General features: G+C 40.2%; 2 protein-coding genes across 6 annotated transcripts in view; both read left to right on the forward strand.

The window, feature by feature from the left end:
• Positions 1–15,703, forward strand: part of ncdn (neurochondrin) — an 18,706-nt gene extending 3,003 nt beyond the window's left edge. For both annotated transcript variants that reach the window (XM_072548386.1, XM_072548387.1), the window contains exons 3-7: positions 1,929–2,936; positions 4,253–4,494; positions 5,295–5,519; positions 11,573–11,715; positions 12,420–15,703. In XM_072548386.1, the coding sequence (XP_072404487.1) occupies positions 1,929–2,936; positions 4,253–4,494; positions 5,295–5,519; positions 11,573–11,715; positions 12,420–12,859 (2,058 nt within the window). In that variant the 3' untranslated portion in view covers positions 12,860–15,703. The remainder of the gene's footprint in view (positions 1–1,928; positions 2,937–4,252; positions 4,495–5,294; positions 5,520–11,572; positions 11,716–12,419) is intronic.
• A 3,712-nt stretch (positions 15,704–19,415) lies between these two features.
• Positions 19,416–82,835, forward strand: LOC140453582 (claspin). Of its 4 annotated transcripts, none has more exons than XM_072548388.1 (26): positions 19,416–19,499; positions 23,119–23,227; positions 24,501–24,988; positions 25,169–25,333; positions 27,896–27,973; positions 30,257–30,338; positions 33,455–33,563; positions 35,471–36,102; positions 37,466–37,657; positions 38,398–38,567; positions 39,029–39,107; positions 40,347–40,452; positions 41,162–41,232; positions 42,007–42,224; positions 42,621–42,772; positions 43,115–43,344; positions 43,546–43,663; positions 43,810–43,879; positions 47,756–47,844; positions 48,638–48,799; positions 57,607–57,728; positions 58,515–58,642; positions 61,407–61,497; positions 61,834–61,913; positions 72,329–72,496; positions 82,586–82,835. In XM_072548388.1, exons 1-26 carry the CDS (start codon positions 19,458–19,460, stop codon positions 82,700–82,702), a joined length of 4,068 nt encoding a protein of 1,355 aa, XP_072404489.1. In that variant the 5' UTR covers positions 19,416–19,457; the 3' UTR covers positions 82,703–82,835. The 4 variants fall into 4 exon arrangements, with proteins under 4 accessions (XP_072404489.1, XP_072404490.1, XP_072404491.1 ...); XM_072548389.1 differs by having other exon boundaries at positions 43,549–43,663; XM_072548390.1 differs by having other exon boundaries at positions 19,463–19,690.
• The last annotated feature ends 61,344 nt before the right edge of the window (positions 82,836–144,179 follow it).

A 144,179-nucleotide genomic window follows, 5' to 3' on the forward strand; every position in this document is an offset into this window, starting at 1 on the left:
AAGTTTACAGTGTGATGTAATTGAAATTATACATTGATAAATACCTTGATTGTCTGTTGAGTCTTTCATCTGTTCGAATATCATGATAGTTTCACTTCTTTCATGTGTAAATCACATAGTCATCATAATAGAGATGTACAGTATGGAAACAGACCCTTAGGTCCAACACGTCCATGCTGACCACATATCCCAAACTAATCTAGTCCCACCTGTCAGCACTTGGCTCATATCCTTCTAAACCCTTTCTGTTCCTAAACCTATCCAAATGCCTTTTAAATGTTGCAATTGTACCAGCCTCCACCACTTCCTCTGACAGCTCATTCCATACATATACCACCCTCTGCATGAAAATGTTTCCCCTTAGGTCCCTTTTTATATCTTTCTGCTGTCACCCTAAACTTAAGCCCTCTAGTTCTAGACTCCCCCACCCCAGGGAAAAGACTTTGTCTATTTACCCTATCCATGCCCCTCATGATTTTATAAACCTCTGAGGTCCACCCCTCAGCCTTTGACATTCCAGGGAAAACAGCCCCAGTCTATTCAGGCTCTCCCTATAGGTCAAATCCTCCAACCTTGGCAACATGCTTTTAAATCTTTTCTGAACCCTTTCAAGTTTAACAATATGCTTCTGATAGGAAGCAGACCAGAATTGCACATAGTATTTTAAAAGTGGCCTAACCAACATCCTGTACATCCTCAACATGACGTCCCAGTGTCAATACTCAATGCTCTGACCAAGAAAGGAAAGCATGCCAAACATCTTTTTCACTATCCTATCCACCTATGACTCTACTTTGAAGGAGCTATGAACCTGCACTCCAAAGTCTTTATTCAGCAACACTCCCCAGGACATTACCATTAAGTGTATAAGTCCTGCTATGATTTGCTTTCCCAAAATGCAGCACCTCACATTTATCTAAATTAAACTCCATCTGCCACTCTTCAACCCATTGGCCCATCTGATCAAGATCTCGTTATAATCTGAGGTAACCTTCTTCACTGTCCACTATACCTCCAATTTTGGTGTCATCTGCACATTTCCTAACTATACATCCTATGTACATATCCAAATCATTTATGTAAATGACGAAAAGTAGTGGACCCAGCACCGATCCTTATGGCACACTGTTGGTCACAGGCCTCCAGTCTGAAAAGCAACCCTCCACCACCACCACCCTCTGTCCTCTACCTTCGAGCCAGTTCTGTATCCAAAGGCTAGTTCTCCCTGTATTCCATGTGATCTAACCTTGCAAATCAGTCCCATGGAGAACCTTGTTGAACGCCTTACTGAAGTCCATATAAGTGGGCATGTAAAATTAAAAAGTATTGAATTCTTTGTTCTCAACTTTGAACATACAGAAATAAATTTAATTTCACGTTGATGTGTTTGCGTAACTATCAAGGGACGTGTATTTATCCACAGAGTATTGACAAAAATAAAAGCAAACAGAATTAACAAGCTTTCTTGATGGATTAGCAATTGTTTGGAAATAGGAAACCAAAAGTATGGTAAATGAGAATCAACTTTGGAGGCTCCACGTTTTATCATAAAAATCAGTGACGTGAATGCAAAATAGACACTCGCGTTTTATTATGTTAAAGGTACAGAGTAGGATAAACTGCATCACTGAAAATGGTTGAGGCCGAGTTAGACAGAGCTTTGATCACAAGGGAGTTAAGGATCGTGGAGAGATGGTAGGAAAATGAAAATAAAGCAACAATCAGATCGATTATGATTTTATTGATTGTGGAGCTGACCATTCAGTCTATTTTAAGTTTTCATGATTTTTATTTCTTTTAAGAAAAAAATGGAAAAAGAAATCATTTCCACTAAACTAAGCAGATAGATTAAAAACCCTTCCTGACAGTTTTGTACAGAACATAACAAAATATTTGACAATGCATTGAATAAAATGTGTTTATTTTAGGTGACCAAGGTGGTGAAGGCTGGTGAAATAGATGCTGCAACCCGTCGACGGATCTTTGATGCAATTGGATTCTCTTTCCCAAATCGGCTACTTATTACCAAGGAGTCTCCGCATGGCTGCCCCAGTCAAATTTTCCAATCTCTTGGCATGACTCTCCTTGCATGTTTTTCGACAAATCCGGAATTGGCTATTCACCCGCAAATCCTCAACAAAATCTCCATTTTCAATGAAATTATTTGTTCGGAAATGGATGCTGGAGCGGATATTGCCACATTTACATTAATGATAGACGACTCCTTCCAGTGTCTCCAAGCAATTTCTGCCCACCCTCAGGGTCAGAGACATCTCGTAGATGCAGGAACAGTGTCTGCATTATGTCAGGTTTATCTAAATCAAAGTCATGGCCACATGCACGCTTTGTGTCTTCTTGTCAGTCTGCTGAACACGATGGAAACCAAATGTTGGAAATCTAGTAAATCAGACCTCTTGAAGGTACTGAACAAACTCAGTGAACAGTTTGCTACAGAAGAAGATAATCAGAAATTTGAGTTGTGCAACATATTGCAGCATTTTCTACCTGCTACACCTATCCTAACTGAGGACCCATCTCTCATTGGGTGCTTGAAAAATCTTCATACTGGTCTGTTCAGCATACTCAGCAGTAAACTGAATAGTTCACAACGAGACCCTGCCCTGAAACTTGGTGGCCTCTTAGTAACTGTTTATGGTTCAGACTGGATCTTGGCAGAAAATCCTGAAGCAAGCCGTAAATTTTTAGCATTGATGGTGAATCTTGCCTGTGTGGAAGTTCGAATGTGTTTGGAAGACTCAAACCTGGATGCAACTCGCTTTAAACCAGATGTCATCACGGCCTGTTATAGTATCATTGAGTTTGGAATGATGGTTTGTGTGCTGGGAGAGAAAGTCTGTTTTACAGAAACTGAAAGTCGCCAATTAGTACGGATAATGGTGGAAGCTTTTGGAGCAGTCATTTGCTATTTTAAGCAGGTGAAATATGGAAATATGTTTATTATTAGAGTAATTTGCCTCATTTATGTATTTGTGGTTTCTTGTAATTCCATTTCTGTCTGGACATATTTTGCTGTAGTTCTGAATCTTCAGTCAAACTTTCACTATAGTCATTGAATTATGGGAGTTTTCCAGCACAGGAGGCAGCCCCTGGCCTATTATGTCTACACCAACTGAAAGACCAACTAATCTTTTTTTTTAGAATTTGGTTTGTAGTCCTGCAGTTTATGGCATTTTAGGTAATGCTGCAGTCTCAATGTGTTGCAAATACATTTCCTTTATTTTTTACCTTCAAACCAGCTCATTAAATGTTATTCACAATGGAAAGCTTAGAACTGATGGAAGGGATGAAAGTAATCATATACTTATGTGAAAATAACAAATGGTTCAGAAGACCATTGTGAATATTTTGTAAGCAATCTATTTAATTATTGTTTATTACATACCTCTGGAGCCAGTGGGACTTGAACACTGACCTTCTGGTTCAGAAATAGGGACACTCACTTCACGAGTCCTTCAGGTTTTTTTTCTCAATCTAAAGACGTATTTTGTGGGATGTAATTTTTTTTCTGCTGTTCTTTGAAGTTGTAAGAATGAATGTGCTATCAGGCTGTCGCACACTACAACTGTGAATGCACACATTTCAAGTACTTGCTCTCGGCCAGACTGGAGTGGGTGGGGAAGTTGCTTAGCAACCACACCATTGTATTTAGTAACTCCTTGTTAGAGTGCAGAAATGATCAGCCACAAATTCATTTGGAATAGTGTACAGTACATTTGGGACAGTCCAATTGACCGTAATTACAGGCAAACATTTGAATTGATCTAAGACTACAACCAAGAACAATGTATAGTGCCAATAAGGAAATAGAATTTCCAGCAGATGTGTATGGTGGTGTAGACAGACAGTGGGTTCCTGCTGATTTTTTTTAATCCAAATAAAGACCTTGTAATTTCTTACTTGAATATATTCCCCAAATTCATTGCCTTAGAACAAGGAAAAACACTTTTTTAGGATTCATAAATCACTGGTGCTTCATCATTAGAGCCTGTTTATTCTTACTCTGAAAAACACAAGGATTCAGACACTTTATTTTTTAAAAAATTCAGCATTGTTGGTGTCAACTAGACTCTTGTTACAATCTCTATACTTAGAAACTTTGTATTTCAGTCTCTTGCAGCACACATTTTAGTGTGCCCACTAGTCCTTTCACCATGGAATTCTTAAAAAAAATTTAGGCCATAAATTAAATTTATTAGTTTCACTTTACCTTTGTTTACTTACTATGCTATAGGTTACAGAGGAACAGCAGTGGGATCCATTTCTGTTTGCCTCAGTCCGAATCCTGGGTGCTTGGATGGCTGAAGAGACCTATGCACTCAGACAGGAAATCTGTGATGTGCTGCCTTTTCTGATTTGTTATGCTCAGAAGCTGTTTGAATGTCCAATAAAATCCAATGACCTAAATAATCAAGTGAAAGGACTATCATTGGCTGACAGACCCGAGGTAACAAAGTGGTCTAAAGATGCCTTGAGGTAAGAGGAAAATATGATGATGCATTGAGTGTAGTCCATTTAATGATCATTAACCTTGTGCATTATTTTAATAATATTTCAACCAGTTAGGACAGAGCTTGTCTTTGGTCAGTGTTGTACTACTGTTTCAGTGGTCAAACACCAAACTGTTCAGAAGAATATGAATTTCTTTACCATGGAGGTAGATTGCAGTTGCGGTTTATTAACTTGCTCTTAATTCTCACAGACAAACTATTAAATTATCACAACTGTCCTTTAGAGAAGTAGACTGCCATCCTTACCTGGTCTGGCCATCGTGTGTCTCCGGACCCACAGTAATGTGGTTGAATCTTAACTGTCCTCTGGGCAATTAAGGATAAGTAATAAATGCTGGCCTGGCCAGTGATACCCACATCCTGTGAATATTTTTTTAAAACATGCTGGCTTACTGTGCCTCGTCAATATTTTCCATTCCACATTTCTTTACTCAGGAGTTGTGGGTTTTTTTGGTCATGTGACCTGATATGGAGCACAAAAAGAATATTCAAAAAGCATGTTGCTAAATGTGGTTTCCAAACTGAGAGATAGAAACCAAAAAGGAGACTAATCATTGTGAATATTTATTCCTTATGTTCGTGTTTGATATTCTGGCCAGCAGATTCACCAGGATGGAAACTAACTGAGAGGTGCACTTTAATCACTAGTGAGCATGAACACCTTTCTTAACTTGTTAGATGGTTGTGGCTAAAACTGTTAAAAATTATAGGAAAAAAATTGTCTCCTTATTTAGTGTTTTTTGAAATTTATGTATTTACTTGCAGATTTCTGTTGCCTGGATTTTGTCACCTTTCAGCTGAAGATGTCCCTCGGAGGATCTTAATTTCATGCGAGTTTCATGTTTTGCTTCTTCGTTATTTCACACAACAGTGGGAAGTCTTCAGTTCTTCCAAAAATGCACCAATTTTGCCAAATGATGCAGAGATGAGTCTTCGAACAGCCTGTGGAATTTTTCTGAACCTTGTGGTAACAGAGCCTGCACTGATCAGGTATACAGTACCTTATCTCAGTTATAAGGGTCACAGTATTAGGTGTCGATTTAGTGGAGATGGATGGATTCCTCTCAGTTTGCCCATGCAAATAAAGTTTAGTCTGGATGGCTCAAGTGCCTGTTGGACCATCAAATTTAGGCTTCTGTAATATTTGATACAAACCGTAATATTGGTAACCAGTTCAAATTAGCTCATTAGTTGCTAGTGTGGGAAAGGAGAAGAGAGCAATATTTCTCTATAAGAAGTTGATAGTGTTTTTATAACAATTATAGTTTATGTATTAGTCATAGTCTTCAACTAATCCATTGTTTTTCATTTTAGAGCTGATCAAACTATAGTTGAAATGTTATCAGCAGCAGATAAACCTCACCTCAAGCCCAATGCTGCTGCTATGTTTGCGTTTTTGTTTTTTTTTAAGACCGAAGGTCTGGACTTTGGACCACATTGCAGGATGACCAGCAACAGTGGTCCTGGGGTTTGGCAGTCACAATGTCCTTTTGGTGTTCTGTTGCTGTCTGGTGTTGGTGCAGAAAATCAAACTCTAATTCTAATGCTGGGACAGTGCAAGAGACAGATTTGTTAATACGGTGGCATGGTTGTCTTTTAGTTACCCCACCATTAATGCCCTGCCTTTTGATGCTGAATATTCTCTACACAAACATAGTTAAGTAATGGGAATCACAGGGCTGGAGTGATCACTGGTACTATTTGTAAACATTTCCCACCAATTCATCCTTCCCATTACTCCTGAAGGTGTGACTTTTTGCTGGGATATAATACCTTGCTGAATAAGAATCATTACTTACATATAAATTTTAAGAGAACTAGTTTAAATATTGAATAGGTGATTTAACATTGGAGCATTACAGCTGGGCCGATGACTTTTTCTTCCCTTCTAAGTTGTATCACTTATCCTATTTGCCCTTGCAATTATTAGTATTGGACTGCATCCATGTGTAGGACTAACAAGGTAAGGCTAGCTGATTCCTGCCTCAAGCTGACAGCATTTATGGTTAAGTGTTTTTTCTGGAGCTTGCTCACGGATGAGATTTTGTTGAATTAACTTCCACACCTTGCCATTGTCAAATGATGTCTAGGTTGTTGGTCTTGTACCATAACTACTTAGCTAATTTACTTAACCTGAGCTTACCCCATGTGCATTTTCCAGCCGACGTACCATCACTGGGACTGCACTTTTTTCTTATAGTTTCTAATTTGGTAAGTTGTAATGTTCCCTACTGCTATCCGAGCTTGAGATCGAAGATCAATCCCAAGTACGTACTTGGTGTATGATTTGACTACTCACTCAGTCAACCTGCTGAGGTATCAGAGGGTCAGAGTAAATGATTTTGAAGTTCACTAAAGGGTCAGATACTTCTTCTGTATCTAATGTTTAGTATCCACATTTACAGTTGTCCTGCTGTTCACAGGCTCGTAATTTATTCATTTGTCTCTCCACCGTAGAGTCTAGAATGATAGTCATAGAGCTGTACAGCAAGAAACCGAGCCTTCGGTCCAACTCGTCCATGCTGACCAGATGTCCTAACCTAATCTTCTCCTATTTGCCAGCACTTGGCTCCCATTGCTCTAAACCCTTCCTATTCATATATCCATCCCATCCTTATAAATCTTGTAATTGTACCAGCCTGCACCACTTCCTCTGGCAGCTCATTCCATACACGCACCACCTTAGGTATTATATATATATTACGCACACGCACACACACCCAATCCAGGCTCCTCATGATTTTATAAACCTCTATAAGGTAACCCCTTAGACTCCAACACTCCAGGGAAAACAGCCCCAGCCAATTCAGCCTCTCCCCATAGCTCAAATCCTCCAACCCTGGCAAATCCTTGTCAATCGTTTCTGAATCATTGAGTTTCACAGTATCTTTCCGATAGAAAGGAGATCAGAATTGCAGAAGTATTCTAAAGGTGGCCTAACCAGTGTCCTGTACGGCCACAACATGACCTCACAACACCGATACTCAGTGCTCTGGGTAATGAGGGAAAGCAGACCAAATGCTGCCTTCAGTATCCTATCTACCTGCAACTCCACTTCCAAAGAACTATGAACTGCACTCCAAGGTCTCTTTGTTCAGCATCACTCCCCGTAAGGACCTTCCAATTAAGTGTATAAGTGGTGCCTTGGATTGCCTTTCCAAAATACAGCAGTTCACATTTAGCTAAATTAAACTCTGTCTGCCACTTCTTAGCCCATTGGCCTATCTGATCCAGATCCTGTTGTACTGTAAGGTAACCTTCTTCGCTGTCCACTACACCTCCAATTTTGGTGTCATTTGCAAGCTTACTAATTATACCTCCTATGTTCACATCCAAATCATTTGTATAAATGAGGAAAAGCATTGGACCCAGCACCGATCCTTGTGGCACACCACTGGTCACAGGCCTCTAGTCTGATAAACAACACTCCACCACCCTCTGTCTTCTGCCATCTTCATTACTTGTTCAAAAAAACTCAATGAAGTTTGTGCAACATGATTTCCCACACACAAAACCATGTTGACAATCCCGATCAGTCCTTGCCTTTCCAAATACATGTAAATCCTGTCCCTCAGGATTCCGCCCAACAACTTGCCCACCACCGATGTCAGGCTCACCCGTCTATTGTTCCCTGGCTTTTCCTTAAATAGTGGCACCATGTTAGCCAACCTCCAGTCTTCTGGCACCTCACCTGTGATTATCGATAATACAAATACCTCAGCAAGAGGCCCAGCAATCACTTCCCTGGCTTCCCACAGAGTTCAAGGGTACACTTGATCAGGTTCTGGGAATTTGTCCACTTTTATGCCTTTTTAAGACTTCCAGAATGACCACCTCTGTAATATGGACATTTTTCAAGATGTCACCATCTATTTCCCCACATTCTATATCTTCCATCTCCTTCTCTACAGTGCACACTGATGCAAAATACTCGTTTAGTATCCCCTCCACCCCCCCCCCCCCCCTCCCCAAATCTCCTGTGGTTCCATACATAGGCCACCTTGCTGATCTTTGAAGGACCCTATTCTCTCCCTACTTACTTAATGTGTCCTTAATGTATTGATAGAATACATTTTGGATTCTCCTTAACCCTATTTGCCAAAGCTATCTTACGTTCCTTTTTTGCCCTCCTGATTTCCATCTTAGGTATACATCTACTGCCTTTATACTCTTTTAAGGTTTCTTTCGATCTCTTTCTCTGCTGTCCATACATGACATATGCTTCCTTCTTTTTCTTGACCAAAACCTCAATTTCTCTAGTCGTCCAGCATTCCCTACACCTACCAACCTTCCCTTCTATTCTAACAGGAATATACTGTCTTTATCTCATTTTTGAAGGCTTCCCATTTTCCAGCTGTCCTGTAATCTGCAAACATCTGTCCCTAAGCACGTTCTTGTCTAATACTGTCAAAATTGGCCTTTCTACAATTTAGAACTTCAATCTTTAGATCTGGTCTATCCTTTTCTATCACTGTTTTAAAACAAATAGAATTATATTGTTTGTTTTCGTGCTGTACACCTCTATGACTCTATTATTTAAATGGTCGCTGGCCCTAAAACACTTTTTTTTTGTCCCCCCCTCCGGACACATCAGTCACCTGCCCTGCCTTATTTCCCAAGAGTGGGTCAAGATTTGCACCTTCACATGCACTTTGTACATCTACATACTGAATAAGAAAAATTATTGTACACACTTAACAAATTCCTCTCCGTCTAAACCTTTGTGGCAGTCCCAGTCTATGTCTGGAAAGTTAAAATCACCCTATAATTCCTACAGATGACTGACATCTCCTAACAAATTTTGTTTCTCAATTTCCCAATGACTATAATACAATCCCAACAAGGTGATCATCCTTCTCTTATTTCTTTGTTCTACCCAAATAACTTCCCTGGATGTATTTCCGGTAATATCCTCCCTCAGTACAGCTGTAATGCTATCCGTTATCAAAAATACCACTCCCCTTCCTCCCTTTCTAACCTTCCTATAACATTTGTATCCTGGAACATTAAGCTGTCAGTCCTGTCCATCCTTGAGCCATGTCTTTATATTTGCTATAATATCCCAGTCCCATGTTCCCAACCATGCTCTGAGTTCATCCACTTTCCCTTTTGCATTGAAATAAATATAGTTTAATTTATCAATCCTACCTTGTTTTCTGCTTTGTTCCTGCCTGCCTTGAATGTTTGACTCACTCCTTTTCCCAACTGTACCAGTCTCAGATTGGTCTTTGATCTTCCTCCTCACTATCTCCCTGCCCACCCCCACTCCCCCACCTGACTAGTTTAAATTTACCCGAGCAGCTCTCGCAAATTTCCCAGCCAGTATATTAGACCCCTTCTAATTCATATGCAATGTGTCCTTCGTGTACAAGTCACTTCTATCCAGGAAGCAATTCCAGTGTTCCAAAAATGTGATCCCTTTGCCCCTGTACTAGCTCCTCAGCCTCTCATTCACCTGCTCTATCCTCCCATTCCTACCCTCACTAGCTCGTAGCACCGGGAATAATCCAGATATTACTATCCTCAAGGACCATCAGCTACCTGATGAAGGAGCAGCGCTCCAAAAGCTAGTGCTTCCAAATAAACCTGTTGGGCTATAACCTGGTATTGTGTGATTTTTAACTTTGTCCACCCCGTCCAGCACCAGCTCGTCCTGCCTAACTTTCTATTTTCTCTAAAATCTCATCCTTTTCCCTTCCTATGTCGTTATTCCAGTGTGTTCAACGACCTCCTGCTGGTGCCTCTCCCCTTTGAGAACATTCTGCACCCTCTGAGATATTCTCAATCCTGCACCAAGGAGGCAACGTGCCATTTTGATTTTTCACTGCCCGCCACAGAAACATCAGTCTGTGCCTCTGACAAGAAAGTGCCCTATCGCAGTCGATCCCTTGGAACCTGACGTACCCCCTCGTACGTTACAGCCATTCTCAGTACCAGAAACTTGGCTATTCCTGCTTCGTTCCATCACTTCCTACATTTTCTAAAACCACATACTTGTTTGTGATGGGGATGGTCACAGGAGACTCCTGCACTACCTGCTTCCCCCTCCTACCTTTCCTGGAGTAAACCCATCTGCCTGACTGTATCTGCGGCTTTTCTCCTTTTGTATAGCTGCCTTCCATCACACCCATTAGCTCCTTTCAAATTCCTTATTGCCTCTAACTGCCGCTCCAATTCATCGATTCACAACCAAAGATATTTCATGCAGACACAATCATCACTAACATGGAAACTCTCCCTGAATTTCCCACATCTGACAGGAAGAGCACATCACTCTACTAAAGGCCATCTTTGTTGCTTCATAAACTACTGACCTAGGAAATAGCACTGTCTTATTGCCCTTAAAAAAAAAAATTGCTCCAGGTTAACCTAATTTTTGAGGCTTATTTTTCAAAAATTAAATCAAGAGCCAGATCTCAATAAAACATATAATCAAGAAAGAACCCACTCTAGTCACTTTTCTAGATTTACAGCAAAGTTACACTTAAAAACGATGCACTTATCTGTGCCTATACTGTGAACTCTCCTAAACAGGTTCCTCCAAGGTCAACTGTGAATTTTGCTTTTTGTTCATTTTCTTTTCCTCTGCTCTCCAATGTCCAGAGATACTTGAACTCAAGCAGCAAAGGTAGTAACTGTGCAGATTCACTCCTGTGTCAGACAGCAGCATAAGTGTCTTTCTTTGATCATGTGGTCACTGCCTTTGTGCATCTTCCTCCTTTTTATAGTGTCATTGTTTTGATGTTTTCCCCCCCGAAATTCCACAACAATGTAACAGAAAATAAAACAGTAATTGTTGCTCCTGGAATTCAAAGAAATCACCTCCAACACCTAAAATACCTTGAAAGGAGTAGCTCTTAGAATGTTTTCCCATTCCCCATCTTGGATATAATAATTCAAACAGTTGTATTGTTAAATGGATTTCAAAGAAGTTTGGTCGAACCTGTTACATTTGTGGATAAGTGGATGTTCTTAAGACTTTTTGGTAACATTTTAAAGTTTGTTTCTTACACTGTCTTTTTTTGAATAATCTGTCATTGCAGGCAGGAAGAATGTTTCTCATCTTTACTTAGCTTGTTAATGGAATCCTTGCAGTCTTTGCTTTATAGCCAACGTCACCTGATTCTTGCTGCTAATTTCACGACTTTGGGCTTGATGATGAGTCGCATACTTGCTGACACACCAGGTACAGAATGAGAACAGTGAATCGTTAACTCAACACCCTGTCCCCCACTCCATCATCATCGAGCAGTCTTAAACACACCATTTACTGTAAAACTAAGGGCTTTTGTGGTGCAGTTGAAGTATTGCTACCTCTGTGCCAGAAGGTGTGGATTGAAGTCCCACCTCTCCTCTCCATGTCATAGTATATCTGAACAGTTTGAATAAAAAATATCTATAATGTAAAACTGGTATAATTTACAGTACTTTGAAAAGGGAAACCTATAGAACATGAAAGGATTGTGCATCTTTTACTAGTGCAGTGCTAGAGCAGAAAATAACCAGGTTGATGTAAATGTATGTATTGTGTTAGAGATAGCAGTGGACCTTGTGCAAGATCAGGAGGGAAAGTCTTTGCCTGAGCTATAGTGCAACAGTGGGAGATGAATGATAAGAAGGATGGCATCATGGATCGGTTTGAACGAAATTGGTTTCCTGGAGGAGATGCATTAAATGAGGGTTTGAAGATGAGGCTGAAGTTAAGAGGCTTGAAAATGACAGAAAACACCAAGAATCCGAGGAGGGGAGAGGGGAAAACTGAGGGAGCTTAAAGTGTATTCTGTACTTTGGAGATCAAAAGTTGTCAAACTCGACTTTGGCATTAAACTTGAGTTTGTAACCAGTGTGGATTTGTCTTCAAGAAGTAACCGTGTGCATCTTTTTTTTCAGTGTTACAGGGAACTACAGTATCCAAGGGCTTTTTCCGAGGGGCAATTCACTTTTTGTCAAAAGCACATACAACGCAGCTGAACACGATTGATGACCAAACCCAGATTGTGGTGGCTGAGAGATACCAAAAAGCTTGGGATCAAATCTCAGAACTTTGGTTTCTGGGAATGCAGGCATTTAGTAGTTGTGTACCTTTGCTACCATGGCTACCACAAAGCGTAATTGAATCAGAATGGTTGAGTCACATTTTTGATTTGCTAAATAAGTGTTCTCCTGTGACTATGGAGTTTGACCTCATTGCTGCCTTTCAGTGTGTTTTAGCTGAACTGGCCAAGAACAGCAAACCATGTAAAGACATTATATTGTTAAATAATGGTGAGGAGAAAGCCAACCTGTATGGAATGGCAGCTTTGGAGCAGTGTGTTTCTCAAAATTACTGACAAGCCAACCTCAACACAAACTGGCCAAGGAATGAACTGAAGAGGCTTGGAGCTTGGCTGTACTTCCGTGTGAAATTCTGGTTAAGACTTTTTTAAAAAATTAACATTTTATTTAATTTTAGGTTTTGAAGAATTTGACATTTGCTGGTTACATTTGATCATTCAGTTATTTTGGGAATTGGTTTAACTTGGGCGATGCAGCAACTGCATCTCTCTTTACTCCACTCATTCTCTGCTACGCTCACTCCTTTCATCTTTGGTTGAGAGAAGTTCTAAAATACTGCCCTCTTATATAAGATACTTCATAATCAGTATTGTACAATAAAAAAATAAATTTTTGACAGTTGTGAATCAGAAATGCAAGAAATAATGCCTGTTTTTTACAGCATTGAATTAGTTTGAGTTAACTGCACAGCTGTATCATTGACTAAAAATCCAAGCTAGTTTGAATAGAAAATGCCCACATCCTGTTATAGCTCAGCTGGTGCTAAATAAATCAGTTTGGATAATTTTAATCCAGTTTTTAATGGGAAAGAGATGGCACCACAGAAATCCTCAGATGTGGTAGAACTTGTCCAGACCAAATTGTCAGTTTGAATACGATACTTTTAAAGAAATTATATATGGATGGTGCGGGGAGGTGCTGGGCTCCTAAGTTGCTATTTTAAGCCATATAACTGAGGCAAAATCTCATCATCGAACCACCTTACCAGAATGAAAATTGGACCTGTTTGGCAAGCATAGAAAAATTTGAAGTAGCTTAAAATGGAACTGTCAGTAAGACTCTTTAGGTCTTGTAGAATTGGATCCCATTAAAGTATCATTTTGTTGTGTCATTTTCTGTGCAAAAATTCACAGCAGTTTATCTCCTGTAAAATTTCACTGCTTAGATAGGATATTATTCTATTGTCTGTCCTCCAGAGATGATTTGAACTCCTGTTTATAACAGTTATTATCTTTTGGCAACTTGATATTGGAGGAATATCATTGGAGAAAATGTTTCCAGAAGGGACAAAAAAAAGCTAGGTATGTGTATTGAAACATTATTTTTCAAATTGAGCCAGCGAATGTTTGGAAGACAGCTGTGGTGAAACTCATAGATTTATGTCTGTTTTACCTGAAAAGGGTCTTTGGTATGCCAGTGATGTTATGACTCAACTCTGCGTGTGTGTGTGTGTATGTTGGCAGGAGAAAGGTGGTGGTGTTATTCTTTTAGGTCAATTTCTGGTGTTCTATTAATCAATTGTCTTTAACAGTTCAGAATCTTTTCTGTGATGAGGGAGCATATCCCGTAGGTCCACCGTCTTTTCTTTCTTGTCATAAGACTCAAAATATTTTTTAATTCCCAATTTCAAAGTTTTGAACAATTCCCAATTGTCTAATGTAATTCCTAATTCATCTAAATATGTCTTAAGCTATTACTTTAGTGCTGTATATGAAGTTAAAGAAAATAACTTGTACACTGCTTCTATTAAAGAACATTAGAGTCGAAAAAGGTACTGGAAAAGCACAGCAGGTCAGACAGCATCAGAGGAGCAGGAGAGTTTATGTTTCAGGCATAAGACGTTACTGATGAAGGGCTCCTGCTCCTCAGGTGTTGCCTGACCTGCTGCACTTTTCTAGTGCCACCCTTTACGACTCTGACTCTCTAACATCTGCAGTCATCAGTTTTTCCTATTAAAGAACATTTGTTGAGAAAAACAAAGCTGAAAGTAATTTCTGCATGTTTTCTATATTTTTGTGCATTCGCAAATTAAATTGCTGGCATAAAATGTACAGTCTGTTAATTGGCAGAGTCATAGAGATGTACAGCATGGAAACAGACCCTTCGGTCCAACCCGTCCATGCCGACCAGATATCCCAACCCAATCTAGTCCCAACTGCCAGCACCCGGCCCATATCCCTCCAAATCCTTCCTGTTCATATACCCATCCAAATGGCTTTTAAATGTTGCAATTGTACCAGCCTCCACCACTTCCTCTGGCAGCTCATTCCATACACGTACCACCCTCTGTGTGAAAACGTTGCCCCGTAGGTCTCTTTTATATCTTTTCCCCTCTCACCCTAAAGCAGATAGATTTTTTTAAAAGGAAAGGGAATCAAGGGTTGTAGGCAAGTGGAGTTGAGGTTTATCAGATCATCCACAATCTCTTGATGAATCAGATGACACTGCTACTTCTAATCTTATGGTCGGAAATAACTCCACCGAGGTGGCACAGTAGTTTAGTGGTTAGCACAGTGTCAGGAACCCAGGTCTGATTTCAGCCTCTGGTAACTGTGTGGACTTCTTACGTTCTCTCCATGTCTGCATGGGTTTCCTCTGAGTGCTCTGGTTTCCTCCCATAATCCAGAGATGCACAAGTTAGGTGGATTGGCCATGCTGAATTGCCCATAACATCCAGGCATGTGTAGGTTAGCTGGATTAGCCATGGGAAATGCAGGGTTACATGGATAGGGTAGATGGTGTGTCTGGGTGGGATGCTCTTCAGAAGGTTGGTGTGGACTCAGGCTAAATGCTGTGCTTCCACATTAGGGATTCTGTGATTGTATAAAAGGCTGGTATTCCATCACCCTTTATTTACACATGGAAAGTACTTGACACTGATCCAGATTCTGGATTAGTGGTGCTGGAAGAGCACAGCAGTTCAGGCAGCATCCAAGTAGCTTCGAAATCGACGTTTCGGGCAAAAGCACTGATCCAGTTTCCCAAGAGCCAGCTCTCAGTGAACAGAACCTCCTGACATTCTTGTTTCTATCTGCCAATCAGGACCCCTGATTTGGGGCTATTAATCTGATCCAGAGTTGAAAAATGTGGTGCTGGAAAAACACAGCAGGCCAGGCAGCATCCGAGGAGCAGGAGAATTGACATTTCGGGCATAAGCCCTTCTTCAGGAATGATTCCTGGAGAAAGGTTTATGCCCGAAACGTCGATTCTCCTGCTCAATTCTCCTGCACCTCGGATGCTGCCTGGCCTGCTGTGTTTTTCCAGCACCACATCTTTCTACTCTATTAATCTGGTCCAGTCAGGGAACTCATTCTCTGACGTCCACCTAGCTGACCTTGTTACAATCACTACAGTCTAATGGAAAGAAATGATCTTGTAACAATACCAATTATAAATATTGTTTTCTTAGCGTGCTTTAGCAACATTAACGCTCAGTGCATTGTTAATTCCAGGTTGGGAAAGAGGCTGTCTGGAATTGAACTCCTGCCATGTATTGCGCCATCTTTGATTCTTCACTCAGACATGAATCTTTTTTTTAAACATAGTTTTGTTTCCATCTTGTTTAAATGGGATCCATTCCCACAGGGTCGAAAGAGTTTACTGAAAGGTGGAAAGACTCTGGAGCGGTCAGGGAGCAGCAATTAAGTGAAGTAAAACCAGCACAGAAGATCACTCAGCCTAACTATTTGAACTATCTCCCATTTTTTTTTCTCACATGCTTGTCTTGTCCTTTATCTGCACCCATGCTATTGATTTCAACTAATGATTGGGAGCGGTTCCTTCTTTCAGTTCTTCAGGTGCAAAAGTTTTTTTTTGTTCTGAATTCACCTTTGGATTTCATGGTGACTGTGTGCTATTTGTGCCCTATGTAGTTATGCTGTGCCCTACAGCATGCTGAAAGAGGGAAATGGAACTGACAATATCATTGTACAAGATGTTTGCTTTATTGTATACCTATGTTTTTTGTGTATTATCCTTGTGAATGTTTTGTCCCAGTTGAGCATTTGCATTTTAATAGATAATTTTAATCACCCTGTATCTGATCTATTATGACATAGTTCTGGCGCAGGTAGGACTTGAACACAAGCCTCCTGGCTCAAAGGTAAAAATTCTCTGACAGCATCACAGGAGCCCCCATTTTTCCTTTTCTCTGTTAATCAGAATCATCTGAAGATCCAGTACAGTTTTAGCAAATGTAACTTTCATACTATCCAGTTCTAGATTTCAAATAAAGCTTGGTGCTTGTATTTGTTTAAAAAAATTTGCTAAACTTTGTAACTATTCCAATGTGTTTGTATTTGTCTAAATAATTGAATTATTGCTTTTTTATATTAATGATGTGTTCTAAGGGGAAAAACATCGATTTTACGTGTTTTCTGATTGTGATTCCTCAAAAGAACAGGAATAGGCCAGTCAGCTGATCTGTGTCCGAAATCAAAATACGTGCCTTTGGCCTATATCCCTTAATCCCTTTGCTTGATAAAAGACTATCTACATTTGTTGTAATTTAGGTAAATGTGAGTTGCCTCTTTTTTTTTTGGAAAAGTGAAGCAGGGCAGGATTTATACACTTAATAGTTTAAGATCTTGAGTGTTTGCTGTGCAAAGAGACCTTAGAGTGTAGGTTCATAGCTGCTTCAAAGTGAAGACACAGGTAGATTAGATAGTCAAGAAGACTTTATTGGCCAGCGTATTGAGCATAGGAGTTGGAAGGTCATGTTGTGGCTGTACAGGATATTGGTAAGGCCACTATGGGAATAGTGTGCAATCCTGGTCTCCCTGCTGTGGGAAGGATGTTGTGAAACTGGAAAGGGTTCAGAAAAGATTTAGTCACAGCTGTAGATCTATAGCACGGAAACGGACCCTTTTGGTTCAACCAGTCCACGCCGACCAGATATCCCATCCCAATCTAGTCCCACCTGCCTGCATGTGCCCCATATCCCTCCAAACCCTTCCTATTCATGTGCCCATCCAGATGCTTTTTTAAATGTTGCAATTGTACCAGCCTCCACCACTTCCTCTGGCAGTTCATACAATCACCACCCTTTTGTGTGAAAAAGCTGTCCCTGAGGTTCCTTTCATATCTTTCCCCTCTCACCCTAAACCTATACCCTCTAATTCTGGACTCCCCTATCCCAGGGAAACAACTTTGTCTATTTATCCTATCTACGCCGCTCATGATTTAATAAACCTCTATAAGGTCACCTGTCAACCTCTGACGGACCATAGCAAATAGCCCCAGCCTATTCAACCTGTCCCTATAGCTCAAATCCTCCAACACCGGTAACGCCCTTTGTAAATCTTTTCTGAACCCTTTCAAGTTTCACAACATCCATCCGATAGGAAGGAGACCAGAATTGCCTGCAATATCCCAAAAGTGGCGTTACCAATGTCCTGTACAATTACCTTCAACTCCTGTACTCAATATTCTGACCAATAATGGAAAGCATACCAAACGCCACCTTTACTATCCTATCCACCTATGACTCTATTTTCAAGGAGCAATGAACCTGCACTCCAAAGTCTCTTGATTCAGCCACATTCCCCAGGACCTAACTATTAAGTGTATAAGTTCTGCTAAGATTTGATTTCCTAAAATGTAGCACCTCGCATTCATCTAAATTAAACTCCATCTGCCACCCATTGGCCCATCTGGTCAAGATCTGTTGTAATTTGAGGTAGACTTCTTCGCTGTCCACTACACTTCCAATTTTGGTGTTATCTGCAAACTTATTAATTATACCACCTGTGTTCATATCTAAATCATGTATATAAATGATGAAAAATAGTGGACCCAGCACTGATCCTTGTGCCACACTACCCTCTGTCTTTGACCTTTGAGCCAATTCTGTATTCAAATGGCTAGTTTTTCCAGTGTTCCATGAGATCTAACCTTGCTAACCAGTCTGCAGTAGTGTCGGATATTGCCAGGGTTGGAGGGTTTGCGCTTTAGGAAGAGGCTGAACAGAGCTATTGTCCTTGGAGCAGCAGAGGTGGAGGGATGACCTAGTAGGAGTTTCTGAAATCACAAGGGTTATGGTTAGGTTGACTAGACAAGGTCTTTTTTCTGGGATGGGAGGTGACTAAAACTAATGGCAGAGATTTAAGGTGAGAGGGAAAAATTTAAAAGGGACCTTAAAAGCAATGGTTTCACGCAGAGGATGGTGTATATATGGAATGAGCTGCCAAAAGTAGTGGTAGACACTGGCACAATTACAATATTTAAAAGGCATCTGGATGGGTATATGAATAGGTGGGGTTTAGAGGGATTACATTAGTTTAGGATATCTGTTTGGCATAGATTAGTTGGACTGGTGGACCTTTCCAGCAACACACGTTTCAGCTCTGTATATCTCTAAGACTCTTTGTGAAAGAAATCTCCAAACTGAACGGTCTAGTCCAAATTTTGACATTACGCTTTGTCATTTGAGAGTCTCCAACCAGTGAAAGTAGTTTATTTATCCTGCCTTTTTCTGTTAATACCCTGAAGCCTTGGACTACCTCTGGATCAGGTGGAACTTAAAACTATGCTTCTTGGCTTAGAGTTAGGGATACTACCCCTGCACCGTAAAAGCAAAACCATTTCGGTTATGTGACGGGAGGGTAATCTAATCTAATTTTAATCAGGAGCTCTATTTCAAATTTACCGCTGCAGAGCAGTGGGGAAAGAAGAACCAATGACAGGCGCCAGCTCTCATCGTGGAAATGTCAATCTTTGTGTTCTGGTGACATCACAATTCCGGGCGGGGACACTTCGACATCTAAGGGGCGGACTTGTCTCGACGTCGGGCCCAATCAACAGCGACGGGGCGGAGCTACTGTACGTGGCCGCCACGAATCAGGAGCGGAGGAGGCGGGGCTCCGGTGATGGAGCATGCGCCGTGTGGCTGGGCGCGAAGGCCGAACTGGAGAGTTGGTTAGTTTTGGGGTTGAGCTTTCTCGCGGCTGGCGCCTCGAGCCGCTCGGTTTTAAAGGTCGGCATGAAGTCATTTTGATCGGAACGCGCCGATTTGCTGAACCCTTTGGACCTGCCGCCTTTTGTTCTTCGAGTATTTTTCCGTTAATTGTGCCGCGATGTCGGTGTCCGAGCCGCAGCCGTGCACGGAGGTAGGAGCAAAATGGAGGGAGGGTCTGCTGGGCCGGCTCCGGCTTGGCGCGCGGGCCGGGGCCGGGGCCGGGGCCGGGGCCGGGGACTCCGCTCTCAGTCTCTGCCTCTGGGATCCATTGGGCATTGTACCCGCAGTTCACTCTTCTCCAAACTTTTGTCTGGAGAATCGTCCCGCTTCATCCTGAGAGATAAAATGAAAGCCTTGTAACTGTTGGCACTTTCAGACCTGTCAGCTGGTCTTTTTAATCTCTCTGGTGGGTTTAAATATGTCAGTTTCTACCATTAAGAGCCTTCCGTATTTTAATGACTGGCTGCCTGTCTTTTGTACTCGCTCACTGCAGGTTGTCTTTTTCCCGCTGTCTGTCTGTTCTCGATTGTGAATTTATTTATTTATTTTTTTGGCGGGTGTTGCTTTAGGTTAATCAAGGTGATCCTGATGATGGGAGTTGTTAGTTGGCGGTTTCCTCTGGTAGTTGAGATGCAACATATTATTATACCTTACGTTTTCCCCCCTCCTGTTTAATCACCGCCCAAAATTGTTGGCGCTCGTTGTGTTCTTTTTTTTCAATCTGTTCTTTTGTTGCACAACTTTTTATTTTCATTGGTTTGTGATCTTAAGTTCCATTGCTTTTAAATCTTTTCACAACTTGTAGAACATAGCACTACGATATGTTCATAACTGTTTTGCAGACGTGAGGCAGCATGAAGAAAAGCTTAGCAAGGTGAAAATATAGTTGTAGCTGTGAAGAGATTAGTTACTCCTTGGGTACTTTTAACTTTTTGAACAGTCATACTGCTTCCATGTATTGCTTCTCATTGAGTGGAATGAGCACGTAGTCTATTGTGTTCAGAACAGTGAGAGGTGATCTAATTCAAACTATTTCATAATTCCGTGTATGCAGCTTGTTATCAAACCAGATACTAACTTATCATTGGGCTAGCAAGCGTAAGCCAAACCACTTGATATAGTTTCGTCTTGATATAACGCACTGAATAAGATCTTCAGGGTCCCAGATTCAGTCGACTAGAATGGATTTTGATATGCTAGCTTTTGTACTTAAAATTGTGCAATGGTGAATTGGATTGTGAATACTGAGTGAGTCGAATTTATTTGCGGTCGAGTATAACTTAATATTTTGAGTTGGAATTTTTGGTGGGGTTTAGGGATTTTAGATTAATTAGTGCAACCAATATATAAGTAACATCTGCAGTTCTGTTTACAATCACAATGCAGTTCTTTGTGAACACGATTAAAAGCTTTGTTTAACTTTGCAAATACAGTAGCGTATGTGTTTCTCTTGGAAGTTCCCACACAAGTATCAAATGTAACGTTAATATCGGTTTTATCACACTCGCATGTACTAGCAACAATTAATCATTGAATTCAATTCAGTAATGCCAGTATTAAAATGGAATGCTGTTCATCGGCTGAGAAATATTGGACCGAATGGTGAAGCAGTGTCTTAATATCCAGTATGACATTAGGTATTGACATTTCACCAGCTGTGCGGTTTTTGAGGTACTTGTTCCATTTTCTGGAAACCTGTCCTGTATTACAGCTGCTTCCTCATTTATCTATTTGCTAGGCTGTGATAGGTGCTACGAGGGAAGGGAAGACATTTCATGAACACAAAGTGTGATCGGTTCTGTACATATTCAGTTTTCTTTCACTGAAATGTAGAAAGTGTAAGTTTATATCGGAGCAGGTTGGTACAAAATCAACTTCAACTGTTCATTTCAAACTGCTTATGTTGCAGTACTGACCAGATTGTAACTGGTGTCAGCAAATTGATTCATGTCATGGCTGCCACAAATAAATAAGTACAAAACGTCACAAATCTTAGTTCAGCAATGGAATTCCTTTTGGCATAGAATTGTATGAGGATGTAATTGGCTATAAACAAAATATTAATTAAATTGCTTCCAACTTCACATTTCAGTAATATTTGGCTTGTATGAGCTACTTAACCCAGAACAATGGTTCATAAAAGTAAGTAATGGATTTCAAATTATTACAAAATCCTTCACTGAAATATTCTACCATAGAGGTCAGTAGATTACGTTTTCAAACATGGTGAAGTCAAATGTGTCCAATTAGTATTGAGTACATGGAAATTTCTGTGAATGCTGTTGAAATGCTAGCACTGATGTTAAACTATCACGAAAATGTTTATGGTCAGTTTCAAAGATACTTCTTGTAAATTGAACTTTCATGCCTGCATAGAGATGCTTATTAGTTTTAATTCTTTTGATTTCATGTTGTGTCAATGTGGAGTGTTAAGATTTACCCTGCTTTTACCTTGAATTTTAATTCTTCCATTAGTGTCACTGTCATGGCCAATATTTGTTGCCTGTCCAATTGTTCTGTGACTGAGTGTCTTGCTCTGACATTTCAGAAGGCAATTTATAATCAGCCAATGTACTCTGGACTTTTATCACAGGCAATACCAGATCAGGATGGAAGGTTTCCTTCCTTGAGAAAATCCTGAAAGAACATGTGAATCAGGGGTTTTACCGCAAACAGTTACAGGTTCATGAGACTAGCTTTTTAGTTTGAGATTTCATTTATTGAATTTAAATTCCATTACCTATCATGGTGGAATTTGAACCCCGTCACTAGGCTTCTGGATTACAGGTGCAGTGACATTACCACTATTTTCCACTTCAAATACTTTGCTGAATTAATGGACAGGTACGAGGTTTAAAATGAGTTTAAAAGGGTAACAGAGCATTGGTGGTGGTGCAGCGAAGATGTACATCAATAATGCTAGCACTGATGTTAACCTATCATGAATGACTCGCTTGTCTGGAACTTTTTGAGAAGAGAGATGACTGAGTGATGTGCTGTAAAATTATAGAGGTTTGATAAGATGGATGCAGCACACGTTTCTGGTTGTTAGATATTCAAATGAAGGGTCAAAGAACTTGATCATCACTGTTAAATTCAGGACAATCACCTGATGAAGGAGCGTTGCTCCGAAAGCTAGTGTGCTTCCAATTAAACCTGTTGGACTATAACCTGGTGTTGTGTAATTTTTTAACTTTGTACACCCCAGTCCAACACCGGCATCTCCAAATTATATCAGATGAAGTTGGGTGGAGGACTTTCATGTCAAGCATAAACTTTAATATGAACTGGTTCTGTCAAGTAACTACTTTTTGAGCTGTTTGTGATTTATTTGCTGAAAATGTTTGAAGACTTGTTTGAGAAATACAAATGTTTGTGATCTCCATCAGGCAGAGAAAATCTTGCTTGATGCTCTGGTTTGAAATTGACCTTGGAAGTGGAACTCAATGGTTGTAACATGTCTCTTATTTTCTGTCTTTGTGTACTCACTTTGATTGTAATCCATTTTGCTCAGTATTCTGATTTTGTAACTAATGAGCTATGACCAAAGTACGCCCTGATTTTGTAATTTCTTTTCAGTTAACATTTGGTGAAGAAAAAACAAATGACAGCGATAACGACAGTGGCAAGGGCAGTTATGGAATGGTCTCCCCATGTTCGAACAAAGAAGCATGTCACAATAGTGGAGGTTTGTGCTTTTTTTGTGTGTAACCGGTCAGCTTGCAAAATTAATAGTCATTAATTCTCAATATCATCAAATCCATTATTTTATGGAGTACTTCATTGCAAATTTTCTGCAAGTGTGAATGTGAATATTTCGGATGTTAATTCTTTATTGATCGAAGTTATCTACTTTTACATTAGAATTAGACTAGGATAAGTAGAGAAATCATCAAGGGAGAACAGAAAGTAAGTTGAGAGAAAATTAACTTCAAAGGTAAACTAGTGAACATAACTGTAAGCATTTTTAAATGTACAAAAAGATAGGAGAGAAGTCAACATGATCATGGGCCCCTTAGAAAGTGAAACTGGGGGAATAGTTATGAGGAACAAGCAAATAGCTGGGGAGCTAACCAAATAGTTTGCATCAGTCTACATGGAAGATACTTGGAAGATATCATCATGACTAAAGAATATGGGGGAAGAATTAAGGACCATCACTAGTAAAGTAGTATTAGACAAGCTAATAGGGCTAAAGGCACTTAAGTCCACTGACCCTTGATGGCTTGCATACTAAGATCCTAAAAGAGATTGCTGCAGAGATAGTGGAAGTGTTGGTTGTAATTTTTCAAAATACCTTGGATTCTGGGGAAGTCCTGGAGGGTTGGAAAGCTGCCAGTATGGCACTCCTAATCAAAAAATGGGAGGCAAACAGCATATAATTATCAGCCAGTTAGTCTAACATCTATTGTTGGAAAAATGTTGAAATCAATTATTTAAGGAAGTAATTGCAGAAAATTTGGAAAATCATAATTTAATCAAGCAGAGTCATGGCTTCGTGGAAGGGAAATTATGTCTGACTAATTTAATCAAGTTTTTCAAGGAAGTCTCAACCAGCATGGTTAGAGGGGTGTGATGTATTGGTATTTCCAGAAGGTGTTCGATAAAATATCTCTCAAACGTTAAGTTGTAAGATCAGAGCCCACCATGTTGGAGGTAATGAACTTGCTCATGAGCAGGAAACTGAATGGGCATTAGGGCAACTTTTTCAAATTTGCAACCTGTAACCAATGGAGTTCTGCAGAAGTCGGTGCTCAGACCACAGCTGATTTACAATATACAACAATGACTTTAAGGAAGAAAACAAATTTGCAGATGACAGAAAAATAGCATGAAAGACAACCTGTGAGATGGTTGCAAACAGTTTACAGAGGTAATGGGTAAAGTGGGAAGATAAGTTGGCAAATAGAGTATAATGTGGAAAAATGTGGATTTGTTCTTTGTTTTTTGTCTTCATCCAGATTCTGAAGAGGAAATTTTTACCAGGAAGAAAATGACAATGAAACCTTTGCAAGAGAGTGATAGTGATGGGGAGGCATGCAAGCCACACAGAAACAGCAATTCGAAATCAGATGGCGAGAGTGAATATGAAGAACAAAACTTAAGTGTTAATTCTGGAGATAAGAGCAAGAGGCTGCGACGTGTTCGGAAAGTAATGTTGGACAGTGATGAAAGTGACTCTGATATTATTAATGGTGAAGGCCAAGTGAGAATAATAAAACCTAGTTGTGTTGGTAGTGAAAATGAGGCACTGCCCATAGCAGAAATCAGACATGAAACCTCTGATTCACATAGCTCTTCAGCTAGCTTAGAAACATCCGAACATTCAAAACATCGCAAGGAACGAAGAAATCGCAAGGACAAATCCCAGAGACAACGAGAGAAATCACAGAAAACATTCAAAGCAGTTGAGAAACTGAAGAGAAAGAAGAAAAAACAAGAAAAAATGGTGTGGAAACTAGATATTTAACAGGGTGCCTTCAGAGGTTAAACTTGAACTGTTGAACCATATGACTTTTTAAGATCTTTTTCAAGTCAAATTTGTGACAGCTCTTTGAAGATAGTATTAAATAGTGAATACCTTAATCACTTTTAATTTTTTTTCTGAATTTCTTTAACTTCTGCTCAGGAAGAGTCCACAGAATACAAGTCAGCAGAAGACAGTGGCTGCCTGCTCAACAACAGTGACCTGTTTGAAACTGAAATGGATGATGTGAATGAATTTGATGCAGAGGAAGAGTTGTCATTGGATGCCATACGAGCAGCTGTGAAGAAGAAAGCAAAACAATTCAAAGTGAGTGCAATTTGAAACTTCTAAAATTGGGTTTTGTTCCACAAAATGAACGACATGTGCAAGTTTTGTTTCCCAAAATGATCAACTGTTTTTTGGGTACAATACAACAAGTGCAATCAGATTCCCTGCCCTTGACAAACATAGAGCTAGTGGTTTGTGTGAAAATGGAAGAAAGGGACCCAGACTGGGGGACCTCTATGAAAATCTGGACAAAGATAGTAAATCTTCACTTGTAGGGATTTAACCATTGGGTAGGAATGTGGTTTTGTGAATGTACATTTGTGTGTTGAGTGTCAATTTTAAGTTGCAGATACTACAGTGATAAAATGTCACTTATCCATGGTAGCTACAGCTAGTTAAGATTCAAAAATTCCATCATTCCTCTCAATACAATTTGCATTGTAGGTCATCTGAAAACCCCAGTGTTCACTAACCTTTATTGGCTCTGACTTGAACAATATCTTGATTATTAAAATTTTGATCCTTAAGTTTTAAATTCTTTTCATAATTTTACACCTATCTTTCATAATCACCTCCAACCCTACAAGTATGGAAATCAATGCCTTTTTCTAACCTGGCCTCTTGTGGAACATCAATTTTCATTGCTTCATCAATGGTGAGCCATGTAGTTAATTGACTTGGTCCAAGCCCCTGGAATTCCCCTCATCCTTCCTACCTCATTTTTCTCCTGATGACACAACGTGGCATTTACCACTTTGTCCAAGCCTTCAGTCATGTCCTGTATCTTGTATGAATGGCCCATTGTCATTCATACTTTACTTTGCAATAATTCTGTAACATGTCTTGGGATGTTTTATTTCAACAATGGCTACTTCCAAGTATGTTATTTCTGCCATCTGTCCTTTATTTAGTCATCTATTTTGTCATTTAAACAACACTCACCATCTGAACTCTAAAATTTTGTTAATCACTCCTTTAAGATCGCTTGCTCTGCTAACAGTATATATCCATATTTACTTTTCTGCTTGACACATTTTTGATAAGAGATCAAATGTGGGAACCGAGATTGAAACTTTACTTTTGTTGATTTCATCATCACCCATGCAAAATGTTCCAAGGAATAGAGAATACATGTTGAAATGTGAATTACAGCCTTGGCTCAGAAGAGCTGAATTCCAGAAATGAGTTGTGAGTAACAGCCCTTGAAATCAAGACTGTTTAGCAAAAGGAGCCCAAGAAAAACTGGAATCATGGGTATCAGGAAAATTTCCTGCTGGTTGGAGTCATTCCTGGCACAGAGGAAGGTGGTTGTGGTTGTTGGAGTTCAGTGCTCCTCAGGGTAGTTATTCTAGGCCCAAGTCTCTTCAGCTGCTTTATTGGTGACTTTCCCTTTAACATAAGCTCAGAAGTGGGGATGTTGGCTGTTGATTCACAATTCCTTATATTCCAAAGCAGTCTATGTTCAAATGCAGCAAGATCTGGATGATATCTAGGCTTGGGCTGACGGGTGGCATGTAATATTTGCACCACACAAATACCACAATGTGGTGCTGGAAAAGCACAGCAGGTCAAGCAACATCTGAGCAGCGGGAGAATCAATGTTTCGGGCATAAACCTCATTCTATTCTCCTCCTCCTCAGAAGCTGCCTGACCTGCTGAGCTTTTCCAGCACCACTGTCAACTCTGATCTCCAGCATCTGCAGTCCTCATTTTGACCACACAAATACCAGGCAATGGACGTCTCCAATAAACGACAGTAAAATTTCTGCCTCTTGACGTTCAATGGTGTTACCATCACTTATTCCCTCCCTATCTGTATTCTGGGGATTATCATTGACCAGAAAATCTAACTGGATGCTGCATAAACTGTGGCTGCAAGAGTAGATCAGAGGCTAAGAATACTGTGGGGGGTAACTCACCTCCTGACTTCCCAAAGCCTGTCCACAATCTACAAGGCGCGTGATGGAATATTTCCCATTTGGCTAGGTCAGTGCAGCTCCCACAACTCGAAAGAAGCTTGACACCATCCTGGTCAAGGCAACTCATTTAATTGGTGCCGCATCCACAAACATCCACACCCTCCACTGTCCAGGCTCAGTAGAAACAGTGTACCATTTATACAATGCACTGCAGAAATTCACCAAAGATCCTTAGGTCCGAGCCCATGACCACTTGCATCCAGGTGGACAAGGGCAGCAGATACATGCGGCGCCACCACTGAAAGTTCCCCTCCAAGACACTCACCAGCCGAACGTAGAGGTATATAGCTTTTCCTTGACTGCTGTTGGGTTAGAATCCTGGAATTTCTTCCCTCGGGGCATTTGTGTCAAGCTGCCACACATTGACTTTAGCAGTTCAAGAATGCAGCTCGCCACCACTTCTTTTTTTTTTCAAGGACTATGAGGGGCAAGGAATAAAATGCTGATCAGCCATGAAATGGCCATGTATCATGAGTGACTTTTTTTAAAAAAATTGAGCAAGTAGTTCATTTTATTGCATTATTGTGCATCCTCTTGCATTTTATAAATCTGTTACTTTATTTTGCTTATTTGAACAGTTTTTGCAATAATTTCTTAGTTACTCTTACTTCTGTTTTTTTAGAGAATGAATCTAGTGCCATCTGGTGAGAATCTCCAGGATTATGATTGCCAGGAAGCTTTGCAAGTAGAGGAAAAAAAGGTGATATTTGACTAAGACAAGCTTAATGTTGATGCTTCAACCCATCACCATTTAAAATGAAGTAATATATCTAATGTGTCATTTTTATGAAAATAAAGTCTTCATAATGATACCAGGGGTGACTAAATGTTATTCTCGATTCCTTCTCCCATTCTTCTGTCCTTTACATCATATCTTAAAAATCAAAATTTTACAAGCCTATATTCCTCTGTTCAAAACAAAACATAACAATTTTTTAAAACTAAAGTAACTTACAGCTGATGTACATTATCATCTGACAGTTTTTTTAACCATTTAGTCCTTGGAAAATTGTTCTGGTTGAAGGTTGTTTGCAGTACATAATCACCTTTTAGTGGTTCATGGATAACTGCCATGTTACCATGTTCTATGCAATGTGGTGCCCCACAAACTAAATAGCCACTTATCTCTAACAGAAAATAAAAGCCCCTGGCCCCTCCTGGACTATAGCTAATTACTCCATCTTGAATCAGTCGATATTTGACAATTTAAAATAAATATACGAGGAGAGAAATTTGGTAAACTATTAATGAGTACAAAAAGTAGTTAAATTGTAGTGTGGCATCTAGTGCTAAATGCTCGATTCAGGCATTTGAAATTGATTTATTAGTTTCGTCTACTAGAAGAAAGTTCCTGTTTTTATGTAAACATTGCATTTGCGATTAATTTGGTGAATAGTTTTGAATCTCAGTCCTCATTTAAAATAAGAGGTAATTACATTGAAACATTCAAGATTTTGAAGCAATTTAATTGGGTGGACACGGACTTAAAGTTACAGACTTGATGCTCTATACAGTCTACTCCTACTCCTGGTGCTCTTAAGAGGCGTGTATGGGGAATAAATGTTCACTATACTAGTTGGCTGAATTACCTGTTTCTTTGCAATAAGTGCTGCTTATTTTTAAATGGTTACATGCTCAACCCAAATTCTAAGCCGACAGTAATGTGGAGCTGAGGTCACAAGCTATATCTGAATATAGATTTGAAGTATACTTAAGATTTGAGATGTAATATCTGTCATACCAGTTCCAATGAATGTGGCTTATGAAGTTATGCTGCAAATGCAAAGTTAAGCTGTTAGGTGCATACCTGCTGAAGGAACAATGGTCATGCTGTCACCATCCATCATGAATACGTGTTTCGAGAAAATAAGTGCTTGTTTATAAAATGTAAAAGGATATTATTCACATTGTGATATTTGATATTACTTCATTTATAAGTGGTCTGGTGATGTTTAACTACAATTAAGATGGTCTTACTACTAAACCAATCCTTGGGTCCCATGATGAAATTTTGAAATTGATGAAAATGCCATGCCTAACATTGTGGTTGGTGCTCAAAGGTTAATATTGTACGCAGCTGTGAAAGAGTTAAAACATGGGCAGCACGGTGGCACAGTGGTTAGCACTGCTGCCTCACAGCGCCAGAGACCCGGGTTCAATTCCCGCCTCGGGTGACTAACTGTGTGGAGTTTGCATGTTCTCCCCGTGTCTGCGTGGGTTTCCTCCGGGTGCTCCGGTTTCCTCCCATAGTCCAAAGATGTGCAGGTTAGGTGAATTGGCCATGCTAAATTGCCCGTAGTGTTAGATAAGGGGTAAATGTAGGGGTCTGGGTGGGTTGTGCTTCGGCGGGTCGGTGTTGACTTGTTGGGCCGAAGGGCCTGTTTCCACACTGTAATGTAATGTAATGTAATCTAATCAGTAATCTAATGTCTTGGGTTTTCAAGATGATTTTTATTGTAGAATCCCTACAGTGTGGAAGCAGATCATATGACCCATCGAGTCCGCACTAACCTTCAGTACAGTATCCTACTCAGACTTACTGCCCCATCCCTGTTACCCTTCATTTCCCATGGCTAATCTACCTAGCCTGCACATCCTTGGACTGTGGGAGGATACCATAGCACCCGAATGAAAGCCACGTAAACGTGCACAATGTGCAAACTACACACACTGTCCAAGGTTGGAATTAAACCCAAGGGCCCTGGTGCTGAGAGGCAGCAGTGCTAACCACTGAGCAGCCATACTGCCCGAAATGCTATTTTGCTAATTGATTCAAATTAAGTTGAACCCCAGCTGAATATTGATTTTTTTTAAAATTTGAAAATGAGATTAAGCATCATTGGAATTATCCAGTGTAAATTCTTTCTGGCAAACCAGGATGCAAATATTTTAAAAGGTTAATTTTTAATATATTTCATTTGTTTCAAGTCTGAGGTTATGTGCCACTCTATCTGAGAAATTTTATTACTTTCTGTCCTTACAGGTACGTATAGAGAGGAAGGCGGCCAAACAGAGTAAGGAAGCAATGAGGCAGATCCACAGTGAAACTCAACGATTGATGCGAGGTGAGGTTTAAAGTGCAAATGACTTTGCTTGTATGTGTGATTCTTCTTCCTGCCATCTGATGCTCTGTTTTTTGTGATTCAATGTAGATATAATATACACAGAAATGTGCCAACCCATGAAGTAGCATAGTTCTATCTTTACTAATTAATTGCAGAGTTCACTATATTCTGATAAGAATAGAGTTGATTTTGTGTTTAAATGTTACAGAAAACATTGATTGAAGAGCACTGCAAGTTTAAGGGAACAGTATTAAACTGGATGTAGCTTGAATTCGAAACGGTTACAAGGTAGAAAACACTAATGATTAATGGATGTTCTTAAAAATGAAGGATTTTTTTTTAAGAAGAGAAGTGATATCACTGTCATCAGAAGTTGAATTTCTTGTTCGTTGTTTCCCCTTGAACTGTGCTCCAGTATTGGGATGCCATATGAAACTTCGGAGGCAACAGATAAGGGTTCTGGTTGATTGAAGAGTTTTGGGAATTTCAGGGCATAGGCAGGTTTGTAGGATTTGGACATCAAATGCGTTTGTAAAGCATAGAAATGGAGTGATGTATTATGGAAATAAGAATTCATAGATGACCCATAAACTACAGAGCAAAGCATTAAAAGAGGAGCAAAAACCTGGTGGATTGGGATCATTCATTCCTGTAGAGAAAGTGAGGACTGCAGCTGCTGGCGATGAGCTTTTCCAGCACCACGCACTCTCCACTGACATCATTCATTTCCCATTCACCATAGCCCACTCTTCAATGACTTTGTACCTTTTTCACAACTTCTTTCATAAATTCCAGACCCAGATATGTAATACTTGCTGTTTTGCCTCCGCATTGTCTAATCTCGAGAATCTGACAATTCTGAATTTAGTTGAACGTTTTCTGATCTCACTGTACCATATGCAGTCCTAATTAATGTAGTCTCCTTTGTGCTGGGAGAACCAAACACAGTCTGTTTTGTGGACCACCCCCTTTCATTCTGTAAATATGCCTAAGAGCTTTCGGGCATCTGTCATTTTTAATTCTGTGCCCCAGATCTTTTTGTCAGTTCTCCCCTATGCTGTAAAGTTAAGTATAAACGTGAAAGTCAACATTATTTTTGGTTAGGTATATCATAGCTTTCCCAATTCAACATCGAGTTTTGATAATTTTATGTAATAATAACCTTTGCACTAATTTCTTTTGAACAGAACTTAAAAACATAATCGTGATTCTGCTATTCCCACTTACAACTTCTTTAAACCCATCTTTGTTTCTTTTACTTGTCACATTGCCATCATATGCCTTTCACAATCTGCTCTTTCGTCATTTTAATGTATCCTGTCTTTCAGACTGTTGCAGACCTTTTGCTTTCATTCTTCCCTGTTCTTTTTCTGCATCTTTAATTGTTTATAACTAGTTGCACCTCTAACTATTTTCTACTTCCAAGAAAAGATCACCACCCTTAAGATTTAGTACTGTTTCTCTCGATGTGCCTGACCTAAGTGTTTCCCAGCATTTCCTGTTTTTATTTGGATTTCTTACATCTGCAGTATTTGCTTTTGTACTGGGCAGAGATTGGCAATTGTAAAAGTCTTCAAAATTAGAAGAGCAAATTGATTATTTTATATTTTTTTGAGAAAAAAAATTGTTTTCCAGACTCTTTTTATTTGTCTACAGTTAAGAGAAAAAAAATCCCTTTGTAAATCACTATTGCAATTTTGTTCAGTTTTGAGTGTCTTGATTTCACATGGTTAGCCAGGTAACGAAAACATTTATTTGGCTGGTACCCAACATAGCCTTCAGTTTTGAGAGAGATTGAGAGAAATGGGCTGTTTTTTTTTCTTTTAAAAAGAATATTGGGAGGAACTCAAAATTAAGGCTTTGATAGTGTATGTGAGAGATAAGCTATTTCCGCTGTCAAGGGATTGAAAAATTGGAGGGCAACATTTTGAGATATTGCAAAGACAAAAGGAAAGATACTGTGATTTGGGTTTTTGGATGTAGCGATGTTCACATCTGAAATACCCATGAAGAAATAGTGGCAGAATCCTCATGTCTGTCCTTTTAAAAAGTAAATAAATTCTCGAACATTTTAAAAGATGTGAGTGACACTGAACAGCACTTTCATAGAATTAGCATTAGCATAATGAACCCATTTGACTTGAGTACTGTAACTTAATTGCTTCTGGATAATAATAATGGGTATCTTGCAGCATGTCTTTTTGAATTCGAGGACTTGAGCGCAAAAATCTACCCTGGCACTTGTGTTGTGGGAGTGCTAAATTGTTGCAAATCTTTTGCTTGTGATGTTAAACAAAAGCCCTGTTCGCTGGTTTGGGTGCTTATAAAAGATCCCATGGCATAATTTTCATTAACTTAGCCTCTTTAATCACAAGCTCTGGCCAAGGTTGCGTTTCTGAGCAAGTTGAAGTAGTTTATCATGGTCTCAATTCCATTTTTTTGTCTAGAATCCTGAAAACAGCAATCTTATTTCTCAATTTTCTCTTTCCCAATGAAGCAATAGCCACTTAATTGCACCATATAAATAAATGCCTCAGCTTTGTACCATCTGGTCCCTTCACCATTGTTCTGCTGTTATCCTCTGCAGAGGTCACCAGAACTCAGTATTCTCAGGCAACCACAACCATGATTTACAAATTAATGGAATTACCTTTCTATATTGACATTTTTTAAATAGATCCCAATACAATCTATTTCACTCACTGCTCTGAGAGTTGTCACAGTGATCTTGTCAAGGTGGCAACTATACTCTTTCTGATTATTTTCATTGTCCCCAATATACCTGCTGTGTAATCATTTGCAAGATCTCACCTTTTTAAGCAATTGGAAAGAATGTTTGTGTTCTTCATCAATCTATGAGACCAACCATAATTTTTTTCTTTTGTTTTCTTTCTCCTGATGTTCAACTGTAGTTTGAGGTATGATATTTGATGAAACTCTGGGACTAGTTTTTCTTTTGTGTATCATGAAATCTTTAATTTAGAAGATGTCAGGGGGAAGAGGTTCTTGGAGTGAAGAACGAGCAGATCATTGGTGGCCATGCCGAAGAACATAAGATTTTGGTATGTAATGCCAATTTGTGCCTTGTTAATAATATTGTCCATTTCCTTTTGCAGAGTCAAGTTTATCTCTACCATATCACCTACCGCAGCCAAAAACCATTCACGACTTTTTCAAGAAACGACCACGACCAGCTTGCCAAGGAAGTGCCATGTCATTGCTCAAGTAAGGGCACTTTATAGAGAGATCTCCCTGTAGGATAAAGAGGAAAGCTACTATGTCAGATATGTCTCCTGCACTTACACAAAACTCCAATTCCCCATATTTGCCACCTTATTTTTAGTAATTTCATAGTTTTGTAATCCAGACTTGTGCCATTCACTAAATTATTGAGCAAAGTTACTTTAGATATTTAAAGTTGCTTAATCTTCATTTTGGTCCTCTTTATTCCATGACTCTAAGACTTTCAATGTTTTGAAGCTTTGATTTAAACGGATGACATTGTACTGAAATAATTACTACTCTGTACAATAGTATTTCAGTGGAAAAATTCAATATTCTGAAACCACTTCAGATTATCCAAGAAATAGAGGCAATGTATGCAGTAACTCTTTTCAGTCACTAGATGTGTTCATGTGATTTGCAACCATACAATGTATTTGTTTGCTGAATAGCAAAACATTTGTACTCTATCTTTTATTCTCTTGAAAAGTTATTTAATTTGTGTTTTCAAGAATTTAAATACATTCGATTATTGGAGAAGAGAACTTTGTTTTATAGGTTAGTTCCTTTTGAGCATCTCCAAAGTTCTTGACTATCGATTACTTTGCAATTGTGATTAGTATAATCATTTCAGTGCTGTAGTTTCAGAAGTCTGTCATAATGTGTCAACTTTAGTGCAGTAATAACATGCTTGCCTCCAGTTTGGAAAAGATTGTGGTGTTCAAGTCACTGTCTATATACTTGAAAACAGTCCAAAGATATGCAGGTTAGGTGAATTGGCCATGCTAAATTGCCCGTAGTGTTAGGTAAGGGGTAGATGTAGATGTAGATGTAGGGGTATGGGTGGGTTACGCTTCGGCGGGGCGGTGTGGACTTGTTGGGCCGAAGGGCCTGTTTCCACACTGTAAAAAAAATAATAATCTAATCTAATTATCTGACCTGGCACTCGTAAAACTGAAAGAGTGCGACATGTCGGCGACATTGCTTTTCAAATGAGATGGAAAACAAAGGTCCTGTTTGCTTGTTTGGGTGAATTTAATAGACCTAATGACAATAATCAAAGTCCACTGACTAGTTGAGATTTGGCCATCAGATTTCTCTCCGCTGCAACTGTGACAATACTTTAGTTGTACTTTAGTGGTTGTGAAGAATGTGAGATGCTGCATAAATAAGGTTCATTCTTAAATGGGTGTGGGAGTACAATGTAATCATAGTTGGATGTGAATTCATCTCATTCTCCAGGAAATTTAGATGGGAATAAAATTAATTATACTGTCAAAGCTATTTGAAAGCAGAATGCAATGTATTTTTTTGAATTGTGCAATCTTTCCTCTTTCTAATGCTGCCAAGAAAAATCATGCACCTTTTCATTTCTGAATTAATGCCTCTGAATAATAAGAAATGTTCAACATGTTCTTGTGTAAACTGTACTTTCAGATTGATCTCTCCATCTTTGTCCCAAAAGTAAGTTCACTGTGTATTTCAAAATAACAGCTGCCTTTGGTTTTTCCAGTGTGGCAATGAAATGCAGATGACCCTTCTTATCCCAAGTACTGGATTGAAAAGCTGCTTGCTGTGTTAGTTTGTCCAAAATCAAGCAACTAAGAGAAATGTCATAACTAAGGTTTTTGCTGTCCCCAAAATCCTGTTATGGAAGAACAGCTTAGTTGGTGCACAACATGTGCTGCAAACTCTGTTCAGTTCTGATATTTTTTTTTTCTGTTCTAAAGTTATGCAGGGTATCACTAAAATTAGGGCTTGACCAAATTGTTTTGTAATTTGTGTTAGTCGTTCGCAAAAAAAATTCTTTATAGATTTATGCTTTATTTCAAAATTGTCCCTGGTTAACATTGCTTTAATTTTAAAATGTTAATTTGGATTGTGGCTGACGATGCACAATTTTCTTACAGATCAGCTAAGTATCAATCCTGCTTGCTGCAGGGCACCTCAGAGATCCCAACAGAGATTGAAAATATAAATACTGTTCCTCAAGATCATGGACTCCTTGATCAGTTGTGTAACAATGAAAATGTCACAGCTGTAGATACTTCAGCTGTAGAAGAATCCAATTCGAACAATTCAAATAAAGAAAATATTTGTCCTAATCGACCTGAATGTGAAATTCAGGTAGAAAAGCACAAAGAACCTGTTGAGATGTTAGAACAACCCGATATTTCCACTGACTTGGAAAGCAATGGAAAAGACTCTGTCAATGCCGAATATAGCACAGAACATGACAATTACTCTTTCTGTTTGGAACTAACTGATGAAACTGGGTCCAGCGATAGACAACCAATGTTGCCTGAGAATCCTCATGAAGAGGTTGATAAAATAGTACCTGATTCTGTACTGAAGCTTTCCAGTGAAATACAGAGAGATACTGAAGAAGTGCATAAACAGTTAGAAACTACTTCAATGGTCAAACAACGAAAATCCAAATTGGATAAGTTACGGGTGCTAGGTGTAGACCTAACATTGAAACCTCGCCTTTGTGCAGATGAGGGTGCATTTGTGAACTTGGAAGAGCCCAAAGAAAACAAAGGTTGTCTTTTTTTTTCATGTCGTATTTACTAAAAAGTATTGAGGTTTTAAGCCAAGATAAAGTTTGTGCTTGGGAGCTGTTGCAACAAAAATGATAGGCCTGTATTTCATGTTTAGCAGCAAAGCAACTTTTCCTTGTCCTGATCTCAAAGAAAAATCTGCCTCCAGTGATCTGTCAGCCTCTGCGGCATGTATTTGCCTTTTTCTGAGGTTGGCTTGATTCTGGTGCCAAGTCAGTTGTCCACCTTGGTAAAACAACCCATTCAGTATGAGGTATTGCTTTAAATTACAAATTCCTGGAAGTAAAATAAACTAACTTCCTCATCTGAAAATTTTATAGGCTTTGAAATAAATGATTGGGACATAATAAATGGAATTGAAGTAAAGTCTAAAAGCTCTTAACATTGTAAATATATTCTAAAAAATGTCTCCAACAACTGAATTCCGTGTTTACATGGTGCTTTAAGTTGGTGTTGCTTTTTGCAGAGCAAGCCCTGACCGTTCTGCTTCTTCACTGCTACAAAGTCCAGGCCTATCATTTCGCATTTCTTTTCTATCTGATAATCGTTGCATAGCAGTGCTACAGTGTGATTGAAAACATTGGTGAAGGGGGTGGTGGCAGCTCAATACCCCATCGAGTAAATTCCTCATTCTCACATATTGGTAAGTGGAGCTGCTTACCACCTCCAAGAAGGCAGGCACAGTCAGGGAATCAGTCGTTCAGGATCATTTTTGAGCACCTTTTTGGCCTAAGTCGTCTTAAAGGGTTGCAATTACATCTTGGAAAGTGTGTTGCAAAAGTTTAGATGATTTAAGAAAAATTATGAATGGCAACTTATTTGTCAATATTTGTTTTGAAATAGTTGGTGGCCCTGAATTAATTCGATCCATTCAAAGAAACCTGTTGGTGATGTGATGCACATGATTTGTAAGGAATGATACCTAAAATAATAGGTTGCTCAAAGTTATTGGTTGATATAGAATAGAAGATGATATTTGACTCATTGTGCTTATGTCTGCGCTTTGAAAGATCTATTCAGTTTGTTAGTTTCTGTATGGATGTGGCAGGAGCTTCATTAATAATTGTTACCAATCTTTTGGACTTTGCATTCCAGATTATCATAACTTGCAAAATTTTAACACATTTGTTGCCATCTGCCTTAAATCTGTATTTGATAATACCTATTGAGATTTCAGATGTAATTTTTGTTTATAAATTTTATATGTATGTTGAATGAGTATTTTTGCTAAATTAGTCAAGTGAATCTTTACTGAATAAAAGCTAATTCAAAACAGCTTGTTTCCTACTGTTGATTACAATATTTCAATATCAGTATAAAGGTGACTTTTGTTTTTATTTTTAGAGTTGCAAGCATTAAAGGAGCGTTTTCTGAAACATGGCATCAAGCCTGTTAAACAGAACCAAGAGCGCCGTGTAGAGCTTAACACAATTCGGAAAACGATTGATGCTGATGGAAAAGAAGATCTGAAGGCAGATTTGGTAGTGGTAACCTTGGGCACAAAAGAAGTGGAGGAATTTGGACCAACAAAACCAGGCAAGTATTCCAGTAGATAGAGAGAGCTGCTGATTAATCTATAGCAGAGGTTTTCTTGGGGTTTTTGAATAAATCTTAACTATTACTTCTGCATCCATTTATTGTAAACATTAATGGTTTTTGGTGGCTATTTGGGGACTGTATGGAGTCCATTTTTAATGTCTCAGAATTCATTTAGATTTAATTCCCTTTCACTGTTTTTTGACTGGTGCAATCTATAAAACTACTTAATGGATTGAAATTCATTATAAAATATTTAAATTGACCTCCTGTTAAGAGTTTAATTTTGAATGTATTTGTTTCAAATGTGGTTGCAGATCAGATCTTTTAATTTAGAAAGTTGAACAACAGATTAGGTCATGGAACAGAATGAAGTAAAGATTTTGATTTTAAAGTGAAGCCAATACTGAGACTTGTTGACTTTTTCAAAAAAAACTGAAAATATTTCTCAAATTCCATTTGCATTGTATCTTCAACTGTGCACCAACATTTATCTTGTGTTCGTTAGCCTGCTCGGTTTAGTGAAAACTATCAGAATGCAGGCAACATAATGATGTGTCAAGTAACTCAGAAAGTAAGTTTCTATTGTGCAAGTACCTTGGAATTAAGAGCACAAGAAGCTGCTTTTTGTTTTTGGTAAACAAAATTTTCTGAATGGAGTAATGGACAACTTATATAAAGTGTTGCATGTTTAAAAGCTACTTTGCCTCTTAAGATTGTATCTTTATTGCATTGTTCAGGTGAAAAATTGCAAGTTTTGAAAGCTAAACTCCAGGAAGCCATGAAATTGCGTCGTGTAGAAGAACGTCAGAAACGACAAGCATTGTATCAGCTTGACAATGAGCAGGGCTTTGAGAATGAAGAAGATGAGGAAGAAGAACTGACAGAGTCTGAAGAAGATGACCATGAGGTATAACTTCAAAATATTTTAATTTGACATGATCTGAAATACTGATAAGATGAAAGCTGTGAATGGAGATGTAATGGTATTTGTACAAAGTACTATCCCATTTGTATTAACATTTAAATAAGATAGCTCTTGTTTTTTTTTAACCCTATGGCGAGAAACACAATTGGCGGGTTTCATGTGCTTTAAGTGCAGTCTTCGTATTTTAGAAGAGAAGACTTTCTGCATTCCAGAGGGATTCTTGTCCTCCAATCTATGGACTGGGAATGTTCTAAATTGTTTGGAACAGATTAATGCAGGAACCATCAAATTACAGTTCCGCAGAAGGAGTAGACTTGAAAGCAAATTATACATTAATGGGAGAATTAAACATATTTCGGATGCTTTGTTTGTGTTGTGGCCTCCATTTATCATGTCGTCTTATTTTATTTGCAATGATACTAATGCCTTTGCATTTGTCTTAGACTGTAGAATTTCTGCTTGGTGATGATGATGCAGGAGTGGAAGCAGACAATGATACTCAGTCTACTGACACAGCACAAAGTAAGTGAACCCTATCAAAGGGCAGTTTCATCTGTTTACTGTGTTGCCTGTAAAAACCAGCTTGTTTATGAAAATGACCTTTTTGTCTGTAGGACTTATGTTTACACATCGCTATTAATTCTATGACTTTTGACAAAATTTCATGTTGTATGTGGTGGCATTACTCTGAGATTTATGGCTAGATTTGCCACGGATGTTTGTGGGGCTGGGGAGGAAGAGGTGCAGTTGCGTGATTAAGCATCGTAAGTTTGGGGGAAAAAAAGAAAGAAACTTGTTCCTTGTATCCAATCTACTGTTTTAATGGGATGGACAGATTAACACTTGTTTCTTAGTGGTACTTTTTTTAAAATACGACACTAACAAGTGGAGCTGAATGCTTCCCTGTTGTTTTCTCTGTGAATTACCTCAATTCATCAAAGTTAACTTGCAAACTAATTGGTGCCTTTTTTTTTCTGTAGTATAAATTATAATAGAAATTAGGCACTTTTGGATTTACTCCTGATGAGTGCAAGATGAAAAGTTTCAGCAATATGACTGTCTTTTCAGCAATATTAATGTTTCTGGTTTGGCTAGCTTTTAAATACTCTCCAATCCTGTTCTGTTGACTTTTCCAGCTTCAGAAAAACCGAAATACAAGTGATCTGTTTTTGTTCTTTTGTGTTGTTTCACTTGTGTGAAACATTGAATCTCTAGCTTGCCTTGCAGGATCTTGTCTTGCATGTTTTATAACAGTTCATGCTGATTTTGGTACTCTCTATTCCATAGAGAAGTATTTATCTCATAGATATATAACACGTTTGTTATTCTACATTGAAAAGTATTTCTCAGAAGTCTTCAAGTGACTAATTGAAGGAAAAGTCAAGGAAATTGAGGGGGGTATTGTGGAACCTTTTATTACCTGTCAAACTTGTCACAAAGTAAAGCTGAGAACTCACTTTATACCATCACCAAAAGCCTGAGTCTTAGTCACATAAATGTCACAGTCCAGGAAAGATTCTACTCATCTGAATTTATCAGTTACTCTAAACTTTAAATTGTTAAATAATTGTAGTTTTACATTCCAATAAACTGATCACTCCGATCAATGTGCTTATTTATAGAATGTTAACGTTACGAAGCTTAACTTAATGTGTCTGAAGGCACCAGATCAGGTCTCAGCTGCATCTAACAGTAACTGTTTCATTTATTATGTGCAACAAAAGTTATCTCTCATCACACCCTTCTGATGCTTTATTTCAGATCAAAGTATAGTAACCCAGAAGGAATCGACACAAACTCCAAAACCTATAGCCTTAGAATTTTCACAGGCCATAAAAGCTGGTACTGCTCCTTCCTTTAAATTGAGGTAATTTATTGATGCTTTCAGCCTGATTTATTCTTTGGAGTTATTTTTTGTACTGCTAGAAAATGAAACGTGCTATTTTAATATGGTCAGTATTATGACAATTAACTGCAAATGAATAAAGAAAGTGGTGATACTGTTGCAATCTAGTTTTGTTCATTATGTGTCGTGTCTGCACAATTTATCCAGTATGCTACTTAGAAATTCGTACTTTTTACCTTGTCAGAAACACATTCTTAAATGCTTTGTAGTCATCTTAGATTTTTGATTACTTATAAAAATGGGTTTGTTTGATTTACGATACATTTGTAATTCTGCCTTAGTTTAAATCAATTTATTTGAATTGTGACTGTTTTTAGCTAATTTGATTCTCCAAAAATATCATTTTTGGACTAGTATAAATAAATATAGCTGTTTGGAGTGTTCATATTACGTACAATAAGTGTTTTATTGGAACTCATTCACTGAAAAATGGAAGAACAAATATTCTGCCAGACTCTTTCAAGGCATCAAGATGTTCAGAATCACTTGTAATGATTATCAAAGTAGGGAGAATTTGACACTCTTCCTTGTGTTTTTGTTTTTCTGGATTGGAATGCCTAATTGAATTCTAGTCAGGAAAAGCTCTTCTTTTGGTGAAAGTCAGTGAATTATATGCCTAACAGTTATAAATGTGCTTGGTTTTACTGATCTAGTATATAATATTTTTCAGCGAACAGACTACTTGCAATAAATTGAGGCTACAGCTTCAACAGAGTCCACCGAAAGGAGATAGCAAAATTGGTAATTAGTTTTAATTTCTGTTTAATGACTTACTATTACTAAAAACCTTACAACTTTAAAAACGTACTATCAATTTATTTTAAACACCTGTAACCTAAAGCTCTCTTCTATTTTTGTTCCTGTCCCTACTTTCCATCTAGTCGACCAAAAGTAATGTTTACAGCTGAGAAAAAAATCTTTTTGCCATTTTCTCTGACCTGTTGGAATTCAACTTCATAAAGTTTCTTTAAGTTCAATCAAAAACTGATTCGTATGCAAACAATTTTATGGGAGATTGTAGTTCTGAAGATCGCAGCTTTCTCTGGTACCTCCTTCAGCTGATGACTTGTGAGAGTGTGAATGGTCAGAGTAAGTAACTGGCCGGCAATGGGAACAGTTAACCCAGTGGCACCTGGTCCTCTTTGCAACCCGATTTTCAAGTGGAGAAGCTGAATTGTAGACAGAATTTTTTTTTTCTCTCGTGGATTTTGCTTCTTGGCACAGATGTTGCTTTCAATTTTAACATTTCATTAATCAAACTGAATTATTTTACACTCTCTTTGTGCTGAAATACGGCTGGATCTGGTCCTGGTGATTTTACTTCATTAGGAAGTGATTGCTCCTTCTATTACCGAAGATGAAAACCACCTATAGTTGCTATTTCCATGTAGTTCTTTTTAAATATAGGAGGGGAAACATGGCTACACAGAGCAGTGAGGGACTGACAATTGAACAAGATGTTTTTGTAAGTGAGAGGATGTTTTGACATAAATTGCTTTTGGTATTATGTTTCAGATGAAGATGATTCCACTTCGCAAGCCTCAACAACCAAGGAAAACAGTCATAACAGTAGCTTTGAACTCATCGGGTCAATGATTCCCTCCTACCAACCATGTAACAAACAGCCAGGCAGATTTGGAGTTGCTATGCTTGGAGGATTCCGATCACCATCACCTAACCTCTTTAATCCAAACAGTCAGTTCAGAACAAGCTTCATCAGTTCAGCATCCAAGGTAAGTTTGAATTGCAAAAGTTAAGATTTCAGTTTGAGAGCAGACTTGTTGTTTTTCATCGGAGAACTGGCATTGGCTCCAACGCCAGGTATGTAATATATTTTTTGCTTTTAAAAATTGTGCCTTTGCTATTTTTCTTCATTCTATATGAGATGAGTTCATTGTTAATTGGCGAGACCATTCCAACGCTAAAAATATGTCCTTTTTTTTTTCAAATGTGCATTTTGATATTGCACTTCAACACAAATCTTTGCTTGCTAAGCTCAAAAGGTGGTTATGAATTCCTCATCAGTATTTTCCATTCTTTCAGATAGGGATGTAGACACTTTGTTTGTGCAGGAAAAGTACTGTATAATTTGCTGAAAATATTATTTGTCTGTGTCTTTTTACCAATAGAGTTCAGGAAAGCTATCTGAGCCCTCGATGCCAGTAGAAGATTCACAAGATTTGTACAATACATCTCCAGAACCAAAGAACTCAACTGGTGAATCTCAATTCAGATTTTCTCTTGAAGATGAAACTCAAAGCCAGTTACTTGATTCAGATGGGTGAGTTTCTGTATTCATCTGACAACCATGGTAATGGGAGTTAATTTGTGCTCTGAATCTTAAATTATATTCAATACTTCCACATTTGCCAAAGTTGTAACTTTGTCTCTGTGCTGAAATACAGAATGTTTAACCTTTTTCTATTCCATACTATTTAAAATTGCATTCCCAAAATAAATGTTGGGCCACTTTGAAGTGTTGCTTGTGTATTAAACCATACTTGAGTGTATTTTCCATTTTACTTTGCTGTACATGCACAGAACATTATGTACTTTACACCTTCAAAACAATAATTGAATAGAGAAGCAACTTCTAATAAGCTTAACTCTTCATAAATTATAGGTTTTTGAATGTGGGCCATCGCAGTAACAAGTGGCAGCTGTCGAAACGTCAACTGCTTCTAGATAGTATGGATGAAAATGCAATGGACGCAAACATGGGCGAGTTGCTGGGTTATTGTTCAGGAGAATTTAAATCTCAAAATCTTGATGCAACAAAGGAAAAGAGCAAAGAGAAAGAGCAAAATTTTGACGAGTTGCTTGAACTTTGCTCTGGCAAGTTTCTATCTCCAGGTACTCCTTTTTTGTTTTAAATGTCTTCTGTTTATTGGTGTGTTTTGGAAGTGACAAGAGACTGATGTTCTAACTTGAAGTATATAAAGTTCCAGTGTTTATCCTTATTTCGCAATATGAACTAGGCAGATACAAATTTGAAACACCATTTTCTAGTCACACTGAGGTGACATTAATGAAACATTTCTTGCTTCTCTGTAGCAGAATCTTCATCTTCCATCTCTTCTGCTGTAAAGGATCAAAAAACAGTGACCACAGCATCAGATGATCTTATGACTGAGGTGCTTGCACTTTGCTCAGGCTCTTTTCCAACAGACAAGTAAGGGAAAACTTCAATTCCTCAAAGCAGAGTCTTTATTTGAGCCCTAGGTTTTCTAGATCAGGAGCCCTTTTCAACATGGGCTTCAATATTATTCTGAAATAATGAATACTACTTTTTCTTTGGTCTTCTAAATTTCTATTTAGGGAAGAAGATAAGGAAAATGAAGATGGCCAGTTTCAACTGCTAACAGATGATGAAGTTTTTAAGAGTGAGGTGAGTGAATGTAGATTTGAAATTTAAGGAAGTGATTTTAGTTCAAATTTTGAATATTAAAGTTTCTCGCTAGTTATCCCAATTTTAAGCATTGGTCTCCGGCAGCTTTCCAGTTAAGGTATTGATACAAATGGTCTCCTAAAGATATACTTTATTCAATATTTGTGGGCAGGTGGGATAAATGCAATCTGAAGCGTGTGCATTTTCTATTTGTCTAATGGCCCTTTCTTGGAGAGATATTTAAGATTGAGCGATAAGAATGATTTGAACAATTTTGGTTGTCTTGTTCACATGAGAAACGCCAAGAACAAAAGTACTTCTGTTTACAAAATAATTGGTTTCATTAGTGTGCAGTAAGATCATTTTGGGGTAATTGGATAAATGATAGTCATTTGCTATGTCTGACTAGACATGTCAGTTCTGTAATAAACCTATGTGACAAACCTGATCTCTTTCAAAAAGGAGGCTTATATTTTGGAAACTGGGCATTTATATTTAGAGTGTCATTGATGATAACTCTTAGATTATAAGTTATTTAAAAGGAAGTAGCAAAATTTGAGATAAGCATCCGTTTGCCATGTTGAAATGTAAGCGATGAGATAATTGGTTCAGTATCATTCTCTAACCTCAGAGGGGATCTAAAATTATTTTGTAGAACAACATTCCAGACTATCCAGTGTCTTTTTCGTAGTATGCCTTGTGTAATGTTTTTTTATGTAAGCAAGCCCATTGCTTCAGCTTTGCTTATTAATACAAATAAATGATATTTGTCAAGTTGTGCCATAAAGTGCAGAAGGAGGCAATTCAGCCTATCAAATCTGCTCTGCCATTTGATGAGGTTACGGATGATCTGATAATCATTAAGCCAATTTTCCTACCTTTTTCCCCCATAACCCTCTATCGCCTTACTGATTAAAAATCTGTCTCCAAGCCTTGAAATGTTAATGATCCTGTTAAAAAGGTCTCTTGACCGCCTAATGTGTGGCATCTTATCAAATGCCTTTCGCAAACCCAAATAGGTCACATCCACTGGTTCCCTTTTATCTCTTCTGCTTGCTAACTCCTTAAAAGAATTACAGTTGGTTCTGCTATAACACCCATTTCCTCAACACAAATTGGCTATTATAATATTGAAGAATTTAGGCCATTATTTGTCAAACACAAACTTTCCTTCCATGTATTGGTTATAACGCAATTCTGGTCCCATTTGGTTTAAATGGTGCCACTATCATGCAATTTTCTTATAACGAGGTATCGCACAGAAATTGATCGCTTTATATCTGAACATACTGTATAATTTGTCAGGCATGATATCCCCTTCATGAAGTCATGCTGACTCCATTTTATTTTATTCTGCATTGCTAAATGCTGTGGTATTACATGCTCTATCATAAGCTCTAATATTTTTTAATCGATTACACGTTAACTAGCCTACAGTTACTCATTTTCTTGTCTCCTTTTTGTTTCCAAAGCCTGAGGTTCTTCCAGAGTTGAAGGAGTCTTTAAAGATTGAAGATTGCTACTAATGCATCCATTATTCCTGTTGCTGCTTCCTTTAATATCCTTGAACCCATCAGGTCCAAAGATGTTATCAGTCTTTAGACTGACTAGTTTCCCCAGCAGACTTTCTCTCTCGTAATAGTTTTTTTTTCTCTCTTTTATCCCCGTTACCACTTGATTATTCAGTATTTTTGAAACCATATTGTCTTCTACTGTAATGACTGCAAAGTGTTTACTTATCTCCTCTGTGATTTCCTTGTTCCCCACTCTTATTTCTCCAGAGGGTGTCCATTCATTTTGACCTGGCTTCCGTTTTAATCTATTTATAGAAGTTCTCTGTCTGTTTTGACATAACTTGGAGAGTAAACTAATTTTTGTTTTTTCCATCTTTATCTTTTTTAGAATCATCAAAAGATGATCAAAAAACTTTCCCAGTCACCTGGCTTACCACATGTCTTTGCTTTATTATATGTTTTTCTTTCAATTTGGTGCAATAGTCTCCTATCTTGGTTAACTGTGATTGCTTTATCCCCTTCCTAGAATCATAGGACTACATGTTTGCTGCACGCCATGTTATTCTTTGTTCCTTCAAGTATTTTACTAGTTAACTCTGCCTTTATTACTTTGTAGTTACCCTTTTTGAGTTTAGGACAGTTTTTTCAACCCAAGCTTCTCGCTGTCGAACTGAAAACAATAGTCTACCATTTTAGGGTCACTTTTTCTAGAAGATCTTTATTTCTCAGATCATACGTTAAGCTTAAGCATTATTCCACATTACCAGACCTTTAATAGACTGAACCTGGTTGGATAGATAATGTATCGTGTATTCTCCTGTGTATGTTCCTGAGTATGTTCTATGAGTTCTTCATGAACTACTTGCAATTGGATTTTTCTCAATCTACCTGAAGTTTAAAGGCAGCAATGATTAAGGTATTGCCTTTATGATCGTCTTGATTTTATGCACTCCTATCATACCGCTACAGCTAGTAGACTATAGAAAAGTCCCATCATTGTCATCTTGCCCTTGATATTTTTTAACTTCCAATCATATGTATTCTGGACCTTCTGATTCAAACTGAATCATATGCTGCTTTAGAACTGGTTTGACTGCACAACATATCAACAATATGACTTTATTTTGTGCCATAATTTTCAAACTTGTATGGATAGATTTCAGAATTTGTTTTTAAAATTTTCCCTGATTTGAGATGACCAATTGCCTTTACATAATTTAAAATGAATATCTCAACATCTCTGTTCAAGGGTGAGGTGGATACTGTGCCAAATAAGGTATAGGAGGACAATAAATAAATGAAGAGATTTGAGCTGGAGACTTTTTAAGTAGATACTTCAGTGTAAGGCTTAAGGCAGTTGAAAGCACCAGGGCAAGCAGAGTGCGGATACACTGACAGTTAAAACTAAGTTAGAGGTTTTAGGGAATGTATTTGTAGCAAAGATGATGCTGAGTAATAGCCGAAGGTGAATATGAATGCTTTTAAATTGTTGAGATGTTGACTAACTGGAAACTGAGAAAACAGCAAGGAGCTGGGTGCTAAATGAATAGAAATTGGTGCACCATGTGACGTTTTGCTTGAGCTTACACTGAGACATTGTAAGATAGGGAAAACATTGAGTATAACAGTACTGTGGATGAAGAAAGATTTGATGGATTTCTTACATCTATTTGTGATGGAATCTCTTTTAAAAGCCTTATGTTGTGAGCAACCCTGATTGAGAAGAAAATAACCTGTAGTGTCTTGGAGAAATTCAGATTCGAAACCAAAACTTAATTCAAATGGACGAGCATGTTCATTTCGAATAGGCAACTGTGAATAGGCAAATACATCCTTTCTGCAACTGCTTCTGTTATGTGAAGAGACCTTAGTGAGTACTCAATGGCTGCAAGCCACTTTTTGGTTAAAATACTTGGGTTGATTGTTTGCTGCTGTTGAATGGGGAACCAGTTCAAACCCTTCAAGAGTTGGAATTCTGCTTGAGGAATGACCCTGCTTTGAAAGATTTGAGGCAAAATTAATGCCGCTCCTGCTTCTTGGAATGCTGAGTAAATGTGCAAGATCTATTGTATCTGCTTTAATGTGTAATTTGAGACTTATAATTGCTTGCCGTTTGTCTTGATTAGGTACCCTTGATCAAATGCAGAAAAGTTTATTTGAAAAAAAACAGTTCACGCTGTTTTGGTCAGGGGTACTCTAGTTACTGAAGAAATTGCATTAGTATAGCATGTGATTGGTCACGCACCACCTCGAATGAATTCATATAAAGCAAACGAATAAAATGTAACTTGTTTTGTGTGGTATTTTTGTTTTACAAAGTGATGAGCGAAGAAAGATGAATTTATTTAATTTCTCTGACTAGGATGAGAGAAGTGTTGAAGAGGAAGATGATGAAAAAGTGGAAGATGAAGAGCAACAGATGGCCCGGGAAGTTCTTAGGAAGCGCAAATTGTGAGTATGAAAGAAATTGTATTTCCTCCTCTTCCCTCTAAACCACAGCTACATCTTGGAATATATTTCTGATGTATATTTCCAACATTTACTGCTTTCATCGTTGTTTGTTTGATTTAATTGAAACATTTCCAAGTTTTGAACACTGAATCTTTTCAGCTGTGCCCTGTTGAATTCAGGGGAGGCGATTGAATCGTGGTATAATTGCTGAACTGTTAATCCAGAGAGCCAGATAATGTTCTGGCACTTGGGTTTGAATTCTGCTACGGTAGATGGTGGAATTTGAATTCAATTTTTTAAAAAATCTGGCATTAGGAGTCCAATGGCTATCATCAATCCATTGTTGATTGTTGGAAAAAGCCACCTGGTTCACTAATGTCCCTGAGGGAGAGAAACTCCCATCCTTGCCTCATCTGGCCTCCATGTGATTGACTCTGAACTGCCCTCTGGGCAGTTAGGGATTGGCAATAAATGCTAGCCGAGCCGGTGGTACCCTCAACCCATGAATGGGGGGAAAAAAATCAATTTTCTGAAAAATAAATTTGACTTTGGAAGAAGGCAATATCTGGCATGTTTTGCTTTTGCGCCTTGGAATGGTCGTGATGCCTATAGTCAAATAGCCCGCAGATGTCTTATTCCAGGCTCCCTTCTGAAACATCACCATTTGCCTGAGCATTGTATGGGCCATGTTTCCAGCCATCAGAAGAAATGTCATGCTTCTCATTTCAGTATTATGGCAGATTATTGGTTGTTTCAGTCCAATTGTGACTCTAATTTTGAAATTATTTTGTAGGAAATTAAAAGATTTTGTTGAGGATGAGGCTGAACTCTCTGGCAGTGAGGTGGCAAGTGATGACGAATCAGATGCAGAATCTGATGACTATGAAGAGGATATAATTGAAGAGGAGCTTCCATCAGATGAGGAACTGCAAGAACAAGTAAACAAAATTCACATGTGAGTACTTGCCAAATGCACAGGGCAGTTTTCTCTCTATTGTTTTGGGTAATGATTAAGGATCAAGTAAAGAATTTGATCATTTCTTGGATCAGATCGGATCAACCAAAAGATCCTTTTGAGAAGGATAGAATATTAGACCTGATCCCACAGTTCAATGTGAAACTGAGTTGAATATAAGTAAGTCTGTCTGAAGTGTATGCCGCGTGAAGGGTGTCTGCTTACTCCTGCGCAGATGGTGCCAGCGATTTCACGTTGCCACAATAGCCTTTTCACCATATTGCACATGCATGAATTAACTAGCATCAGCCATGGTGGAGAACAGTTTTCAGGAGTAATGGACCGTTGCATGTTTGTCAGGTCCAAACTAGAGGGAAAAAAAAACAGATTTCAGCTCTTACTTTCTGTTGCCCTCATGATGTTCAGGGGAGTTACTCAGACTGATGCAGGGTTGGAAGTTTATGATGCTGGGCCCACTGATATTCATGCTCAAAATTTGTTAAAAGCATTCCATTGCTTTGCTGTGATGTCAGAAGTCACATGACACACCGCTATACTACACCAGCCACCCACCCTTTGTCTTTGAATTTCAGAAGGGGCTATGCTCCAAAAGTTTGTATGATTTCAAATAAACCTATTGGACTATAACTTGGAATCGTGTGACTTCTGTCCACCCCAGTCCAGCACTGGCACTTCTACATCATTGCGGTGATGTGGAATTGCAAATTTGTGTTTGCACGTGAGCGTTCATGGTGCCACCTAGTGATGGCATTGATGAATAAACAGCCTCTAAAGAATAGAGAAGTAAAATTAAAATGTCTGGGATATGCTTTTGTGGAATCATGCATGGAAGTTTAGAAGTTGCAATTTCTGTTATTCTGCTTCTTTGCAAGTTGTGATAAGATTGAATTTGAGTGGTATAATGCAGACTCAACATTGAAATTGGTGCAATATGAAAAGTTGGGGTACTGGCCCAAAAAAAATCAAGTAAAGCTAGGATAATGTATTGATATTTTTAAATGGCAAGGTAATTATTTCTTGTAACCTCTCTGACTCTGAAGAACTTAATTTTGTAAATACGGAGTCTCAGTCCTTCAGAAGAACTTCAATACAGTATTGAACTTTTTAACCCCATTTTTCTGTTGTTCTTGCCGCCTCCTCGTGCATCTCTTAAATCCTTATTTTGTTTTTGGTACAAATTAGATTTTAATATTTGCAGTTTTATTCAAAATGTCTTCGGAGCACATGGTGTCTCAATATATTGGAGCAAATCCTCAAAATTTGTACAGCTGATGGTAGAGTAAACGACTGTTGTCCAAAGTCTGGATCGCTCTTTGACTTCAATACGTCTTTTTCATCACATTGAAGATTCACCCAGAATTTCATTTACTCTTTATCGCTCGAAATATGACTGCTGTATGGTCCAGATTATAGATCGATCTTTTGATACATGAATATCTTCATTCGACTGTTGCTATCATGTAATGTCAAAATACTTGTTTTATTTACAACTGGAGTACTTTAATCGCATAGCTATTTCTGGGAGCTCTGTGATTAAATTGCATAGCAAATCAAGTTAGAGAGCTTATTATTTAGTTAATGAACTGGATTAATACTTGCAAGACCACCTAAAGTTAAGCATCGTAATTGGGAGTTTCATTTCAATTTCAGAATGCCCAAATGATCTTCTGAAATAAGCGAGTAGTGAATCATCATTGTTTTTTGCAAACAAAAGATGCATTGCTTGAATTTGAATAATTTGGGACATTTGCCATCCTTTTGGTTTGTCCTCTAAGACTGTAGGCCAAGTGATCTCTTGTCATGCAATTAATCAATACATTTGAGTAAATGGTGAATGTCATAAGTTAACCCTTTAATAAATAAACAAGTTACAATTAATTACAGTGCTTGACACTTTGGGTGCAGGAACCAAGATTGAATTTGCTGTTGATTCCTACTTTGTTGTCCCAAAAGAATTATGTTATCACATAAAGCGTAGACCCTTCAGCCTGTTGAAATTGCTCCACCATTCAATCAGAATGTGCTGATCTGATTTTATACTCTACTCTACATTCCTACACGTTCCCAATTTAATCTTTCACCCACTTAGATATCAAGAATGCATCCATCTTAAAGGTTTTGTTGTCTTTGCTTTTTGAGAAAGGCAATACCAAAGACACACAATATCCTCATGTCTGACTTAAATGAATGACCCTCTAGTTTTAAACTAGAGGGTCATGTAGTTCTACATTCTCTCTCAAAAGGAAACGTCTTTTCCACATTGATCTGGTCAAATTCACTTTTTTATTTTTCAGTTAAGTCACCTCTGACTTCTAAGCTTCACAGGGTGCAGACCTAGCTTGTCTAACCTTTCCTCAAGACAATCCATGTATTCCAGGCATTAGTTCAGTAAAGGTTTTCTGTACTGCTTAACATCTTAACTACGTACGGTAACTAGTACTGCACAGTTCAGACAATGGTTTCACCAATGCCCTGCATGACTTAAGCATCCACCCCCCCCACCCCAGCACATCGTTAATAATAACTTCTAACATTTTCCCTAAAATGAATGTTCAGCCTGTAGTTTGCTGTTTCTGCATCCCTGCCTTTTTCAATCTAAATGAACCTTCCCTGAATATAATAAGTTTTGGGAAATTAAAACCAATGCATCAACGATTTCACTAGCAGCTACGTTTAAGACCCTAGGATGAAATCATCAGGATCAGGGAACCTGTCAGCTCGCAATTCCAACAAATTTACTTAGTGATGCTTCCTTGATCATTGTAATTTTCTTGATCCTTCTCCCTTCCACTCCTGATTCAGAACTATTGGCAAGGTAGACCAACAGTCTGTTCAATTTGTCTACCATCTCTTTATCTTCCAGTACTAGTTCTCTTTTTTTTTTTCCCTAAAAGACCAACAAAGAACAAAGAGCAATGCAGCACACGTAAAGGACTTTGGCCCTCCCAAGCCTGTACCGACACATTTATGTCCTTGTTCCATATTAAAACTGTCTTCACTTACAGGATCCATATCCCTCTATTCCCTTCCCCTACTCATGTATTTGTCCAAGTGCTTCCTGAATGCTGCTATTGTGTCTGCTTCCACCACCACCACCACCTCTGGCTGCTCATTTCAGGCACTCATTACTGTTTGTGTGGAAAACTTGCCCCACACATTTCTTTTAAAATTTTATCCATCCCCGCGCACCTTGAATCTGTGTCCCCTAGTCATTGACCCCTTCACCCTAGGAAAGTGTTATACTTTCCACTGTATCCATGCCATTCATAATCTTGTAAAATTCTGTCGGGTCATCCCCGAGCTCTTATATTCCAGTGAATACAAAACCAGTTTTTCCAATCTTTTTTATAGCTAAAATCCCCATATCAGGTGACATTCTGGAAAACCTTTTCCGTACCTTCTCCAAAGCACCCACATCCTTCTGGGAGTGTGGTGATCAGAACTGTCTGCAATATTTCAAGTGCGGCCGAAGTTCTATTAAAGCTACAGCATAACTTAGACTCAGTGCCCCATCCAATGAAGGCAAGCATGCTTTTGGCCTTTTTTACTACCTTTTATCCACCTGTGCTGCCACCTTCAGCGATCTGTGAACCTGCACACCCAGTGCTGTCTGTATATCAATACTCCTAATGCTTCTGCCTCTACTTGACTTCCAAAATGCTCCCCTTTTATATTTGACGGGATTAAACTCCATCTGCCATTTTCTGCCCCTGCCTCCAACTGACTTCTATCCTAATGTATCATCTAATAATCCTCCTCATTATCTGCAACTCCACCAATCTTTGTATAGTCTGCAAATTTACTAATTATACCAGCTATGCTTTCCTCTAAGTTAAAGGTTTAGATAGAGAGGAATGTGTTCAGTGTATACAAGACAATTTTCTGATTCAGTCTGTGGATGTACCTACTAGAGAAGATGCAAAACTTGACCTACTCTTGGGAAATAAGGCAGGGCATGTGACTGAGGTGTCAGTGGAGGAGCACTTTGGGGCCAGCGACCATAATTCTGTTCGTTTTAAAATAGTGATGGAAAAGGATAGACCAGATCTAAAAGTTGAAGTTCTAAGTTGGAGAAAGGACAACTTTGATGGTATTAGGCAAGAACTTTCGAAAGCTGATTGGGGGCAGATGTTCGCAGGTAAAGGGACGGCTGGAAAATGGGAAGCCTTCAGAAATGAGATAACGAGAATCCAGAGAAAGTATATACCTGTTAGGGTGAAAGGAAAGGCTGGAAGGTATAGGTAATGCTGGATGACTAAAGAAATTGAGGGTTTGGTTAAGAAAAAGAAGGAAGCATATGTCAGGTATAGACAGGATAGATCGAGTGAATCCTTTAGAGTATAAAGAAAGTAGGGATATACTTAAGAGGGAAATCAGGAGGGCAAAAAGGGGGTATGAGATAGCTTTGGCAAATAGAATTAAGGAGAATCCAAAGGGTTTTTACAAATACATTAAGGACAAAAGGGTAACTAGGGAGAGAATAGGGCCCCTCCAAGATCATCAAGGCAGCCTTTGTGTGGAGCCACAGAAAATGGGGGAGATACGAAATGAATATTTTGCATCAGTGTTTACTGTGGTAAAGGATATGGAAGATATAGACTGTAGGGAAATAGATAATGACATCTTGCAAAATGTCCAGATTAAAGAGGAGGAAGTGCTGGATGTCTTGAAATGGTTAAAGGTGGATAAATCCCCAGGACCTGATCAGGTGTACACGAGAAGTCTGTGGGAAGCTAGAGAAGTGATTTGCTGGGCCTCTTGCTGAGATATTTGTATCATCGATAGTCACAGGTGAGGTGCTGGAAGACTGGAGGTTGGCAAACGTGGTGCCACTGTTTAAGAAGGGTGGTAAAGACAAGCCAGGGAACTATAGACTTGTGAGCCTGACCTCAGTGGTGGGCAAGTTGTTGGAGGGAATCCTGAGGGACAGGATGTACATGTATTTGGAAAGGCAAGGACTGATTAGGGATGTCAACATGGCTTTGTATGGGACATCATGTCTCATAAACTTGATTGAGTTTTTTGAAGAAGTAACAAAGAAGATGAATAAAGGCAGAGCAGTAGATTTGATCTTTATGAACTTCACTAAGGTAATAGACAAGGTTACCCATGGGAGACTGATTAGCAAGGTTAGATCTCATGGAATACAAGGAGAATGAGCCAGTTCTGTATCCAAATGGCTAGAAGATAGAAGACAGAGGGTGGTGGTGGAGGGTTGTTTTTCAGACCGGAGGCTGTGACCAGTGGAGTGCCACAAGGATTGGTGCTAGGTCCTCTACTCTGTCATTTACATGAATGATTTGGATGTGAGCATAAGAGGTACAGTTAGTAAGTTTGCAGATGACACCAAAATTGGAGGTTTAGTGGACAGCGAAGAGGGTTACCTCAGATTACAACAGGATCTGGATCAGATGGGCCAATGGGCTGAGAAGTGGCAGATGGAGTTTAATTCAGATCAATGCGAGGTGCTGCATTTTGGAAAAGCAAATCTTAGCAGGACTTGTACCCTTAATGGTAAGGTCCTAGGGAGTGTTGCTGAACAAAGACACCTTGGAGTGCAGGTTCATAGCTCCTTGAAAGTGGAGTCACAGGTAGATAGGATAGTGAAGGCGGCATTTGGTATGCTTTCCTTTATTGGTCAGAGTATTGAATACAGGAGTTGGGAGGTCATGTTGCGACTGTACAGGACATTGGTTAGGCCACTATTGGAATATTATGTGCAATTCTGGTCTCCTTCCTATCGGAAAGCTGTTGTGAAACTTGTAAATCTTTTCTGAACCCTTTCAAGGATGTTGCCAGAGTTGGAGGATCTGAGCTACAGGGAGAGGCTGAACAGGATGGGGCTGTTTTCCCTCGAGCGTCGGAGGCTGAGGGGTGACATCATAGAGGTTTACAAAATCCTGAGGGGTATGGATAGGATAAATAGGCAAAGTCTTTTCCCTGGGGTCGGGGAGACCAGAACTAGAGGGTATAGGTTTAGGGTGAGGGGAAAGATATAAAAGAGACGCAGAGGGTGGTATGTGTATGGAATGAGCTGCCAGAGAAAGTGTGGAGGCTGGTACAATTGAAACATTTGGATAGGTATATGAATAGGAAGGGTTTGGAGGGATATGAGCTGGGTACTGGCAGGTGGGACTAGATTGGGTTGGGATATCTGGTCAGCATGGACGGGTTGGACCAAAGGGTATGTTTCCATGCTGTACATTTCTATGACTCTATGTAGATCATGAACAGCAGAGGTCCCAGCACTGATCCCTGTGGAACACCACTAGTCACAGCCCTCCATTCTGAAAAGCGTCCTTCCGCCACTACCCTGTCTCCTCTGACAAAGCCATTCTGTGTCCATCTTGCCAGCTCACCCCAATACCATGTGACTTCACCTTTTGAGGAACCTTGTCAAAGACTTTACTGAAATCCATGTAGACAAAATAGCCACTTTTTCCTCAATCATCTTCATCACCTCCTCAAAAAACACTATCAAGTTAACGAGGCATGACCTCCCCTGCATAAAACCGTGTTGTCTGTCACTAATAAGTCTATTTGCTTCTAAATGCTTATAGATCTTGTCCCTGAGAATTTTTTCTGTTAATTTCCCTACCACTGACGTAAGGCTGACAGGCCTGTAAATTGCTGAATTATTCCCGTGACCCTCCTTGAATAATGGAACAACATTGATTATTCTCCAATCATCTGGGACCTCACCTATGGCCAAAGAGGATACAACAATGTCTGTCAATGCTCCAGCTATTTGTTCTCTTCCCTCCCTCAGTATTCTGGGATAGATCTCATCAGGACCCTGGGGACTTATCTACCTTAATCCTTTTTAGACACACAACACCTCTTCCCTTTGAATAGCAACTTGGCTTCAAAATTTGACACTCCCCTCCCTGAGAACATCCTCCACAAGTTCCTTCTCTTTGCTGAATATCGGCACACCGTTTTCCTTTAAGACCTTACCTACCACTTCTGGCTCCATATGCAGATTTCCTCCTTTGTCCTTGAGTGGGTCAACCCTTCCCCTTGCTACCCTCTTGCTTTTTATATATGTTTAAAAAGCCTTGGGAATTCTCCTTAATCCTGTTTGCCAATGACTTTCCATGACCCCTTTTCACCCTTACAATTTCTTGTTTAAGTTCTTTCCTCCTTTCTTTATATTTCAAGGGATTTGTCAGTTCCCATCCCCCTCGAGCTTATGTACAAAGTTTAAAAAGTCACACAACACCAGGTTATAGTCCAACAGGTTTAATTGGAAGCACACTAGCTTTCGGAGCGCCAGTCCTTCATCAGATGAACTGCGACTTTATGTATACTTCCTTTCTCGTTTTGACCAAGGCCATAACATCCCTGGTCATCCAAGGTTGATATAACTTGCCATATCTGTCCTTCATTCTCGCAGGAATGTGCTGCTCCTGAACTCTTATTTACTGCCAATTGAAATACTCCCACATGTCAAATGTGGATTTGCCCTCAAACATCCACTTCCAATCAACATTCTGCAGGTTCTGCCTAATATCGTTATAGCTTGCCTTGTCCCAATTTAACCCAAAGACTGCTGTTATCCCTATCAATGAGTATCTTAAAACTCATTATTACGGTCACCGCGCCTGAAATGCTCTCCCACTGAAACTTCATTTACCTGGCCAGGCTGATTTCCCAAAACCAGGTCCAATGTAACCTCTTTTGTGGTTGGACTGATTACATACTGTCAAGAAATCGTCCCGAATGGTCCTTACAAATTCCAATCCATCCAAGCCTCTGGCATGATGTCCTAGTTGATGCAGGGGAAATTAAAATCACCCACCAGAACAACCCTACTGTTTTTACAAAGTTCTGAAATCTGCTGACAGTCCCTCCTCTATCGCCCACTGGCTGTTGGGAGGCCTATAGTATACCCCCAGCTTTGTGATTTCGCCTTTTCGTGTTCCTGAGTTTTACCCATACTGCCTTGCTGCATGAGTCCTCTGATGTATTCTCCCTCAGTATAGCTGAAAGATACTTCCCCCATCCCTCTTACAGCCCTTTCTGACATACCTGTTACATCTAAATACTGGGACTTTCAGCTGCCAGTCCTCTTTCAACCAAGTCTCCGTAATTGCGATAATGTCATAGTTCCAAGTACTAATCAATGCTCTGGGTTCATCCAGCTTGCCAATAGTACCTCTTGCGTTGAAATATAAGCATTTCAGACCACCTCCCCTGCTTTTTTTCAGCAGCATTTCTCTGCTTGTTCTTCGTCATGTTTGCTCTGGTTTCTGCGTCTCCATTAATTCCTGCATCTACTGTCCTACTCCTCTGGTTCCCATCCTCTGCCACACTAGTTTAAACCCTCCCCAACCATTCTACCAAGTACCCCTGAAAAGACATTAGTCCCAGTCCTGCCAGGTGTAATCCATCCAATTTGTACAGGTCCTACCTCCCCCCAGAACCAGTCTCGATGCCCCATGAATCTGAATTCTTCCCCCTCGCACTATCTTCCGCAACATATGCGTCCTATATATCCTACTGTTTTTACTCTGACTAGCTTGTGGCACTGGTAGTAATCTTGGTTAACAGTTTTCATGTTTTTATCTTTTTGGCTAACTTTTTTTTTGCACAATTATATCTTTGAGCTTGCTGTTACCTTTGACTTTTTAGCAAATCACATAGCGGGTCTATCCTTCAGAATTTTTCTTATTTGTTGGAGCGTATCTTTTCTATACATTTGAAAATATCCCTTTAAATGTTTGCAACTGTAAGCAAGCACCACTGATTGCTTTTTTTTTATTCCATGACCCAACAACCTGCAGGAAAGCTTTGATGGATGAGGATAAACGGAAGTTGCGTCTTTATCAAGAACATTACCTAGCTGATGGGGACCTGCACAGTGATGGCCCAGGTCGTGCACGGAAGTTCCGTTGGAAAAATATTGGTATGTTTTTCCAAATGTCAAATTCATTTACATAGACCAAAGCCTCTTATTACCTGAATTGGGTAGTATAGAACAGACAGGTCTCAGAATTCAGGTACATAATTATTTGAAATTTGTGTCAGAGGTAGACATGGTTAAGAAGGTGTTTAGCACACTTACATTTCAAGGTCTGAGCAATGAACGCAAGAGTAGGGATGTCATGTTGAGATTGTACAGGATTTTGGTGAGATCTCTTCTGGAGTACTATGTGCAGTCCTGGTCACCACCTTATAGAAAGAAAGGATATTATTAAACAGGAGAAAGTCCAGAGAAGATTTACCAGGATGTTGTTGGGAGTAAGGGGTTTGAATTATGGAAGTAGACTGGATAGGCTGGGACTTCTGTCACTGGAGTGTAGGAGGTTGATGGGTATCCTTATCGAGGTTTATAAAATCATGAAAGGCATGGATACGGTGAATAGCAAATGTCTTTTCCCGAAGGTGGGAGGTTTCAAAACTAGGGGGCATACTTTTAGGGTGAGAAAAGAAAGATTTAAAAAGGACACGAGGGGCAACTTTTTTAACACAGTGGTTTGTATGTGGAATGAACTGCTGTATGACTCTAACCATTGGCAAGATGTTCTTGCTCCATTCTCCAGTGGATTATTATTTGTACTATTGTGTGCAGACAATGAAGACTTCACTGAAAGACAGCTGAAGAAAGAAGCAGGAGGTGAATTAAATATTCCTCCTGATTTGAATTGAAAATCAGCTTTATTTTGAGGACGATAAATGTGTTTTATTTCAGATGATTCCTCACAGATTGACTTGTTTCATGGAGATTCTGAGGATGAACCAGAAGAAGAGGAAGTGGATGACGCAGAAGTAAAATGGCGAAAAGATCGATTTGAACGTGAGCAGTGGTTTCGTGAGCAGGTGATTCTTGCACACTAGCTGGTTTTGGTACATCAATTGGGTACACTTGATGTTAATATAAGGTGCTAAAGTATTAATGCTTTTGCCTCTTAGAACATGTTTGCTGTATGATTTACTTCAATATTGCCACATTTTAAAATTAAGATCAGACTTTCTAGCAGGCTAACTAAGCAACATAGTTTTTTTTAAAAGATCCATTGATGGATGTGAGTTGGACTCCAAAAATACTGATCATTTGCAAACATGTTCATGTATCAGGTATCCTCTGGACCCCAAAAGTGGGTTGGAGTGATTTATGGCTTACTATAAATACCATATGGCCTACTATTATCTATCCTTTGTCTGCCTAACTGCTGTTCTCCCTCACTTGCGCTCTCTCTCTCTTGCATATATACCACTTTTTCCTAACTCTACTAGTTCAAAGAAGAGTCACTGAACTCAATGTCAAGCTCTGCTTTGTCTCCATAGATGCTAAGTTTCTCTGGCAATTTCTGTTTTTGCTGCTGAGTCGACTATCACTTTACTTAGTCAACATGTCAAAGCAAGAAGGAATTCTTGCTTATTTGATCGTATTACTGCCATTTGCGATATGAGATACACCTGGCCATTTTGCTGTGTTCGACAGTCAGAATTTCTATCCAATGTAGCTGCCTTATAATCTAGAATCTTCTACACAGATCTGCCTTATGCATACTATTTAGTGAGTTAAGTGCTGCTCACGATGCCTCTCTAGGAAATTAAATTCAGCAATTGCTGGGAAAGCAAATGTCCTTCTGACTTTCAGCACAGTATGTGAAATATGGCCAATTGATTTTTGAATTTTATTATCTGAATTAATACTTGGGATTTTGGTGTACAATGTGTTTTTTCTAAGAAAGGAACTGAAAACAGTCTTAACATGACCACATGCATCACCTGACCACAGTGATCAGGTCACAGTATGTGTTAGACAAAAGAGTGTAGCTAAACTCAATATTTTATCCAAAGGCAAGGAAACCATCCAGCAAGAGTCTCTCCCAGGCACAAGTAGATCCTCATTGCCTGCTTCTGTTTATGCTTCTGGGATTGTTCATATGTTTAAGATGGAACTACCACCTGTAATTATCAAACTAGGAAACAATGAATTCAATACATAAACTTGTATTTCAAGCAACTGCTTGTGACAGAAAACTGGCAATGTTTTTTTGACTGCGACACTCATAGCAAATGCAATCACAATAAACCTCATGGATTTCTCAGCCACTCACACTCAGATATCAATACCACGGTGGGTTATTAAGTCTAATTAAACTTCACAAGACAGTAGATTCCTTCACTTTGCTGATCTCTCCTTGGAGTTGCTTGTGAAGAAATTTCATCATGGCCTGCCCCTGTTCTGGTTAATCAAAATCTTTCCCTAGGTCTTCCCCATACTTCAAAATTGCACTCCAGGCCTCATTTGCAAGCATAACTCAATGCTTCACCAGCCCAGATGCATTTCTGTATTTTCCCTGAGTTCTAATTTTGCTCAGATATGTGCAGCAAATACGGCTTGTGGGCTCTCACTCTGTCCACTATACTGAAGTATTAATGCTCGCAATCATCATTTGAGCCCTTGAAGCTTTGCCTAACACACAATGAGAAAATGCTTACAACATTCCCACTTCCTGAGGCTCTACAGGGCATCTTCTGAGTCCTGAATGTACACAGTCAACAGTGTGGGCTACTTTTTAGATTAGATTAGATTACTTATATTGTGGAAACAGGCCCTTCGGCCCAACAAGTCCACACCGCCCCGCCGAAGCGTAACCCATCCATACCCCTACATCCACATCTACCCCTTACCTAACACTACGGGCAATTTAGCATTGCCAATTCACCTGACCTGCGCATCTTTGGACTGTGGGAGGAAACCGGAGCACCCGGAGAAAACCCATGCAGACACGGAGAACGTGCAAACTCCACACAGTCAGTCGCCTGAGGCGGGAATTGAACCCGGGTCTCCAGCGCTGTGAGGCAGCAGTGCTAACCACTGTGCCACCGTGCCGCCCTGGAATATTGCTAAAAGTCATTCCAAAATGGAACTCTAATCTTTCTGTCCCACTAAACAGTATGCACAGAAATGCTTTTAGTAGCCTCCAGAAAACCTTCTAATAAGCTCTTCCCATATCGCTGAACTGAATATAGCACCGTAACTATTGGAGATTGATGTTGCATTCTCATTGAATGCTGGAAATGGATGTCATGACCACTTGTCTATGTTCAACTGTCCAAAGGTGGTGTGCTTGATGCTACTACTTTATTTTTTCAGTTGGTAGGTAATAAACTAGCCCATTTTTCCTTAAAATAACCTCATGATTGATTCCTCACTGCAGTAGATCCTGGTAAACTACATTTTAATTGGAGAGTGATCTAGCTTGAAAAATAGGGAACTTGTTTACACTTTCTTCCTTCTTCATGATACTCTTGATTAAATTTAGTCACTCAGTTTGTAACCTATCAGCCTTTCTTTCTGGGCTGAGGTAGAGGCAAGGTGATATGAAAAATTATAACAACCAAGGAAGTGTTATTTTATTTTAAATATCATTGAAAACATCTGCCTTTTGAGACCAATAAGAAGTTTCCTCTTCACTGAAGTTGCACAAAAAGTTTTGATCCGGACATACTTTACTTTTACATGCTGATTCTAAAATATATTTTTGAACCTTTCCAGTTTTGATTTATGGTGTAATTTTCTATTGGATTTCTTCAGATTGAAGTATAATCTATCTCACTTTTGGTCTAGTCACAGGATGCAGGTAGTGAAGAGGAAGTTGGTGAAGATAGTCAATTCATGAAACTGGCAAAGAAAATTACCGTGAAAACTTTACAGAAAGGTCTGTGTAATCAATGTTCTTCAGAGCAATTTTTGAACTTACCAGGAAATGTTTTCTGATCTTGGAGAAGAGATGAAGACTAAGTGCCATTTTACAAATCAAACCAACGTCAATATGTGCTTAAATGTGATTTAGATAGACCTATGTCACAATTGCACCAGATTTTATTTTATCAGAAATGTATGTGAAAACTTACTGGACACTTGTCCAGTTGAACAAGGTTGAGATGGTGCCACTAAATGTAGAACAGATGTTCAACTATTTGGGTTTACTTGGTGTAAAGCAAAAAGTATTGGAGAAGACTCAATCTAATGATTGCTCTATCTGGGTTTGCAGGTATCTCCATGGAAGTAGTTTCAGAGAAAAAGCAACAGGAATTGGTTGGACACAAGCCCCAGAAATCATCTGTCCTTCGGGTATGTGATCATTATTGAATTGGTTGCCTGAAAAGAAGAGTGCTCCCCGTTTCAAGTATTTCAAAAATGGGAGGCAAGAAAAGGGATCAGAGTTTGTAAAACCGTTTGATATTTCCATTTCAAAACACTGTTACAAGTTTGTGATCAAATGAAGCATTCCATTACTTTGAAATAAAAAGTAACACTTTAAGTTTTGTAGAATTACTTCAGATTTTTGAACACTACTTCTTTTATTATTTATGGAATGTGGGCCTCGCTAGCTGGGCTAGCCCTTATTGACTAAACCTAATTTTGCCTGAACTGAGTGCATTGTTAGGAACATTTCAGATGGCAATAATGAGTGAACCATATTGTAGCCAGGATGAATGCATGGCTCGAGAGAGTGCGCGGGAGGGAGGGGTTCAGAATTTTGGAATATTGCGACCGGGTCTGGGGAAGATGGAGCTATTACAAATGGGGCGATCTACACCTGGGCCAGACTGGAACCAATGTCCTTGAGGGTGCTTTTGTTAACCATTTTGGGCAGGGTTTAAACTAATGTGACGGGGATGGGAACCAAATGAGGTGGTCAGTGGATAGCATGGAGGTAATAACTAAAGCCTGTAAGGACCTAGATAATGAAGTCAGCATGACTAAGGGGAAGAGTAGGCAGGGAGTAGATGATAAACGCAAAGGGACTGGTGGTTTGAGGTGCATTTGTTTTGATCCAAGATGTGGAATAGGTAAAGCAGATGAATTTAGGGCTTGGATTAGTACTTAAGAGTATGATGTTATTGGTATTACTGAGACTTGGTTGAGGGAAGAGCATGATTGGCAACTAAATATCCCAGGATATCAATGCTTCGGGGGGAATAGAGAGGGAGATAAAAGGGCTATAGTAGTTGCATTAGTGGTCAGAGAAGATATCACAGCTGTGCTGAAGGAGGGCACTATGGAGGACTTGACTAGTGAGACAATATGGGTAGAGCTTAGAAATAGGAAGGGTGCGGTAACAATGTTGGGGCTGTACTACTGTCCTCCCAGCAGTGAGCATGAGAGAGGTACAAATATGTTCACAGATTATGGAAAGATGTAGGAGCAACAGGATGGTGATGATGGGTGACTTCAATTTTCCCAACATTGACTGGAATTCACTTAGTATTAGAGGTCGAAAAGGAGCAGAATTTGTAAGGAGCATCCTGGAGTGTTTTCTAGAGCAGTATGTAAATAGTCCATCCTAGACCTGGTGATGGGGGAATGAGCCCGGCCAGGTTGCTGAAGTTTCAGTAGGGGATTACTTTGGAAATAGTGTTCGCAATTCCCTAGGTTTTGGAATATTCATGGACAAAGACAAGAGTGATCCTAAAAGAGGAGTGCTAAAAGAGTGGAATGCCAACTACACCAAAATCTGGCAGGAGCTGGGGACTGTGGATTGGGAGCAGTTGTTTGAAGGTAAATCGACATTTGATATATGGGAGGCTTTTAAAAAGAGGTTGATTAGAGTGCAGGACAGACATGTCCCTGTGAAAATGAGGGATAGAAATGGCAAGATTGGGGAGCCATGATTGACAGATGAACCTGTGCCCACACCTCCTCCCTCACCTCTATCCAAGGCCCTAAAGGAGCCTTCCACATCCATCAAAGTTTCACCTGCACATCCACCAATATCATTTATTGTATCCGTTGCTCCCGATGTGGTCTCCTCTACATTGGGGAGACTGGGCGCCTCCTAGCAGAGCGCTTTAGGGAACATCTCTGGGACACCCGCACCAATCAACCAAACCGCCCCGTGGCCCAACATTTCAACTCCCCCTCCCACTCTGCCGAGGACATGGAGGTCCTGGGCCTCCTTCACTGCCGCTCCCTCACCACCCGACGCCTGGAGGAAGAACGCCTCATCTTCCACCTCGGGACACTTCAACCCCAGGGCATCAATGTGGACTTCAACAGCTTCCTCATTTCCCCTTCCCCCACCTCATCCTAGTTTCAAACTTCCAGCTCAGTTACTGTCTCCTTGACTTGTCCGACCTGCCTATCTTCTTTTCCACCTATCCACTCCACCTTCTCCTCCTTGACCTATCACCTTCATCTCCTCCCCCACTCACCCATTGTACTCTATGCTACTCTCTCCCCACCCCCACCCTCCTCTAGCTTATCTCTCCACGCTTCAGGCTCGCTGCCTTTATTCCTGATGAAGGGCTTTTGCCCAAAACGTTGATTTCGCTGCTTGTTGGATGCTGCCTGAACTGCTGTGCTCTTCCAGCACCACTAATCCAGAATCTGGTTTTCAGCATCTGCAGTCATTGTTTTTACCTAGATGAAGTTGTGAGACTAGCTAAGAGGAAAAAGGATGCATATGTAAGGTCTAGGCGACTGAAGACAGACAAAGTTTTGGAAGATTATCTAGAAATTCGGACCAATCTGAAATGAAGAATTAAGAGGTCTAAGAAGCCTTTTGTTCATATGTAAGGAGCATGAGGGTAACTCGAGAAAGGGTTGGCCCACTCAAGGACCAAGTTTTATGCGTGGAGTCAGAAAAGGGTGAGATTCTTAATGAATACTTTGCATTGGTATTCACTGAGGAGAGGGGCGTGATGGATGCTGAGCTTAGGGATAGATGTTTGATTACTCTAGGACAAGTCTGCATAGTGAAGGAGGAAATGTTGAGTATTCTAAAAGGCATTAAGATGGACAAGTCCTCCGGTCCAGATGAGACCTGTCCCAGGTTACTGAGGGGAAACAAGAGAGGAAATATCTGGGGCCTTAACAGATATCTTTGCACTGGTGAGGTCCCAGAGGGCTGGAGCATTGCTAATGTTGTGCTCTTGTTTAAGAACGATAGCAGGGATAATCTAGGTAATTATAGACCAGTGAGCCTTATATCAGTGGTAGGAAAGCTGCTGAAGAAGGTACTGAGGGATTAGGATCTATTCCCATTTGGAAGAAAATGGGCATATCAGTTATAGGCAACATGATTTTGTGCAGGGAAAGTCATGTCTTACCAACTTATAGAATTCTTTGAGAAAGTGACAAAGTTGATTGAGGGAAGGGTATGGATCTCGTAGACATGGACTTTAGTAAGGCATTTGATAAGGTTCCCCATATTAAGCTAATGGAGAAAGTGAAGTCGCATGGGGTCCAGGGTGTACTAGCTAGATGGATAGAGAACTGACTGGGCAACAGGAGGCAGACCGTAGTAGTGGGAGGGAGTTTCTCAAAATGGAGAACTGTGACCAATGGTGTTCCACAGGGATCAGAGTTGGGACCATTGTTTTTTGTGATATACTAAATGATCTGGAGGAAGGTATAGGTGGTCTGATTAACAAGTTTGCAGATGGCACTAAGATTGGCAAAGTTGTAATATGAAGGGGACTGTTAAAGAATGCAGCAGAATATAGATAGATTGGAGAATCTGGTGGAAAAATGGCAGATAGAATACAATTCGGGCAAATACAAGATGCATTTTGAAAGATCCAGTTCAAGAGTAAACTATACGGTAAATGGAAAAGCCCTGGGGAAAATTAATGTACAGAGCGATCTGGTGTTCAGGTCCATTGTACCCTCAAGGTGGCAATGCAAGTCGATAGTGATCAAGAAGGCATACAGCATGCTTTCCTTCATCAGACGGGGTATTGAGTACAAGAGTTGGCAGGTCATGTTGCAGTCGTATAGGACTTGGGTTCGGCCATGTTTGGGATTCTACGTACGGTTCTGGTCATCACATTACCAAAAGGATGTGGATGCTTTGGAGAGGATGCAGAGGAGGTTCGCCAGGATGTTACCTGGTATGGAGGGAGCTAACTATGAGGAGAGTCATAGAGATGTACAGCATGGAAACAGACCCTTCGGTCCAACCTGTCCATGCCGACCAGATATCCCAACCCAATCTAGTCCCACCTCCCAGCACCTGGCCCACATCCCTCCAAACCCTTCCTATTCGTATACCCATCCAAATGCTTCACCTGTTGCAATTGTACCAGCCTTCACTGCATCCTTTGGCAGCTCATTCCATACACGTACCACCCTCTGTGTGAAAAAGTTGCCCCTTAGGTCTCATTTATATCTTTCCCCTCCCACCCTAAACCTATGCCCTCTAGTTCTGGACTCCCCGACCCCAGGGAAAAGACTTTGTCGATTTATCTTATCCACGCACCTCATAATTTTGTAAACCTGTACAAGGTCTCCCCTCAGCTTCCAACGCTCCACGGAAAACAGCCCCAGCCTGTTCAGCCTCTCCCTGTAGCTCAAATCCTCCAACCTCGGCAACATCCTTGTAAATCTTTTCTGAACCCTTTCAAGTTTCACAACAGCTTTCCGATAGGAAGGAGACCAGAATTGCACGCAATATTCCAATAGTGGCCTAATCAATGTCCTGTACAGCCGCAATATGACCTCCCAACTCCTGTACTCAATACTCTGACCAATAAAGGAAAGCATACCAAATGCCGCCTTCACTATCCTATCTACCTGTGACTCCACTTTCAAGGAGCTATGAACCTGCACTCCAAGGTGTCTTTGTTCAGCAACACTCCCTAGGACCTTACCATTAAGGGTACAAGTCCTGCTAAGATTTGCTTTTCCAAAATGCAGCACCTCGCATTGATCTGAATTAAACTCCATCTGCCACTTCTCAGCCCATTGGCCCATCTGATCCAGATCCTGTTGTAATCTGAGGTAACCCTCTTCGCTGTCCACTAAACCTCCAATTTTGGTGTCATCTGCAAACTTACTAACTGTACCTCTTATGCTCATTCCAAATCATTCATGTAAATGACAAAAGGCATAGGGCCCAGCACCGATCCTTGTGGCACTTCACTGGTCACAGGCCTCCAGTCTGAAAAACAACCCTCCACCACCACCCTCTGTCTTCTACCTTTGAGCCAGTTCTGTATCCAAATGGCTAGTTCTCCTTGTATTCCATGAGCTCTAACCTTGCTAATCAGTCTCCCATGGGGAACCTTGTCGAACGCCTTACTGAAGTCCATATAGATCAAATCTACTGCTCTGCCCTCCTCAATCTTCTTTGTTACTTCAAAAAACTCTTGTGAGACATGATTTCCCACGTAAAAAGCCATGTTGACTATCCCGAATCAGTCCTTGCCTTTCCACATACATGTACATCTTGTCCCTCAGGGTTCCCTCCAACAACTTGCCCACCACCGAGGTTAGGCTCACCGGTCTATAGTTTCTTGGCTTGTCTTTACCGCCCTTCTTAAACAGTGGCACCACGTTTTCCAACCTCCAGTCTTCTTGCACCTCACCTATGACTATCGATCATACAAATATCTCAGCAAGAGGCCCAGCAATCACTTCTCTCGCTTCCCACAGAGTTCTCGGGTACACCTGATCAGGTCCTGGGGAATTATCCACTTTTAACCGTTTGAAGATATCCAGCACTTCCTCCTCTATAATCTGGACATTTTGCAAGATGTCACCATCTATTTCCAAACAGTCTATATTTTCCATATCCTTTTCCACAGTAAATACTGATGCAAAATATTCATCTAGTATCTCCCCCAGTAGATTAGATTATTTTCATTAGAAAGACGGAGGTTGAGAGGGGTCCTAATTGATATCAACAGAATCATGTGAGGTATAGACAAGGTAGTTAGCGAGAAGCTTTTTCCCAGAATAGGGGTCACAACCTCAAGGTAAGAGGGGAAACGTTTTGGGGAGATGTGCATTGCAAGTTCTTTACGTTGAGGGTGTTGGGTGCCTGGATTGTCAGCGGAGGTGGTAGAAGCAGGCACAATAGTGTCATTTAAAATTTATCTAAACATAGATACATGAATGGGCAGGGAGCAGAGGGATACAGAACCTTCAAAAATAGGCGATAGATTCAGATAAAAGATCTTGATCAGCGCAGGCTTGGGAGCTGAAGGGCCTGTTCCTGTGGTGTAATTTTCTTTGTTCTCATAAATTCATATTCAGGCCAGACCAGATAAGGACAATAGATTATCTTCCCTAAAAGTCATAAGTGAATCAGTTATTTTATCATCATCAATCAGTGGTTGCATTGTCTGCATTGTGCTAGCTTTTCATTTCAGATTTTTAAAAACTTTATATTTCACTGTCTGCCATCCAACCCGTGTCTGAAACATTAGCCTGCATCTCTGGACTACTCATTCAGTGAGTAGGTTTGTTTTCAGACATTTTGTCACTATACTCGGTAACATCATCAGTGAATCTCTGGTGAAGCATTGATGTTAGTGTCCTGCTTTAATTTGTGTTTGGTTTTCCTTAGCTTGGTGATGTCATTCCTGTGGTGGTGATATTTCTTTTTTTTCTCTGAGGGTGGTGAATGGGGTCCAAGTCGACATGTATGTTGATAGAGATCCGGTTGGAATGTCATACTTCTAGGAATCCTCGAGCGTGTTTCTGTTTGGCTTGTCCTAGGATGGATGTGTTGTCCCAGTCAAAGTGGTGTCCTCCTTCATCTGGGTGTAAGGATACTAGTGTGAGTGGGTCATGGCTCGTTGATGTTAATGTATCCTGGTGGCTAGATCTTTGCCTGTTTGTCCAATGTCATGTTTATTACAGTTCTTGCAAGGTATTTTGTAAATGACATTAGTTTTGCTTGTTGTCTATATGGGGGTCTTTCAAGTTAATTAGCTGCTGTTTTAGTGTGTTGTTGGGTTTGTGGACTACCATGATGCCAAGGGATCTGAGTAGTCTGGCAGTCATTTCCAAGATGTCTTTAATGTAGGGGAGAGTGGTTGTGGTTTCTGGGCTTGTTTTGTCTCCTGTTGGGGTTTGTTGCTGAGAAGTCGGAGGACTGTGTTGATTGGGTACCCTTCTTTTTGAATACTCTTATGATTTTCCTCTGCTCTTCATCGTTCCTCTGTGCTGCAGTGTGTGTAGCTCGTTGAAGTAATGTTCTGATGCAGCTTCATTTATAGGTGTTGGGATGATTGATTCTGTAGTTCAGTATTTGGTCTGTATGAGTTGTTTTCCTGTCGACGCTGGTTTGAAGTTCCCTATTGGCTGTTTGTTCTACCTTGACATCTAGGAATGGCAGTTTGTTGTGGTTTTCCTCTTTAGTGAATTTTATGCCAGTAAGGGTATTATTGATGATCTTGAACGTTTCCTCTAATTTGTTTCGTTTAGTGATGACAAAGGTATCATCCACGTAGTGGACCCAAAGTTTGGGTTGGATGGTTGGCAGAGCTGTTTGCTCAGGTCTCTGCATTACTGCCTCTGCTCAGAACCCTGATATCGGAGATCCCATGGGTGTTTCGTTGATTTGTCTGTAGGTTTTGTTATTGGAAGTGAAGTGGGTGGTAAGGAGTAAGTCTACGAGCTTGACGTTTTTGCCCTTGTTGAAGTTGGTGTTTGGTGTATGTGTCTTTGGTTCTTTTAATACGGTAGTCAGTGTTTCCTTGGCCTCATTGATGTTGATGGATGTGAACAGGGCTGTTGCGTCAAAGGAGATCATTATTTCATTCTCTTCTATCTTAGTGTCTTTGGTGTTCAGGAATTCTTGGGTGGAATGGATGGAGGGTTGTGAGTTTCTACTAAGTGATTTAGTCTTTGGTGTAGCTCCTTGGCTAACCTGCATGTTGGTGTTCCAGTAGCGAGACTATGCTTCTGAGGGGGGCTCCTGGTTTGTGTACTTTGGGTAATCCGTAGAAGCATGGTGTATTGGATCTGTCTGATTTCATTTTTTTGCAAGTCTGTCTTATTTAATTCTGCAGATTTCTGAAGTTTTTTTTAGGAGGGCTGTGATTCTGTTCTCTAGTTTTGGGGTCGGGTGTTCACCACCTGAAGACAAAAGACTTATGACAGTCATTGTAAACCAAAGAGACTACGTTGAGAAAGCGAATGCACTGTTTGCAGATGCTGATATTTACCAACAGGTGGCAACAGACTTGACTCCACAACTAGAGAATTGAATCATAACCCAACTCAAAAAAAACTTCAAATCTGGAAAATTAAATAAAACAGACTTCCAAAAACTGAAACCAGACGGATCCAACACACCCCACCTCTACAGATTACCCAAAATTCACAAACCAGGAGTTCCTCTCCGATTCATTGTCTCTCTATCTGGAACACCAAAGACTAAAACACTTAGTAGAAGACTCGCACAACACCATCCATTCCACCCATGAATTCTGGAACACCGTCAAAGACCCCACGATAGAAGAGGATGAAATAATGGTCTCCTTTGACGTAACAGCCCTGTTCACATCCATTAACATCAACCTGGTCAAGGAAACACTGACTACATTATTAGAAGAACCAAAGGCATGCATACTAAACACCACCAACTTCATCAACAAGGGCAACATCGTCAAGCTTTTGGACCTTTGCCTTAACACCCACTATACTTCCAATAACAAAACCAACAGACAAACCAACAGAACACTCATGGAATCGCCAATATCAGGGTTCTTAGCAGAGGCAGTAATGCAGAGATTTGAGCAAACAGCTTTGCCAAGCAAACTTTGGGTCTGCTACGTGGATGATACCTTTGTCATCACCAAGCAAATTAAATTAGAGGAAATCTTCAAGACCATCAATAATACCCTTACTGGCACAAAATTTACTAAAGAAGAGGAAAACAACAACAAACTGCCATTCCTAGGTGTCACAGGAGAGCAAACAGCCAATGGGGAACTTCAAACCAGCGTCTACAGGAAAACCGCCCATACAGACCAAATACTGAAGTACAGAAGCAATCATCCCAATACCCATAACAAAGCTGCATTAGAATGTTATTTCAACGAGCCACCCCACACTGCAGCGCAGAGGAAAATCACCTATACCGTGTATTCAAAAAGAATGGGTACCCACTCAACGCAGTCCTCCGATTTCTCAGCACAAACCCAAACAAGCAGGCAAAACGTGTCCTGAAACCTGAACCTCTCTCCCCTACATTAAAGACACCTTGGAAATGACTGCTAAACTACTCAGACCTCTTGTTATCATGGTGGCCCACAATTCCCTCCAACATACCAATAAAGCAACTAATGAACTTGAAAGACCCTATATACAGACAACAAGCAAAACTAATGTCATTTGCAAGAACTGTAACAAACACTATATTAGACAAACAGGCAGAAAACTAGCCACCAGGATACATGAACATCAATTGGCCACAAAAAGATATGACCCACTCTCTCGAGTAACCTTGCATCCAGATGAAGAAGGACACCGCTTTGACTAGGACAACGCATCCATCCTAGGACAAGCCAAACAGACGCGCATGAGAATTCCTAGAAGCATGTCATTCCAACCGGAACTCTATCAACAAACATATCGACTTGGACCCCATTTATCACCCTCTGAGAAAAAGAAAAGAAAATGTTGTCATCACAGGAAATGATGTCATTAAGCTAAGGAAACCTAAGCACAAATAGAAAGCGGGCGAATACACACCAGTGGCTTCACCAGGGGCTCATTGGTGTTACCTAGTATGGTGACGAAACATCTCAAAATGAACCTTCCTACGCAGTGAGCAAGCTTATATCCAGTGACATTAGTACTACACTGCCACCTTAAATTTGTGCTGTAAATTAAGTTGTGTTGAGTTGAATTTAATATCAAGTTTGTGTGTTTGATCGGTCTTATGTAATTTGGAGTGGTCCAGGAAAATCTGAAAGTTGTCCCCCAACAATAGGTCTATGCTCAAGTGTCCACAAATTTGTGCAGACATGATGTTTTAACTGACACAAATATTCAGAAATCATTTTTAGATGGACGGAACAAGTAAAGCCAGTGTTCAGCCCAACTTTGTTTCTGAACAATATCTGAAAGTTGTCCCACGAAGTATACAAAGTTACACCTGCTAGAGTAGTGAGACTTTGACTCTTCATAAAGGCTTTTATGATGGACAAGTTCACATCAGATTTGTACTGGCATTTTGGTTGGGGGTGTGGGATATACATTTGGACGGGATAGATTCAAGGTGTAGGAAGAATAGAAAATCTGACTATGTTGGTATTGGTTGCGATGCAAAAATTGATTGCTTGCATAGTTGCAAGGCAGGATGATTTAGCAGCCATGTTTGTTTAACTGTAACCCTCTTAACATGACACCTCAAAATTTTTATGTACTGAGTGGAAGTTTGTCTAAATGTTTATTTTTAAGTCATCTTCAGAAGAATGTATTGTCATGGACCAAATTTGGTTTGTATAATGAAACTTGAACTGTACACACAGATCACTAACTAGTCCTTTCAATAGATTTTCTTAATTAATTAACTTTTAAGCAAAATTAGATCAACAGTTAGAAAATGTACTCTTTTTTTTCAAGTTGGTTTATTATCTATTTCAAATTTATGATGTAATGTTATGGGACTGTTTATGATTTAGATATGGAAGCATTCAATCTTGTATCTCTTTTCAATTCTCTGCTGGTATGAAATAATTATTCCAAAAATGTCTACTTGGAGTAGAGATGTTACTGACAGTTCATTTTTAAAAAATATATAGATGAGAAATGGATCTTTGCTAAATCAACCTCGGGAAGTGCTGCAGAAACTAGCAACAATGTCAGAAGTGAATCTAAATGCTCCTCGTGCCAACTCCCGTAAGTTTGTCTTCCATACGCTATCTCCAGAAAAGGACGAAAAGAAAATGATGACAGAATCAAAACCACAGGTAAGAATACACTAAGACCAGTGTGTACAATATAAATGTCATTACTTCCTTTCTATTTCTGATGTTTGGTTCACTTCCTGATTAGTCATTAATATGTTGTAAATTACATTGACATCGCAATTACCTTGTGGTAAGATATGCTCTGACCTGCTTAACTGTTGTTTGCTTGTAAAGATGCTTTCAAGGAAGAGTAAAGAATTGAAACTCCTTTATTTGCTGTAATCAATTGCTTCACTTGATAGTTCCTTCTGTCTGCTTACAATATTTTACTTAAAAATCACGCAACACCAGGTTATAGTCCAACAGGTTTATTTGGAAGCATTAGCTTTTGGAGCGCTGCTCCTTCTTCAGGTGTTTGTGAAGCAGGACCATAAGACACAGCATTTATAGCCAAAGATTAGTGTCATGCAAGTAATATTATATATTTAACAAACCTAGATTGCTGTTAAGTCTTTCATAGTTTAGAATGTGTTAGATTTTGGTTCATTAATATGTAAATCCCAGAACAACTATTAAGTAACATTCTCAAGATAACTAAAGGTTTTCTAAAGAAAGGTGACATCTCAGCTCAGACAATGCATTAAATGTGTGAGGTCAGAGTCTGTCTGTATCCCAATCTTGACTCCGACTAGTTCTATTTCCAAAGTGGGATTTCCAAAATATTGAATGGATTGACTTGCCTACAGATGTGCATTTTCTTTTGAGCAAAATCAAATATATCTGAAAATATAATTCTGCAAATGCAAATTCAACCCATAGACTTGTATGTGTGTGTGTATGGAGTGTACGCATGTGAGTGTGAGATGGGATTTAAGCCTGTGAGAGAATGCATGCGTTTTGTGCGTGTGAGGGAGGGGTGTGTGTATTGGAGAGGGAGTGTGTGTTTGCATAGTGTGGTGAGGTCACCTATAATGTGACATGAAACCAAGATCCTGGTTGAGGCCATCCTCATGGGTACCAAACTTGACTATTACCCTCTGCTAAGCCACTTTGCATTGTTGCCTGCCCTAAAGATGAAAGACTTAGCAGCAATCTAGGTTTGTTAAATATACCATTTTACTTGCATGCCACTAATCTTTTGCTATAAATTTTGTGTCTTATGGTCCTGCTTCACCATCACCTGAAAGGAGCAGCACTCTGAAGGCTAATGCTACCAAATAAACCTGTTGGATGATAACCTGGTGTTGTGTGGTTTTTAACTTTGTCCACCCCAGTCCAACGCCGGCTCCGACACATCATTACAATTGTTTACATTGAGTGGACAGTTTCTGCACCTGTATCTCTGAAGACTATGCAACCAGTATAGAAGGAAAAATTGGAAATGCCACTTAGCCCAAGGTTAACTTGCAGTCAGCATTCCTGCTAATCCCTTTTTCTTCTGCATGGATCTCAGAGGGCACTGTGTGGTAGCAACATCCAAAGCCAGAAGTCAAAGCTGCATATAGTGTTGGCATAACGATCACAGTGCATAGACCCTCTGAGCAGATGTGTAACAGAGTGGATTAAAGAGAATATTGCTTACTGTTATTGTCTAGCACTGGAAGGCTGCTCTGAAGAGTTTATCAGTTAACTAAAAGAAGGTTTTAGAGTGTGCTTAGTTTTTTTTAGCATTTGTCAACAATGTAATCTACATTACATTAATGCATGTATTTAGATTAACGGATATTTGTGTGGTTACAAAATAAACTTCATTGTTGTAGATTAGCATACTTTTATGGAAAGACAAAGTTGGTAGATTACAGAAAAATATTGAAAAGGCATGGGGTATGAGAGTTTTAATAGTAGAGGTGGATGTTGATTGTCTTTGTCATAGATATGATGTATGATCAGAAGCCTAGATCAGTGTCAAATACTATAACAAATTTGCAAATAGTTCAGTTGAGTTTGAGAATGTCCAGGCAGGGTATTGGAATCATGCCTGGAGATCTGAACCCACTGTTAGTTTGGAAATTTTGGTTTGCCAAAGTTGTTGAACAATCGTTATGACACAGCAGAAGTAGTAGACTGAGAGAGGTGATGCTGAGGTGTAGGGCTAAGTAGCATCATATATATGGAACCTAACACCATATATTTAAATGATTGTGTGCTCTTCCAGCACCATGAGCACTATGTATGGGACAAGTATTAATCTGTTGGTTACCAAGTGCTACTGAATCAACTTGGCATGTTTTTTTGTAGAAAATAGAAGATCAGAGTGTCTGAAATCAGTTATTTTTCTTTCTAACTCTGGCCATTAAGATTTTGATGATTAGATTGTTCGATGTAACTTGCATTCCAGCTTTCTTTGCCAAAGTGATAAAAACAGACTGACTTAGATCTTCAGGGATCATACCTGAGTAGTAGATGTTGGTGATGGTCAGTTGTTCAGTTCATAAATGTCCTGTTGCTTCAATTTTTTTAATATTATTTCATCAGCTCCTGGTAACTTCCCATTCAGCCCAAACTCTACTTGTTCCTCTTAAATTTCAGTGTCTATATATTCACTACATTGCTCTCACATTGTCCTTTTCAAGCAGAATTGAATCATCTTTTGCTTTCCAACATCCACAGGAGCTGTAAGGAAATTTTTAAACTTGTTAATGAAATTTTAGAAGTGCAACATTTCAATTGTCTGAATCGAGGTGGATTTGTCGTGTAACCATTTTCTTTTCTCGTGTGCAACCTCTACAGTTATCATCCTCAGAATTCTAATGGCCAGAGTATTTTAAACAAAAAATTAAACCAGCGATTTACTGACATGAGCTGAGGCCTTGGAAGAGTAAGGACGCTGAATATCTTCCACTGACATCTGAGCAGTTCTCAGTTGCCCTTCAGGTTCGGTTGATGGGGCTGGCAGCTGGAGTGCAGCAGTCATCCATTCCAGCAACCACTGTGCCAAATGTGTGACCGTTGTTCGGCACACGCATTCCTTGTCATCCAAGGATGTCAGTGCTCATGTACATTAAGTAGACTGATCCAGGCCAGCACTCTTCCCTCGCCAAGGCCTTGCACTTGCATCCACTCTGAGTGCTGCTGCATGTATGTCTCCAATGAAATTGGCCAACCTCAAGGTCAGATGTTATGCAGTCAAGCCCCTGAGACAATGTAGAGCCATAAGGCCAATGGACCCCTTTGCTTGCAGTGAGTGAGTTCAGACTACCGCAGGAAACAGCAGAACGTCCACACATTTACCCCTCTAATTAGACAAATGCAAATGATGACTCCAGGCTCCACATCCCTGCCTGTTTAGCATTGTGACTTACTCCCTCCTCTGAAAGGGGCAGATGGATCTGACTCTGACACCTCTGATCCTGTGCCAGCAACTCAACACATCACTACAAGGTACTTGTATCTGAGTTGGTTAACTGTAGACAGTAAAATTACATCGTTGGGACTTGATTTCTCTTCCTGAAGCCCAAGGGATAATCTGGTCTATGGGATTGGAGTAAGGCAGCCAAGCTGGAACAATGAGAAGGAGAAATTTGTCTGTCATTTCTTGTGCAGTGAAACTATTCCAGTGCCGTTGCTGTACACAACTCTTCTGAGTCAACCCTGTCCTTGCAGACTGTCTCATTCTTCTTTATCCTCCATAGGATAGGAGGTTGCTGGCAAAGCCAGAATTTGTTGTCATTCCTTACTGGCCCTTAACTGTGTGATTTTTTTTTTTAAGACCTTTTTAAGTAATGAAGAGTGAACCACTGTGTGTAAAGGACATGGTCACCCTTCGATAGCAAGGATGTTAGAGGGTGCAGAAAAGATTTACAAGGATTTTGTCAGGACTGGCGGGTTGGATATAGAGACTGAACAGGCTGGGACTTTCTTTGGAGCATCAGAGTTTGAGGGGTGACCTTTAGAAGTTCATAAAATCATAAGGGGCATAGCTAGGATGAATGACCAATGTCTTTTTCCCAATGGTAAGGGAGTGCAAAACTAGAGGTCATAGGTTTAAGGTGAGAGAGGAAAGATTTAAAAAGGTGAGGAGTAATCTTTTTATGCAGAGGGTGGTGTGTGTATGGAATGAGCTGCCAGAGGAAGTGCTGGAAGTGGGTGCAATTATAACATTTAAAAGTCATTTAGATGGGTACTTGGATAGGAAGGGTTTAGAGGGATATGGGCCAAATGCTGGAGGATGGGACTAGGTCAGTTTGGGCTCAGTGCTTAGCACTGCTGCCTCACAGTGCCAGAGACCCAGGTTTGATTCGAGCCACTGGCAACTGTGTGGAGTTTTGCATGTTCTCTGTGTCTGCGCGGGTTTCCTCCAAGAGCTCCAGTTTCCTCCCTCAGTCCAGAGGTGTGCAGGTAGGTGATTTGGCCATGTTAAATTGCCCATAGTGTTCAGGAACGTGTAGCTTAGGTACATTAGTCATGGCAAGTGTAGGGGAATGGGTCTGGATGGGTTACTGCAGAGATTCTATGATAAGTGGTTGACACTGATGAGTTGGACTGAAGGGCCTGTTTCCATGCTATATGACTCTAATGTTCATGCACTAAATGGATTTTCATGTCAGTTAGTAATAGGATTTTATGGTCACCAGTACTGATACTAACTTTATATTTGTGAATTTATTGGCTGCACTAAATGTACTTACAAAACTCATGCAGGAATAGACAAAGTAGATGCCAAAAGGGCATTTCTCCAGTTGTGAGGTCTAGAACTGGGGGCACAATTTCAGAATAAAAGACAATCCATTTAAAGTTGAGAAGGAGGAGCCTTTTTGCCCTCAGGGTGGTGAGTCTTTAGAATTCTTTGCCCCAGAGGCATTGAAAGTCAGTCATGAAGCTCAAGATGGATATTGATAGATTTCTAGTTACCAGTTATGTTAGTGATATAGGGATAGCTTGGGAACGTGGCATTGAGATAGACCATGTCAAATCATCTATCATAGCAGGTAATGCTTAAGGGCTGATTGCCCTATTCTGCTTCTGTGTTCAGCCAGCTACCATGGTGGGATTTGAACTCCTGTCTCCAGGGCATTATTCTGGGTCTCTAGATTACTACTAATCTAGTGACATTCCCACTACACTACCAACTTCTTTCGTTCTTTTCCAAGTGATGTGGGCTTTGCTGCCCAAGCCAACATTTATCATCATCCGTATGAACTGCCTTCTGGAATTGCTGCAGTCATTTGATGTCAGTAAATTCACAAAGCTGTCTGGGGAGGGAGTTTGAGGATTTTGACGCAACGATAGTGAGGGAGTCGTAGTACATTTCCAAGTTAGGATGGTGAGTGGCTCAGAGGGGAACTCTGGTGAATATGTTCCCTTGTCCTTCTCAATGGTAATCGTTGTGATTTTGGAAGTTTCTGACTAAGGAGCCTTGTTGAATTTCCATAGTGTATTTTGTAGTTGGCATAAACTACTGTTATTGCGCATAATTGGTGGAGGAAGTGAATCTTTGTGGTTGTGGTGTCATTCAAGCGGTCTGCTTTGTTTTGGATGACATCAAACTTTGAGTGTTGTTGGAACTGCACTTGTCCAGGTCAGTGGGAACTGTTCCATCACACCCCTGACTTGTGCCTTTTTATTCCAACACCTCTAGTCTGGAATTAATGCTACCTTATTCCTCTGTAGTAATCTAGTTTTACTATATCCTTCCCTTCGGAGTCCTGAACTATGCATGCATTTTAATCAAGGGACATCACCAGCTTGCTCAAACTCCAAGTAAAGCTAAAAGAAAGATCTCTCTCATTTTAAGCTATGGTTATTCTTCTTAGGTTAAAAAACTTCTGACCACCTTGACTGGAGTATGTACAACATTTCTTGTGCAGACACAAAAGCCATTAATTCTAAAGTTAGGTCTCTATAACCTTTTAAATGAAATCACCTTGACTACAGAAATACTTAGGCTAATCACTTTAAAATAAATTAATCTAATTATTTACTGCACCCAGCAGCTGTTTGTGACCTTATAGTAAGGCAAAAAGGGTCAGAGCACTTCAGAATTCATCGCTGTCCTCCAGCTGTCCTTATATGTACTAGCTATTTAAGTAGCATCATAAAGGAATACTGCTAATTATGTGCAAGAATGGCTCCATACATGCACTTATTGTGATGCATGTTGTAGCTGCAACTGAATGCTGACGTTTTCTTCTCTGTTTAAAATAAAAAGCAGAAGTTGCAAACCACCAGGTGATAGTCCAACAGGTTTATTTGAAATCACAAGCTTTCAGAGTGTAGCCTCTCCAGGTGTTGAGCTATAACCTGGTGTCAAGTGACTTCTGACTTTTTCCATCCCAGTCCAACACTGGCACCTCCACATGATAACAGTATGACAGCTCTACTGCTTTACCCCCTCCTCTTCACTGTTATGCTGTTACACTTTCTGGTCCTGTGACCAAGTCCCTCATATCAACAGTGTGGCTGCAATCAATGATAGAATGGCTGAAGGTCAAGTGGATGAGATGAAAAGCTTGATGCTAGTCTTCATCCATTCACAGCGTTTAGCCAGCTTGCCAAATGATTGCATTTTATCTACATTAAGAAATGGTAGCAGAATAAAACCACTCCCATGGTTGTACTCTAAGAATCCACTTGAGCAGCAGAGAAGACATTGTTCCCATAAAGTCCATTATGGGCCTTGAATTCCAGGATAATCTAACAGTTGGACACTTCTAGCTGTGACACTTATCTTACAAATTCTCCAAAGCTCAGTAGCGAGTGTTGAGGACTTCTAACATACATTTTAGATAGAGCACTGTCTATATGTGCCCACGTTTCTAAATCTCTGACCTCTCACTTGGAATCACTTGGCCTGCTTTGAATCCAGTCCATCCGCCCTGTGCCAAAACTGAGTTGCGGGTGCCCATTTCCTTTAGAGAGAATTTTCACAGAAATAGGAATTGTCCACCTGTATGGATCTAACCTGGGAATGAAACTCAGGACCTGTGTGTTTTTGTGGAGGGTAGATGCAGTCAACCTTTTCAAGACGTCAGCATTGCGAAATTGAAAACCACCAATCCTTTTTTTAAAATTTGTTATCTTAAAGCTTTTGAAGTCTAATATAATCATCTTTCATGCTGCAAGACATCAACAGCAGCAAGGACCATTGGTTTAATCAGGGTTTTTTTTTTTGGAATGAGGTCGTGATGGTCCGATTTGAGAACAAGCTTGGTAATTGGAAAGCAATGAAAAGAGGTTAGACGAGGCTGTGTTCTCTGTTTCTTCTGCCAATATCATGATGGCTTTCTGAGGAAGTGAAGGGATAGTATAAAAGTAAGAGCATTTGCTACACTGATACTGCATTACTTAGGGTGTAGGTTTGCTCGCTGAGCTGTAGGTTTGATACCCAGACGTTTCATTACCTGGCTAGGTAACATCAGTGGTGACCTCCAAGTGAAGCGAAGCTATTGTCTCCTGCTTTCTATTTATATCTTTCTCCTGGATGGGGTTCCTGGGGTTTGTGATGATGTCATTTCCTGTTCATTTTCTGAGGGGTTGATAGATGGTATCTAGATCTATGTGTTTGTTTATGGCGTTGTGGTTGGAGTGCCAAGCCTCGAGGAATTCTCTGGCATGTCTTTGCTTAGCCTGTCCCAAGATAGATGTGTTGTCCCAGTTGGAATGGTAGTTTTTTCTCATCCATGTGTAGGGCTACGAGAGAGAGAGAGAGGATTGTGTCTTTTTGTGACTAGCTGGTGTTCGTGTATCCTGATGGCTAACTTTCTTCCTGTTTGTCCTACGCAGTGTTTGTGGCAGACCTTGTATGGAATTTTGTAGATGATGTTGATTTTGTCCAAGGGTTGTATTGGGTCTTTTAAGTTTGTTAGTTTTTGTTTATGTGTTGGTGGGTTTGTGTGCTACCAGGATTCCGAGGGGGTCTTAGTCTGGCTGTCATTTCTGAAACTTCTTTGATGTATGGTAAGGTGGTTAGGGTTTCTGGCTGTGTTTGGTCTGCTTGTCATGGTTTGTTCTTGAGGAATCTGCGCACTGTATTTTTTGAGTATCCGTTCTTCTTCGATACATTGTATAGGTGGTTCTCCTTTGTTTGTTGGTTTTCTGTATATATACTGACCAAATATTTAACTACAGCAACCATCCCAACACACAAACGAAGCTGTATCAGAACACTATTCCAACGAGCCACCACACACTGCAGCACAAATGAACTTCGGAAAACAGGAGAACCACCTATACAACGTATCCAAGAAGAACGGATACTCAAAAAAATACAGTGTGCAGATTTCTCAAGAACAAACCACAACAAGCAGACCAAACACAGCCAGAAACCCTAACCACCTTACTATACATCAAAGAAGTTTCAGAAATGACAGCCAGACTAATAAGACCCCTCTGATACACGAACACCAGCTAACCACAAAAAGACACTACCCCCTCTCCCTCGTAGCCCTACACATGGATGAAAAAGCCAGCATTTCGACTGGGACAACACATCTATCCTGGGACAGGCTAAGCAAAGACATGCCAGAGAATTCCTCAAGGCTTGGCACTCCAATCACAACGCCATAAACAAACACACAGATCTAGATGCCATCTATCAACCCCTCAGAAAATGAACAGGAAATGACATCATCACAAACCCCAGGAACCCCATCCAGGAGAAAGATATAAATAGAAAGCAGGAGACAACAGCTTCACTTCACTTGGAGGTCGCCACTGATGATGTTACCTAGCCAGGTAATGAAACGTCTGGATATCAAACCTACAGCTCAGTGAGCACACCTACACCCTAAACCTCAACCTGAGCTACAAACCTTGCAAAAAATACTGCATTACTTCTAAGAACAAATTAATCAATACAGTTGCAAAGGGAAATGGTGGTAGGGCATACACTCAACTGCAATGAAGTCTATACTATGGTATTGATGATAAAAGGGATTATGCAGCACCATAGGAAATGGATGAAAGTTAATCAATTCAGCTATCTAAGAAATGCTATACAACATCAAAAACGATACTGAAATCTAAGGGCAGGGCAGTTTTTTTTCAAAATTGGGCAACATTTTAAAGAAATGTTGGATTAATAACTAATTATGCATGTATACGCGGGAAAATAAAGAAAATCAACTTTTCAATCTACTTAAGGATCCTAAAGATAAACTGGGTGGAGAAAAGAGTCAAGATATTTGAGTTACTCAAAGAAGAAGAGACTGCTTCAACCATATCAAAACCAGACAAATGGAGGTCGTCTAGTATGTTATCTGTGTAGAAGTGTTGGAGTGCCCAATCATTACTGGAAGGATTAATGGGAGAAAAGAAGAGGGGGAGGCTGACAGTGAAGGAATCAGCTAGACAAGATTAAAGACTGGCTTGGCCAGAACCCCAGCAAGGTCATCCACTGTTGCTATGATTTGGAAGTCTGGAGAACTCATGGTCACCTACACCACCCGGCATGGATTTTGGATAATAAGTAGAACATATATGAGAATAGGCATGAAGATTTTAATTATTTAGGTCCTCTATTAGTGTACCAGAATAACATAATCTAAAGGGCTAATGTAATGATGCTCTTAAGAACTTGGAATTCAAAAACCAAAGGTTATTCAATTGTATAAAGCCTTAGTTGGACCATACCTGAAGTGCTGCTTTTGTTTTTGGGCACTGCATCTCAGAAAATTCATTTAACTTTTAAAGAGAATAAAGTTCTGATTCCCTAGAACTATATTGTGTTTTAAAAGGTTCATTTGAGGACGGCTGAGTTTTTGGTTGTAGTTCCTTGTATTGAAAGGTCAGTGGGTGATGTAATCAAATGTTATGTTCCTAAGAATGGACTTGAAAGATCTGTCGATGCTAGTACTTCCTCTAGGGACATCCAGACGCAGGAGCATAATAAAATTGGAGCTAGGCTGTTTTGCAATGAGGTTGGTCATCTTTTACTGTGTAAAAGAAGGTAATGAAAATCTGATGCACTCTCCCAAAAAAAAGGTAGCTACTGTATCAATTGATATTTTCAAGACTTGATAAAGACTTTGTAGCTAAAGGTATTATTGATATGTTCAAAATAAGTAAGTGGGGCTGAAGGACAGGTCAGCGTTGAAAGACTCTCCTAGTTATATTCTGATGTCCTACCAATTGAGTGACTTTTGCTGAATTTGTTGGTGATGTTTGGAACCATATTGTCAACAGAACTAATAAATCCACTTCATTTTGCAGATGAAAAGAAAGGCAGCAGCTACTCCAATCATCTCTTTGACAAAGCGCCCACGGATAGAGAAGACACCAACAAAAAACTCCCATACCAGAAGTATATTCCGATATCTAGAAAAATGATTATTGTAATTATAATGTAGCTTCCAATTGTGGTCAGCTTGTGTTTGTAAATTAGCTGTGTTGTACATGTATATTATATAAATGCTCTTGTTAGATTTGTTTTATCCAATAAATAAATTACCCATTTTTATAATTTTCTGAATTTAATATCATTTTTGAAGCTTTCATTCAGACGTTTGCTATTAGTAGCATTAAAATATTCAAAAATTACTTGACTAAATTCAGATAGCATCAAATTATCACCGAAGTGAAAATGAGATTTAAATTTGAAAGAAACCTGGAAACAAGAAGCTACTGTCTGTGGAGAGCAAGCAGTTAATACTACTTTAAGGATTTATCTTAATCCTGAGAAATACCAAATGAAGAAAAGGATAAATTCTGATCAAATAGGTATGACCCAATCTACTGCAGCTCTTTTTAACCAAGTAGATTATTAATGAAAGATGTCAAATGAATATGAAAATTTTAGTTTCTCACATAGAATTTTTTAAAATGAGGGAGTTTTATTATTGTGCCATATTGACAAGTAGCTGCATTGAATCTAGAGCATAAAATGGACCATTTGCCCCAACTGGACAATTCTGGCACTTGTATGCCACTGGTACAAATCTCCTCAGTCTGTTTCCAGAGGGTAAAAAACACCTGGGATGCTCAATGACTATAATAAGTGAAATGATGTTCAAATAAGTGGAAACTGACTTTTATTGCCCCTAGGAATTTTTACCAAGTAGTTTGGGTAGTGCCAGGCAATTAATTCCTGAAAACATTAGGAGGATTAACAACACCTAAATTTTAGCAGAAAAGCCTCAGAGCAGAAATTAATTACTAAAGCTCTGCAATGAGTTCAATAAATTTAAATATTCAGCCAGGAAGAAAAACACAAACTTAAGAAATGTAAATATATAACTTGATGTGATGTTCAAAACTGACCATTATAAAGAGAACATTTGCTCTTGCTGCTAAGTGCCAAAAAGGTACAAAATCATTCGTGCAAGGGACCAACTAGTGCTGCCATCCACATGGTCCAATATGCAATGAACTGAATCAACATCACTTTTTGGTGTTCAGTGTCATGACTGAAATTTCATGTTACAGCGTGATTGCTACAGCATGGAAGAAAATCATTCAGCCCATTATTCTTCACCAGCTCTCTGAGCAATTCATTTAGGTCCACTTCCCCAACTATTTGCCATTACACTGCATGTTATTCCTTCCATATTATACACACTTGGTCAGTGTATTCCTGACCTTATCCACTTCCTATAGTATGAACTATATTCACGAGTTTAGAACAAAGAACAGTTTAGACTAATGGGAAGGGGTAGGAGAATCGCTTAGAAACCTGTAAAATTCTAACCGGGCTAGGTAGGCAAGATAAATTCAAGAAGGATTTTCTCAATGACTAGGGAGTTCAGAACCACAAGTTACACTTTAAGGATACAGGATAGGCCATTTTGGACTGAGTTGAGAAATTTCTTTGCCCAGAGAGTAGTGAAATTCTCTGTGACAGGTCAAGGCCAAATGATTGACTTTTTTTTCAAGAAGAAGTTTGATTACAGTTTGGGCTAAGATCTAGTATCAAAGAGTAGGGACCGAAAGCAGAAACAGGATACAGGGTTAGACGATCAGAGCTGAAAATGTGTTGCTGGAAAAGCATAGCAGGTCAGGCAGCATCCAAGGAGCAGGAGAATTGACGTTTCGGGCATGAGCCCTTCTTCAGGAATTTCAGCTCTGATCTCCAGCATCTGCAGTCCTCACTTTCTCCTAGAGTTAGACAATCAGCCATGTTCATACTGAAAGGGCAGAGCAGATTTGAAGGGCCAAATGGTCCTACTTTCTATGTTTCCCATAGTGGTCTGTACAAACAAACTAATAATTATTTGCGAAATGTTTGCACTTATACTGTGCTTGTCTCTTCATACACTCAAATGCCAATCTTTTTTAAATTCAGCTAACAGCCAAATCATTCAACATAAATGCTTAATTGACAAAACTGCAATACTCCAAACTTGTGTTTAAACTTCTGTTTATGAACTTTGAGCTTCAAATGCTTATATTTAAATTTAACAGTACAATATTCTAGCCAATAGTTACTTGACTATAATTTTGCAGCAATCTAACAGGACTTTATTTGAGAAATTGGTGACAGTGACAAAGCTGATTAATTGATCAGCGTCGACTTGCTGTGAGAAAGTTGTGTGGACCTTCTATTTTAACTCTTAAGCCCTTACTCTGGATTTTATGTAGAGGAATCCTGAATTCTGACTTTATTATTCAATCATGGGATATGAATGTTGCTGGTTATTCCAGCATTTACTGCCCATTCCTAACTGTGTGGGGACAATCAAGTATCAGCTACATTAATAAGGGTTTGGATTTGCATGTAGGTCATTTCAGATAAGGATGACAGATTTTCTTTGGTAAAAAACATTAAAGAAGTTGATGGGTTTTTATGACAACTGTCAAAGATTACATGGGTACCATTTAGACTAGTTTTTTATTCAAGATAATTGAATTCAAATTTCACCATCTGACATGCTAGGATTTGAACATTGACGGCAAATACTGGATTGCTAGTCCAGTTACTTAACTCCTTTGCCACTGCATTTGCATGGATAAAGAGGAAACAGCATGCAATATAATTTTGAAGATGATTGTAATCCTGCAGTATTGCTGCTCTTGGATAAATAAAACTTTTAAGTAAAGGATTATAATTTGCATAAAATTTATTCTTTCCACAAATCATGTGAAAAACAAGTTAGCTTCACATGTGTTATTTAACATAGCTAACTCACCTAAGAGATACAAAGGAAAATGAAGCAAAATATCTTCAAGACTTAAATTAGAATATAATCTAGACTGCAACTTATACTATTAAATTTACAAACACTTGCTTTTAACAATCTACATGATTTAGCACTTGATAACTACTGTGCAAATACTATCCTTGTGATTCAATTAAAATCTGCCAAATGACTCTTGTTTTCAAAATAGTCAGCCTTAGATCATCTACTTCTGTATTTTCCACCACCCCCCCCCCCCAAAACGCAGTTGAATCTTACTCATTGTCGAGCACTTCCAACAGTTCTAAACAATGGTTATATGCTGTTGCATGTATAACATAATTCTCCTTTCCCAGCTTTAAGGTTATATTGTATATTATTATATAGTACTTTAAGTCACTACATAATCAATTTGTTTTCAAGTTGTTGATTCTTTAGAATCTGTTTCTCTGCACATTACAATTTCCATTTTCACATTGTCATCATTCATGTCACATCAGCGGAAAAGTATTGGTAGGAGGACTGTCTGTAACCTCAAGTTAATTTGGGAGATTCAATCAGCCCTTGCTTCCATTCTACTTGCTACTTCACTTCTATCCCACTTTTTCTTTCCTTCGCTCCTGGACATGATATTGCTGGCTGGCCAATATTTTTTATTGCATCTCCTTAGTTGCCCTTGAGAAGGTGAGGGTGAGCTGCCTCCTTGAATTGTTGCAGTCCGTGTGCTGTAGGTAGATCCACAATGTCTTAGGGAGGCAATTCAGGATTGTGAGCCAACGACAGTGAAGGAATGATGACACATTTCCAAATCAGGATGTTGAGTGGCTTGGAGGGGAACTTGGAGCTTGTGGGTGTTCCCATGTATTTGCTGCCCTCGTCCTTCTCGAGGGAAGTGATCATGTGTTTGAAAGGTGATGACTAATGATCTTTGATGAATTTCTGCAGTGTATCTTGTTGTTAGTGCACACTGCTGCCACTGAGCATTGGTGGTGGAGGGAATGAATGCTTGTGGAATGTGGTGCCAATCAAGCGGGCTGCTTTGTTCTGGATGGTGTCAAGCTTCTGGACTGTTGGAACTGCACTGAGCTCTGCAAGTGGGATGTATTCTATCACACTTCTGACTTGTGCCTTGTCTTTGTGGACAGTCTTTGGGAAGTCGGGAGATGAGTTACTCGCCACAAACCTCTAAAATTCCCTTGCATTGTTCCAAAAAGCCAAAGCTATTGTGAATTCAATGTTTCAATGTTGCAGTAACAGATTCAGAAAAGACCTGCTGGTGACCAAGAGAGATTGCTAGAGATCAGAGGGGCAGAGAGTCACTGCCAATTAGGGACACGACAAGGTGAGAAAATCGAGGGAAAGACTTGCTGGAAATCAGGGATGGAATCACAATGGATCCCAAGTCCAGTTTATGATTCATTTGGGAATTCTGATTCACTTAATATTATCTTGCTTAAGTCATACTTGTAAACAGCATATCTAGGATTTTCAATGCAGCATTATTGTATATCCATGTTACAATATGTATTTTTAAGATACTTGCCCTTTTAAATATTAATTTGACCATTGTAATCTTACACAAACTTTTGATTATTTATATGATGTATCTGAATAATACATAGAAACATGCACATCCAGATTAATGTTTTTCATTTTCAAAATGCATCCAGCACAAATTGGAGCAATTTATTCTTGCAATATTTAGATTTAACAGAAGTATTGAACTATTAAAAGATTAACATTCTGAAAGCTAAAGACAACACACAAAGGGAAGGAAAGCTAGACAGATTCTAAATTGTAACTTGTCCACCTGTTCTATTACACTTTGTGGACTAACCATCCACACAGACTATTGCTTGCATCCTGTCATAACACCGTTTTTCATTTTGAAGCATTTCCAATTATGCAGATTTTTTTCATGTTTGAAATCTAAAGTATCTTAAAATCACAAGTGTTGTAATGTACATCAGCCATTTCCTGAGGTTGACTACATTTCTCACTGTTTACTAAATTCTGTATCATCTGAATATTTAAATTTTGCCTGGTATATTCAAGTCATATAATGTACATGAAGATGATGTTTCACAAGGATGTGCACTTTTCACCCCTCCATGTTAATGCCACTTATAAATATTAACAGTGGATTAGGTGATTTATGTAAAGGAGATAATGAGAAATATTAAGAAATAGCAAATTCAATTTGTCTTGGAAAATGGAATACTCTAGTGCACAATGAGACAGAGTATTGTGCAAATTTGAGAGATCTATCAAACCCAATTGTGGAATTTAGCTGCTCTGGTTAATTCCTCAGTCAAGTTGTGAGTACATTTGGCACAAATGATATTTAAAATTGAAGTTTTAATTTAATTAACCATTGTAGAGTCAAACAGGTGGTGTTGGGAGTCCCTTTATTCACTTTTATCAACTTCCTTTATGATGATGATAGGGGAATTAACAACAAGTTAATTGATGACTGGAAGATGATCATTGTAAGGACCTTGGAAAAATTAAATGACATGAATCTTGATGCAGTGTGGAAATTGGTCTATGTCAAGTTTGTTGTTAGTATGACCAATGCCCCTAAAAGGTATTGTGAAGGAGAATAATCCATTCAAATGTATTCACAGCACAAAGTAATTTTATTTTGAGTACACAAGCAAGCCTAGCAAAGAACCACAAACTGTCATCCAATTTAAGGATACTTCGTGACCAGGATAAATTGGAGAGCTGGAGGTTCTTAATTTGAAACATTTTGACAATGAAGGGACATGATTGACAAATTCTAGATAGGTTAAACGCAAAACAATGGAACTAAATTAGTTTCAAACTAAATTATTTTCATGCAGAAAGCCAGCTACTTGCAGGAAATGTTGTTGAAAGTAGAAAGCACTCGATTGGAAGATGATTGTGAAAAGATATTTTTATTTCAGCGCATGGCAATCAGCAAGGGATATATGTTGAACAGCAATGTTCATGGAAAACTGTTTGCTAATAGATATTTTAACATATTGCATTAAAAATGATTGACCCATGTCACTCCCTGTTTGTGGTACACGTTGCTCATCTCAACAGGGAGCCAAATTGAAAATGTTAAATGTTCCCTTAAGTAAAGTCATAACATTAAGTGAACGGTGGACCCATAACACTAGAGGGAGTCCTTGTGGTGCAGTGTTCCAGCTGCTGAACAGTTTGCACTTAACCAGAATATGTCAAAGATAAATTTTCCTGCTAAAATTAAACCAAAAAATTAATGGCATCCATCCTAAATATCTCAAAGTAAATTGTAGCCTTCCATTGTATTGGACTAAAATACTGCAATTTGTATCAATTACATTTTTCCTCATTAAACAAAATGTCAGGTTATTTTCTGTGTGCAGCAGGCTGGAGAAAATTATTCCTGCTGTGATGGAATTGAGAGTGGAAGTATGCTAATGGAAATAGTAAAAAGGTGGTTATTAATGCGATTAATGGGCTGAACTATGTCATCAGATATACCTGCTGCTTGTTAGCAAGAAGATGCATTAAACTGAATTTAACTCTGTTTCAAATGCTGAGCACATCATTAAATCAGGGCAGATTAGCACAAATCGTTAATCTCGCTCTGTGTACCATGCAGTACTGATGATCATAGGTAATGCCCACTTACTGTGTCTGTTAAAGAGCGAGTATCACTTGTGTTGCCTCTACTCCAGCCTGGTTTTTACAACTGACGAATTGTGAAATAAAGTATAAACATAGTTTTATTCTTCCGTTTACTCCTTAATAGGTGAAAAGTTAAGTTGCAATATAATTTAGTATGGAGGCAGAAGATTTTTACTGTCATTAAATTGTTTGTAGAAATGAAAGGACAATAATTTTACTATAGGCTTGAATTGACTGATTCATCCACATATATTACACAGATCTATACATCTAGCTCATTGCCCCTACAAACACCCAAAAATCCTACATATCTGCCTTTTAACAATTCTTGAGTTTTTCATCCCCATTTTATCTGATCATACCATTCCATATATTGATCACTGTTTACATATAGAAATGCATAATGGCCTTTTACTTTATTAAATCTCCTGTCCCTCTTGCCTACAGTTCTTCTTTAATCTAAATAGTGCTCCAGATTTATCTTTCATAACTCCAAGGTTCCGTCACACCTGTGGCTTTCGAAGCAGAAAATGTCTATATTTACCTCACTTATCCTCAGAGGACAGTCATCAATAGCAGGGAATCAACTGTGGAGCTCTCTTTCAAAATGTTTCCAGAGTTAGGACAATTTCTTTGAGTTCTCATGGCCAGAACTGGGTGCTGTACTCAATGCAGCTTAATGAAACATTGTGCAGTTTTAGCATGTAGCTTTAGATTAGTATTGCACTGGTTAGGCAAAGTAGCACCACATTCAATTAGCTTTAACAATTGCTTCTGGAAAAGTGTTAGCATGTTAAAATTTGGATATATAATCATTCTGAAATCTCTGAAACCACCTCTTGTAGCTGGTTCAACACCAATCATTGAGTAACCATGTTTTTAATTATTGTAATACTTTTAACTTGTCTGGATTGAATTTCATCTGCCATAATTTACTCCTCCCCCACGAATGGAGAATAGCAGCATTGTGTACCATCTACAAGACACACTGCAGGAATTCACTAAGGCTCTTCCAGCAGCGTCTTCAAAATCCTTGACACTCGCCATTTGAAAAGACAAGGACAGCAGATGCATAGAAAGACCACCCACCTGCAAGTTCCCATCCAAGGCACTCACCCTGACTTGGAACTACTGTGCACCACTATTCCTTCCCTGTCACTGGTTCAAAGTGTTCGAACTCCCTCTCTAACAGCACTGTGAGTCTCCCTATACCCCAAAGAAGGCAGCTCACCATTATGTTCTCACATGATAATTAGGGATGGAAAATAAATGCTGATTTAGCCTATGGTATCCTCCATAAATAAATTAAAATCTTACATTTTCTTCACACCCCGTCTTGGATAATTGTTTTCCAGCACCTACACCCAGTTAGAAATACAAGTAAGCTGCCAATATATTTTTGTCAATTTATATCTTAACAGGTAACGTGTATGTTCTAGGAAATGTAAGCATTAACAGTTATCATTTTCTCTCCTTCATTTGGAATATATGGGTCAAATACAATAATCAACTTTAAACTGATGGAACCTCCTTTCACCTGTCCATTTATTGACATTGCTATGGAATCGTTATTGTTTTGTTGTATAATTAATATTACTCTTGACATTTGTTATCCATTTGTCTAGTTAGTGTATTTAGTTTATGCCTATGGCATCATAAACTGTAGTATCAATCTTTCTAAATATATCGCAAACAAAAAAAAGTAACTTCATTTTTGCATTGAGGATCTTTTCCTATTTATGAATTTTCAGCCTTTACAATATGGATGGGTAGGTGACCAGGCTATCTTTGGCTAAATAGTGAAACCACGACAGAATATTAAAAGATCTGCTTACTATCCTCAGAAATATGGTTGTTGTCTGAGAATGTCATACGTTTTGTGTCCGATTACATATTCCCTTTTCAAGGTTAGATTCACTAATCACCAGCTCTTCAAGATAAACTTTAATGTTGCCTTAACTCCATACAAATCTTTGAAATGCTATTCTGCTGTGCTTTGCACAGTCACTTCTCTAGTATCATGTGTACCTCTTCCTTCCTCTGCATAAACACCTTGCAGCATTACTGTCACATTCTCTGTTCATGCCTTTGTTCAGTTTGTGTTCCATTCTGTGGGACATTGCTTCAGCTCCATTCAGTACTTTCCAATATTTATGGCTATTTTATGGAAACACCTCTTTCTTTTATGTCAATCACTTACTAAACACACTGCAGCTTTACTATGGAAACAAGCTGTTCAATTAATGTAAAACATTCTGCATATCTTCCCATTTATCCTCAACTGTACCAAACAAAGGTGGAACACCCTTTAGTTTCTTAAATAACTTTTAATTTCATGTATGATGTAATATTTCCTTTCAAAGATCTGTAAGGATGTGTTTAACATCTTGTCTACTGACTACAAGGGAGTGACTGAGAGCTCACTCAATGAAAGATTGTGGGTATGAACCTGCATCTTATCATTCTTCGTGATAGCTTTAGAGTAACTTATTACACCTTGAGACCATATCGAGTCAGCTTTGTGTTGCAATGTGTTTTGCAATTTCAGTAAATCAAAAAGCAACTTGAATACAGTCCAGCATCCTGGTTACCTAATGTGTGGAATTGTCTGAAAATTACCTTCAGCTTTGAGTTCATCCTCTAATTTACCATCCCTGCTTTTCCAATCGTTCTAAAATGCTATATTTTTCATTATCTTTCCCCTGAATGCATCTTGTTCTGCAGTTATCCTTTTTGCTTCATTATCTGTTTCTTGTCATTTTAGTTCTGCTGCAACCTTCTTTGCTTTTTTCTAAGCAAATGTCAGAGCCCATGAATAAATCTAGATGAGCAATTGGGTATTATAATAAGTGCTTCACTCCGAGTACAAATAAATTTAGAATGGACTTCAAAGTACTGAACAGACTGATGTGGCAAATTATAAAATGTGTGTCGGAACCAAAGAAAACAGTTTTCGCCATTGATTTTTGGTATTGTCGGGATAATTATATTTTTAAAGATCAGAGATTAGGTTTCTGAGAAACCGCCATATTAGCCGCAGGGCCTGGGACCCAGTGAAATAAGAGTTATTAAATGTGACTGAAGGTTGTATTGCAGTTCAATCTGTGTACTCTATCTCTCAGTTCAAGTCCAGGAAAAGCTGAAAGTAGCATCTGCACATTTTTACAGCAGTAGCATCTCAGAGCCCAGGGCAAGGTCCCTGCAATCTGCAGCACTCCATCTTAACTCCAATTACCACGTTTAATCTGGGGCCAACAATCAGTTAGGGTCTGAAGGGTGCCCGAGGGGAGGAGCTGTGATTGCACAGACTGACTTGAAGGGTTACAGTGCTTAATAACATAGGCAGGACAATATAAAATTAGAGAACTGCTCAGCCAAGAGTTTCCACACATTTAAGGCGTTTTTGCGTTGAACATAACAAGCAGCAGTTGCAAATTCATATTCAGTTGTATGTACAATAAATGAAGCAGAAAGTTATGATTTGTTACAATTATGTAAAGTAATTCTTTGTAACACACCAAACCACTAACTTTCAGACCCATGGTGTGTCATCACTGATTGCATCAATGTGCTCGTGTCTCCAGCACCTATTGTCATTGACAAACCTACGAACAAGGAACACAAGTGGGCCATTCAGCCCTTCCAACCTGCTGTCGCATTCAGTAAGGTCATGGCTGATCTGATTTTAACCTCATCTCTACACTCCTACATATTCCCCATAATGCTTCATCACTTTATCTAGAATCAAGAATCAATCCATCTGCCTTAAAAAGATTTACAGAGCCTGTATCCACTGCTTTTTGAGGAAAGAAATTTCATAGATTCACAACCCTCAAAGAAAAAAAATTATTTTATCATCTAGCCTGACCGAATGGAAAGGATTATTATGTGCCTTTTTATGACAGTTTCTTAAAATGTTGCAAGTCTCTTTAATGATCTAAAGATATGAATATATAAATTAGAAGCCGGAGGGGACCACTGAGCCTTTTTTGAGGCATCTTCTTCCTCCAGGATTACTTGAAATCAAATGTGATCTCTCAGGACCAAAGCTGCAGCTCTAGTGTGATGCAGGATATCCCAACAACTGAAAGACTGTATCAACTGAGACATTCCTTTGACCATGATGATCGCACTAAATGTGATTCTGCTATTAGGCAATGTTTACCAAATAATCCTGATTGTGCTAAGAGTTACGTTAGGAACCAATTTAAGATTGTCATTCAGTTCCCAAAGTGATTCATTTCCATGCTAGAAGTGACATAGTTTAACAGAAAGAACCTGTTCTTTGTAGGCAAATGGAATTCATCCGCAGATTACAACTTTTTCCTTAAGGGAAAGGTCACTGAGATTACCAATCCCTGTTTCTTTCCTTATGGTAATACCTTGACCAATCAAAGTTACCTGTCTGATCTGTATTCTTTTTAGCTAAAATTGACTATTAATGGTTCCTGCTTCTGTGGTCCAACCAATCAACACCCTATTTTCATGTTGTCATGAAGATTGGCCGGATGGTTGACAATTAAGAAGATGATTTTGGGCTACAGGAAATCACAGATGAATTGGTATGCTGATGTTGTCACTTTAAATGGTTATTTTGTCCTTGGTTTTCTTGAAGAGAGGCTGTGAAGACAGAGGAGTCGAACACTCTAAGTATTAAGAGGCCTTTGGGTTTTTTTTAAAGCAGCAGTTCTTCCAATTCAGGCTTTCTAATTTTTCTTTAACTGTAGCAGTCACAAGATATAGAGACCAGAAGAAATGCAAGCTTTGGTAAACAATTCCTGACTGACTTTCTCTGAAATCTCTCTGGAAGTTGCTCCTTCCTGCCTACAACAGTCTGTTTGAATTTACCTTTTTGCCAAGGGTTGTGCTTACGGGATGTTACTGTATTGGAACAGTTAATTGGTAATACTTACTGTATAGGCTTGGTTAAATTTTCCAAGAGTTGTTATTCTAAATTCTGTTTTCTTTTGTTCGTGTTTCAACTATAGAGTTTAAATAAATTCTGTTTTGCTTAAAGTCGAGTGGTTTGACCAGTTGTAACCACCTGCAACACCCATTTCACACCTACCTTTAAAATAAGAAAACGTTGGGGTCTAGGCTACCTTCTAGAAATATTTTGAGGGGGGATTCTGGCCTGGTCCATAACAATGGTCAGATCGCAGGTCAGTGGCAGACGGAATTTAACACTGATAAATGTGAAGTGAGGCACTTCAGAGGAAGTTACAAGACAAGAGAGTACTCAATGAACGGCAAGACATTAGGAAGCTCAGAGAAATATAGGGACGTTGGAATGCTTATCCACAGATCCCTGAAGGCATCAGGATGGGTTAACAGGATAGTTAAGAAGGCATATGCAGCTCTTGGTCCTGGTACAAATTATAAGAGCAGGACGGTTATGTTGCAGCTATGCAAAGTTTTGTTTAGACCACAGCTGGAGTACTCTGTTTTGTTCCGGATCACCACACTATAGGATGGATGTGATTGTACTAGAGACTGTAAAAAGGAAATTCACCAGGATGGAGCCTGGGGTGAAGCAGATTAGCAACGAAGAGGGGCTGGATCAGCTTGGGTTGTTTGCTTTAGTCCAAAGAAGGCTCGGGGAAGACCTAATTAAGGAGTATATGATTTTGAGAGCTGTGGTCAGGGGGGTTGAAAAAAGAAACTGTTCTCTCTAATTGAAGGGTCAATAACAAGGGGGCATAATTTTAAGATGAAAGGCAGAAGATTTTGTGGAGATTTGAGGAAATACTTTTTCACTCAGAGGGTGGTGGGGGCGTGGTCTGGAGTACACTTCCTGCGGAATAGTTGAGGTAGGCAATTTCACAACTTTTTAAAAGTACTTAGATGAACACTTGAAATGTCATAACAGTTAAGGCTATGGGCCAAATGCTGGATAGTGGGACTTGTGTAGGTTTAGATTAGATTTTGTTGGTCCAGACTCAACAGGCCAATAGGTGTCTTCTAGACTGTATGATTTTATGGTTCTGTGATTCATCTCCGCTCAGAGCCAGAATGGGCCAATTGGTCATTCTGTGCTTTAACATTTTATGCAATTCTTTGTCCACTTTGGATAATTATACAAATGGTAGTTTGGAGGTTTGGAGAACCCAATGCAAATTATACCCTTATATGTTCAAAAGATTTTAATGTATTGAAAAGGTTTCAGAGAAGAGCAGTTCTGGTCAGCCAGTTATAGGAAGGATATTATCAAGCTGGAGAGGTTCACAAGAGATTTACCAGGATGTTGCTGAATAAGGAAAGTTTGAGTTATGAAGAAAGGCTGGATAGGCTGGAGCATTTGAAGTTGAGAAGCGATCTGATATAAGTTTATAAAATAATGAGAGGTATACATAGAATTAATAGTAGTTGTCTTTTCCTAAGATGGGGGCTTTCAAGACCATGGGTCACATTTTTAAGGTGAGAGGGGAGAGATTTAAAAAAGGCATGAGACAAATGTTTTACACAGAGGGTGGTTCGCATATGGAATGAGCTTCCTGAGAAAGTGGTTGATGCAGGTACAATTATAACATTTAAGAGTCATCGATACATGAATAGAAAAGGTTTGGAGAGATGTGAGCCAGCAACAGGCAAGTGGGACTACTTTAGTTTTGGATTATGTTCGGCATGGATTGGTTGGACCAAAGGGTCTGTTTCCATGCTGAATGACTGTGACTCTATGATCCTATGACGTATGATTTTCAAGTATCAGGTTATGTTCAAAAAGCTCTGAGCTTACTGTTATATACATTTTTATTTCATTTACTTGCTAAATTGTATTAGAATATAGGCATTTTAAACAGGTTGATGTCACTGTTAAACTGACACAGGAACATGATAAGCTTTTGTTCACAAGTATTGGTAACAATCATTTCTGGGCTATATTTATTACAGAATGATTGAGAGTGGACGTTATCAAGATGCTTAAATTGCTGAAAAACATAACTAATGCAAATGCAAAAAGATCATTTAACTTAAATTGTGATCTCAGAACGAGAGGGCAGAAGTACAAATTTGGAAGTCTCAAGTGAGCCTATAGCCTGAAGATTTGAAAAATGGTAGCTGTGCAGGTCACCTGCTGCAAAATACTGAAGATGCTGGAGATTAGAGTCGAGAGTGTGGTGCTGGAAAAGCACAGCAGGTCAGGCAGCATCAGAGGAGCAGGAGAATCGATGTTTCGGGCAAAGCCCTTCATCAGGAATGAGCTCATTCCTGCTGAAGGGTTTTTGCGTGAAACATTGACTTTCCTGCTCCTCAGATGTTGCCTGACCTGCTGTGCTTTTCCAGCACCACACTGCTGCAAAATACTGTTAACTTCTGGTGACTAACTTCATGTTGTCTGGATCTAAGTAGAATGGGATGGAAGGTTATAAAGGAATATATACACCCGTTCTGTTTCAGACTACCTGGGTTTTAACAGCTGAATTCAACAAGTTAAGACTGAATCATGTAAGTGTTAATGTTGCTTTAATGATGCAAAATGTTGATGATCATGGAGAAAGATCGCAAATTTGTATTCCAAAAGAAGTGCAAATATTCCCTTCCCTGCTTGGAAGAATCCAGCACACTTCATAATTATTATGGTTTTTTTTGGAAATAAGGCACTTTTTAGTAAATAGATGCTTGTTTAAATTTCTTTTTATGTTGTTCCTCTGAGACAGTGCATTTAAAATAGAAAATCGAGTTGTCATAACATATTCCATTCCTACTAATACTGATTTACATTAATCTACTTGTTCTTTTAAAGTTTGCGAGAGGTGTACAGATTTGATGGATACTTTCAGAAAAGAGAAAAAAGACTTGCACTTAAGTAGCGCTTTCCCTAGTAACTAGGCATCTTAATGTGTTTTATAGCCCACAAAGCCCCTTTTGATGCGTAGCCATTGTTGTAATGTAGGAAATGAAGCTGCCATTTTGCACTATGATAATGCCCGGTTCTTCTGTTTTTTTTTGAGGGACAATAATTGGCCAGGACACCTGAAATAAATCCGTCCTTTCCTTCAAAAAGGTCCCATGGAATCTTTTACATGTACCTGAGCAGGCAAATGGGACCTCAACCTATCACCTCATTTGAAATACAGTATCACTGACAACATTGATTTTAATGCCCACATTCCTGGGGTGAGATTTGATCCCAATACCTAGGTGCAAAGACAAGTGTTCTGCCAACTGAATCACAGCTGACAGACTAAAATCTTTTTTATCTTTCAGTATTCTCTTCCTTTTTTTCTCCCCAGCCTTAAAATGAACTGATCAATATAAGTGTCACAAATTAACTTAGTTTTCAGAAATCACCAAGATTTTAACCAGCAAATCTTGGAAAACCACTGACAGTGTCCAAATCAATGATCCCAATCAAACATCCCTTCACATCAAACTGTGGTTGAAGCTGCTTTATTGTAATCTCAAATCAGTTGCTATCTTGTTCTCCAAGTATAAAACATATCCCCATTATTTTTATGTGACTTTTCATGCAATAAAACTGTTCAACATTGCCACTAGCAATTGTAACAAGTCCAGATAATTCCTCGATTTAACTCTGATGAATATTGAAAGACCCAAAGGAGTGGTAGAAGCCACCAATGTGCAGGTTACAAATTATATATGGATTAGTGCATACTCAACCATCTTGGCTCAGAAACTGAGCACTACAGAAAACATCTTATGATTTATACTTTTTGTTATTTGTTGCTAGCTCTGCTTCCATGTTTGATAAGCCTGTACAATACCGTAACCTTTTTAATGTAAGAATCTCAGGACTGATAAGCCAAGAGTTCCACCGTGAAGACAGAATTTTTTTTTAAAGTCTTGCTGGCAATTTTAATGAGTTTGACAGAATGCATCATTTACAAAAGCTGAAGCCCCTGTGATGTTACTTCTTCTTTGGACGCCAGTGTCTCCAGACATTATCCTGCTGGGATTAAACACACAAACTCCCAGCGGTGAGTGCCATCAATAAGACAGCGAGGGGTTAAACACTCAACCACTTAAGTCAGTACAGTACCTAATGATGGTGCTTTTCAGTCATCTCCAACCTACTTCACCAACAGACCCCAGCCAGGAGAAATCATTAGACTAAATGAATGCAAGTTAGAAATAACAACATCTACAATTACTGAGGTTAGGGGAGCTGTTAGGCGAAGGTTAATGGAGAAGTGCATGGGGAAGTAATCACAAAATGAGATGAAAACAATCCCAGAGTCAAACACATAGGAAAAGTACCATGTCTGACTTGGAAATTTCTATGTACACAAGCGCTTACTTGTTGGCCATTTTCCACTAGGAAGCTGGTAGTTTTATCATCCAATTTGGATTCACACAAATTTACAAAATTAGAATTTCATCACTGCCTATTTCATTCAAAAACATACTTCTAGAAAAAAATCCATGAGTTGTTCTCAAACTTTCTTTCCACTAATTCTAGCCTCTTATGTGTTTCATCTGCTGGGCTATCTCTGACAGGTCACATAATAAAACATTTGTCTCCCAATAAAATGGATACGATTGGATGTCAAAAAGTCAGCCTGCCACAGTAGCTTCTTCTGGCTCTAATATTCCTGTCATTGTACATTGTGAAGATTCTGTTGGTCTCCCTGCTCCAAACTGGATCTTCTGACTCTGCTAGAGTTCCTTCTGCCTCTATCTCTCTTTGTTGGTTGATCTTCCTCTTGTACATCCTCAATGGCCCCTTGCCTCAGCAGACCCTTCAACACTGGGTTTACACAGTTATCACTTGGGCAGCTCCAACATGCTTCATTGGGACAGATGGTTCACTTACCCTATAATTCAAATTCCAAAAAGCTGTTGACTAAGCTGCATTAACGTTCATTACAGAGGTGAAAGACCTCTTAACTCTTGGTCAATATAAAGCTGCATAATAAGACAAATTTTCTGCAAGAAAGTAATCTTTTAATGAAAATTTTCTTGGTTAAAACTACCATTAAACAATGACTTTCAAATTGAATCACATTTGTAACATGCCATTGAACCCCAGTGATCAAATCCCAGTAGCTGCTCACAGTGGCTCTTGTTTGTAACAACTTTGGTCTGTCACTGATATAAAAGAGGAATGTGTTGTCAACTCAACCCAGAAAGAAAGGAAAATCTTTCAAATTCTTTGGGAGCTTCAAAATGATGTATTGTTAATTATATCTCTGCACTCATAAGTCTGAATCTCAGGCAAAGGTAAAATCTCAGTATTTTTGATAGCTACAACGTTACCAGCAGAATTTAACAGCTTCAGCTATATCCTTTTACCCTTAGGTTCTGTTCAACTGCCATCAATCTGCAATAGGTTTACACTTGCTTTAGTGCAGCTAGTTCAGATTTTAAAGTTAGTGTTGTCTAAACCATATATGAAGATATCAAGCTGTTAAGTTAGAAAGCCACACTGATGGAATTAGCCCCGTTCTCACTGAGAAAATAACACTCATGAGCACCCCAACCCAAATGCTGAAGGGTATTAATAGATCATTTGAATGGAAATAATTTAATTTAAGGCATTTGAAGAATTAGAAGAAGTTAATGCAAGATTAAGAAAGAAACCAGTGAAGATATTGAGTACATAAGGGTAGATTACTTCCTCCCCAGGTTTCAAATGAGACCATCGGAGTGTGCAGAACAGTAATCCCTAAAATTGTTGCAACAACACAGTGCATTTTCTCCCTTTGTGTATTTGTCTTGCTAATATGTAAAATGTCTTTTAAGTCTTAAACATTGTACTTGGATTGACAGAATCAGTAGGAACTAATCTGGGAAATACAACAAAGTCTCTCTCTCTATCTATCAATAAGAGGAAGGTTGTGGTTAAGAAAGCAAATAATCCTGGGTGTTTTTTAAAAATTATTTTTTAATTAGTGTGTGAGTGAAAATATGTGTGTCCTTTCTTGGTCTAAAAGCACCATTTCGTTGTCATAAGAGAACTTGCCCTTATAAAGAGCCTTAAATGTGTTGCTGGAAAAGCGCAGCAGGTCAGGCAGCATCGCAGGAGCAGGAGAATCGACGTTTCGGGCATAAGCCCTTCTTCAGGAATGAGGAAAGTGTGTCCAGCAGGGTAAGATAAAAGGTAGGGAGGAGGGACCTGGGGGAGGGGTGTTGGAAATGCGATAGGTGGAAGGAGGTCAAGGTGAGGGTGATAGGCTGGAGAGGGGGTGGGGGCCTTGCCAACACATTTTCTGAACATTTGAATCATGTCTATTGTAATTTGAGCAAACACGGCAGGTCCAATAACTGAAATTTCCACTGAAATCCATTCAATGATTAAGATGTAGAGAAAATTAATCATTCGGATTTATTACTATTTACAAAGGCTTTTTTAAAAATTTTGATCATTTTGCAAGGTAAGACAAGTATCTCATTTTTTGAATGCTGACATCAATGGTGAGACCGTGATGTTGTAAGACCACAGAGAAATGATCTTACAGTACCCCTTATGCGAATTAATGTTTGAATCTTATGTAAATAATGATGACCAGCTTAATACCTGACCACTTATTTCACCATCCACAATTGACACTTACCCTGTCTATGTAATTTAATTCAGGATCCTACTGATGTTTGAAACAACGCATTTCTCAAGGAAAGTATATGTATTTCCACATCAAATGTACAGCTGACATAGAATCTCTACCATGTGGAGGTGAGTCATTCAGCTCATTGAGTCCACAATGACCCTCTCCATCCAGAACTACCGTATCCCTGTAACCCTGCCTTTCCTATGGCTAACCCACCTAGCCTGCACATCCCTGGATACAATGAATAATTTAGCATGGCCAATCCACTTTTGGACAGTGAGAGAAAACTGGAGCACCCTCAGGAAACCCATGCAGACCAGGGGAGAATGTATAAACTCCACATAGATAGTCACCCGAGGGTGGAATCAAACCCAGGTCCCTGGCACTGTGAGGCAGCACTTTTAGCCACTGAGCCACCATGCCACCCATGTCTTTAGGACATGTTTCTAAGATGTGACATTATGTGGAATAATTTCTCTCCACTGCAACCCCTCTTGATTTTCGGGTACAAGTACAGGTAGTCAAGTGTTTACGTTAAGGAATTGTTAATACACTATGCATTGCACATATGAGCTTAAATCACATCCTGACCATTATTTGTACAAAATGTTTGATGCAATGCTTCAGTGCAGTTGACACTGAGCAGTGAGCACTCCTGTCTCTGTGCCAGACATTTGTGCATTCAGAGACTACTGCAGAGACTTGAGCATAACAATCTAGACTGAGACTTGAGCAGTAGAAATTCACTAAAGGTCCTTAGACAGCACTTTGTAAACACACACATCTAGAAGGACAAGGGCTGCAAATACATAGAAACACCACCATCTGCAAGTTCCCTTCCAAGCTACTCACCATTCTAATTTGCAAATACATCACCGTTCCTTCCCTGCCATTATGTCAAAATCCTGGAATTCCCTCCCTAAAGGGCATTGTGGATCAATTTACAGCACATGGACTGCAGTGGTTTAAGTAGGTGGCTCACCGCCATGTTCTTTAGGGCAACTAGTGACCGGCAATAAATGTTGGCCAGACGGCAATGTCCACATCTAATGAATGAATAAACAAAAATGTGGGACCCATGGAACGTTACACCTATAGTGTGTCAGGGAAAATTCAAACAGAGTGGTAGAGGTAACAGGAAGAGATCATGAGAGTATTATTTCACCGCCATACTCCCATCCTCTTCTCCCCACCAGAACGCCACCTCAGAATTTATGTATTTCGGCCTTCCAAGAATAAATGAGTTAAATGCAAACTGCAAAACAGGTCTATATGATCAACCATTGCTAAAAGAAATCAAAACAAAAGATTTTTAATCAACTGATATAGCCATGACTCTAAAAATTGACTGTTCAGCTACCAACATCAATAATACCCAGGACATCTGTTGCAACTTCTGAAGTCTTCAACTATCTTCTCTTCATGTGCAATTCAGAGACTGATCCATTTTTTAAAAAATAAACCTTTACCATTATCTTATTTTTAATCTGTATGTATATATATTGTGTCAATATTTCTTCTCACATTTAGTAATTTACAAACTTGGGTATTTTGTTAATTCAAGAAAGTTTGAGAAAATTGGCTCCTTTTAAAACATACATTAATTCGGGTCTGCGAGAATTGTATCCATCAGAAAAGGAGTCCTTTTAAAATTAAGCTTGATGCGTTCCAACCAGGTAAGTCACCTAGAGGTGCCAGTGCATCCCTCCTCATCCAAGAACTTGATGGTTTGAGATATCCCACCTGCCACTGTAACAAATTGAGGATACTCACCCAGGGACATTTATAATGAATATATGAATGCAAGTCTTTTTTTTTCATTTATTGTGTTTGTTACACAAGTTCTATATTTTGAAAGTAGATCGAAAGGAAGCTTGTGGGAAGTGTGGAAAGGTCCATTGAATCACCAAGAAAGCAGATCAAGACTTCAGCCCTCACTGTGAAAATGTCTGACGGAGCTTATTTTGAATCAGATAAAAATGCAGATCCTTTGCTGTTCAATTCACAAATCTCATCAAAGACAGAAGTCGATTTGTTGCAGCTTTCAAAATTATCTTTCTGCTTTGTCCATAGTGTGTCTCCTCTGTTCATCTTTAAGTAAAATGATGGTAGTAATTTTATTGACTTAAAGTCTAGATGAAATTTTTGATTATTACCTGTCAGAGGTTGCTGATTAACTGACAAGTATGACCACTTTTTATTTTCTTCCCAGATCAACTACCTTAAGTGATTCATTTAGCTTTCCCAGCATGATCTGTGGGCTGAGTGCAACACTGAGCAGCTTCTCATTTTGTCTTAATAGTTTCTGTTATGGTTTTTATCTCCGTTTTAGCCTCTAAATACAAGGGATGGGTATTACTCGCTGTTATACACCCCTCTTCATCTTTCTCTCACTCTAGCCACATGTCTTTCTCTCTACACCTTCACAAGTGTTGTTTTATGGTTATGTGTCTACAACACCCTGAGGCAGTCTCTCTCCTTGAATTTTTCTGTTCTATACATTAATGTCTATCTCCTTCCCGTGTTACCAAGGACAGGGCTTCTTTTACAAAAACAACATTATAAATATGCTTCAAATAGTTGGTCTTATTTTCAGTGAAACCAAATAATTTGAAGTCGTGATTAAGCTTAAAAGTGCTTTGTGCTCAGTTTTTGCAAAATGCCGATGTTAAACAAATATTGGTTGTGGTTGAAGACAATAGTAAACTATTGACCTTCAGCATTATTGAAAATAACACCATTTCAATAACTTGAGTTCAGCATGCGCCACATGGAAGGAGATGAAAAATAAGGACTGGATGGTTGAGATTTGAGCAAAAAACATTGGGTACACTCAACATGTTGGCACCTTTATACCTGTACAGCACACCGCTGGATGTTGTTTTAAGGTCTGGCTGTTCATATTGTACAGTTTGTGGTCATAACCATGATTGTGGAATTTTTCAACCTTGTTATTGTAAAGTTCAGGTCTTGTTCTACATCCTTGAGGTTTACATTGAACTTCATGAGAACAGTATTGGTGACAGAGGATGGGAAGGTTAGAATAGAATTTAAATAACAGATAGCTAGGGATCATGTTCAGAGTTGTGGACTGAATGGGGGTGTTCAGTGAAATACTTTTTCTAATGTAAAGAAAACCACATACTGAGCAGCATATACAGAATATTAAAGTAAATGTAGTTAAATTTCTGTTTCACTTCAAAGGGCCACTCGGAGTCTGGGACAGTGAAAAGAGAGAAGTAGAATTGTAGGGGTTTTTTTTAGATTCCCTACAGTGTGAAAACAGGCCCTTTGGCCCAACAATTCCACACCGACCCTCCAAAGAGTAACCCACCCAAACCCATTTCCCTTTGACTAATGTACCGAACACTACGGGCAATTTAGAATGACGAATTCACTTGGCCTGCACATCTTTGGGCTGTGGGAGGAAACCGGAGCACCCGGAGGAAACCCACGCAGACACGGGGAGAATATTCAAACTCCACACAGACAGTTGCTCGAGGCTGGAATCGAACCTGGGTTCCTGACGCTGTGAGGCAGAAGTGCTAACCACTGAGGCACTGTGCCACCCCACTTGCTTGGAAAGGAGAGGGGTGTTAGGAGTGATTGAGAAGTGGGATGACAGTGCCAAGGAGAGGGTGTCTTTTTGCAAGGGGATAGGAAAATGGTGCTTGATCATGGCACCACACTGGAAATGGTGGAAGATAATCCATTGAAGGTGAGGGCTGAGGGAGGGAGGTGTTGGAAGGTAAAGATTAGGCCAGAAAACTCTATTGTGATTTTGAAAAGGAAAGGAAGGGGTGAAAACAGCTGCATGAAATGGAAAAGACATGATTTCAAGCTCTGTCAATCCTAATGGTAGGGTAGGCGCAAAATCATGGTGATGAAATCCTCAGCTGAAGAGAAAAGAAAACATTGGAAGTGCCGGTTGGAAAAGTAATATTGTCACAACAGATGGTATGAAAACTGGGAAAGTGGAACAGCGTTTTTACAGGAAATGGGGTGGGACAAATTAGCCAAGGAAGTTGTGAGACTCAGTGAGCAACAGTCTATTCCTAGCATTGAAGATAGCATGGAAATTGAAGGGAAGAATTAGAAATAAACCATGGAAAGCTGAGCAAGGGTGGAAATGGGCAGTAGAGTTAATGACATTTTCAGTTTGTGTTAAAAGCAGGAAGGTACATTCATGTGGCCTTCATTGTATCAAGACAATGAAATGAAGGATTGAACATGATTGAACTTGAACAAAGCATACTCCGAATATCCCACAAAAAAGACAGATAGAGTTCCTACAGCAGCAGCTTTAATTTTGAGGTAGCGAGTGGAGTCAAAAGGTTCATTGTTCGATGTAAGAGCAGGTTCAGTTGGGTGGAAGAGGGTGATGGTCCAAGGGGAGTGTATAGGCCTCTATCGAAAGAAACGTGGAGCACCCTCAGGCCATCCTGAGTGAAGGTGTAGAGGGTTTGGGTGTTAATGGTGAAAAACATATACTTTAATCAGGAAACAAGAACATGTTAAATGAGTGACAGGTATTGGAAGGATTATGGATGCAGGTGGGAAGAAATTCTGTTTCTATGCTGTATATATCTATGACTAAAGGAGCAATAATTGAATGGTGATTGGATGAAGTCAGTTTCTGAACCAAGAACAGGCTGAAATGTGTATCTGCCAGGGTAACCCCATCAGTTAGTGATAACAAATACAATTTTCTTTATGTTCATTTATATCTTATCCTCAAATATGGTGTTCACCCCGAGAGATACTGGCAGTTGCCTTAAGAGTGTTTTATTCCTTCTGAGTCACAGATCCAGAGGTGCTGGCAATCCTTCAGTTCCTCATTCCAGCTGATGTGCTCTGGTGGTGAATGCAGCCTCCTGTGTACAGCAGGATTCCTACTGCAGAGTGAGTCAGAACTAAGTCAGACCCTATAAACCGCCTACATTGACACACATAGGGGTGAACCCCATCAAATTCTTTCTCTGGGTAGCTCTAGCTTAAAAGTGATCACTATGCTGAAGGAAAACAGTGTTTGTCATATGTTATCCTTTGATAAAACCAGCTATATAACCAGAGCTTTTATTTCTGACCTTATGATATTATTCGTTGCTAATTTACATATCAGTCATTTCCATATCCAGCTGATTTGGTTAATATTTCTGTAATGGTCCATGTTAGATTTGTATCTCCTTTTGTATTTTCCCTAAAACCCTGCCCTCCGTCCCCCAACCACCTCGTTCAGTCACTTCCCCCGGCTTGTCTTTTCCCAGCATCATTCATCATGTTGTGCTGGTTCCCTGTGGTTGCCACGTTGGTGGCTGTGCCTTTCACATTAAAGCCAGCTCAGTTTGTAATTTTCAGCTATTGATCGGCAATGCTCCCATTTCCATCTCAGCACCAGGAGGCTCAGGTTCTGCTGACAGAGAGAAACCTGCTATCGCACTTACAGAGACAAAAAAAAAATAAAAAGACCACAGCAGCTCCTTATTTTTCAATGCCTGACAGAAAGTTCTGAGCTAAGCAACACGCTGAGAAAGAAGCCGTGTAAAGAGACATTGCAGGGAATGACAAGTACTTCGCTGATTTGAAAATGGACCATTAAAGCCACAATGAGCAAAAGCATGGGCAGAATTTGTAAATGCTGTTGACATTGAGCCTTTGAACACAAGGTTTACCAATCCATTTTATTTAAATAAACATTTAAGTAAACTTATATTACAATTCCCCATGTAAATAAACTGTTCTCTGTAGGCTTGCATCTTGCTGAAACAACAGGAAGGCTGAGAGGAATGACTTTAAGTGACACTTCATGCTAGTGTTCCACAAACACTGAGGGCAGTTTGACAGTCCTTGTCAAACAGATGCAATCAACAGAAACGTTATTTCAATCTGGGGGTGTGACTACTTTTGGAGACAGGATTGACTTTATGCACAATATATCAATGTTAAAGCCTGGAGAAACTCTCCTTATACTCATTGAAACTTGTATTTAACTTTCTTCACCAACTTCATCCAACTTAAAACCATCATCCAAACAAGCAGAAGTTCCAACCCCAGGCGTGATTCTAGCTTTGCTAATTAGATCAATAGTAGTGATATCTGGAGAGTGGGCGGTAGCTCTTCATGGTTCATCCAGTAAATGTGCACCCATCTCCCCTTAATAATCAGTTACAGGTTTGTGCTAAGTTAGTTATCTTAGTGCAGATAGATGGAACGATGCTAAGCATCTGAGGATGCTGAAAGTCAAATATTCTCTCCTCAATTAAACTACAGCAATTCTTTTGCAAACTATGTGTCTGTGGACACTGGGTATCAGTGATCAGTCCTCCTATTTGAATATGCACTTATCCAAGTTCAGGCATGTAGCTGTTTGAATGCGAGGCAGGGCAATTAGTCATTGCCTGTATCTCAGTCAGATTACTCCCTATAACAGAGGTGCAGAAAATTAGAGAGAGTGACAGTGAATAGTGGAAAAGTCTATGAGCTCACATCCTAGAAGAAGTTGTTGTTGTTGTTACAATGAGCTTCCTGATATGGGCTCTGTTTCTGAAACCTCTACAAAAACTAGGCTGTGCTGGGGCCATTGTATTTGGCACTGCAATATTGCAAACTTTTAAAAACTGAATTTATATTTCCAAACTCTGTTGGAAATAGTTTCAAAGATTGATGCACCATCGACGTGACCTTATTGTGATGTAGTATTCATGGGTCACTCCTCTCTACAATCATGATAGTTAGGCATTGTTTTGTTTTGAAGGCATCACCCCTTGGAGAAGGAAACAACAAGAAAACATACAGTGAAGTGTTTGCAGAGCAAACCTTTTATTTAATAATTGACAACCCACAGTGGAAACTCCAAAGCAGGAGAAAATGTTTAACCACTGGGGTAAAGGGCCCTGCTTTTTATTCTCATCTTCATAAATGCTGAGCTGTTGATGTGTAGCTAGGAGCCATAAATTCCATGCAAGCTGCATTTACCTTTGTGCAGTGAAATCAAGATGACAATTTTTAAGTTTCTCTTGAGAATGATGTAAGATGAGGCAAAGGGAAGCTGTGCAGTGCACTGTGCCCTGGAGTAGGAGGGTGTGCATCTGTGCTCATCACGCCTTGACATGCCGTGGTCCTGACCTCAGTTCCACCAATCAAGAAGAACAGTAGGTTCTCCCCATAGGCAGCTTCGCGAACACCAGACTGGTGAGTTGTCAGAGAGAGAGGCCCGCAAACCGGTCTCAACCTGGGAATTGACAAAAGGGACTTGTGTGCGAAAGCACAAAATTAGTTACCTATTTCCCTCAGCAAACTTGAGGGAGAGGGGGAATGGTGTGGAATGGGGAGTGGGGTAAGTATGGAATACCTTGAAAATAAAAATAAAAGCGCAAGAAACATTTAGAAAGTTAATAAGTTTCTCAACTCAAAAGGTTATGATTAATGGACTAGCAGGCATTGGACCACTCTAGATCACACGACTCCTATTATACCTCAACAAATATTTGTTTCGGCCCATCACTTCAGTATGTTCCTGAACAATGAGCTTATCTCTTTCTATGTTAGTTTTATTTTTTTTCCCTTGTTTAGTCTCTCCCTACGTACATTTATGATCTTTTGAAGCTTTCCAATGGGTCCCACAATTTCCAGTTTGCTAGCCCTATCTGCTGCCTCTTCCCTTTGATGTAGAAGTCCTCTACACATCCATTCCTCATCAGGATAATCTGAAGGCTCTTTGCTTCTTCCTTGAAAAGAGACCTGAACCATCACCACCACCCACCACCACCACCACCACCACCACCACCATCACCATCACCACCACCACCACCACCACCACCACCACCACCACCACCACCCACCACCACCACCACCACCACCACCACCACCACCACCACCACCCACCACCATCACCACCCACCACCACCACCATCACCATCACCACCACCACCACCACCACCACCACCACCCACCACCACCACCACCACCACCACCACCACCACCCACCACCATCACCACCACCACCACCATCACCACCCACCACCACCACCACCACCACCACCACCATCACCACCCACCACCACCACCACCACCACCACCACCACCACCACCACCACCACCCACCACCATCACCACCCACCACCATCACCACCCACCACCACCACCATCACCATCACCACCACCACCATCACCACCACCACCACCACCACCACCACCACCACCACCCACCACCACCACCACCACCACCACCACCACCATCACCATGCTTCACCTGGCTGAACTCGTTCTCATTTTGAACAATTACCCCTTTAACTAATCTCACCTTCTCCAACACAAAGAGATGGCAATGGGTATTAGCTTGGGTCAACAGCTTTGCCTGTCTCTTTGTGGGCAATGTGAAACATTCCTTGTTCCAGTCCTAATTGGACCTCCAACCACAACTCTTTCTCTGAATGATTTGATGATGTCATCTGAGCTGCTTCTAGTTCTCATCTGGAAATAGAAAATTTAATCAATTTTGCTTCCAATTTTGATCCTCTTCTCAGACTCTTCCCTTCTCTTCCTTGATATTTTTGCTCACATTTCTGAGGGTAGGCAGTCCACCAATTTCCATTACAAACTCACTGACTCCCAGATAACATTTCTTCACACCCTGCTTCCTGCAAGATTCCATTCCATCCTCCAATTTCTCAGTCTCTGCTTTGTTGATGACACCTTCCACCGAGGTGTTTCCAACATGACTTCCTTTTCCATCAAATGAGCATGATCACCAGCATGTTTGAGAATGCACTCAGCTGTGTCCAATCCATTTCCTGCACTTCTGCCCTCACCCTTCCCCTCCTTCTCAGAACAACATTGGGGTTCCCCTAGTCCTCTCTTTCCACCTCAGTAGCCCCCACACTCTGCCACCTCCAGCAAGATACCACCATCAAACATGTTGTCCCCTGTCAGCATTCTACAGAGATCGGTCCCTCTGCAACACCTTGATCCACTCCTCCATCACTCCTAGCACCTCCTCATGGCACATTCCCATGCAATTGCCCCATTCACCTTCTTCTCTCTCTCTTCATTGTCCACGGCCCTAAACACAGCTTCCTGGTGAAGCAGTATTTTACTTGTACTTCTTTCAGTCTGGCCTACTGGATTCTCTGCTTACAAAGTAGTCTGCTTTACATTGGCAGAGATTGGGTGACTACTTTGCAGAACACCTCCATTCTTTCCTAAGTGGTCTTGTTCTCATGCTATCATTTTCAGCTTGGGCCTGTTGCAATGTTCTAACAAAGCATGGCACAAGCTTGAGGAGGAACATCTAATTTTCTACTCAGGCACTTTAAGGCCTCGAGGTCTCAATATTGAATTCCACACTGTTCACACCTTCTGACCTCATGATGTCTGTCCTTAATTTATCTTACATTCTGTGCTCCCCTCGCCTGCAAGTGGTTTTGACTTGTTTGTGGCTTGTTTACTTTGTTCTAAGCCAAAAGGACCAATACTCTCCCTCCCATACCTTAATGTACGTCCTTTTTACATCTCAAATTTGCTTTCACCTCAATTAGCAACTCTATTTGCACTGGGCCTCCACACTATGTATTCCTCTTTCATCTTCTCTGTCTTTCTCAGGAGCACGAAATAAAACACCATTTCTAACCCCTTACAGTTTTGAGTCAGAATCGTACGGCACTCAAAATGAAAGCTCTAATTCTCTCTTGGCAGATGCTGCCAGGTCTACTAACTTTTCCAGCCTTCTCTGTATTTCCAGCATCTGCAGTGTTTTGTTTTTATTAATCAAATGAATTATCAATCAAACTGATTAATGTTTATTAGTCAAACAGCATATTATACAGTGCCACCACAATGAAAAGTAAAATCTGTCGATGGATCAGGCTGTGCTGTTCAAAGTGCAGAGTCCTATAGTACATTTCCACAAATATAAAATATTAACCTCAACAGGACTAGTTGGAACTAGCATTTTCATCTGCCCAGGAGTATTTTATTACTTGGAGGATTGGGACACCACAGTTTCAATTAATCACAGCAAGGCTGATTAACATTGTTGGAACATAAAGACCAACACTAAGCAGGCCCTTTGCATTGTAACTTTCTGCAGCAAATTTAATTTGCTTTAATAACACAAGTGCACAAAGTTCTTGAAGCTCATGGGGAGGTTGTGGGCAGGCTGTCATTCTTGTGAAATTAATGAGTAAGTGACAGAGATATTGTCCAGGAATTCATGGTGATTTGTAACTCACAGTGTGTCTCTTTCTCACCACAAATTGCTGCAGTTTATTGAGATATTAACAACAGAATACGCATTGAACTCGTTGTTGTTATCCCTGCAAATGCTGGACCAACATGTCACTAAAAACCCTATATTGTTTGTGTGGTTCTAAACATTGGTCCGGCTTGAGGGAGGCTGTGGTTTTTTTGCTGTACTAATAATTATATTGAATTTCCTGTCAGGAAATGTCATACAGATGGAAACTGCAGGAACAAACAGTCAATGTCCTCCAAAAAGTAAAGTGATGTTTGAAGTAATGGATGTTTAATTCATTATTAGAAACTTTGAAATTTGGTTATGGGGAGATGTTTACTCTAACCAATCAATTTTGTTATTATGTAGATTCAACTATGGATAAGGTATTTTATATGAAATATTTGATTCAATTTGATGAAATCCCTTTGAAATAATGTTATTAGTTTAAAATCTGCTGCTGAATCAGCACAACCATTACAGCAAAAAGCAACTAACACATGATGCTGGGGCAAATATATCAGTTGCACCTCCTCTCAGATATCCCAGGCTTATAAGTTGTAAATTATTGAGTGAAAATAGATTCACTCCTTGCATTAAGGTTGCTTCAGCCATGTGACCGCAGATCAAATCCAGTTTGTTAGCGCAGATAGTATTAACTATGTATCATCATTACTGAGCCATCACAGAGACATGGTTGCAAGGCAACCAAGGTTGGAACTTGAATGTTGAGGGATATTTCATATTTTAAAAAGACAAGTTAGGAAAATGTGTTTGAGTAGCTCTGATGATTAATTATGACATTGTGCAACTATTACAATAGTGAAAGGTTACCTTAGCTTGAAACAGCAAAGGTAGAAATAAAAGGTAGAGGTTGCTTGTTGGAATAGTTTATAGATCCCTTAACAATAGTTACACTATACAACATAATATATGTAACACAGGGTTTATAAGAAATAGCCAAAATAAACTTAGGTGTCTTTAATCTACTTGTAAATTGGGCTCATTAGATTGGTAAAGGTAACCTAGAAAATGAGTTTGTAGAGTGTCTGGGATAATTTCTTAAAGCATTGTATTCTAGAGCAAACCAGGGAGCAGCTTATTACAGACTTCATTATGACTTATAATTAGAATAAAGTATTTTGGAAAGAGAGCCAATCTGTCATTAAAATGGACAGAGTCTTATAAAATGGCACTTATAAATAACATGACTACCCTTGTAACTTCCATTTGGTATTGGGACTGGACTATACTTATCTCAGGAAATGTTTTGGAATTTAATGAACATCTCCAACAGAAATGTTCCAACAGAATCTCACTGACAGTGGTTCCCTTGCGTGTGAATAGTTCTTCCACCTGATGATGAGAGCTGCCCAAGCTAATGGCAGTTAAAAATGTTAATTGCTTCAACTCCAAGCCAAAGGATGGGTCAGAGCTTGAAGTCTATGCCGAAAAGGGAAGCATCATGCAATAGGTTTGGATAGGAACCATTTCAGGTTTTGACTTTTCCCAACTGAGTGCGAGCACTGTTTTGTTGAGAGCATGTCAATAAAGAATTCTGAGAGACACCATCAGAGAGAGAGTTCTCAACAGGAGATAGAGGAAGGCAGTCAGCCAAAGCCCTGATGTACTGAACCAGGTTACCAAGGGCCTAAAATCAAAACAACTGACTGTTCACTCCTTATCAGAAACTGTTTTGTTCAGTCCATCAATGGGACCAATCTCCCACTTTTCAACGACAGAAACATTTGCTGCTGAATTTTGACTTCACGTTTTTCAATTCTTTCCCTTCAAAATGGGAAACAGCAAACATGTGACAGGTCTGGTCTTGGAGACAGATCTTCCTTTAGTCTGATAAGCTTCTTTTATCCTTCGCTAGCTTTAAACTTCATTTTTTTGTCAAATAATCTAAGCATTTTACTTGAATATCCACACTAGTAGTCTTGTTATAAATAAACCTTTATCTTGTTTAAGATTAAGGTTTTGCTACTGGTTCGTTTTCACACTGAAATACTCAAAACTAAAAAGGGTCTAATTAACAAGATCTACAAACACGTAGTCCACAGACAACTCTTGAGGGCTCATGTAGAGTGGTTGTGATGACCTGGTAATGTGCAATGAGACCGATTAATCAATGAGCTCATGGTAAAGGAGCCTGTGGGTAACAGTGATCATAGCATAATACAATTTCATATTCAGTTTGACGAGGAGAAGGTTGCTGTAAGACCAGTGTTTTAAAACTAAATATGGGTAACTATAATGAAAAGAAGTCAGAACTGGGTGTAAACGAATTGGGACATCAAGTTGAAAGGTAGAATGTAGGGATGTAGTGGCTGAATTTCCAGGAGATATTTAATAAACCTCAGTAAAAATTCATCCTTCTGAGAATAAGATCTGAGAAGGGTGCATCACTTGTGGGATCCAGTTACATTTTGTTAGTGAGGAATCGTAACAATTGATGCAATTGAGTAGCTTCCTAGGCCATTTCAGAGGGCAGTTGAGGGTCAATCCACATTGATGGGGGTCTGGAGTCACATGTCGGCCAGACCAGCTGAGGATGGCAGATTTCCTTTTCCTGACGGACATTAGTGAGCCAGATGGGTTTTTCTTGACAATCATTTTATGGTCATCAGTAGATTCTTAATTCCAGATTTTTATTGCTGTCATGGGATTCAAATCCAGGTCCCTGAGACATTAGCTGAGTTTCTAGATTAACAGTCGAGTGATAATACCACTAAGCCATCACCTCTCCAATGAATATAAGAAACAGAACAGATCCTTAGTAATGTAAACTTAGTAATCATCACAGACAGATGATTGTTTAAGAATCCTTCATACAGTGGAACATAGAGAATTCCAACAGAGAGGCCGGATGGCCATCCTACCCCAATAGATGTCAAGGTGACAGCTACACTAAACCTTTGTGCAACTGGCAGCTTTCGAGGATCCACTCGGGACCTGTATGGGATCTCTCAGTCTACCATGTATAAATGTATCAAGATTGTTATTGATGCAGCTTGTTCCAGATCACATCATTTCTTCTTATGTCCCCAGGACGAGGTCAGTGCTATAGCCTGGGCAGTAGGTTTTGCCAAAATCGCTGGCTCCCACAATTGCAGGGCATTATTGACTGGACACATGTCATGTTGAGGTCCCATATCATTGAGCAGTTAAGCTCATTAATAAAAATGGCTTTCATTCCATCAACGCACAAGTCCGCCTGGGACCATTGATACTACATCTTCATCCTGTCCGTTCCTTTCTTCCTGCCCCTCCCTTTAATATTTGGATCCAATCTGTGGTCACGTTGCAACTATATCTCTGTAAATACTAGCATATCATTGTCCTTTATTTCTCTTTGCGCTATCAATTTGTCCATCATGTTGTAAACAGTGTATATCGATAAGAAGCCTTTTAATTCTGTCCTTTTAACATTTTCTGACTGTCTAACCTTATTAGATGGTGTTCTGTTATGTTTATATTGTCTGTCCCTTACTGTCACATTCTGGTTGTCTTGATTTCTATTTCTACCTTGCAATATTTGCTTGTACATCCTTTTTGCATTAATTTCTGTGACAAAGTCATTGCAACTTTGTATGACAAACTGTAGTGTACATTAAGCACAATACAGAAAAGAATATGGATTACTGTTATACAATAACTAGTCACAGAGTAAATGGAACAGAAAGAAATTATTGTGCATTTGTCCCAGTTTTCGAAAATTCTGAAAGGTAATTTTATGTAAACAGATCCTTCAGTCCAACTTGTCCATGCTGACCAGATATCCTGAATTGATCTCATCTTATTTGACAGCATTTGGCCCGTATCCCTCTAAATCTTTCCTATTTGTGGACCTATCTAGATGCCTTTTAAATTTTGTAATTGTACGCCTCCATCACTTCCTCTGGCAGCTCGTTCCATACACGCACTACCCTCAATGTGAAAAAGCTACTCCTCAAGTCTCTTGTTTAAATCTTTTCCTTCTCACCTTAAACCCACGCCGGCTAGTTTTGGATTTCCCTACTCTGGGAAAAAGACCTTGGCTGTTCACTCTATAAGCCTCTATAAGGTCACCGTCAGTCTCCTGCACTCCAGGGAACTAAAGCCCCAGCCTATTCAGCCTCTTTTAACAGCCCAAACCCTCCAATCCTGGCAATATCACTGTAATTCAATAATAATTGTATTGAACTTTCAGACTTTGAATTTTTGAAACCTTTGCAACTACCCTGATATGGGACCTGTGATATTATTAAAGTGTATAAAGCTTCTATTTAAACTTTGCAAAGGAGTTTACACACATAGACCAACAGAACCCATGACCAGTGACATGGAATATCCTGGTTGGACAATCAGACTTGTTAATGAGTGAGTGCTGCCAATGACAATACCAGTGACAGTCACAGCAAGTCTCCATATTCTCAATGGCCTTAACTAACATCAACCAGTGAAGTTATCCTGCAATTTGCAAAGAAGACTTATCCTTTACAGTCTACCGAGTCTGACCCCATCAGTAACTAAAACCCAATGAACAGTGGTGTAATAGGGAGTTCCTTTCTCTGGGTAGCATTGTAGACAGTGAATCCTTAAAGATTTGTGAACCTCACTAAAAGAGCTGAAAGATCTCTGCTTCCAGACTCTTGCAGCTGACTGTAGTCAACTAAACTTTACCAAGGCATACAGGATGCATACAGAGTTAGTGCCTGTTCTAAAAATAGCTCCCGTTATCATGATTGTTCTTATCTTAGCAATTGGTTTTCAGATCATGATGCAATTCGAACAAAGGGACTTTTCTGTCCTTCCTCACTGTTTCGCAAAGATTGTCTGTCTTTTCAACCAACAGGTAACCGGTGAAAATGTTGCCTTATTTCAGTAAAAGTGCAGGCAGCAGCTTCATTCTTGAGAAGTGCTACAAGTGAGAGCTGTGGAGGATGTCTCTTGTTTCTCATGCCTGTAAATGTTTATTGATCACTTTGAACCCGCTTTGAATAGAAATATATACTTGTCATTGCCAAGTAATAAAATCACTTTAGAATACTTTATGGAGTGGTCTCAGCTTTGTACAAAGGGTGACCTTATCGTAAAATATTTCAGTACAGTTTATGATGCATGTTTTTGCCAGTGTTTTTTAGTGCTTGGGAAAGTCTATTTGTTTGTCTTCAGTAATATAACTGATGTTATTTATCAAAGAGACAGGTTATTTGGAGAAAGCGATGTACCTGAGCTGCAATCATTAACATTTTAAAATTGAAGAATTACGTCCGATGGACATATTCTGAAATAATGGTTTAATGGGAATGTCCTTTTGTGTGTTTAATCTGTCAGCTAATGGAAGTCAAAGGGCAAGAACAGACCCTGGGGTCCGTGTATTAAAGAAATGCAGTCACTTCTTGTTAAGTGGTGAAATTGTTTGCCACAAAATTGTATTCACTTATCAGAAGCTAAAGAAATAGGGTGGTTATATAATGAAGCTGTCCTAGTAAGATTCAATGATTAACAATCCAATTGTAAGTAAAGCAACTGAAAGACTGGTAGTTTATTTAAAGCAAAATATAAATTAATTTAATTAAAGAGAAAAAAATAACAAAAATGTATGAATCTTCCCATTATGTTGCCCTCTGGTGTTGCTGAACTGTAAATAGTTAGTTTGACCTCAGTGATGCCTGCCACTCATCTTCCACTACACCTCACATAGCATACAGATGGGTGTTTGTTTCACTGCTGTGATTGGCTCTAATCCTAGTCCTGGATGATTTTTGTAGTGGAATTAACCAATGGAGGATGCACTATTTTTAGATACTAGACTTTGGAGGTTCTTTTCAAGTGTGTTTTTCTTGACTTGCAAGTCTTTCTCTTCAAGCTTAAAAAACAGCACAATTCAGAAATAATAAGTCAAAATAAACCGGGAGTGTTGAAACATTTTCAGCAGATCCTATAAGATCGTCGAATGGTCCAGATTCATCTTTGCAGAATTACAGAATTGATATAGTACAGAAGGAGGCCATTCAGTCCATTTGTCTGTACTGGTTGCCTTCTCCACTGATTAATCTTGTCAGCAATAGCAGTCCATTGGATCTTGTTCTAGATAGTGTGGAGTTCTGCGATCTCCCAGTGCAAGGCTTACTGGGGGAGTCTCTCTCTCTCTCTTTCTCTCTCACCTTGCATCTGCTCCTTTAGTGACTCTGCAACAACAAAGCAAAACTGACAGTTAGGCATGTTATATGCAATTCTACTCACAGCAGAAAACACACACCTTTGGTAGATATGCTGACTGCACTGTGACTGTGGTTAATCTGAAATTGTGATCATTTGAGCAGTAATACTAGACTGTGCTTTAAAGATCATTTTCTGGACTCCTGATGGAAGTGTAATAGCTACAAATGGTGTGAAAATCATACGTTATTTGGGCTATGAATACAGTGAAGTGTGATCTGTCTTTCTATTGACTTATTTATCTTTTAGTTATTTTAAACCATTCTTGTTAGTACAAATCTAATTTGCCCTTTGGGTTTCCTGAATCTGGAGGGATCTGTAGTTAGGTTCAGTAATAATTTTTCAATTGCTCAAAACCAGACTGAAACCATTACTATTTGGGCTTATGACCTTTCTCTTACACAAGTGAGAAGAAGTAAATCTAGTTCCAAAATTGTCTTGTATCTCTCACGTATGGCAGGTTTATTAGCACAAGGATGTTAAAATGTAAATAAACAAAACAGGATAGCCCCATGAAACTGTAAATTGTGAAGGGAGTCTTTCTCGAATATAAAAGAAAATGGACAATGAGGAACAGAAAAATATTTCTATTTACCCATGCTTTCCCTTGTACAGAGTAGTTTGTAAATATTTCACCACACACAAAACCATGTCATCTCCGTGGAAAAGCAAAATAAAATTAAAAACCTAAGCTAATTTGGGGAAGAAGCGAATGAGAAATTCCTTTCCAATTTATCGAATTGATTAGAGCCAGTCCAGGAGATCAAAAGGAGACAAAAGATAGATTCGTGATCATTAGGAGAATCAAGGGTTATGGAGAAATGCAGGAAAGTGGAGGTGAGGAGTATCAGACCAGCCATGATCTTATTAAATGGCGGAGTAGTTTTGAGGGGCCGAATGGCCTGCTCATGTTCCTGTTTCTTATGGTCTTGTGGTGCTGTGCTCCAGCCCTGAAATCCCTTCAGTACCTGGCTTTTCCCGATGTAATCTCTAAACTCCCAGCCAGGAACAAGACCAAGTTTGATTTGAAGAAAATGAACATAGCGGCTGCCAGCTCAGGAGATGTCAGCATATTCCAGAGGTTCACTATACTCTAGGAAAATCATTAATCCCTGACCTCTAACATAAATCCGAGCTTGTACACTTCCAATTGTGGCTTGTAGTCCTCTCTAGTCTGCATAACTGTCAACTTGGAATACATTGCCTTATAAACCTCAATCAGATCAACTTTGAACTTACCATTCTGTAAAGTATAGAATCTTAATACTTCTTGATGAGCAAGGTGTTTTATGTAATAAATTTGTATAGTGGTCATTTTCAAACTGCTCATATCATCCTGTGAGCAGACCAAATCTTAACTGGTATTCCAAAACAGACATAATGAAGGTCTTGTACAAGAACAAAGTAATATGAAAGTAATACTGCAGATGTTGGAAATTTGAAAAACAAAATGAAGAAAATGTGAAGGAAAAGTTCAGCCCTTCTGGCATCATCTGTGGAGAGAGAAACAAAGTTACCATTTCAATTAAATTAAATGATCTTGTATCAGAAAAGATCACATGGCTTGACTTATAATCAGTTGACCCAGAAATGCATCCCAATATCTAAATCTATCTTCATGGCATGTTCATGTGCTCTTAGAGGTATCGGGATTTCTAGATCTCTTTTATTCTCCAGCTTCTTTCTTGTTTTTAAAGTAATGTTATTTGTTGTTTCATTCTACACTACAATGTGTATTATACGCTGCAGAGCTGCAATGGCTATCAGCTATAATACACAGGGCCATGAGATTGAATAGTGGAGATGCCTCTGATGTTAAGTTTAATTTAGTACTGTACTTACTTTACAGACAGTTTCAAGCTCCTGCATTAATTATGTTTCAACATATTACTTAATAGTACTATGTGGATCATAATTGCATAGTAGAGCCATGTAAATCTGAAGATTATGACAACAAATTGCTTTGATGTAACAAAGTTCATGTATTAAACATAACATGAGTTATGAATCAGTTAAGTACAAGATTGAGTTTGACGACGTCAACTCTCATAGCTTTATTAGTGTTTATCATTTATTAGTTTTTCTGTTTTTTTCACTAATACTAATATTGTTTAAGTTCCTTATTCTCATTAGACCTTGGTTCTCCACTATTTCCAAGATATGTTTTGAGTTTTTTTGCTGTGATAACAAATACAAAGTATTTGTCTAAAGTCAACCATTATAATTTATTTTGTCTCTGCCTGTGAGGATCCTATGTTTAACTCATGCTAACCTCTTCCTTTCTATACAACAGAAGCTTTCAAAATCTGCTTTTATGATTTGTGCTAAATTATTCCCATTCTATTTGCTCCAAATTTATTAAATCATTGGTTAACCTTTGATGAATTCTAAAATTCTCACAATCCTCAGGCTTATTTCTCTTTTCAGTACTGTTAAGAGTTTCGTTATTCTTATGCTATATTTAACTTCCCTTGTTTAACAGAATTGAACCTATTTTCCTGGAGGATTTTTAATCTTTAAAAGAATGTATGCTGATTAAATATTGATTTATTCACTTAAATGTTTACAATTGCCTATCTATAATCTTTTTAAAATATTTTTTCCCAATCTATTTTAGTTAACTGCCATTGATACTTACATAATTTACTCAATTTAAATTTAAATACCCTACACAACTAAATAATTCTCCAACTCAAAGTAAGTTACCATCATATTATGATCACTGTTCCCAGATCCACTACACGATTATCCTTTAAGTTACTATTTGAAGGCTTGTAAACTTTTCCATACCTTCTTCTTTCTCAGTTACACTCAACATGAACCTACATTTTAATTGTTGGGGTTAAGATGCTTTCTCTAGTGCCTGACATCCCCCAATGGTTTATTATCAGGATGGCATCCCCATTATCTACACCATCCCCTGACCCTAATGTCCCTTGCTACCATCCATGTTAAAAGCCAAATCTTTGGAAACACTAAGTCTGCAACCTTGATACTCAGCAATCACATTGTGTAACTGGATCAAATCCATCCACTTACACCTGTACTGTTGGATCATTTATTTTGTTGTGCTTTGCAAACTTTGAATGAGTGCTTCTAGCCTTAACATTTTTTCCAGACAAAGGGGTTCATTTTGGTTGTATATTTTAGATAAAAAGTTTCAGCTATATCCAGAATGTGTATCGATAACCATTTGCACATGTGGTCTTAAAAGTGAGCGATAATAGCATTAGGAAACAGAATTCTGCAGCACTTTGTATTCACGGAAGGTGAAGGATTCTCAACTCAGGTACTGCATAGTGCATGACAGACAAAAAACTGAGCCCCCTCTTACGTTATAGTGACAGTGAAATTCAAATCAAACTTCACGAGAGCAGCTTCCTTCCTCTACCATACAATGTGACATTTCCATTTCCCATGCCCTCCATCTATACTGTCTGTCTCCTTGAGATTGCTCAATCAGTGCAGAATTATAGGCAGTTTGTGCTGTGGACTTGCATCCACAGGGGAATGGATGAAGTCGGTCTAAACATATTTTATTTAGGAATCTTACTGGCTGTCAGGGAAAGGAGGAAAAATATAGCCTTGGTAGGGCAATAAGATAACTGTTTAACAAAGAGATTACAAGTGAGGAAAGCAAAAAGATTTTACATTGCACCCTACCCTGCGAGTCAGCAAAAAGAGGGGAGTAATGAGTTGTAATGATTTATAAGTAGAAAATAATTGGACTTCGCAGAGATGGATGGTAGGACATTTCACCTCTTTTATTGCAGAATTTCGTAGAATGATACAGGCCAGCCTCATCTATAACAGGCACTGCACTGTCAAGCACAAACACTGGCACCTTCACAAAATATGAGGCACAAGACACAACAATATACAGCGCACAGACTGTGAAATATAAAGCACTTCCAAGGCCATTTCAGCATTTAAACCTCTCCTTGGACTTGACTGGGAATTCTGAAATGTCAAGTTGTGATCTGAAAAACCAAAGGATAAACAGTGAGAAACATAATAAAAAATAAGATTAGCTGAACTAAATTAGTTTGCTGATTTCTTTACAAAAAGGTAATTATCTTTTCATATGCATTTTTCTCCTGCTTTGTCCTTCTTGGAATGCTTTTCATTAAAAGGTTGTTGTTAATGAGGGAGAGGTTTCAGGAACTATTTGGCTAGGCCATTGACTAACAGACAGAAGATGTGATTCTGGACCAAATGAATAATCATTTTTCCCTCCTTCACTTTTCTTCTTCCATTCTGGCTCCGACCCCCTTTAGTACAGTGACTGCACTCTCACTTGCACAAATTGCTGTGTAAAGTAGCCTGTTACAGAATGCAGAAACAGCTGGACTGAAGTGTCAGAGACCACAGCAGGAGCTGTGGTTATTCAACCATCCAATAATATGGCAATTATTATGAAGAAATACGCAGCACACCCAGTAAATCAATTTTTCTTACTTTCTTGAAATTATTTAACTTTATTTCTTCATGTCACTACTAAAGATAGGATTCTAATACATGACATTCATCTCAACTTGAGTTTAATCTTGACTCAAGCAATTGCATTTTCTGTCAACACACCCTCTTCCATGACCTCATCACCCCACCTCCACTCCCTCCTCTGTTAATGCTTGGGTTCCAGCAATGATCCTCGGCCTCTGGTGGGTGTCATATCAACAGCAGCCACTATCCTCTCAGTGGCACTGCAGTTCCATAGAGCTGCTGGTCTCTAATTGGCTGGCAGCTGTTGGTGGGTGGAACCTTTGCATGCTCTCTCCACCCACCTGAGCCCTTAATCTCAGGAAAGGCTTCCTTGTTCAATACCTGAACAGAATAAGGTGCAATGGGCTTCCCTAAAAGTAGGCAACATGAGGGTATGGACAGCTCTCCAGCCAAAGGCCAAGACCTCTTTCTCCTCTAAGATTCTGCCCAATATACCCACAAATTTCAAAAATGGAAACAATACTTCCTTATCTTGGGTTCAGCAGAAATATCCAAAATTGTGTTCTCACAAATCACAGAATGATGTTGTGAAACTCGAAAGGGTTCAGAAAAAATTTACAAGAATGTTGCCAGGTTTGGAGGATTTCAGCTATAGAGAAGGGCTGAACTGGCTGGGGCTGTTTTGCCTGGAGCATCAGAGGCTGAGGGGTGACCTTATAGAGGTTTACAAAATCATGAGGGACATAGATAGGATGGGTAGACAAGGTGTTCTCCCTGGAGTCCTGAACAAGAGGGCAAAGGCTCAGGGTGGGAGGGGAAAGATATAAAAGTGACCTAAGGGACAACTTTTTCCACACAGAAGGTGGTGTGTGTACGGAATGAGTTGTCAGAGGAAGTGGTGGAGGCTGGTACAATTGCAGCATTTAAAAGGTATCTGGATGGGTATATGAATAGGAAGGGTTTAGAGGGATATGGACCAAGTGCTGTCAAATGGGACTAGATTAGGCTAGGATATCTGGTCAGCATGGAAGAGTTGGACTGAAGGGTCTGTTTCCATGCTATACATCTCTATGACTCTAGATGCACACAAACTCCTAACAAGCCTCCCCAAACGCAAACAAACGTGCTTCACATTAACAGCCATGGCTTCTATGAAAGGCAATAGTAAACTGAGGTTTACGGTTTCGAGTGTCATATGTTCAGCTCAGACATCAGCAATCAGATTCCCAAAACATTTGTTGATGGGAACAGTGTATAAAACCCAAAAATATGGAGGTTAAAATGGAAACAAGTAGGGAGATTACTGGCATAGATGGGTTGGGCTGAAGGATCTGTTTCCATGCTGTACATCTCTATGATTCTATGATTCTATAGCAATAACATAAGCAAGGGCAGCTTTGTGGGCAGCTTTTCAATGAACGCTTATTTAATACTGATTCTTTTCATGTTCCTTCAAATGCTGACCCTCTTGTGACTATGTTTTCATCATTTGTCTTTACATAAATGATTGTAATAGCACAAGCTAAACTGCCCATTTCTTTATGCTTCCATTGAAATCTGTTTGCTACAATTGCTTTCAAATGGGCTTTATTTACAAGATGACTCTTATAAAGATTACTTAAAGTGTGGAAAAAGGCCCTTCGGCCTAACAAGTCCACACCGACCCGCCAAAGCACAACCCATTCCCCTACATTTACCCTTTCACCTAACATTACGGGCAATTTAGCATGGCCAATTCACCTGACCTGCACATTTTTGGATTGTGGGAGGAAACCGGAGCACCCGGAGGAAATCCACGCAGACAACGTGCAAACTCCACACAGAGAGTCGCCTGAGGCGGGAATTGAACCCGGGTCTCTGGCGCTGTGAGGCAGCAGTGCTAACCACTGTGCCATCGTGCTGCCCAATCAGATTTCATCTTTCAATACTTGGTCAGAGTAAATAAAAATGATAAAGAAGATTCTCATAGATATAACTAGCTTACTAGGCATACAATATTATGTAAGAGAGTGAACGTCTGTTGTAAATGGTTGTAAGAATCTGAAAGTTAACAATGAGGAGTATCTGCCTGATGATGTGGCGTAGACTTCGGGGAATCTCAGAGGAGTGAGCCCTATTATGCAAGTCTTCCACATAGCCATGGCAACAATGTTAATCATATCATTGTAACCAATGCTGTTAACATGCAAAAAGCTACTTCTTGTTCACTATAAGAGCTTCTTCAACTGAGACCAGAAAGTGTTTTTTTCTACCATACTGGACAAAGTAGGCCTCATAGTTCCCTCCACATAAAGAGGATGATGGCAGCAAACCTACCACATGGTAAGGTGCAGATTCAGAATCCTCTGCAGCCACCCGCAGCCCAGACCAGGGAATTCGAAACACGGTCAGGGTGACTGGGAAGGGGGTAGAGGAGGGTACACCAGTTGATTAGACTGTCTTTGTGAAGAAGGTTTTGTTGGAGCGCTGTGGGTTCCAAACAGCAGACATTTACTGCCTGCAGGATTTCCCCAGTGCTGGGTACTTCGATGTGACCTTCAGGAGTGTGAAGCAGTGTGAGCAGCTCCTAAAGGTATTCAAGGAGAAAAAAAGGGGAGGCTCTGTTCTCCATCCTGTCAGCGGTGTTGTTGTGTGTGCTTCCTGCACAGAGGAATCGGATTGTTACATTCCATATGTACAACCCCCACATCCCGGCAGGTGATGTCCTGACCTTCCTGGGGAGCTATGTGCAGGTGGAAGGAGACAGCACTAAGGTGGTGGACCCATTTGGAATCTGGACCAGCAAACGGCAGGTCAGGGTAACCCTGAGGGTAGATGCCAGTGGAAACATCCTCCACCCATTCTCCAGCTTTGCAATCGGAGGGAGCAGGGGCTACCTGATGTATGCAGGATAACCTAAAGTGTGCCAAAGGTGCAGGAGGTCAGGACACATGGCAACGGACTGGAAGGTGACCATCTGTAGGAACTTCAAGCAGGAGGGTCACCTGACCAAGGACTGTCAGGAAGCAAAGAGCTGTAACCTGTGTGGAGAGGTGGGCCACATGTACAAGGCCTGCAAAAGACTGGGGGCCACCACATATGCGCAGATGGTAGGAAGTGGCAATGTGAGCTGTAAACCCCCGAAGAACAGCAAGATACCACCAACCAGCAGGGGGATGGTGTCCAGCAGCACCCAGAAGGAAGGATGGGCTGGAGTGGAGCAGATGGCAGCCAGAGGAGAGATACAGCAGCCAACCCAAGCTCCAGCTGGAGAGACAGAGACAATGGAAGAGGAGGAGGAAACTAAGGAGCAGGGGAATGGATTCCAGTGAAAACCAGAAAAAGAAAGATCTGCCAGACCTCCTAACAAAGGGGGAAAATGACAGCAGCATGGGCAGGACACAGGCAGCTGGTGAAGATGGGCACAAGGAGGGTCATCACCAAAAGAAGGCAGACCAACACAGGGGAAAAGGAGGGCAGTACCCCCAACCAGGAAATGACGGACCCTCTGAGGGGACTGGTAAAGCCCAACTCCCACTCAGTGAGAACCGGGGGTACCCATTGCCCCACAGCTCGAGGTAACTGGGAGCCGCGATCCTCTGGCAGCTCCACTGTCAGACACAGAACTGGACTCTGTGGACCCTGGCCTCGGCCCGATGACACCAGAGCGGGGAAATGACCCCAGCGAGGAGTTGGACAGCTACCTCAGCCCTACAAGGGTCCAACAGTTCACCTGCACCCCGGGGATGCAGACAGCCAGGCCAGAGACAGCATGATCAGTAAATGGGCAATGGTAACCTCATAACCTATAAAATAGGGGTTACAATTGCTAGTATTAAGGTGCATAGTGTTACATCTTCTACGCGATGTGTTTCCTCTGGCAGCCCACTGTCAGACACAGAGCTAGACTCTGTGGACCCTGGTCTCAGCCTTTTGCTGGGGTGTACAGTTTTCCCTGCCTCTCCGAATATAAGGACATATAAAGTATATATCTGAATGGCATAATCAAATATACATGTACCAAAGATTTCTATGAATAAAGTATATTTATGAAATAAAAAAAGTAAGGTGCAGATTCAGATACACTGCACATACGACATGGTGAGCAATGGGCCAGATTTGTAGACCAGTCAGACTAGTTGGTCTGTAAGTGTCTGGCCTATACCTGCTCCCCTCTTTAACAAAGGAACTACATTAGCTATCATCCAGTTATCTGGTACTTCATCTGGGGCCAGCGAAACATTAAATATCTCCACCAGGCCTCCAGCAATCTCCCTCCTTACTTCTCATAGCGCCAGGGACATATCCCATCAGGCCGTGGGGATTTAACACCTTTGTGCCCACTAAAGCATCCAATACCTCCCCCTTATTAATCTTAACATTCTCTCGAACCTCACCATCCCAATTGAAATCCCTGGCTCCAATCTCTTTCTCTTTTGTGAATACAGATAAGAAATATTCATTTAAAACCTCATCCGCATTCTCTGGGTACATGCACAGATTTTTCCTTTTGTTTCTAATCCTTTCCTTGCTAATCCTTTTACACTTCATATACTTATAAAATACCATGGGGATTTCCTTAGTTCTATCTGACAAAGATATTTGTGGCCCCTCTTTGCCCTCCTAATTTCTTTTTTAAGCACTACCTACACTCTCTATACTCCTGAATGGCCTGCCCTGTTTTTAATGCACTGTACCTAACCTCTACTTCCTTTGTTTTTTTTTATCTGCTCTCAATATCTTGGAAAATCCAGAGTTCCCTGGATTTGCTGCACCTGCCCATCACTCCTTGAGGAACATTTGGCCCTGAGCTCTCATTGTACTACTTTTAAAAGATACCCATTTTGTAGAAGTACCTGTAAGTAATTGCCCCCAATCTATATTTGCCTGATCCTATCTAATAATATTGAAATTGGCCTTTCCCCAGTTTAGATACTTAACTTCCAGACTAGCCTTATCCCTGTTGTTGTGGTTCTGTTCGCCGAGCTGGGAATTTGTGTTGCAGACGTTTTGTCCCCTGTCTAGGTGACATCCTCAGTGCTTGGGAGCCTCCTGTGAAGCGCTTCTGTGATCTTTCCTCCAGCATTTATAGTGGTTTGAATCTGCCGCTTCCGGTTGTCAGTTCCAGCTGTCTGCTGCAGTGGCCGGTATATTGGGTCCAGGTCGATGTGCTTATTGATTTGAATCTGTGGATGAGTGCCATGCCTCTAGGAATTCCCTGGCTGTTCTCTGTTTGGCTTGTCCTATAATAGTAGTGTTGTCCCAGTCGAATTCATGTTGCTTGTCATCTGTGTATGTGGCTACTAAGGATAGCTGGTCATGTCGTTTCGTGGCTAGTTGGTGTTCATGGATGTGGATCGTTAGCTGTCTTCCTGTTTGTCCTATGTAGCGTTTTGTGCAGTCCTTGCATGGGATTTTGTACACTACATTGGTTTTGCTCATGTTGGGTATTGGGTCCTTCGTTCTGGTGAGTTGTTGTCTGAGAGTGGCTGTTGGTTTGTGTGCTGTTATGAGTCCTAGTGGTCACAGTAGTCTGGCTGTCAGTTCTGAAATGCTCTTGATGTATGGTAGTGTGGCTAGTCCTTTAGGTTGCAGCATGTCCTCATTCCATTGTCTTTCCCTTAGGCATCTGTTGATGAAATTACGCTGGTATCCGTTTTTGGCGAATACATTGTGCAGGTGTTCTTCTTCCTCTTTTTGCAGTTCTGGTGTACTGCAGTGTGCTGTGGCCCTTTTGAATAGTGTCCTGATGCAACTTATTTTGTGTGTGTTGGGGTGGTTGCTTTTGTAGTTTAGGACTTGGTCTGTGTATGTGGCTTTCCTGTAAACCTTTGTGGTGAATTCTCCGTTCGGTGTTCTCTGTACCATCATGTTTAGCCTTATCCCTTTCCATAATGAGCTTGAAACTTAGTTTTATGGTCACTATCCTCCAAAAGGCTCACTCACTGAAAATTCACCCACTTGACCAGCTTCATTCCTTAGGTTTAGGCCTAGCACTACCCCATCTCTAGTAGAACTATCTACCAACTGGCACAAAAAGCTCTCCTGGACGCACTTTAAAAATTCCACATCGTCTAATCGTTTCATGCAAAGGTGATCACAGTTAATGTTAGGAAAGTTGAAATCCCCTACAACTATAATGCTATTCCTTTCACACCATTCCGTGATTTATCTGTATTTCTGTGTAATTTGCCTACCCATGGTAGGGAAATTATCGGAAAAAGTTCTGAGGGCCAGGATTAGTCAACTTGGAAAAGCAAGGATTGATCACGGATAGTCAGCACAAATTTGTTAGATGGATATCCTGCCTAATTGAGTTTTTTGAAAAGGTGATTAAATAGATTCTCAGGGGAACCAAGGACAAACAACCAGGTTTCTGATATTGAGACTGGCTCTAATGCAACGAGGGGTATGTCGGCTTCCAAGAAATAAATTGTGTTAGGGGATTCTCTAGTCTGAGGTACAGACAGATGTTTCTGTGGTCAGCAGCGAAAAAGCAGAATGGTGTGTTGCTTCCTTGGTGCCAGGATCAAGGATGTCTCAGAGAGGGTGCAGAATGTTCTCACAGGGGAGAGGGGCCAGCAAGAGATCATTGTCCACATTGGAATCAAAGACATAGGAAGGGAAAAGGTTGAGATTCTGAAGGAAGATTACAGAGAGTTAGGCAGAAATTTAAAAAAGAGGTGCTCAAGACTAGTAATACCTGGATTATTCCCGGTGCTACGAGCTAGTGAGGACAGGAATAGGAAGATAGAGCAGATGAATGCATGGCTGAGGAGCTGGTGTATGGGAGAAGGATTCACATTTTTGGATCATTGGAATCTCTTTTGGGATAGAAGTGACCTGTACAAGAAGGATGGATCGCACCTAAATTGGAAGGGGACTAATAAAGTGGCAGGGAAATTTGCTAGAACTGCTCGGGAGGATTTAAACTAGTAAGGTGGCGGGGTGGGGTGGGGGGGGGGGGGGGGGGGGGGGAGAGGGGGGTGCGGGCGAGGTGGGGAGGAGGAGGTGGGACCCAGGGAGATAGTGAGGAAAGAGATCAATCTGAGCCTGGTACAGCTGAGAACAGAAGTGAGTCAAACAGTCAGGGCAGGCAGGGACAAGGTAGGACGAATAAATTAAACTGCATTTATTTCAATGCAAGGGGCCTAACAGGGAAGGCAGATGAACTCAGGGCATGGTTAGGAACATGGGACTGGGATATCATAGCAATTACAGAAACATGGCTCAGGGATGGGAAGGACTGGCAGCTTAATGTTCCAGGATACAAATGTTACAGGAAGAATAGAAAGGGAGGCAAGAGAGGAGGGGGAGTGGCATTTTTGATAAGGGATAGCATTACAGCTGGACTGAGGGAGGATATTCCCGGAAATACATCCAGGGAAGTTATTTGTGTGGAACTGAGAAATAAGAAAGGGATGATCACCTTATTGGTATTGTATTATAGACCCCCACAATAGTCAGTGGGAAATTGAGAAACAAACTTGTAAGGAGATCTCAGCTATCTGTAAGAATAATAGGGTAGTTATGGTAGGTGATTTTAACTTTCCAAACATAGACTGGGACTGCCATAGTGTTAAAGGTTTAGATGGTTTAGGTTTAGAATTTGTTAAGTGCGTACAAGACAATTTTCTGATTCAGTATGTGGATTTACCTATTAGAGAAGGTGCAAAACTTGACCTACTCTTGGGAAATAAGGCAGGGCAGGTGACTGAGGTGTCAGTGGGGGAGCACTTTGGGGCCAGCGACCATAATTCTATTTGTTGTAAAATAGTGATGGAAAAGGACAGACCAGATCTAAAAGCTGAAGTTCTAAATTGGAGGAAGGCCAATTTTGACGGTATTAGGCAAGAACTTTCGAAAGCTGATTGGGGGCAGATGTTCGCAGGTAAAGGGACGGCTGGTAAATGGGAAACCTTCAGAAATGAGATAATGAGAATCCAGAGAAAGTATATTCCTGTCAGGGTGAAAGGAAAAGCTGGTGGGTATAGGGAATGCTGGATGACTAAAGAAATTGAGGGTTTGGTTAAGAAAAAGAAGGAAGAATATATAAGGTATAGACAGGATAGATCGAGTGAATCCTTAGAAGGGTATAAAAGAAGTAGGAGTATACTTAAGAGGGAAATCAGGAGGGCAAAAAGGGGATATGAGACAGCTTTGGCAAATAGAATTAAGGAGAATCCAAAGGGTTTTTACAAATACATTAAGGACAAAAGGGTAACTAGGGAGAGAATAGGGCCCCTCAAAGATCAGCAAGGTGGCCTTTGAGTGGAGTTTCAGAAAACAGTGGAGATACTAAGTGAATATTTTGCATCAGTATTTACTGTGGAAAAGGATATGGAAGATATAGACAGTAGGGAAATAGATGGTGACAGCTTGCAAAATGTCCAAATTACAGGAGGAGGAAGAAGCGCTGGATGTCTTGAAATGGTTAAAGGTGGATAAATCCCCAGAACCTGATCAGGTGTACCCGAGAACTCTGTGGGAAGCTAGAGAAGTGATTGCTGGGCCTCTTTCTGAGATATTTGTATCATCGACAGTCACAGGTGAGGTGCCAGAAGACTGAAGGTTGGCTAACGTGGTGCCCCTGTTTAAGAAAGGTGGTAAGGACAAGCCAGGGAACTATAGATGGGTGAGCCTGACCTCGGTGGTGGGCAAGTTGTTGGAGGGAATCCTGAGGAACAGGATGTACATGTATTTGGAAAGGCAAGGACTGATTAAGGATAGTCAACATGGCTTAGTGTGTGGGACATCATGTCTCACAAACTTGATTGAGTTTTTTGAGTAAGTAACAAAGAGGATTGATGAGGGCAGAGCGGTAGATGTGATTTATATGGACTTCAGTAAGGCGTTCGACAAGGTTCCCCATGGGAGACTGATCAGCAAGGTTAGATCTCATAGAATAGAGAGAGAACTAGCCATTTGGATTTAGAACTGGCTCAAAGGTAGAAGACAGAGGGTGGTGGGGTTGTTTTCAGACTGGAGGCCTGTGACCAGTGGAGTGCTACAAGGATCGGTGCTGGGTCCTCTACTTTTTGTCATTTACATAAATAATTCAGATGCGAGCATAAGAGATACAGTTAGTAAGTTTGCAGATGACATCAAAATTGGAGGTGTAGTGGACAGCAAAGAGGGTTACCTCAGATTACAATAGGATCTTGACCAGATGGGCCAATGGGCTGAGAAGTGGCAGATGGAGTTTAATTCAGATAAATGCGAGGTGCTGCATTTTGGGAAAGCAAATTTTAGCAGGACTTATACACATAATGGTAAGGCCCTAGGGAGTGTTGCTGAACAAAGAGACTTTGAAGTGCAGGTTCATAGCTCCTTGAAAGTGGAGTCACAGGTAGAGAGGATAGTGAAGAAGGCATTTGGTATGTTTTCCTTTATTGGTCAGAGTATTGAGTACAGGAGTTGGGAGGTCATGTTGTGGCTGTACAGGACATTGTTTAGGACACTATTGGAATATTGGATACAATTCTGGTCTCCTTCCTATCGGAAAGATGTTGTGAAACTTGAAAGGGTTCAGAAAAGATTTACAAGTATGTTGCCAGAGTTGGAGGATTTGAGCTATAGGGAGAGGCTGAACAGGCTGGGGCTGTTTTCCCCGGAGCGTCGGAGGCTGAGGGGTGACCTTAGAAAGGTTTACGAAATTATGAGGGGCATGGATTGATAAATAGGCAAAGTCTTTTCCCTGGGGTTGAGGAGTCCAGAACTAGAGGCATTGGTTTAGGGTGAGAGGGGAAAGATAATAAAAGAGACCTAAGGGCCAACGTTTTCACACAGAGGGTGGTACATGTATGGAATGAGCTGCCAGAGGAAGTGGTGGAGGCTGGTACAATTGCAACATTTAGGAGGCATTTGGATGGGTATGTGAATAGGAAGAGTTTGGAGGGATATGGGCCAGGTGCTGGCAGGTGGGAGTGGACTGGGTGGGGGATATCTGGTTGGCATGGACAATTTGGACTGAAGGGTCGGTTGCCTGCTGTACATCTCTATGGTTCTTTGACTCTATAATGGAAAATATCTGGATTGCATATGGGAGACCAAGAATATTTCTACCTCCAATTTATGATCTCCTCTCTAGGACTGTTGTCCTATCAGCTATAAACTGAAAGAATTTTTTAATGTTACATGTAACAGTAATTTGAAGTCATCAATAGCTGATCTTAAAAGAGGCCTTGTAACAGGTGTAACAAATATAGAGAACAGAAAGAAATTGTTTTGCTTACCTGACTCTTGATATTTTCTAATAAACCTGCTCTGAGATATTATGATGCATCACTGGAGTGGGTGGATCTTCAATCCGGGTCCCCTGGCTCAGAGTTAGAGGCACTACCACTGTGCCACAAGAACTCTTTTACAAAATTGGATTGTAATCCAATTTCCAATATAATCTAATGATAAATTGAAGAAGCAGCTAAGTGGAACAATCTTGGTTTGTGTATATTGGTGAGTCAAAATTATGAGGTGGATTTTAACCTATCGCAGTGAGATACTTGATGGTGAGGCCCACTTCATTGTGGGAGAGGCCACGTGTCAGCCCCTGGCTGTGGTAAAACCCCCTGTGATTAAGTTGAAGGTGGGGCCAGGATAATATGAGGAACTTGCCTGCTTTTTTTTTCCATGGTGTCTGTGTACAGGTGTGAGACACAGTGAAAGGCACAAAGTGCACGAATCTTTATTCAATTTCCACCACCAGGAAGATATGAAAACACCCGAGTGGCCAGTGACAAGCACTGCCCTTCTCATCAAAGGGCAATGCTGTGTGATCAAACAGTGAAGGGGAGGGTAGGGACTAAATCAAAATAGAGTTGGAGGGAGAAATGATGCACCCCACTCCCTGTGGCGCCCACCTCTCCCTGAACAACTCCAGGGTGTTGGTGGACACCGCGTGCTCCTTCTCCAAGGACACCCGGGCTCTAACGTAGGAACTTGCCTGCTTTCAGTGTGGTGTCAATTAGACTCATTATTGATCTAATTGACACCAATTATCCCTGGACCAACTGGAATTTAATGGTTGCCCAGAGATTAATTGTGAGTGGCACAGTTTTCCAATGCTTCCAGAAAGCTGCTGGATGGCGGGGAGGTCACTTTCCTTTCAGAGTTCTTCACTAAAATGCAGTCAGTGCCCAGGATGGCACTGGGAAAGTGGGTATGCACTGATGCTTTGCCTGTGACCTCCTGTTTTCCCTCTGTCCATCAACCCTCCCCACTATGCAAAAGTGAGGACTGCAGATGCTGGATAACAAAGTCTAGATTAGAGTGGTGCTGGAAAAGCACAGCAGGTCAGGTAGCATCTGAGGAGCAGGAAAATCGACATTTCGGACAAAAGCCCTTAATCAGGAATGGACTATGCCACTATGCCAAGCCTGTCCTCGTGCACCTGGGTCCTGGGATCCAGTAATGGAGAGCTGTAGATCTCTTTTTGATTGACTGCTCTAGGCAAGTGGGATTCACTCCCCTACAGTCCTCAGTTCTGGAGAAGGTCTGATACTGACTAATTAAATGCCTGAATATATTTGGGTCTCACCCACAGAAACTAATCTGCCCCCGTGGTGTGGTATTTGCCTCTCACAGCATTATTTAGATTTAATGTGACAGTAGTTATTTTAACACCCATAACAGGAGAACTAGTTATGGGTAATGTGTTACTGAAGGATTCAACAGACATCTATCACAGCTCCCGATACCTTCACATATTATAGTCATAGGAAGACTATACACCTGAGTTATCCAGTTACAAGCATTAACACAATTTCATCAGCATGTCTTGCTTCAAGTGGCCCCAGTTAAGATGGATTCTGAAAACTTTCTCATCCAGTCTCATGTCATAACATAGTGATGATACAGTAATGAGATCATGGTCTAGATTAGAGTGATGCTGGAAAAGCACAGCAAGTCAGGCAGCATCCGAGGAGCAGGAAAATTGATGTTTCGGGCAAAAGCCCTTCATCAGAAATGAGGCAGGGAGCCTCCGGGCTGGAGAGATAAATGGGAGGGGGAGTGGGGCTGGAAAGAAGGTAGCCAAGAGTACAATAGGTGGATGGAGGTAGGAGTGGAGGTGATAGGTCAGAGACGAGGGTGGAGTGGATAGGTGGGAAGGAAGATTGGCAGGTAGGACAGGTCATGAGGATACTGCTGAGCTGGAAGGTTGGAACTGGGCTAAGGTGGGGGGAGGGGGAATGAGGAAACTGGTGAAGTCCACACTGATGCCCTGGGGTTGAAGTGTTCCGAGGCTGAAGATGAGACATTCTTCCTCCAGGCATCAGGCGGTGAGGGAGCGGCGGTGGAGGAGATCCTGGACTTGCATGTCCTCAGCATAGTGGGAAGGGGAGTTGAAATGTTGCACCATGGGGCGGTGAGGTTGATTGGTGCGGGTGTCCTGGAGATGTTCCCTAAAGTGCTCTGCGAGTAGGCATCCAGTCTCCCCAATGTAGAGGAGACCGCATCGGGAGCAACAGATACAATAAACAACATTAATGGATGTGCAGGTAAAACTTTGATGGATGTGGAAGGCTCCTTTGGGACCTTGAATGGAGGTGAGGGAGGAGGTGTGGGTGCAGGTTTTGCAATTCCTGCGGTGGCAGGGGAAGGTGGGTTGTTGGGGGGCGTGGACCTGACCAGGTAATCATGGAAAGAACGGTCTTTGCGGAAAGCAGAAAGAGGTGGAGAGGGAAATAAAGGCCAGGTGATGGGGTCTGTTTGGATGTGGCGGAAATGTCGGCGGATGATGTGGTTTATGCGGAGGTTGGTGGGGTGGAAGGTGAGGACCGGGGGCTTCTGTCTTTATTGCAATTGGAGGGGTGGGGTTTGAGGGCAGAGGTGCAGGACATGGATGAGATATGTTGGAGGGCATCTTCAACCATGTGGGAAGGGAAATTACGGTCTTTAAAGAAGGAGGCCATCTGATGTGTTCTGTGGTGGAACTGGTCCTCCTGGGAGCAAATACGGTGGAGGCAGAGGAAATGGGAATACAGGATTGGAATTTTGCAGGAGGTAGGGTAGGATGAGGTGTAATCCAGGTACCTGTGGAAGTTGGTGGGTTTGTAAAAAATGTCAATGTTAAGTCGGTGTTGATGGAGATGGAGAGGTCCAGGAAGGGGCGGGAGGTGTCAGAGATGGTCCAGGTGAATTTAAGGTCGGGGTGGAATGTGTTGGTGAAGTTGATGAACTGCTCAACCTCATCGTGGGAGCACGAGATGGCGCTGATGCAGTCATCAATGTAGCGGAGGATGAGGTGGGGAGTGGTGCTGATGTAACTACAGAAGACAGACTGTTCTACGTAGCCAACAAAGAGGCAGGCATAGCTGAGGCCATACGGGTGCCTATGGCTACCCTTTTCATCTGGAGGAAATGGGAGGATTCGAAGGAGAAATTGTTAAGGGTGAGGACCAGTTCAGCCAAATGAATGAGAGTGTCAGTGGAAGGGTACTGGTGGGGATGTCAGGAGAGGAAGAATCAGTGGGCTTGGAGGTCCTGGTCATGGCGGATGGAGGTGTAGAGGAATTGGATGTCCATGGTGAAGATGAGGCATTGGGGGCCGGGGAAACAGAAGTCTTGGAGGTGGTGGAGGGCGTGGGTGGTGTCTCGAACATATGTGGGGAGTTCCTGGACTAAGGGGGAATAGGACAGTATCGAGGTAGGCAGAGATGAGTTCGGTGGGGCAGGAGCAGGCTGAGACAATGGGTCAGCTGGGCGGGTCAGTTTTGTGGATCTTGTGAAGGAGGTAGAACTGGCGGTGCAGGGTCCCCGAACTATGAGGTTGGAAGCTGTGGGTGGGAGATCTCCTGAGGTGATGGGGTTGTGTACGGTCTGGGAGATGATGGTTTGGTGATGGGGGGTGGGGTCATGGTCGAGGGGACGGTAGGAGGAGGTGTCTTCAAGTTGGCGTCTGGCTTCAGTGGTGTAGAGGTCAGTGCGCCAAACTCATAAAAATATATTGCATATTAACTAAGAAAAATACACAACACAATGATGCTCCATGTTTCTCCAAGTAGAGGTGGGGCACAGGTCAGAAATAATAAATTCTGTCCACGGTATCAGCTGGAACTCAATGGGCAGCACTCTGCTCTCTGAGGCAGAAGGATGTGTGTTCAGATCTTAAGCCATAGATACGAGTTAAACTTCATTAATAACAAAACACTTTGATGTATCCTAAGGTAATGAAAGGCATGATATAAATGCAATTCTTGTTTTTCTTCATCTTTGCTTAATGTGAATGTTTTGCTCCAGGTTTTAATTCCAACATTTTAGTTTCGCATTCGCAACTAAAAGGCATTTTCCATCAGTGCACTGTATCCCCTTCGAACTTGGTCATTGTTTGGATTTCCTGATGACAACACAGTTGTTAATCCGGTATCTCTGGGAGTTGCACCTCTGGAATCCCCATCATAGTAGATGCTGAAGGAATTCATTAGAAAATTGAAAATTCCACCACACCTTAGAACCTTCAGAAATTCTGAATTGAAATCAGAGGATTTGAATTCAATTAAATTGAATTATTAGTCATCACTCAGGGAAGGTTAGATTGTTAAATACAAGGTCCAACTCGTGAGCAACTATCCCACTGACTCCATAATTACCTCACCCCAATCTACTCTCAATTATACATATTCCACAACATGAACTGGCACCCTCCTGGGGCCCACCATCCCCTCTCCCACACTGCTGGACCCTGCCACCTGACCCAGATGGCACCCTCCATCCCACCCTCTGGAATCCTAACCCTTGGCACTCTACCCCATAGCCAAGTGGCACCCTACTTACCTAGCACAAAATCACAGCAGGTCTGACAGCCGTTTCTGGTCCATTGACCCATCTTCAAAACTGATTGTACCTGGTTAAGGTTGGTTTATGTGCTGCAGGTGGGTTGGGTGGAGGGGCAAAGCATAAATGATAGGTGGAGATGGAGCCCAGAGAGAAGGAACAACAGTGGGGCAGACAAAGGAATGGGCAAGGGTCAGCCTGGGAGAATGGATAGCTGCTAATGGGGACCATTAGTGGCTGACAATGGGTTGTTTGTGGTAGCAGCCCATGTGATGACAAGGCCCAGTTTATGGGATTTGGAGTAAAGACATGGGAAAAGGTGCTCAGGCAATAGTCCAATAACTTTAGGGCCTGAGCACCTAGTTCCTTCCTTCCTTTATGAAACAGAAAGGCAGAGAGCCAATCTCAGTGAAATTGTCACTCCTTGGAAATGCTGCACTATTGTGATTATTAGCCAACCCCAAGTTAATTATTTTATCTTTAATTGCATTGCATTTGTCATTAGGCAAGCACATTATTTTGTTCTCTTTCATTAAAATGACAGAAATATGGGCAGGACCTTGGGGTTATGACCCCAAGTGGTGTGAGAACAATCAACTGAAAGGGATTTACCCAAATTAGCCAACCTGTGGCCATAGAGCATGCTGGCCAGCCAATCTAATGCAGCATGTGGAGATGGAAAACTTCATAAGGTGTCTGGAGGCCAGACGGATTGGTAAGGTCTCCTAAGCCTGCTTGGAGTGCTGGCTTAGCAGATACGTCCAGGAAGCTGCCTCCAAGGAGCAAGCTCAGCGCCTGTTATTTTAGCGGGTCCATAGATTTCCAGTTGGCCTCTGTCAATGAGCCTGAATCAGCCTTGAATCTCCTGAATTGTCTATCACTGTTTGCATGCAGGTAGTTCTTCCCCCTGCTCATTCTACCTCTGAGAAAGTAACCTGGACATATAAGTGGCCAGGCCAATGCACTAGCTGGGAGTGGAAACTTTCATGCCCAAATGCTTTCATACTCACCCCCATGCTTATTTGTACATTATACAGATGTCAAGTAGTCTAGCCAGGTGAATGCAAGATATTAAGCTCTGAAGTACCTTACGGGGTATTAACGTGCCCCAGTGTAACATTTGTTTAAGGACTTTATAAGCGACAAAGTTGCTCAACTAAACAATCAGCTTCGGTTCTCAGTAAATCTGCCAGATGTGATATACTCAGACAATGGGAAATCCTGGGGGAGATTCTCTGTCAGAAGTCGAGAGAAAGGAAACATTACTTGGTAGTTAGCCAAATGAAACACCTCTGAAACCAGAGCTACCATTCATCTATGATTAAACTTTAATAGAAATTAAATGTTCACAGAACTCAGCTTTCTGGAAATATAAAACCTTTATACATTTCAATTTACACCTGCCATTCTCCCTTTACCAATTACAGAACAATTAGCATATTTTGCTCCTACTATTTCAAAGATTGGAGTCAATTGTTACCTCCACCAGGACTAGAAAGAAAAATACTTGGAAATAGAGTTAGGTGGAAACATAAGTAAATGCTACGCAAAATCACTTCCTTTTCTGATAAATGTGTCGCATTTATTGAAGTTTTTAAAATAACTTTAAATTGCCAAAGGCATGTAAATGCTATCAATATAATGTGGAATGCTCCCTTTGAGCATGTACTTAAAACAAACAGAGCAGGTCAGAGACTAAGAATCCTGACTCCCTGATCACCATGTACGAGTCACAAGTTGGGAGTGTGATAGAATATGCCCCACTTGCCTGGATGCGCACAACTCTAACAGTAATCAAGAAGCAGGACGCCATCCAGAACAAAGCAACCTGTTTGGTTAGCACCACATCCACTTCCACACCTTTCACCACCAGTGTTCTGTAGCAGTAGTGTATGCTACCTATAAGATGCACTGTAGAAATTCACCAAAGCTTCTGAGATGGTACCTTCTAAATCATAAACACTGCCATCTGCAGCAACTCAAGAAAACAGCTCACTAATACCTTCTAAAGGGTTTTTAAAGATGGATGCTGGCCAGCCAGTGATGTCCACAATCCTGAGTGAATAATAAAAAGGATCAGAGCATCATGCACTTTGATTCTTTCACAGGATGTTGGTGTTGCTGGCTAAGCAGGAATTTGTTCTCTCTCTCTAAGTGACTTGAACTGAATTGAATTGAATTGAATTTATTTATGAGGTAAAAACAATGACTGCAGATGCTAGAAACCAGATTCTGGATTAGTGGTGCTGGAAGAGCACAGCAGTTCAGGCAGCATTCGAGGAGCAGCGAAATCGACGTTTCGGGCAAAAGCCCTTCATCAGGAATAAAGGCAGTGAGCCTGAAGCGTGGAGAGATAAGCTAGAGGAGGGTGGGGGTGGGGAGAAAGTAGCATAGAGTACAATGGGTGAGTGGGGGAGGGGATGAAGGTGATAGGTCAGGGAGGAGAGGGTGGAGTGGATAGTGGAAAAGGAGATAGGCAGGTAGGACAAGTCTGGACAAGTCATGGGGATCCCCTCCCCCACTCACCCATTGTACTCTATGCTACTTTCTCCCCACCCCCACCCTCCTCTAGCTTATCTCTCCATGCTTCAGGCTCACTGCCTTTATTCCTGATGAAGGGCTTTTGCCCGAAAGATCAATTTCGAAGCTCCTTGGATGCTGCCTGAACTGCTGTGCTCTTCCAGCACCACTAATCCAGAATCTGAATTTATTTATTGTCATGTATACCGAGGCACAGTGAAAAGATTTGAGTGCTGTTGAGAAGGTGGTGGTGAGCTGTCTTCCTCAACAGCTGCAGTGCATGTGGTAAATATTCACAATGCTATTAAGGAGGGGATTCTAGGAATTGGACCCAGGAAAGTGAAGGAAAAGTGTTTTATTTCCATGTTAGCATTGTGAATGGCTTGGAGGGCAACATGCAGGTGTTCCCATGCATCTGCTGCTCTAGGTGAAAGAGGTCATGGGTTTGGAAGGAGCTGGCAAACATAAAACAATTTGCATATTTGTCAAAAATCAGCGCCACGTATAATTAAATCCCATGTTTCCACGATCAGTTATGGTGCTTCTTTGTTTGTTTGAATAGCCAATGAGCCAGCAGAGTTTTTCTCAATCCTTCAGATCAACAAAGTTCAGCCTCAATGAGTGGCAGAGGAAACTTGGCACACACAGGTTCACAGCTAGGAATTAATGGCAGCGTGGGTCAGATAAAGGTTGCTCATGGTTGGATTTGGTCTATTGGCTGTGTCTTGGACATTCCCGCTATAGCAAACTTGTCCCTGTTTTGATTTCAATTCCACTTTCTGTTTAACTTCAGCTATTTCATAATCATCTGAGATAAAAGACAGAATGTTCCCTTTTTGGCAGATGGAATTTAATAGAGAGATGTGTGAAGTGTTGCCTATTGCCAGAAGAGATAGCTGGAGGCAACATAGACTTAATGGCATGGTTTTAAAGAGTGTGCAGGAACAGAGGGACCTGGGGGTTCATGTCATCAAACATTGAAGATGGTAGGACATATTGAGTGATTAATTAGCAAAGCAAATGCTAATTTTCATAAGTAGAAGCTGAATATAATAGTAGTGAAGTTAGTTGCATATTTATAAGACTACTAAAAGAGTACTGCATTCAGTTCTGATCACCATACTTCCAGAAGGGTGAGAGGAATACTTGAGAGAGTTTGAAGGAGATTTATGAGAGTAGTTCCAGGGATGAGGGATTTTAACTGCAATGTTGAAGAAGGTTTGCTCCCCTTGGCGAAAAGGATGTTTTTAAGAAACTTGATTGAGGTAGAAAAGGTTAGAACAAGTTTTAAAAAGATAGACAAAAACTATCCCCATTAGATGATGGTGCAAGGGCAAGGGGTCATAGATTTAAGGTTTTGGGGAAGGTTGGGGGTGGTGGAAGGAACAACTTTTTATACAGTGAGGGCTAATGACTGGGAATTCATTGTCCACAAAAGTGAATGAATTTAGAGATGATTCATTATTTTGAAAGAAAATTGAGTGGGAATTTGAGTGAAAATGACTTGAAAGGCTCTGGAGATACCACAAAGGCAAATGGACGAACTGGATTACCTTAAAGGTGAGCCAACTATGTGGACTTGGTGGGCAGAACAGGTGAGTATTGTGCTGTAATAACTCAACTTCCATGATTTTGTTGCAATGAGTTGTTATTGTGTCATTGGAGGAACTGGGCTTCCACAGTCTGACAGTGCGAATGCACTCAATTTAACCTGCATTGTTTCAGAGAGCAGGCTGTAGAAGTAAGTTAAGTCCTGAACCATTTCCCTCATGCTGTCAGTCTTCTATGATTTTGTTAGTTGAGCGCACTGCCGAAACAAGAACAGTCTTGGGAAAATAGGAATCATTATACCCCTGGCTCCACCCCAGTTTTAAAGGGAAATTATAATTCTTGGTTTAATTTGCTAAGAGTTTCCTTATAGTGACAGTGTTTCTTTTTATATCCTTTTTACACATTAGGCAAATGTCAGTGAGGATTTTATTGCTGCTTATTTCATTTTGCATTCCTGTGACCCCAAGGTTGTTTGATTCCTTCTGAGGTAAATCTGACACTTGGCCCATTTGTTATTGGCTTTTAACTCCATTCTGCTTGTTTATTAATTTCTATCATTGTTTTTCAGCTCACCAATATATGAAAATGTTGAGTTTCTTTAAGAGTTGAACGTAAGGCAAGAAAGAGTTAACTTCTTTTTAGAGGCTATTCAAATCTCTGCTGGGATTATTCAATAAGAAATATTTTTAATTGCAAAACCACACTGTTATCTCTCTCCCACTCCCCTCCACTTGCCGCCAAACTTCGATGCACTTTTTTTCTTGTGTTAGCCAGACAGTTTGGACAGGAGTTTCAGGCAAAGCCGATCGAGGTCAGGTCCAATAAATACCTGTCGGCTTCCTGACCCTGTTGCTGACATTGGCCATTTTGGATGAGGTCAGTTCATGGCCTGACAATTGGCCATCAGTCCCCAAAAAGTTGGCAGTTGATTAGGTCCATTAAGACCATAAGACCATAAGACATAGGAGCGGAAGTAAGGTCAGTCAGCCCATCGAGTCCACTCCACCATTCAATCATGGCTAATGGACATTTCAACTCCACTTACCCGCATTCTCCCCATAGCCCTTAATTCCTTGTGACATCAAGAATTTATCAATCTCTGCCTTGAAGACATTTAACGTCCCAGCCTCTTCTGTACTCTGCGGCAATGAATTCCACAGGCCCACCACTCTCCGGCTGAAGAAATGTCTCTGCATTTTTGTTCTGAATTGACCCCCTCTAATTCTAAAACTGTGTCCACGGGTCGTAGTCTCCTTGCCTAACGGATACAATTTCCTAGCGTCCACCCTCTCTAAGCCATGTATTATCTTGTAAGTTTCTATTAGATCTCCCCTTAATCTTCTAAACTCCAATGAATACAATCGCAGGATCCTCAGCCATTCCTCGTATGTTAGACCTACCATTCCAGGGATCATCCGTGTGAATCTCCGCTGGACACGCTCCAGTGCCAGTATGTCCTTCCTGAGGTGTGGGGACCAAAACTGGACACAGTACTCCAAATGGGGCCTAACCAGAGCTTTATAAAGTCTCAGTAGCACAACGGTGCTTTTATATTCCAACCCTCTTGAAAACTTTACCAGAGGACAGGGATGGACGTGCAATGGGATCACCAGTCAGCCTTCTGTTTTCTGACATTAACTGCTTGCCACCTGGTGGTAATGCCCCAGGAAGACCATTGGCCATTCCTGCTGACCTGTGCTCCAGCATAGCCACAAACAATCTATAGAGGGGTTCTCCTTCTGCCAGCTCGGTGGTGGCTGATTTTTTTGTATTGATTGTTATTTAAACACTTGACAAAGCAATTGGACAGTCATGTTCAAGTTGAAGCACCTTCTCCGTCACTTACCTTTTACTGCAGTTGGAGGTTCTTTTAAAATGAACTTTGGATTCAGAAACAGTCCTGGCTGCTACTTCCTAGCCCCGTGTGTGCAAATTCAGCCCTTAGTACCGAAGATACTGCTGGTTAGCTCGACATATGCATTTTCCTGGAGAGGATTAACTGTTGATCAGGAACAGGACCTCACTCCCTGCTTCCTTCACCTTTCTCCCAGTTTGGACAGGTAGCACTCGTATTCTGTTAAAGAAAGAAGATTAAAGGGAGATCTGATTGAGGTATTTACAATTTGATAGAGTAAATGCAGAGGAAATACTTCCTCTGGCCCCTCACAGATCAGCAAGGCGGCCTTTGTGTGGAGCCACAGAAAATGGGGGAGATACTAATCGAGTATTTTGCATCAGTATTTACTGTGGAAAAAGACATGAAAGATATAGACTGTAGGGAAATAGATGGTGATATCTTGAAAAATGTCCATATGACAGAGGAGGAAGTGATGGATGCCTTGAAACGCATAAAGGTGGATAAGATTATATTAGATTCCCTACAATGCGGAAACAGGTCCTTTGGCCCAACTAGTCCACACCGACCCTCCGAAGAGTAACTCACCCAGACCCATTTCCCTCTGACTAATGCACCTAACACTATGGACAATTTAGCATGCCCAATTCACCTGAACTGCACATGTCTTGGAGTGTGGGAGGAAACCAGAGCACCCAGACAAAACCCTCACAGACACAGGGAGAATGTGCAAACTCTACACAGACAGTTGCCTGAGGCTGGAATCGAACCTGGGACCCTGGTGCTGTGAGGCAGCAGGGCTAATCACTGAGCCACCGTGCCACCCTCAGGACCTGATCAGGTGTACCCTTGAACTCTGTGGGAAGCTAGGGGTGTGATTGCTGGGCCTCTTGCTGAGATATTTGTATCATTGATAGTCACAGGTGAGGTGCCGGAAGACTGGAAATTGGCTAATGTGGTGCCACTGTTTAAGAAGGGAGGTAAGGACAAGCCAGGGAACTATAGACCAGTGAGCTTGACATCGGTGGTGGGCAAGTTGTTGGAGGGAATCCTGAGGGACAGGATGTCCGTGTATTTGGAAAGGCAAGGACTGATTAGGGATAGTCAATATGGCTTTGTGCGTGGAAAGTCATGTCTCACAAGCTTGATTCAGTTTTTTAAAGAAGTAACAAAGAAGATTGATGAGGGTAGAGTGGTAGATGTGATCTATATGGACTTCAGTAAGGCATTCGACAAGGTTGGCCATGGGAGACTGATTAGCAAGGTTAGATCTCATAGAATACAGGGAGAACTAGCCATTTGGATACAGAACTGGCTCAAAGGTAGAAGACAGAAGGGGTTGGTGGTGGTGGTGGTGGTGGAGGGTTGTTTTTCAGACTGGGGGCCTGTGACCAGTGGAATGCCACAAGGATCGGTCCTGGGTCCACTTCTTTCCGTCAGTTATATAAATGGTCTGGGTGTGAGCATAAGAGGTACAGTTAGTAAGTTTGCAGATGACACCAAAATTGGAGGTGTAGTGGACAGTGAAGAAGGTTACCTCAGATTACAACAGGATCTTGACCAGATGGGTTAATGGGCTGAGAAGTGGCAGATGGAGTTTAATACAGATAAATGCGAGGTGCTGCATTTTAGGAAAGCAAATCTTAGCAGAACTTATACACTTAATGGTAAGGACCTAGGGAGTGTTGATGAACAAAGAGACCTTGAAGTGCAGGTTCATAGCTGCTTGAAAGTGGAGTCACAGGTAGATAGGATAGTGAAGAAGGCTTTCTTTTATTGGTCAGAGTGTTGAGTACAGGAGATGAGAGGTCATGTTGCAGCTGTACAGGGCATCGGTTAGGCTACTATTGGAATATTGTGTGCAATTCTGGTCTCCTTCCTATCAGAAAGATATTGTGAAATTTGAAAGGGTTCAGAAATGATTTACAAGGATGTTGCCAGGTTTGGAGGATTTGAACTATAGGGAGAGGCTGAACAGGCT

This window comes from Chiloscyllium punctatum, chromosome 27 (genome assembly GCF_047496795.1).
Source record: "Chiloscyllium punctatum isolate Juve2018m chromosome 27, sChiPun1.3, whole genome shotgun sequence".
Taxonomy (NCBI): Eukaryota; Metazoa; Chordata; class Chondrichthyes; order Orectolobiformes; family Hemiscylliidae; genus Chiloscyllium; species Chiloscyllium punctatum.

What these genes read in the sequence shown, in the direction of transcription:
- LOC140453582 (XM_072548388.1), top strand. Translation starts at nt 19,458, where the DNA reads ATGCGCCGTGTGGCTGGGCGCGAAGGCCGAACTGGAGAGTTG. An exon ending in AACTCAACGATTGATGCGAG is followed by an intron (nt 30,339 to 33,454) that starts GTGAGGTTTAAA and finishes TTCCTTTTGCAG; the next exon opens with AGTCAAGTTTATCTCTACCA. An exon ending in AGAGCCCAAAGAAAACAAAG is followed by an intron (nt 36,103 to 37,465) that starts GTTGTCTTTTTT and finishes TTTTATTTTTAG; the next exon opens with AGTTGCAAGCATTAAAGGAG.